The sequence below is a fragment of the Salvelinus fontinalis genome, chromosome 31 (genome assembly GCF_029448725.1).
Source record: "Salvelinus fontinalis isolate EN_2023a chromosome 31, ASM2944872v1, whole genome shotgun sequence".
Classification (NCBI taxonomy): Eukaryota; Metazoa; Chordata; class Actinopteri; order Salmoniformes; family Salmonidae; genus Salvelinus; species Salvelinus fontinalis.
Genome location: NC_074695.1, coordinates 37,497,911 through 37,623,412, shown reverse-complemented (window position 1 = coordinate 37,623,412; position 125,502 = coordinate 37,497,911). Strand labels below are relative to the sequence as shown.

General features: G+C 43.4%; 4 protein-coding genes across 6 annotated transcripts; all 4 read left to right on the top strand.

Moving 5' to 3' along the window:
- Positions 1 to 33,971: 33,971 nt before the first annotated feature.
- Positions 33,972 to 44,040, top strand: mapk13 (mitogen-activated protein kinase 13). The gene is made up of 12 exons (XM_055892519.1): positions 33,972 to 34,894; positions 35,381 to 35,510; positions 35,749 to 35,807; positions 36,402 to 36,507; positions 36,683 to 36,712; positions 38,146 to 38,193; positions 38,279 to 38,393; positions 40,139 to 40,210; positions 40,570 to 40,649; positions 40,841 to 40,919; positions 41,597 to 41,770; positions 41,992 to 44,040. The coding sequence occupies exons 1-12, from the start codon at positions 34,782 to 34,784 to the stop codon at positions 42,075 to 42,077; spliced, it is 1,092 nt and encodes a 363-aa protein (XP_055748494.1). The 5' UTR covers positions 33,972 to 34,781; the 3' UTR covers positions 42,078 to 44,040.
- Positions 44,041 to 46,259: 2,219 nt separating this feature from the next.
- brpf3b (bromodomain and PHD finger containing, 3b) lies at positions 46,260 to 59,445 on the top strand. Its single transcript, XM_055892518.1, has 13 exons — positions 46,260 to 46,847; positions 47,932 to 49,518; positions 49,792 to 49,948; positions 50,422 to 50,553; positions 50,800 to 50,928; positions 52,397 to 52,709; positions 53,430 to 53,696; positions 54,284 to 54,832; positions 55,085 to 55,166; positions 55,318 to 55,412; positions 56,531 to 56,628; positions 57,049 to 57,203; positions 57,981 to 59,445. Exons 2-13 carry the CDS (start codon positions 47,966 to 47,968, stop codon positions 58,162 to 58,164), a joined length of 3,714 nt encoding a protein of 1,237 aa, XP_055748493.1. The 5' UTR covers positions 46,260 to 46,847; positions 47,932 to 47,965; the 3' UTR covers positions 58,165 to 59,445.
- Positions 59,446 to 67,506: 8,061 nt separating this feature from the next.
- plod1a (procollagen-lysine, 2-oxoglutarate 5-dioxygenase 1a) lies at positions 67,507 to 85,418 on the top strand. 2 transcript variants are annotated; one of them, XM_055892516.1, is made up of 19 exons: positions 67,507 to 67,691; positions 68,528 to 68,619; positions 68,805 to 68,935; positions 69,497 to 69,660; positions 70,486 to 70,598; positions 70,799 to 70,862; positions 72,708 to 72,805; positions 72,984 to 73,085; positions 73,995 to 74,126; positions 75,311 to 75,432; positions 75,687 to 75,791; positions 75,970 to 76,095; positions 76,329 to 76,470; positions 77,403 to 77,516; positions 79,312 to 79,377; positions 79,811 to 79,915; positions 80,032 to 80,178; positions 81,256 to 81,381; positions 84,426 to 85,418. In XM_055892516.1, exons 1-19 carry the CDS (start codon positions 67,598 to 67,600, stop codon positions 84,579 to 84,581), a joined length of 2,199 nt encoding a protein of 732 aa, XP_055748491.1. In that variant the 5' UTR covers positions 67,507 to 67,597; the 3' UTR covers positions 84,582 to 85,418. The 2 variants fall into 2 exon arrangements, with proteins under 2 accessions (XP_055748491.1, XP_055748492.1); XM_055892517.1 differs by lacking the exon at positions 81,256 to 81,381 and adding an exon at positions 80,833 to 80,958.
- Positions 85,419 to 86,160: 742 nt separating this feature from the next.
- mfn2 (mitofusin 2) lies at positions 86,161 to 111,446 on the top strand. Of its 2 annotated transcripts, none has more exons than XM_055892514.1 (18): positions 86,161 to 86,373; positions 90,303 to 90,481; positions 92,137 to 92,272; positions 92,482 to 92,644; positions 95,151 to 95,275; positions 96,683 to 96,791; positions 96,915 to 97,022; positions 102,155 to 102,308; positions 103,737 to 103,804; positions 104,032 to 104,153; positions 104,317 to 104,443; positions 104,541 to 104,645; positions 105,247 to 105,349; positions 105,487 to 105,710; positions 107,346 to 107,501; positions 107,722 to 107,918; positions 108,730 to 108,864; positions 109,739 to 111,446. In XM_055892514.1, exons 2-18 carry the CDS (start codon positions 90,307 to 90,309, stop codon positions 109,806 to 109,808), a joined length of 2,277 nt encoding a protein of 758 aa, XP_055748489.1. In that variant the 5' UTR covers positions 86,161 to 86,373; positions 90,303 to 90,306; the 3' UTR covers positions 109,809 to 111,446. The 2 variants fall into 2 exon arrangements, with proteins under 2 accessions (XP_055748489.1, XP_055748490.1); XM_055892515.1 differs by lacking the exon at positions 86,161 to 86,373 and adding an exon at positions 87,018 to 87,182.
- The last annotated feature ends 14,056 nt before the right edge of the window (positions 111,447 to 125,502 follow it).

Below are 125,502 nucleotides of genomic sequence, written 5' to 3'. Positions count from 1 at the left end.
AAACAGCATAGGGTGGGGTGCTGAGGAGTATTTCTGTCTGTAATAAAGCCCTTTTGTGGGGAAAAACGTATTCTGATTGGCTGGGCCAGGATCCCCAGTGGGTGGGCCTGGCTCCCAAATTGGTGGGCCTATGCCCTCCCAGACCCATGGCTGCGCCGCTGCCTATTCATGTATCTCCCCTGACGTGGGAATGTTTTAAATACAGACTCCATTTGTCATACTGTATTCCATAAAAGGCATCCAGAACTTATGAAAGTTGCACAGTAAACCTTTAATCGTGTAATAAATCAAATCTAGTGATACATAACTTGACATTTCTGCCATCCATTATGACATTGTGGGAGGATTAACAACCTTACAATGAATGGCAATGCATTTGTAAGCCACTATAAATGTTAGGTTACACAGTTTCTTCTGATAACAGTCTCTAGTATCAACATTTCCAAGCAACAAAAACAGGGAGAGGAGATAATCTGTAGACATGCTGAGATAAAAGAACATACTCTTGACAGAATTCAGCCAGCCTTCACAAGAACATAACACATGCAAATATGTCCCCTTTTGTGTTTTACACCTCCAGCAGGGGAATTACATTTCTGAGTGCATGTAATTCAGTTTCACTGGCGTATACTACGTTATCTGGATGACCTTAAACTGTAGTCATTATGTCTGAGGTTATATGAACATGACTGGGCATTCAAACACATCTGTATCCACTCATCATCTTCATAAAATAGCTTCTACGAGGTCTTCCTCACATTTCTGTCTTACATGTATTGTGTCATCGGCAAAAGCCTCTATCAACCATTGATACAGTTTGGAAATCAACTATAGAAGTCTGTCAGACTGCCTTAAAATGTTTTCAATATTTGAAGCATCTGGCTTGTCCATTGTTTGCTGCACAGAGATAATAAAGTATTGTATCTGCAAAAATTCCCCTCAGCTCTGTCACAGACTGGTCTTCCCTGGCTGCCTGACCCTTCTGACACCCCTGTCACCATCTGATCCTGCTCAGATGAGGCATGACAAAGTAATACCTTGGTGTACAGATATACATTATATTATCCAAGAATACAATCAATGGTTCAACCATTGAAATTACCATTATTCCCAGATCCCAGACTGTAACTTTAAGCTTAAACTGCTACCCTGAAGCTACTGTAGGTCTACCCATCAACTCAAGATTGAACTTTGTATCATTCACTGATATTGCTAATATAATGCAAAATTCACCTGAGCTCCGTAGACTGGTCTTCCCTCTGACCCTGCTGGGACACCTGTCACCATCTGATCCTGCTAAGGCATGATGAGCATAGTGTTGTGTACCGACTGCACCATGACTGAAAGATTAGTGGAATCTGTGTGGGTAGCTGGACAGGTAGGATGACTGACAGTGAAGGTGAACAGGTGGTCACAGGTCAGGTGACAGAGGAGTGGATGAGACTGAGGCAGGAATTCCTTTAACCATAAAGTGGTATATTTACTGAGTAGTCTGTGGTGGATTCATGGAAACACAGAACTTCTGGATTAGACGGAGTTAAGGAAGAGAAAGCAGCGAGATCGGGCGATGGCAAATTCCTACTTTTATGGAGTTGAGATCTGTCTGACATTTCCACCTGACCTAATTAAAGTGCCCCTGGCCCAGCTGAGCAAGTGGCCATGAATTAAAGGATTCTTCCACCAACTCCATGGGCCTTTTCTACAGCCACCCCAGAAATGTGTTAAATTCCACACTCCTCAAAAAGGCTCATCGCTCCTCGTCCTCTGTCATCTCAGGGAGAGGAATTATCAAATCAATTAGTCGGGTGACTGGCCGGATATATGTCCGGTTCTTTACCTGGATCTCCACTGATCTAACACGACCATCGGTCCCAGGCATGGTCTTAGTGATACGGCCCACCGGCCAGGTGGCTCGAGGCAGCTGAGGGTCCACCATCATTACGACTTGGCCAGTTTCCAGGCTGACCATTTCTCTCCGCCATTTCTCTCTGTGCTGTAGGCTTGGTAAGTAATCCCGAATGAATCGGGCCCAGAAATGGTCGGCCAAGATCTGGCTGTGTCGCCACCGGCGTCTGCCAATGAGGTTGGTATCAGCATACATGACTTGACATGACGCATCTCGGCGTCCCATCAAGAGCATATTCAGTGTAACCTGATCGGGGTCAGCGATGTCTGCAGAGAGATATCCCAAGGGTTTTGAGTTCAGTATCCCTTCCACCTCTATCAGGACAGTCCGCAAGACAGTCTCAGTGACAGTTTGGTCCCCCAGGACGACTCGTAAGGCCGTCTTTACAGATTTGATCTCTCGCTCCCATGTTCCTCCAAAATGAGGAGCTCCTGGAGGGTTAAATTTGGATGAGATTTGTTGGCCCATCAGCTGATCCTGGAGGCTGGGTTCCATGGCTTGGAAGGCTTCCTCCAACCTGGCTTCTCCTGCCTTGAAGTTTGTGCCCCTGTCAGCCAGGATCTCGTAGGGTTTCCCCCATTGGGAGATAAACCGCCGCAGGGCCATGAGGAAGGCTTCAGTATCCAAACTCTCCAGTAGGTCCAGGTGAACACATCTAGTTGTCAAAGACTTGAATAGAATGCCCCAGAGCTTTTCCACTCGACGACCTAGTTTGATCGTCAAGGGGCCAAAGCAATCTACTCCTGTTGACCAGAAGGGTGGTTTGAGGAGGTGCAAACTAGCAGGGGGTAAATCTGCATATTTTGGGCACAGTGGCTCTGGCCCGCCATCTCTGACATTCCACGCAGGTGTATTAGTGCTTACGAATGGCTCCTCGTCCTCCAAGTATCCAGTACTTCCGCCTCATCTCCCCATAGACTATCTCTGGCCCTGGGGGGAGAAGCCTCTCATCATAACTCTTGATGAGGAAGCTGGTAATAGGGTGTCTGGAGTCAAGAATAATTGGGTGGATAGCATCGGATCCAAGACTTCTGCTTGGCGCAGCCTCCCTCCGACTCTGATCACTCCGAGGATTTGGTCATGTTCTGGGGCAAGAGAGAGAAAACGGCTGTCCTTAGCCACTTCCCTACCGGCTTTCAGAGCTTTTAGCTCCTCAGGGAAGCTAACTGCTTGTGCATGCTGGAGGAGTAGTGTCTCTGCCGCGAGGGAGGTGGGTATGGAAGCCACCACATCTGAGGTCTGGTTTGTGGCAGCGATCAGATCCGGCAGTGTTTGGGATTGTGCTAGGTCAGGGAGAGCTGTTGTTGGTTCCGTAGAGATGCTGTAACATTGGGCGGACTTCCTTATCTCATGAGCTTCAGTTGGTTGCGGAGGGGCCACACGCCCGGGGGCTGTCGGCCACTCGTTCTCTGGTTGGGACAAGAATGGTGATCCCAAGCTCCAGCGCTGGTGTTGAGCCAGTTCCTTAAGGGTTTTAACACGAGTAATGTCATCAGCAGGATTGTTTACGCTGTCAACATACCTCCAGTCCTGGACTCGCTCAGAAGCGTCACAGAACACAGGCCGTTCCAGGCATGATCCCAGTTGATCAGTACAGGGTGGTACATAACATCTTGACATTTGGACTTCAGAGAACTCCGATAACTGTTTCCCAACAGATTCATCGTTCCACTTGGTCAGCCGTATGGATCAGTTCATCCCAGTCCCTCTTGGTCTGCCACAGGTCCTGGACTAAGACTTTGGCCCGGGTTGTGTATGGTAGGATATACCCAAGGGGGTCGTATTGACTGGCCAGGGTCCGATAGATGGTGCGCAGAGTTGGGGTTTTGGTACTCAGGGCCGAGCAGTGCTTGTACCCCAGGGTATCCGGTATGCAGCTCCATCTCAGTCCTAGAGTGGGCTCTTGTCCTTTTCTGTCCCTCCTGGCATTCAAACTCCTTCCTTCCCCCGGAAGCTATGGCTGAGATTGTGGCCTGGTGAGCAATGCACTTCGCCCTCGCCTTCACCTGCAACCATGCGGCCAGGTCTCTGAGAGCATAGGTGCTTCTCAAGCCCTCTTTCAGGATGCTCTTGTTCAAACAATGTTCAATGAAACTGTCTCTGAGGTACATTGGAAGCTTGCTAAGAAGCCTGTCCACATGGGAGCCACATTTCAGCTCGTTCCCGTCTTCTCCTTCAACGGATTGGAGCATCGAGGTCAGGGATTGGACAGCAAGGGAGAACTCTTGGAAGGCAGCTTGATCTCCCATTTTAATTGGAGACGTGTTCAGGATGTTGATTAGTTCATTCTGGACTAGCTGGCGTGGCTCACCATATCTCGCTTTCAGGGCCTGGAGAGTGGCAGTGTATGGTGTTGCGGAGTGCATAAAGGATTGGGCCAGCTTGTATGCAGTGGGAAACCGCAAGTGATCCATCAGTACTTGGTACTTGTAGCGTTCTGACAGATGACTGTGAATACCCAGTAGGCTCTCCAATGCCATTTCCAAAAGGACAAATTCACTCTCCTTTCCGCTCTCAAAGTATGGCAGTTTGGGTATGGGAATTACATAGGCTGAGGCTACTAGCAGTTTCATAATATTGGCTCCCTCTTCTGGTTGCGCGAAGGATAAACCAGAGACTGCTGATGAGCTCACTGTGGCCTCATTGGGCCTGTCCCCTACTGTCTCAGACCCTCCATTGGTGGCAGCCGGAATTGGGTGAGAGCCCTCCCACCTGATGTTTGATGACTGGCCTGGCTCAGGCCCTGAACAAGAGGAACGATTTGCCGTGGTTGGTAATTTGCGGAAAGGCGAAGGAGTGATGCTTTGTCTAGATGAAGGAGGAATGCTAACTTGTGTCACTGGCATAGAGGGCGTTGGCGGAGTGGCCTGTCCCCCATGCTCCATGTTGGCTGTTGACCTCGGAACCTCCGGGGACTGTGTGCCATACTGTACCAGAGGGGCAGATTGAGAAAGAAAGGCAGACAGGTCAGGTCCATGTGGAGGGGTGGTCAGGTCAACTCCCTGTTCGTTCCTCTCCAGGAAGGATGAGACCATCCGTGCCTCCTCCAGTTCCCTTCTTGCTTGATGGTGCCATCGCTGCTGTGCCAGGTCCTTGGCAATGAATTCCCATTCCTGTAGAGCTCTACGGGCCTGCACATCCAATAGGTGACGTCATTTGTCAGCCTGTCGTTCCTCCTCAATCTGACGCTCAATTTCCTCCAATTCTAGTCGTTTCATCCTCTCTCGTAGGACAGCGGTCTGTGAATCGCTGAGGGATAGTGAATGATGGCTGTCATAGCCACTTCCAAAGGGGTATCCACTGGTCGAACTCTCACTCTGTCTAGAGTGCCTCGACAATTTCCCACTAGTTAAGGGGTGAGCGGAGCCTGCCTCAGGAAGCTGGTGACCACCTGTGCCGTGGGAGACCTCCTCCATGGGTTCTTCCTGTAGACTACTTTCCCGTCCCAAAGCAGTTTCCGGTCCTTGGCTCAGAGGGGATGGTTGATGGCTGAAACGTACAGTTGGTCCATCACCACTTTGAGCTCTGGTGGGCTTGCACTTTGTTGTGGGTAACTCGACCACATAATCCCTAAGATACCCAGGTGCTTGCCTGGTTCTTCTGGTGCTGCTGGTGGTTGAGGATGAAGCCTTCTTTGTTGCTTTAGGCTTAGCTCGTGGATCTTTTCTTTGTTCCAAGACCTTTCCCTCAGCTGCTCTCTCCTCCTCTCTTCTTCCTTCCAGTGGAGACAATTCTTCCTTCTCCTCCATTTCCTTTTTACCTGTCTTTGGTTCAGTCATCATCTGGCTCGAAGGACCATTCAAAGATTAGTGGAATCTGTGTGGGTAGCTGGACAGGTAGGATGACTGACAGTGACGGTGAACAGATGGTCACAGGTCAGGTGACAGAGGAATGGATGAGACTGAGGCAGGAATTCCTTTAACCATAAAGTGGTATATTTACTGAGTAGTCTGTGGTGGATTCATGGAAACACAGAACTTCTGGATTAGATGGAGTTAAGGAAGAGAAAGCAGCGAGATCGGGCGATGGCAAATTCCTACTTTTATGAAGTTGAGATCTGTCTGACATTTCCACCTGACCTAATTAAAGTGCCCCTGGCCCAGCTGAGCAAGTGGCCATGAATTAAAGAATTCTTCCACCAACTCCATGGGCCTTTTCTACAATGACAGTGACGCCTGTTGAGCTGTTTATTACTGTGTTTGTGCGAAAAGTAGGAAATTAGCTAGGGAAATTGACAGATCAATAACGTTATATTGCTATACTGACTAATAAAAAAAAACTCACATTGCACTAAAAAAACATCAGAATATTGTTCTTCAATCCTTTGGCCGCTGGATTCATCATTTGATTCAGGTCTAGTGTGATTGAGGCAAAAATAAAAGCTAACGTTAGCCAACTTTTGGCCAACTTTTGGCCAGCTCTCTAATTATAAGGACAGATGCTGGGAAACAAGAAGCAAGTACAGGGAGTGAACATTTTATAAATAACCATGAAACAAACAAGGACAGCATCTGGACAGGGGAAACATAAGGACAATAATGCTGACACGGGGATCAAACTGAGGAACAGACAGATATAGAGTGGGCAATCAACAAAGTGAAGGAGTCCAGGTGAGTCCAATGACGCGCTAATGCACATAATGACAGTGACAGGTGTGAGTAATGATGGGCAGCCTGGCGCCCTCGAGCGCCAGAGAGGGGGAGCGGGGGCAGGTGTGACACTAACAGTACATCACCTGGCGAAAGCTAGCCAAGTTAATTTACTTACGTTGAAACAGTACAAAACAAAGGCTACAAAAAATGTCAATACCAACAGCTGTTAGATAGTAATAAAAGCCACCTATCTGACAGATGGCTAGAGGTTAGATTTGAACTGGCTGTGGTACGTTAGCTTCTAGCTAGCTAATTCATTCACCTCAGTCGAGAGGGGATAAAACATTAGCTAACGTTACATGTCAGTTGCACATGATAGCTCATCACTGGGAATAAACAGTACAGTAGTTTAGTTTTTTTCTCTTAAGTTAAACAGCAGTTACCTTGCCAGCTACATCAGTCAACTAAAGAGTAGCCAGTTTCTGCTTGCTTTTACAACTCAAAGAAATAGCGCAACACACTGACAGCAGCTGCCTCTGTTCAACAAGCAGCCTGGTGACCTAGAGGCCGGAGAGGCAACACACGAGTCCAGCTACAGGACGTCGGCCAAAATGACTATCCCGGGGATCAGGAGCGGACCGGTCACCTCTGCTGAGGAGCGGGAAACCTGTCGATCCAGCTGAGGCGTGGGAGCATGGCAACCTAAAGCGCCGGCGAGAGAGCATACGTGACAGTACCCCCTCCCCAGTGCATTCGGCTCCAGCTGTAGGACGCCAACCACAGGGACGATCCCGGGGATCCGGAGAAGACCGGTCGCCTCCGCTGAGGCGCAGAAACATGACGGACCGGATGAGGCGTGAGACAAACCTCCACAGATGCCTCGCTCAAGGCACGGGAACCTGTTCACCCAGCTGAGGCATGGGAGCCTATCGAGCCAGCTGAGGCATGGGAGCCTATCGAGCCAGCTGAGGCATGGCAGCCTATCGAGCCAGCTGAGGCATGGGAGCCTATCGAGCCAGCTGAGGCATGGGAGCCTATCGATTCCGCTGAGGCATGGGAGCCTATCGATTCCGCTGAGGCATGGGAGCCTATCGATTCCGCTGAGGTATGGAAACCCATCAAGCCAGCTGAGGCAGGGGAACCCGTCGAACCCACCGAGGCATGGGAATCCGACAAACCGGCTGAGGCCTCCCAGGTAGCTCCGGTTTTGACACCCGGACCTGACAACACCTCCAAAACAAAAACAACAACAAAAAAACACTCCATGATGCTTGTGCGCTGGGAGTCGGGAAGCAAGTTCAGGGAGATTGAATAATTTAATAAATAAATGAAAACATAATACAAAACAAGAAACACAAACAACGCACAGACATGAAACAGAAACAGTGACTACAGGGGAAGAAACCGAAGGGAGTGACATATAAAGGGCAGGTATTCAAGGAGGTGATGGTGTCCAGGTGAATGTCATAATGCACTGTTGCGTGTAACGATGGTGACAGGTGTGCGCCATAACGAGCAGCCTGGTGACCTAAAGGCCAGAGAGGGAGCACACGTGACAATGAACCCCCTCATCCACAGTGAAAGTTGCACCCCTGCGAGGTACATAAGAGTCGTTCGTGTAATACCACAAAGTTCCTATCTGAAAGTGACCTGATTTTCAAAGAGACCCGGCTAATAGACCTATGCTAAAGAAAAGGACACATGTTAAAAATAAAGATAATATATAACAAATTAAATGTATTATAAGCGAAACAACAGTGACCTTGAAGACGTTGCATTTAATGCACTCATTCTGTAGTACTCTCCAATGCCACCTCTTCGAAGGTCTGTTAAAAAGCATGCTCAATGGAAAATCTGTATTGCAAGTGTTTTTTGGGGTCAAGGACTAGACATTCCTATACTGGCCCTGTGGCCCATAGGACCGCACTGACATTTGACCTGGTTATGGAGTATGGAAGTGATGATGTCTAAATCACTGTGTGACTATTGACTTTTGTATTGGATTTTAAAGGTTGAGTGGCACCATTTAACCCTTGGGTCAATTAATGATGGTTGTTCACCTGTGTGTCTATCCATCTGAAATCTGTCAATCTCTCTCTCACAGATCGACTAAACTATTGTGATAGGCTGCTGCTTAAAACCAGGTGACAGGAAGTACCCTCTAACTGTGTTGACAATTAGGTTCAGAGAGTAAATTGCAATGAATAGGAATGTAATTGAGTTTGATCTCTTGTTCTTTTTGGCTAAACATAGTCTGCAATGTTCACTTGTCCATATGAGCTCATTTCTGGTGTAAGCTTATGTGATAGCTGTAAGTGGTATGCAACACAAATACCAGAAGAGCCAAAACACTGTCTCTCCTTTCCATCTCCCTTTATCTCTTTCTGTTCACTAACATCATATGGGTGATTGAACACATCACATGCTTCCCTCTGGGACAAACTTTCTTTCAGTGTTTCAAAACCAAACAAAATAGATATTCTCCACTGTAAAATGTCTGAAAAGTAAACAAAGTCGGCATTCCAGGAGATTTGTCATGCCAATCTCGATTAGCTCAACTCTCAGCTCCGTGCATTGTCCAAGCCGTCCCATTTTGAGGCACAGGTCCCTTGGGTTTCAACTGTGACAGATTGAGGGTGTCAGGAGTGCTTAAAGAGTGTGGAGGGGAGGGGGGGAGGTTGAGGCTCACTGAATACCGAGGCGGGAGCCTGTCTGCGAATCACAAGTCTCCCACCGCTCATATCAATACCCTAAGGGCCCCAACAGCCCCACAACTGACCGAGAGGGAGAGAGAGTGACAGAGAGATGGAGAGTGATAAAGAGAGATAGACATGGGGGATAAAACATCAAACAGATACTGTCAACGACTTGTTGCCAGTGAGTGGGAGATGCTTCCCAGTTAGGCTTTTTCTCTGTCTCGCATGGTAAGTGTTATGTGATGCAGCCTACCAGAGAGAGGGACAGAGAAAGAGAGAGAGAGCGAGAGCGGTGGGGGGACGGACGGACGGACGGATGAGAGAGAGAGAAAAAGAAGTAGAAGGAGAGATCCAAAATGCGTTGCCCTCTGTCCCCAGGGTGGGCTCTGTCCAGATGGCTCACTGGAAAGCTGTTCCTGTCTCATCCAGCAGAACACTGCTCCCTATGCACCATTGAGGACTTTATGACAGAGCTGTCTGATAATTGGTCTGGAGATGTATGACACAGTCATTGGTCTCTAAGTGGTTCTAATGGTGGTTATGTGTTAGATGGCCAAGACAATATGGTTTGGAATGGGGTTTTCCCCTACTTGTGGTAGAATGAAGATTATATTGGGATGACAGAAACATGATTTTTCTTCTCAACTTTGATTTATTTCTTATAATGCAACAAAAGGCTGTGCAATTGAATGTTTTTGGATGTTATGTCTCCAACTCGTAATAATATATTTTTATCACCTTATAGAGAGAAAACTATTCAGATCAATACATTATCAAGAAACAAAAAGAGCAGGTGCAAAATGACTAGTTGAAGAACTCAGAGCTAGACTTTTTAGATCATGATTATATTTTTCCTTGGAATATTTCCTCCCTGAGGTAGGCCTAAGGGTCAGAGAGAGATATACAGTTGAAGTCGGAAGTTAGCCAAATATATTTAAACTCAGTTTTTCACAATTCCTGACATTTAATCCTAGTAAAAATTCCCTTTGCAAAAATTCAGTTAGGATCACCACTTTATTTTAAGAATGTGAAATGGCAGAAAAATAGCAGAGAGAATTATTTATTTCAGATTTTATTTCTTTCATCACATTCCCAATGGGTCAGAAGTTTACATACACTCAATTAGTATTTGGTAGCATTGCCTTTAAATTGTTTAACTTGGGTCAAACGTTTTGGGTAGCCTTCCACAATAAGTTGTGTGAATTTTGGCCCATTCCTCCTGACAGAGCTGGTGTAACTGAGTCAGGTTTGTTGGCCTCCTTGCTCGCACACACTTTTTCAGTTCTGCCCACACATTTTCTATAGGATTGAGGTCAGGGCTTTGTGATGGCCACTCCAATACCTTGACTTTGTTGTCCTTAAGCCAATTTGCCACAACTTTGGAAGTATGCTTGGGGTCATTGTCCATTTGGAAGACCCATTTGCGACCAAGCTTTAACTTCCTGACTGATGTCTTGAGATGTTGCTTCAATATATCCACATCATGATGCCATCTATTTTGTGAAGTGCACCAGTCCCTCCTGCAGCAAAGCACCCCCCCCCCCCCCCCCCAACATGATGCTGCCACCCCCGTGCTTCATGGTTGGGATGGTGTTCTTCGGCTTGCAAGCCTCCCCCTTTCTCCTCCAAACATAACGATGGTCATTATTGCCAAACAGTTCTATTTTTGTTTCATCAGACCAGAGGACATTTCTCCAAAAAGTACGATCTTTGTCCCCATGTGTAGTTGCAAACCGTAGTCTGGCTTTTTTATGGCAGTTTTGGAGCAGTGGCTTCTTCCTTGCTGAGCGGCCTTTCATGTTAAGTCGATATAGGACACGTTTTACTGTGGATATAGATACTTTTGTACCTGTTTCCTCCAGCATCTTCACAAGGTCTTTTGCTGTTCTGGGATTGATTTGCACTTTTTGCACCAAAGTACGTTCTTCTCTAGGAGACAGAACGCGTCTTCTTCCTCAGCGGTATGATGGCTGCGTGGTCCCATGGTGTTAATACTTGCGTACTATGGTACCTTCAGGCGTTTGGAAATTGCTCCCAAGGATGAACCAGATTTGTGGAGGTCTACAATTATTTTTATGAGGTCTTGGCTGATTTCTTTTGATTTTCCCATGATGTCAAGCAAAGAGGCATTGAGTTTGAAGGTAGGCCTTGAAATACATCAACAGGTACACTTCCAATTGACTCAAATGATGTCAATTAGCCTATCAGAAGCTTCTAAAGCCATGACATCATTTTCTGGAGTTTTCCAAGTGGTTTAAAGGCACAGTCAACTTAGTGTATGTAAACCTCTGACCCACTGGAATTGTGATACAGTGAATTATAAGTGAAATAATCTGTCTGTAAACAATTGTTGGAAAAATTACTTGTGTCATGCACAAAGTAGATGTTCTAACTGACTTGCCAAAACTATAGTTTGTTAACAAGAAATTTGTGGAGTGGTTGAAAAACAAGTTTTAATGACTCCAACCTAAGTGTATGTAAACTTCCGACTTGTAGAGTGTCCATACTTGTTACAGCATCATTTCATATTTTTTTCACTGAGAAAGTTAATTCAACATTACAGCCTTCTCGGAGTTCTCATGGGGCAATTATTCAACATCCAAATTAATGCTACAAAAAAAATATGGTTCGCAATTTCCCATGTGTGAATATTTGATCAGAAATGCACAAAGATCCATGCCACAAGTCGATCAGGCTAATTCACTATGAAATATCCCCTTTACGCCTCAGTGGTCGCATCTGGCCCAGTGATTCATTTTGTTTAGCCACTCCAATGTAGCAATCAAAATGAATTAGCATGACAATTTTATCTCTGAAAAGCCTCACAGACCAAAGTTGTATAAATGATTTTCAATAAGGACTAGACGGTGGTCTTTTTAAAATGGCTTCCCCACACTCTCACTTGACCTTCAAGTGTTCTCAGTCTAAGTACTCCTTTGAAAGTCCATACCTGCAATTATTTTATATCACATGGAGTTGGAGTAGAAAATAACCACTAAGCAGCATAAAGAGATCATGAGAAATTCTAGTGTAGCAGATAATGTGTCATGGCTTGCACGTTAGCTGTGTGTGCAGTAGCAGCGTCCAATCGGAGACATCACCAGCTCTGAGACTAAGAAGTAGTTGTTTCCCTTGCTCTGCAAAGGCCAAGTCTTTTGTGGTATGACAAGTAACGTTGATTAGAGTGCTGAGTTATTGTTGGGAACAGGAGATTTCTGGTTCGAGCCCAGTGAGGAATGGACAGAATCTGGTCTGAGGGGCAGAATCTACCCTGTTACACAAGTCGGTTGATTTATCTAAACCCCAGTGTTGTCCAAAGCTATTAAAAACCCTGATGTGTTGTTGGTCGTGTATGTTCTGTCGAAAAAACATCAAAACATTACTTTGATGGTATCTTCCTTCCAGGTTCTGGATAATTGTAACCAGTTGTTGCTTCTGATGCACCTCGGGTCAGTCGAATTTATCTGGGCTGAGCAGTGAGACGATGATGAGCAGCAGTATTAGTCATCACCAATTCCTTCCGGAGATCCACTATCATGAAATACCGAGTGTGTTTGATCTCTATGGTATAGAGGCGGAGTCAATGAGTGAGCCTGAGCAGTCCTGGTGTTGCTGTAGCACGGTGGAGAGGAGAGGCAGTCATAATATCAATGGATTGCTGGGTAATTGAGACCGCAGGGAGTCCATTTTGTGTCCGAGGAGATCCCACCATCCTCCCACACTATGGGATCAAAGCGTCTGCAGTACCTGGCACTCTCTTTTGTCAGCTCACCCTCTCCCCAGTTGAATCTAGACACCGACAGGGTCAGATCATTGCCATAGAGCTAGAAGAGATAGCAGATTTGGAATTTTGACATGGCGGTGACAACTCATAAAACGGTATAGCTTCCGCTTCAATTGAACATCCGCTCTCACCCATGCGGACAAACTTTTCTGCTGATTATCATGCGTGTTGACTGTTTCATCAAAGGGTTCTAAAAGGGTTCCGCGTTGGGTGAAAAGGTTCTAGCTGGAACCAAAAAAGGTTTTCCAAAAGTGGTACCTTTTCAGTTCATCATTATCCATCTGTCCATCACTCTTGACTCAATTTCCAGTGAGTCGTGATCATTGCAAGGTGGTGCACATAAAGGCCCCTGATCTTAATCTGTTCCATTGTCTTAGCTTTGTGTTTCATCACTTACAGCAGCCTGCCTCAAGCTGTTGACAGAAACATGCAGTTTAATCCCAACTACATTAGAATCCCCCTATACTCTGTCAAAATCTAGCTGAAGCCCTTGGCATTTCCCTCTCTCCCTCTCTCTTGCGTTCTCTCTCTCTCTCTGATGATAGCACAATGTGCAGAGGAAAGAGGGAAAGGATAGCACCATATGGTTTTCCTGGTCTACAGCAGTCACCGATTAAGAGGTGCATGCATGTGTCTGTGTGTGCGTGCATGTGTCTGTGTGTGCGTGCGTGCACGCGTGTGTATGCGTGTCCGTGCGTGGGCACAAGTGAGCGAGAGACGGAGTATGTGATTGATTGACTGAGTTATACTGAAAGTGAGTTTAAAAGAGAGAGTGCACACTTACAGATCCTAATAAAGTATTACGGGGACAAGCAATTTGCGACTTAGCCAAGCTCTCTGGCTTGAAATGGAGGACTTCTACATTAATGAGTGAATAAGAGAGTCCTTCTAGTAATGAACTCTTATCGCCAGTAAAACAGGAAGAGGGAGAGATTTAAATGGCTACATTCATCAGCTCAGAGGAGATGGCTTCAAATAGAAATTGTAATATTGAGCAAAAATTATTCTGCCTCTATGGCACATATGTAATACATTTTTTATAGATAAAGATTTGGTGACAGATGGATAACAAACACACACACACACACACACACACACACACACACACACACGTTATGGTCACTCACTATTCCACTAAGAGCAAACACAATCAACACACCCATTACCACCCACTCTTCATTACACTAGTTTGTCGGCCAGATTCTGTGACTACTAATCACTCACCTATATTTAGCATGAGATGGCTATATAGTATAACTTCTCTTTTAACAACCTGTTCCCAACTATACAGATAGCATTAACACTTTGGAGACAAAACATAATGCACTGAAAGTCTCAAAGGTATTTTGTTGGATGCTTATGTTGCGAAATTGCATGCCCACACAACTAACTAACTTTACTGTTCCATCCCATCTTTCTCTTGTTCTCTCACCCCTTCTCTCCACCACTCACTCTCGTCCTCATTCCTTCCCTCATCCCCCTCTCTCTTCTCTCTCTCTTTTCTGTCCTCCTCTCACTACCCCTTTCTCTCCCTCCCCCTCTCTCTCTCCCTCTCGTTCTCTCCCTCTCGTTCTCTCCCTCCCCCTCTCTCTCTCCCTCTCGTTCTCTCTCTCCCCCGTGTCTCGGTGTGAAGCATGTAGCTCATTAGTGTGCTCGCCACGCTCCCGTCTCCTGTCAGTCCGTCCTTCACATCTCGCTGCACTCCTAAGAAGTCATTTACGCCGCCCAGTCTCCATATGGTTTCATCACGATTCCACAACAGCAGCCCTGGTGCTCATAAAATGAATTGTAAAAAAAACAAAAGAGTCTGTCAGCTTTGTAAAAATGGCATTATCCCGCTTAATGATGCAACACTTTGATAGCAGGAGAAGAAGAGAAAGTGTGTAATAAAGCAAGGCACATCTGGAATGTAAATGTGAGATAATAAAACGACTATTTGTCATTCATGGGAGTGAATAGCATATCAGTGGATTATCTTGACTGGGTGCTGCCTGCTGCTCACATGTTATTGCAGGGATCTGTTTTTTTTCTCGGCACACATCTTGATGGATATGTGGTGTTGTGACATTTGATTTGGAGTAAGATGTGCTACATGTGTTTCATGTGCTGATGCACTATTGTCGCATATCATATTTCTTATGTTGGATAAAGATTATTCATCATTAGCAAATCTAATATTAACTATGATAAATGATGACAGTTGGCTCCCTCTCTATGCCATTCAAAACTGGTGTGTTTTGGGCCATTGGACAGGACCAGAGAGGGGGATGGAGAGGGGAAGGAGGGTGGAGTGGGACAGAAGGGAGAGCAACGGGATAGATGGGGAGATGAGAAAGATAGATGGGGGAGGGAGACAGAGAGAGGGAGGGGGCAGTAGTGAAAAAGCAAGGGAGGGCGAGAGAGAGAGAGAACAAGAGTCGAGTCTAATGTGAGTAGTAGAACTACCAGTGGTGGCTGGCTGTCCAGGGTGGTTAATGCCACTTCCTTCAGGTGACAGGGCTTCTGGGACAGGGAGCGGGACGCATTGCATCACTGTCTACTCATGCCTGACAGCGGACGAGGGAGGATGACAAGCAGAAGTAACACGTTTTCTCCCTTGGATGCTAACACACTGTGACACATGCTCGCCAACACACACATACACACACAAACAAACAGGAGACCGTACACAGGAACACATTTCAGACCACTCAACCGATTAGAATGTATTGACTTACCAGTGGGCATATAGCCCCCTCAAAAAAACAGTGCAATGCTAAAATATCTCATGCACTACTCCACTACCAACATGAATGAGCTAATAAGACAAACGATGGACCAGCTAAGCTAAGTATATGCCTGCCAGGCTGAGTAAAGCAGCACTGTAGGGCCTCAACAGTGAGCCATGCTATTGCCTGGCCAGGTAGGCAAAGATCTGGGCAACAGACTAGTGTAAAGAAGAGTGGGTGATAACTCGTGTGTTGATAGTGTTGGTGTCGCCTGGTAACGAAGAGCTTCCTTTTCCCCCCCTCACATTTGCGGTGTTCACATCTTTTAAATATGTTTGCTGTGCCAACCTAGTCACGAGTGATGTTCAATCATTTTAGTGGGATATCTCACGTGTCCCTAATTCTCACGAGTGCCATCTATTAAACTCCTTCGCCACTGATATGCTCTAATCCAAATTGAGAGGTGACATTCCTGCGTGCCTCTCCTTCCACTCTTAATTGTGCACACGTGAAGGAAATGAATAGGACAACCTAAAAGTCGGAAGGTACAGCCAGTGAGCGCGCCTCTCTCACAGCTACATTTTCCAAATAAAGTATTGTTAATTGTTAATCCTCCCTGAAATTGCACTGGGCCACATAAGAACCAGAGTTTTCTTATCTCTGACACCGGTTCTTAGTGGAATTGTGAGTGACCATAAAGTGTGTGTACGTTCGTACAACATGTGTTTTGTTATCCCTCTATAACCAAATGTTTATCTATTAAAATGATTTTGATATGTGCAAGACAGAGGGAATCATTTTTGCTAGATGGTACTCAACCATTCATGCCCAGTGCATATTATGACCGATAAATTGTTCTACAGGGCCCTGTTGAATACATGTTAAATAAGTACTGTTTTACTACAGTCTTCTTAGAAGTCCTACAAATAGCCTTCATCTGTATTACCATTCCAATCAACTTTAATCATCATCCCTTTATAGACAGAGAGAAGGCATTTGAGTTGGTTTAAGCGTCATTATAGCTTGCCTCGTATTATGTCCGTAGCTAGGTTTCCATTCCAATTGGCGGGCAGATTTACATGCAAATATTCTAAAATCGGTATAAAACAATATGCACATTTTCCATCAAATTGACTTATTGCAGGTAAGACTGTTCGTTTGATGACGTAGTGCACATCAAATAACTTTGCGGTTAAATTCCCAAGTACCGAATAGAAAATACGACTTAAATGGGTTTCCATCACATGTTCAACTCCACTGATGGTTTTGTCACACAAAAAAATGGTGTTATATAGTGAATGTGCCCACTCTGCAGATATGCAATGCAGGTAGGTTAGCCTACATAATGACATAATTACAGGCAAAATAGTGATTATTTTTATTTGTAAATCGTCAGCCAAGCATATATCATCATGTCACCAGAATATGAGCCTCAATATTTATTAGAAAGGAGCATCAAGCTCATCACCGTGCACTTTCACCACCCTGTGAAGTTCATCATTTATTTAATCTGTCATCTAATAAACTGCATGCTTTCCCGAGTCATAGTGGGAGGACCACACAACATATCACCTTGTGACTCCAAATTGACTTTGATAGGATGGTTATTATATAAATATTTAGGCATCAAGTCATTTCCACTGCCATTTCTCGTATAATTCATTTTAGACGCTCCCATCTTGTCTAGCGGGTTTTGTTGACATTTGGAAACTTGAATGACGTTAGCTGTTTCCATCAGGCATGTCAGATTTTTTTATCCAACGTACTTTACTCTCAAAAAAAAAGATTAATGAAAACGAGAAGTACAAATAATTTGCTTCTGCAGCAGGACAACAATCATAGCTACCCGCTCTGGAGGCTAATGTTTCGTGCATTTGGATGCTGAGTGCATAAGCTGTTCCCTCGAACCCCCGAGGTCACTTTGAAATGGAATAGATTTTCGGTGACACAGCGGAGGCTATAGGGAAGTTCACTTCATTAATCAGATCTAAATGCCACTGTCTCCCTGGTAGTGTCCCAAATGGCACCCTGTTACCTATACATAGTGCACTCCTCTATTGGACCTCGTTAAAAATAGTGCACTATTAAGTAAATAGCGTGCCATTTGGGATTAACTTTTGTCTGCCCCGCCTTAACCAAGAGGCACTGAGCGATAGAATCATTGATTTGATACCAATAATTAATTATCTTTAAGTAGCGAACGAGAGGAGCACCTTTGAGAGGACACCTTTAATTTATTTGGGAAGCCTCATTAGGGGCAGTGGCCCCTTGGCACGTACTGTAGAGAATGGATGTCTTCCTCTCATTGTGCCCTTTCATGAAAAGGTGGGCTACCTTCTCGCTCAAACTCTATCTCTCTCTCTCGTTCAATTTCTCTCTAAGCTTTTTAACAAAACAGTAGCAGGTGACCGCTTTGTTAAATGGGCAACTGCAGATTGCCCCTTTAAGCTTCATATAGCAGCAAGATATTGGGATAGGGACTAATTAGTCTGGTGTGTGTGAACCAGAGCCTCATACAAAATGATTGAAGTTGAGTAATGAGAGTGAAAATGACAAGAGCAATCGAAATGGATTATACTGTCATCAGAGTAGATAGAATGTAAGTCTAGATGTATGTAAGTTATCTTTTACTTTTCAGAATCTCTCACATCAGCCAGTGCAGTCCAAATGAGGTGCCCAGTGGTCATATGAACTGTAGTGCCAGAGAGACCATAATGTTTCTGATTCTAAATACACAATTGCACACAAAAATTGCCTAAGCCTAATGTAGACTAAACATTTAATTAATTGATACACTTCAATTAATGTCTCCGGCCGGCTCTTACATTTCAAATGCGACCAGCAACCAATGTATCAGCAGGCCTCCTCTTTCAGAATTTCAGTTTCTCTGTATGCTGCTTTGCGGCATGATTCATTGATCCTTGATGGTCAGGTTGTAAAAGATACACTCTCTACAACTTACCTGGTTAAATAAAGGCAAACTCAAACTGCTTAAATGCTGTACTCTAAAGGCAAACTTAACAATATCCATGAATTCTCCACATCAGGGTTAGAGTTACCTTCCAGCATTCCTCTGGCAGAAACAAAAGGGGAAGCAAAAAAAAAAAATATATATACAGTGGGGAGAACAAGTATTTGATACACTGCCGATTTTGCAGGTTTCCCTACTTACAAAGCATGTAGAGGTCTGTAATTTTTATCATAGGTACACTTTAACTGTGAGAGACGGAATCTAAAACAAAAATCCAGAAAATCACATTGTATGATTTTTAAGTAATTAAGTAATTGCATTTTATTGCATGACATAAGTATTTGATACATCAGAAAAGCAGAACTTAATATTTGATACAGAAACCTTTGTTTGCAATTAGGTCCTAAGGACCTGCCACTCCAGGACCTTGAGATGCTTCTTACGGAGCCACTCCTTAGTTGCCCTGGCTGTGTGTTTCGGGTCGTTGTCATGCTGGAAGACCCAGCCACGACCCATCTTCAATGCTCTTACTGAGGGAAGGAGGTTGTTGGCCAAGATCTCGCGATACATGGCCCCATCCATCCTCCCCTCAATATGGTGCAGTCGTCCTGTCCCCTTTGCAGAAAAGCATCCCCAAAGAATGATGTTTCCACCTCCATGCTTCACGGTTGGGATGGTATTCTCGGGGTTGTACTCATCCTTCTTCTTCCTCCAAACACGGCGAGTGGAGTTTAGACCAAAAGGCTCTATTTTTGTCTCATCAGACCACATGACCTTCTCCTATTCCTCCTCTAGATCATCCAGATGGTCATTGGCAATTCTTCAGACAGGCCTGGACATGCGCTGGCTTGAGCAGGGGGACCTTGCGCGTGCTGCAGGATTTTAATCCATGACGGCGTAATGTGTTACTAATAGTTTTCTTTGAGACTGTGGTCCCAGCTCTCTTCAGGTCATTGACCAGGTCCTGCCGTGTAGTTCTGGGCTGATCCCTCACCTTCCTCATGATCATTGATGCCCCACGAGGTGAGATCTTGCATGGAGCCCCAGACCGAGGGTGATTGACCGTCATCTTGAACTTCTTCCATTTTCGAATAATTGCGCCAACAGTTGCCTTCTCACCAAGCTGCTTGCCTATTGTCCTGTAGCCCATCCCAGCCTTGTGCAGGTCTACAATTTTATCCCTGATGTCCTTACACAGCTCTCTGGTCTTGGCCAATGTGGAGAGGTAGGAGTCTGTTTGATTAAGTGTGTGGACAGGTGTCTTTTATACAGGTAACGACTTCAAACAGGTGCAGTTAATACAGGTAATGAGTGGAGAACAGGAGGGCTTCTTAAAGAAAAACTAACAGGTCTGTGAGAGCCGGAATTCTTACTGGTTGGTAGGTGATCAAATACTTATGTCATGCAATAAAATGCAAATTAATTACTTAAAAATCATACAATGTGATTTTCTGGATTTTTGTTTTAGATTCCGTCTCTCACAGTTGAAGTGTACCTATGATACAGAATTACAGACCTCTACATGCTTTGTAAGTAGGAAAACCTGTAAAATCGGCAGTGTATCAAATACTTGTTTTCCCCACTGTATATATGTAACAGTTTAACTTTAGTCCGTCCCCTCGCCCCGACCCGGGCGCAAACCAGGGACCTTCTGCACACATCAACAACTGACACCCACGAAGCATCGTTACCCATCACTCCACAAAGGCCGCGGCCCTTGCAGAGCAAGGTGAACCACTACTTCAAGGTCTCAAAGCGAATGACGTCACCGTTTGAAAGGCTATTAGCGTGCACCACCGCTAACTAGCTAACCATTTCACATCGGTTACATTCACCCCCCTTTCAACCTCCTCCTTTTCCGCAGAAACCAGTGATCCGGGTCACGGCACCAATGTAACAGTTTAACTTTAGTCCGTCCCCTCGCCCGACCCGGGTGCGAACCAGGGACCCTCTGCACACATCAACAACAGTCACCCACGAAGTATCGTTACCCATCGCTCCACAAAAGCCGCGGCCCTTGCAGAGCAAGGGAAACCACTACTTCAAGGTCTCAAAGCGAGTGACGTCACCGTTTGAAAGGCTATTAGCGTGCACCACCGCTAACTAGCTAGCCATTTCACATCGGTTACATATACACACACACACACAGTACCTGTCAAAAGTTTGGACATACCTACTCATCTCATATGTACATACTGTACTCTATACCATCTACTGCATCTTGCCTATGCCGTTCGGCCATCGCTCATCCATATATTTATTTATATGTACATATTCTTATTCATTCCTTTACACTTGTGTGTATGAGGTAGTTATTGTGAAATTGTTAGATTACTTGTTAAATATTACTGCACGGTCGGAACTGGAAGCACAAGCATTTCGCTACACTCCCATTAACATCTGCTAACCATGTGTACGTGACCAATAACATTTTATTTGATATGATTTGAAGGGTTTTTATTTAATTGGACTATTTTCTACATTGTAGAATAATAGTAAAGGCATCAAAATTATGAAATAACAAATATGGAATCATGTAGTAACCAAAAAAGTGCTAAACAAATTGAAATATATTTTTGATTCTTCAAAGTAGCCCCCCTTTGCCTTGATGACAGCTTTGCACACTCTTGGCATTCTCTCAACTAGCTTCACCTGGAATGCTTTTCCAACAGTCTTGAAGGAGTTCCCACATATGCTGAGCACTTGTTGGCTGCTTTTCCTTGTGTTGGGTCATTATCCTGTTGAATAACAAATGATAGTCTCACTATGCACAAACCAGATGGGATGGCGTTTCGCTTCAGAATGCTGTGGTAGCCATTCTGGTTAAGTGTGCCTTGAATTCTAAATAAATTACTGACAGTGTCACCAGCAAAGCACCATCACACCTCCTCCTCCATGCTTCATGGTGGGAACCACACATGCGGAGATCATCAATTAACCTACTCTGCGTCTCACAAAGACAAGGCGGTTGGAACCAAAAATCTCAAATTTGGACTCATCAGACCAAAGGACAGATTTCCACCGGTCTTGCTCATGTTTCTTGGCCCAAGCAAGTCTCTTCTTCTTATTGGTGTCCTTTAGTAGTGGATTCTTTGCAGCAATTTGACCATGAAGACCTGATTCACACAGTCTCCTCTGAACAGTTGATGTTGAGATGTGTCTGTTACTTAAACCCTGTGAAGCATTTATTTGGGCTTCAATCTGAGATGCAGTTAACTCTAATGAACTTGTCCTCTGCAGCAGGTAAATCTGGGTCTTCCTTTCCTGTGGCGGTCCTCATGAGAGACAGTTTTTGCGACTGCATTTGATGAAACTTCTTGAAATGTTCTGTATTGACTGACCTTCATGTCTGAAAGTAATGATGGACTGTCGTTTCTCTTTGCTTATTTGAGCTGTTCTTGCCATAATATGGACTTGGTCTTTTAACAAATAGGGCTATCTTCTGTACACCACCCATACCGTGTCACAACACAACTGATTGGCTCAAACGCATTAATAAGAAGGAAAGAAATTCCAACAAAATAATTTTGAACAAGGCACACCTGCTAATTGAAATTTCAGGTGGCTACTGTGAAGATTATTTAATATAGATTTGTTTAACACTTTTTTGGTTACTGCATGATTCCATATGTGTTATTTCATCATTTTTATGTCTTCACTATTATTCTACAATGTAGAAAATAGTCAAAATAAAGAAAAACCTTTGAATGAGTAGGTGTATCCAAACTTTTGACTGGTACTGTATATATTTCCTCTGTTTACATTACTGAATTATTGCTGAAACATCTCAGTTAAAGGCTAACTGAATTATTTAAACTGCTACAGGCTTACATGTATCTAGTTATAAAAGCAAGATAACTTAACTGGCTGTAAATTGGTATACGTAAGTGTATATACTAGGCTACATCAGAAAAATAATGTCTAAGTTTAACCTTCTAAATGGGTCATCAGATAATTATCTCTCTGTCGCACCTCTCTCCCTCACTGCCCCCCTTCTCTCTCTCCCTCACACACACACACACACAAACACAGATAGATATTTCTTCCACGTAAGATACCACCCATAATGTTATTTAATGCTTTGTCTCCATCTTGTGTTCAATATCTGAACTATTTCAAGAGTAGACAATCCTCTTGGCAACCGCTCAGAAATGCTGCCTGTACACAGTGTTATTCATAATATGTCATAAAGTACAGCAAACTATATTGATGTATCTGTGTAATGGCGCCGGGGAGGATGGCTGACGTTTTACGTGCTCCTAACCAACTGTGTTATTTTTTAATAGATTTTTTGTTGCTGTTTGTAACTTATTTTTTTACTTATTTTGTACATAATGTTGGTGCTACCGTCTATTATGACCGAAAATAACTTCTGGATATAAGAACAGCGATTTCTTACCACAAACTGGTAGAAGCTTTTTGCTTTAACGAGTCCGACGTGAAGGATATACTGCTTTCCCGGGAACAGGCCCAAATCCCAGTCATTTGCGTGAAGAGAAGATGGAGAAAAAGGGGGCGGAGGTCGGGCTGCCTTCTGAGAATTCGAAGGCAAGTGAGTAAACCCCCACTGCATCCGTTCTATTGGCAAACATGCAATCATATGAAAATAAAATTGATGACCTACGAGCAAGATTAAACTACCAACAGGAAATTAAAAACGATAATATCTTATGTTTCACCAAGTTGTGGCTGAACGACGACATGAACAGCATACAGCTGATGGGTTTTACACTGTATCGGCAGGATAGAACAGCAGCCTCTGGTAAGACAAGGGGTGGCGGTCTATGTATATATGTAAACAACAGCTGGTGCACGCTATCTAAGGAAGTCTTGAGGTTTTGCTCGACTGAGAGAGTATCTCATGATAAGCTGTAGACCACACTATCTACCTAGAGAGTTTTCATCTGTATTTTTTGTAGCTGTCTACATACCACCACAGACCGATGCTGGCACTAAAACCACGCTCAAAGAGCTGTATACCGCCATAAGCAAACAAGAAAATGCTCATCCAGAGGCGGCACTCCTAATGGCAGGTGACTTTAATGCAGGGAAACTTAAATCCATTTTACCAAATTTCCAAATGTTGGAAATGTTACATTTACCAAATGTTAAATGTACAACCAGAGGGAAAAAACTCTAGACCACCTTTACTTCACACACAGAGACACGTACAAAGCTCTCCCTCACCCTCCATTTGGCAAATCTGACCATAATTCTATCCTCCTGATTCCTGATTATAAGCAAAAATTAAATCTGGAAGCACCAGTGACTCAGTTAATAAAAAGGTGGTCAGATGAAGCAGATGCTAAACTACAGGACTGTTTTTCTAGCACAGACTGGAATATGTTACGAGATTCTTCCAATGGCATTGAGGAGTACACCATATCAGTCACTGGCTTCATCAATAAGTGCATCGATAACGTCGTCCCCACAGTGACCGTATGAACATACCCCAACCAGAAGCAATGGATTACAGGCAACATCCGCACTGAGCTAAAGGTTAGAGCTACCGCTTTTAAGGAGTGGGACTCTAACCCGGCAAGCTTATAAGAAATTCCGCTATGCCCTCCGACAAACCATCAAACAGGCAAAGCATCAATACAGGACTAAGATCGAATCGTACTACAACGGATCCGAAGCTCATCGGATGTGGCAGAGCTTGCAAACTATTAGGGACTACAAAGAAAAACCAAGACGTGAGCTGCCCAGTGACACGAGCCTACCAGATGGGCTAAATGCCTTTTATGCTCGCCTGGAGGTAAGCAACACTGAATCATGCATGAGAGCACCAGCTGTTTTGGACGACTGTGTGATCACACTATTCGTAGCCGATGTGAGCAAGATCTTAAAACAGGTCATCGGGCCAGACGGATTACCAGGATGTGTACTCCGAGCATGCGAGGACCAACTGGCAAGTGTCTTCACCATCAGTTTCAACCTCTCCCTGTCTGAGTCTGTAATACCAACGTGTGTCAAGCAGACCACCATAGTCCCTGTGCCCAAGAACACCAAGGTAACCTGCCTAAATGACTACCGACCTGTAGCACTCACGTCTGTAGCCATAAAGTGTTTTGAAAGGCTGGTCATGGCTCATATCAACACCATTATCCCAGAAACCCGAGCCCCCTCAAATTTTCATACCGCCCCAACAGATCCACAGATGAGGCAATCTCTATTGCACTCCACACTGCCCTTTCCCACCTGGACAAAAGGAACACCTATGTGAGAATGCTATTTATTGACTACAGCTCAGCGTTCAACACCATAGTGCCCTTAAAGCTCAACACTAAGCTAAGGACCCTGGGACTAAACACATCCCTCTCCAACTGGATCCTGGACTTCCTGCAGGGCCGCCTCCAGGTGGTAAGGGCAGGTAACAACATATCCGCCACGCTGATCCTCAACACGGGGGCCCCTCAGGGGTGCATGCTCAGTCCCCTCCTGCACTCCCTATTCACTCATGACTGCATCACTAAATTTGCCGATGACACAACATTGGTATGCCTGATCACCAACAACGACGAGACAGTCTATAGGGAGGAGGTCAGAGACCTGGCCATATGGTGCCAGGACAACAACCTCTCCCTCAACGTGATCAAGACAAAGGAGATGATCATGGACTACAGGAAAAGGGGGACCGAGCACGCCCCCATTCTCATTGACGGGGCTGTAGTGGAGCAGATTGAGAGCTTCAAGTTCCTTGGTGTCCACATCACCAACAAACTAACATGGTCCAAGCACACCAAGACAGTTATGAAGAGGGCACGACAAAACCCATTCCCCCTCAGAAGACTGAAAAGATTTTGCATGGGTCCTCAGATCCTCAAAAGGTTCTACAGCTGCACCATCGAGAGCATCCTGACTGGTGGGTCACTGCTTGGTATGGTAACTGCTCAGTTTCCAACCGCAAGGCATTACAGAGGGTAGTGCGTACGGCCGAGTACATCACTGGGGCCAAGCTTCCTGCCATCCAGGACCTCTATACCAGGTTGTGTCAGAGGAAGGCCCTAAAATTGTCAGACTCAGCCACCCTAGTCAAAGACTGTTCTCTCTGCTACCACATAGCAAGCAGTACCAGAGCGCCAAGTCTAGGCCCAAGAGGCTTCAAAATGGCTTTAACCCCAAGCCATAAGACTCCTGAACATCTAATCAAATGGCTACCCAGACTATTTGTATTGCCCCCACCCCTCTTTTCCCCATTGCTACTCTCTGTTATTATCTATGCATAGTCACATTAATAACTCTACCTGCATGTACACTACTGGTCAAAAGTTTTAGAACACCTACTCATTTTCTACATTGTAAAATAACAGTGAAGACATCAAAACTATGAAATAACACATATGGAATAATGTAGTAACCAAAAAAGTGTTAAAACAAATCAAAATATATTTAATATTTGAGATTCTTCAAATAGCCATTTGCCTTGATGACATATTTGCACACTCTTGGCATTCCCTCAACCAGCATCATGAGGTAGCCACCTGGAATGCATTTCAATTAACAGGTGTGCCTTCTTAAAAGTTCATTTGTGGAATTTCTTTCCTTCTTAATGCGTTTCAGCCAATCAGTTGTGTTGTGACAAGGTAAGGATGGTATACAGAAGATAGCCCTATTTGGTAAAAGACCAAGTCCATATTATGGCAAGAACAGCTCAAATAAGCAAAGCGAAACGACAGTCCATCATACTTTAAGACATGAAGTTCAGTCAAAACTGAACATTTCATGAACTTTGAAAGTTTCTTCAAGTGCAGTCGCAAAAAGCATCAAGCACTATGATGAAACTGGCTCTCGTGAGGACCGTCACAGGAAAGGAAGACCCAGAGTTACCTCTGCTGCAGAGGATAAGTTCATTAGAGTTACCAGCCTCAGAAATTGCAGCTCAAATAAATGCTTCACAGAGTTCAAGTAACAGACACCTCTCAACATCAACTGTTCAGAGGAGATTGTGTGAATCAGGCCTTCATGGTCAAATTTCTGCAAAGAAACCACTACTAAAGGACACCAATATTAATAAGAGACTTGCTTGGGCCAAGAAACACGAGCAATGGACATTAGACCGTTGGATATTTGTCCTTTGGTCTGGAGTCCAAATTTGAGATTTTTGGTTCCAACCACCGTGTCTTGTGAGACGCGGTATGGGTGAACGGATGATCTCTACATGTGTATTTCCCACCATAAAGCACGGAGGACGAGGTGTGATGGTTAGGGTGTGCTTTGCTGGTGACACTTTCTGTGATTTAATTAGAATTCAAGTCACATTTAACCAGCATGGCTACCACAGCAATACACCATCCCATCTGGTTTGGACTTAGTGGGACAATCATTTGTTTTTCAACAGGACAATGACCCAACACACCTCCAGGTTTTGTTAGGGCTATTTGACCAAGAAGGAGAGTGATGGAGTGCTGCATCAGATGACTTGGCCTCCACAATCACCCTACCTCAACCCAACTGAGATGGTTCGAGATGAATTAGACTGCAGATTGAAGGAAAAGCAGCCAACAAGTGCTCAGCATCTGTGGGAACTCTTTCAAGACTTTTGGAAAAGCATTTCTCATGAAGCTGGTTGAGAGAATGCCAAGAGTGCAAAGCCGTCATCAAGGCAAACTACTTTGAAAAATCTAAAGTGTAAAATATATTTTGATTTGTTTAACACTTTTTTGGTTACTACATGATTCCATATGAGTTATTTCATAGTTGCGATGTCTTCACTATTATTCTACAATGTAGAAAATAGTCAAAATAAAGAAAAACCCTGGAATGAGTAGGTGTGAAGTTCTACAGTAGCAGAGAGAGTACAAAATGGTTGTTATAATTTAATATATCCACATTCACAGCCACACGGGTATTTCTTACAGTATGAAAGGCCATGGCCCTAAGACTGATTGGACTGTACCAGAGTAAGTGTCCCCCTTAGACTTCTAAATTTGCCCATTTGTAAGTTAAGATGTGTCTGTAACCTTTTCTGAAAAGTCACTAGATTGTCAGAGTCGCTCCAACTCCCCTGCCACAGCCTGTACAGTCGGTAGATTTATTTAATTAGGCAAGTCAGTTTACAATGATGGCCTACCCCTGCCAAACCCTAACCCGGGCAACGCTGGGCCAATTGTGCGCCGCCCTATGGGACTCCCAATCACGGACGGTTGTGATACAGCCTGGAATCGAACCAGGGTCTGTAGTGACGCCTCTAGCACTGAGATGCAGTGCCTTAGACTGCTGCGCCACTCGGAAGTACCACACACCATAACGTCTCTTTTTTTGTAGAGTGTTCAAGCAGAGGAGTTGTAATGCCTTAATTGACTCGATTTTGTGTATAAAGCTCACTTCAGGCAAAACAGAATTATGTTTTACCTCCAGGTTTTTTTCAATTTTCTGCAATGTTGCAAACTAGAACACATAACAACTCTGCAAAATGTGTCCTACCTGGTCGGAAAACAGTGACGAACATAAGACGCAGCACCCCTTGTACAGCCATCCCTCACTCAACTTTTTCACTCCGGACGTTTTATCTGGACATGGTTCGTCAGGACTTCCAACAGCCGAAGCTAAGTAGTAACATTAACATGATGCCTTCTAATTGCAGTCGCTGTACTCGTAATATACAGCAGAACGATCGCCTTACGACGAGGATAGCTGTACTGCAAGTCCAGCTTCAGACGCAATCGTTAGGCAAGGGTCATTTCAGTGTAGGAAAGGATGAAACAGCGTCTGTGCCACCAGTAAGTACAGATAGTAACGTTAGTATAAATCCCCTCGCACGGTCCCCGCAGCCGGACAACTTTCTCGTGGCTTCTGGAGGGAAATGCTGTAGGAATGCTCAACCGGTGTCGCTCATTCAGCCGACAGAAACGTTCAACCGGCTCTCCCCGTTAAGCAGCGAGTCGGAGTCAGAGGCCGAGCCTTCTCTGGTCTCTACTCCTCCCGTTACGGGGTCTGAGACGCCGAAGGCTTCCACCATTAGCTCTGACAAATTGAAAACCCTAGTTGGCGACTCCATTGGCGACTCCATTTACCCATAGTATTAGACTTAAAACGAATCATGTTTACCAGGGGACAGGGCTACCGACGTTAAGGCTAATCTGAAGATGGTGCTGGCTAAAGCTAAAACTGGCGAGTGTAGAGATATTGTTATCCACGTCGGCACCAACGATGTTAGGATGAAACAGTCAGAGGTCACCAAGCGCAACATAGCTTAAGTGTGTAAATCAGCTAGAAAGATGTCGGCATCGAGTAATTGTCTCTGCCCCCCTCCCAGTTAGGGGGAGTGATGAGCTCTACAGCAGAGTATCACAACTCAATCGCTGGTTGAAAACTGTTTTCTGCCCCTCCCAAAAGATAGAATTTGTAGATAATTGGCCCTCTTTCTGGGACTCACCCACAAACAGGACCAAGCCTGGCCTGTTGAGGAGTGACGGACTCCATCCTAGCTGGAGGAGTGCTCTCATCTTATCTACGAACATAGACAGGGCTCTAACTCCCCTAGCTCCACAATGAAATAGGGTGCAGGCCAGGCAGCAGGCTGTTAGCCAGCCTGCCAGCTTAGTGGAGTCTGCCACTAGCACAGTCAGTGTAGTCAGCTCAGCTATCCCCATTGAGACCGTATCTGTGCCTCGACCTAGTTTGGGCAAAACTAAACATGGCGGTGTTTGCTTTAGCAATCTCACTAGAATAAAGACCTCCTCCATTCCTGCCATTATTGAAAGAGATTGTGATACCTCACATCTCAAAATAGGGCTACTTAATGTTAGATCCCTCACTTCAAAGGCAGTTATTGTCAATGAACTAATCCCTGATCATAATCTTGATGTGATTGGCCTGACTGAAACATGGCTTAAGCCTGATGAATTGACTGTGTTAAATGAGGCCTCACCTCCTGGTTACACTAGTGACCATATCCCCCGTGCATCCCACAAAGGCGGAGGTGTTGCTAACATTTACGATAACAAATTTCAATTTACAAAAAAAACTGACATTTTCGTCTTTTGAGCTTCTAGTCATGAAATCTATGCAGCCTATGTAACGGATGTGAAATGGCTAGCTAGTTAGCGGGTACGCGCTAGTAGCATTTCAATCAGTTACGTCACTTGCTCTGAGACTTAAGTAGGGTTTCCCCTTGCTCTGCAAGGGCCGCGGCTTTTGTGGAGCGATGGGTAACGCTGCTTCGTGGGTGACTGTTGTTGATGTGTGCAGAGGGTCCCTGGTTCGCGCCCGTGTCGGGGCGAGGGGACGGTTTAAAGTTATACTGTTACACCTACTCAATCACTTTTTATAGCTACTGTTTACAGGCCTCCTGGGCCATATACAGCGTTACTCACTGAGTTCCTATCGGACCTTGTAGTCATAGCAGATAATATTCAAATTTTTGGTGACTTTAATATTCACATGGAAAAGTCCACAGACCCACTCCAAAAGGCTTTCGGAGCCATCATCGACTCAGTGGGTTTTGTCCAACATGTCTCTGGACCTACTCACTGCCACAGTCATACTCTGGACCTAGTTTTGTCCCATGGAATAAATATTGTGGATCTTAATGTTTTTCCTCATAATCCTGGACTATCGGACCACCATTTTATTATGTTCGCAATCGCAACAAAAAAATCTGCTCAGACCCCAACCAAGGAGCATCAAAAGTCGTGCTATAAATTCTCAGACAACCCAAAGATTCCTTGATGCCCTTCCAGACTCCCTCTGCCTACCCAAGGATGTCAGAGGACAAAAATCAGTTAACCACCTAACTGAGGAACTCAATTTAACCTTGCGCAATACCCTAGATACAGTTGCACCTCTAAAAACTAAAAACATTTGTCATAAGAAACTAGCCCCTTGGTATACAGAAAATACCCAAGCTCTGAAGCAAGCTTCCAGAAAATTGTAACGGAAATGGCGCCACACCAAACTGGAAGTCTTCCGACTAGCTTGGAAAGACAGTACCGTGCAGTATCGAAGAGCCCTCACTGCTGCTCGATCATCCTATTTTTCCAACTTAATTGAGGAAAATAAGAACGATCCAAAATTATTTTTGATACTGTCTCAAAGCTAACTAAAAAGCAGCATTCCCCAAGAGAGGATGGCTTTCACTTTCATAAATTCATGAACTTCTTTGAGGAAAAGATCATGATCATTAGAAAGCAAATTATGGACTCTTTAAATCTGCGTATTCCTCCAAAGCTCAGTTGTCCTGAGTCTGCACAACTCTGCCAGGACCTAGGATCAAGGGAGACACTCAAGTATTTTAGTATTATATCTCTTGACACAATGATGAAAATAATCATGGCCTCTAAACCTTCAAGCTGCATACTGGACCCTATTCCAACTAAACTACTGAAAGAGCTGCTTCCTGTGCTTGGCCCTCCTATGTTGAACATAATAAACGTCTCTCTATCCACCGGATGTGTACCAAACTCACTAAAAGTGGCAGTAATAAAGCCTCTCTTGAAAAAGCCAAACCTTGACCCAGAAAATATTAAAAGCTATTGGCCTATATCGAATCTTCTATTCCTCTCTAAAATGTTAGAAAAAGCTGTTGTGCAGCAACTCACTGCCTTCCTGAAGACAAACAATGTATACGAAATGCTTCAGTCTGGTTTTAGACCCCATCATAGCACTGAAACTGCACTTGTGAAGGTGGTAAATGACCCTTTAATGGTGTCAGACCGAGGCTCTGCATCTGTCCTCGTGCTCCTAGACCTTCGATACCATCGATCACCACATTCTTATGGAGAGATTGGAAACCCAAATTGATCTACACGGACAAGTTCTGGCCTGGTTTAGATATTATCTTATCTGAAAGATATCAATTTGTCTCTGTGAATGGTTTGTCCTCTGACAAATCAACTGTAAATTTCGGTGTTCCTCAAGGTTCCATTTTAGGACCACTATTGTTTTCACTATATATTTTACCTCTTGGGGAAGTCATTCGAAAACATAATGTAAACTTTCACTGCTATGCAGATGACACACAGCTGTACATTTCAATGAAACATGGTGAAGCCCCAAAATTGCCCTCGCTAGAAGCCTGTGTTTCAGACATAAGGAAGTGGATGGCTACAAACGTTCTACTTTTAAACTCGGACAAAACAGAGATGCTTGTTCTAGGTTTCAAGAAACAAATAGATCTTCTGTTGAATCTGACAATTAATCTTGTTGGTGGTACAGTCGTCTCAAATAACTGTGAAGGACCTCGGCGTTACTCTGGACCCTGATCTCTCTTTTGACGAACATATCAAGACTGTTTCAAGGACAGCTTTTTTCCATCTACGTAACATTGCAAAAATCAGATACTTTCTGTCCAAAAATTATGCAGAAAAATGTATCCATGCTTTTATTACTTCTACGTTAGACTACTGCAATGCTCTACTTTCCGGCTACCCGGATAAAGCACTAAATAACCTTCAGTTCGTGCTAAATACGTCTGCTAAAATCCTGACTAGAACCAAAACATTTGATCATATTACTCCAGTGCTAGCCTCCTTACACTGGCTTCCTGTTAAGGCAAGGGCTGATTTCAAGGTTTTACTGCTAGCCTACAAAGCATTACGTGGGCTTGCTCCGACCTATCTTTCCAATTTGGTCCTGCCGTACATACCTACACGTACGCTACGGTCACAGGACGCAGGCCTGCTGCTCCAGTTTCAACTGTTCTGCCTGCGGCTATGGAACCCTGACCTGTTCACTGGAAATGCTACCTGTCCCAGACCTGCTATTGTCAACTCTCTAGAGACAGCAGGAGCGGTAGAGATACTCTCAATGATCGGCTATGAAAAGCCAACTGACATTTACTCCTGAGGTGCTGACTTGTTGCACCCTCGACAACTACTGTGATTATTATTATTTGACCATGCTGGTCATTTATGAACATTTGAACATCTTGGCCATGTTCTGTTATAATCTCCACCCGGCACAGCCAGAAGAGGACTGGCCACCCCTCATAGCCTGGTTCCTCTCTAGGTTTCTTTCTAGGTTTTGGCCTTTCTAGGGAGTTTGTCCTAGCCACTGTGCTTCTACACCTGCATTGCTTGCTGTTTGGGGTTTAGGCTGGGTTTCTGTACAGCACTTTGATATATCAGCTGATGTAATAAGGGCTATATAAATACATTTGATTTGATGTGGGTGGTATTTAAAATAAAAAAATGTAACCAATAAAAAATATAGCTGCTGGAAGCAGTAGACATTTTGGATAATAGCCTAGAAAATTCTCCAGACCGCCAAAGGTGTGACAACAATTTGATTTCTAGGTATGGCTACCCGAGATTAAGAGGCAATGTAAAGTCGAGGCCTTCTCAGGTTGGGAGGCGTGGTTTAGGTTGGGAGGCGTGGTTTAGTGGATGCGTGGCTGCTTGGCTTCAGTTGGTTATTCTTGGCCACTCATGATTGGAAGTGTACTTAAGTATCAAAAGTAAATGTGATTGCTAAAATATTCTTAAGTATCAAAAGTAAAATTCCTTATATTAAGCAAACCATACAGCACCGTTTTTTTATTTTATTTAAGGACAGCCAGGGGCACACTCCAACATTCAGACATCATTTAGTGCACAGGTGTCAAACTCATTCCACGGGGGGCCGAGTGTCTGCGGGTTTTCGCTCCTCCCTTATACTTGATTGATGAATTAACATCACTAATTAGTTAGGAACTCCCCACACCTGGTTGTCTAGGGCTTTATTGAAAGGAAAAACCAAAAACCTGCAGACACTAGGCCCTCCGTGGAATGAGTTTGACACCCCTGATTTAGTGAGTCCGGCAGATCAGAGGCCGTAGGGATGACTAGCGATGTTCTTTTGATAAGTGCGTGAATTCGACCATTTCTGCTAGGCATTCAAAATAGTACTTTTGGGTGTCAGGGAAAATGTATGGAGTAAAAAGTACATTTTCTTTAGCAATGTAGTAAAGTAAAAGTTGTCCAAAATATAAATAGTAAAGTACTAAAACAAATACCCCAAAAACAACTTAAGTACTTGAAAGTATTTTTACTTAAGTACTTTACACCAGTGGTTCTGAGATCATCAGCTAAAGTAACTTTTTTGTGAATTTTGAAGAATTGGTATAATAAAAAAAATGCACATAAAGGCTTCATAGTTCATAAAGGTTATATTAGCTGACTGCTATTAGGCTATCTTATAGAACAAAAGGTATCAAATCTGTGTTAACCTCATACCTTATTTTCGGCGTTTATTCTTTCCACATTCATTTTTTATCCCATAGGGATGGCTGAACGAGAGAGGAAGCAGAAGAGGCCCCAATTTGGCGGAAAACCTGTCTCCCTCCAGCAGGTGGCGTTTTTCGTTTTCGCCCACCAAGCAAGGAGTTTTTGTAAGGAGTTCAATGAGTGTCGGATTTGGTAAACAGAACATTTAATGGCCTATTTGCTACGTGAGGTTTATTTGATCGAGTAGAAGTTTCGTAATGCTTAAATTGTTACGAGTGTGCTGATACAAGTAGGACACGTGACATCTCGGCAACTTTGAGAAAATATCGGAGTTGTCGATATGGCTATGCATATTCATGACATGAGGCTAGTAACATACCATTAAATACAGGTGGTTGATGTCAACAACCATCTTCAGATATTCAAATATTGATTAAAATAATGAGATATCCACCACTCCATAGAAAGTATATTCGGGAGCTAGACAGCACGCTTCGTAGACAACAACTCCCATTGTTAGGGCGGAGAGTAGCTTGCCAGTATATCCATCATCGTTGGCTGAACGAACCAGAGGGGGTTTTATGACTACAAACTGGCGAGCTCAATGTGTATGGGTGTGAGCGGAAACCGGAGTCATAGCAGCTGACATGTTTTAGCAAGATCTCCGAGCAGGCAAACAGCACGATGATGATTACCATTACTGGGGCGTCATATGTGTTTTTGGAGGATGGGATATGCTGCTGTTAGGCTATAGTAAATAGTAGGATACGGTCACTCAGTCCACAACTGCAGCTCTTGTAACAAAGTATCATGGCAAACAGCACTGTTAAGTGAGCAATTGACAGAGTAGACTATTAGATCGACTGGTATATCGTGACCTTTTTAACAAGTGGTTGTAGAAAGAGCGCGTAGGAGGTGGGGAAAGGAGTCGTGCGCAAATTTCCTTTGCGGATCATATTTTCACCATATTGCAACAACATGGAGTCGCAGACACAGTACACCCGAGAAGAGATCAACAGCACGATTTGGGAAGTGCCAGAGAAGTACACGCGATTGAAGCAAATTGGGACAGGGGCGTACGGTTCCGTATGGTGAGTCGTTGACGATGGGCGCTTTCCAAAGCTGGGGTGTGTTGTCAAGTACTTGACAGGGCAATCATACAGAGGGAAAGATAGCGAGTTTCTTCTGCTCTGGAAATGTTGTATCACTTGCATCAATTCCTACAATGTTACAAAAATATATGTCAACCTCGCTCACTACACTTATATGAATCACCAATTGGCTACAATACCAATAAATCAAATGCACTGTGTAGGCGGATATAGTGTAGTAGCAAATGCCTGGCTTTTCCTGCCAATACTTGTTGCAGTGCTTCAGTGAACATGTTGAGTCACAATGTTGGCTATAGTCTTTGTCTGAACAAATGAAAGCATGTGCTGTTAATGTGAATTTATCACTTTGATTCAGCAGCCTAGGCCTTATAATTGACCAGTATTTTTTAACTATCATTCTCCTAAGGGATGATGCCACATTTCCTGAGTATATTTTATGCAATAACAATATTTTCTCTGCCTCAGCTCGGTAATAAATGTGAAGACCAATGAGAAAGTGGCCATTAAGAAGCTTCACCGGCCCTTCCAGTCTGAGATTTTTGCAAAGAGGGCTTATCGGGAGCTTCGACTGCTCAAGCACATGAAACATGAAAATGTGAGTATAGACTGTACACATCCTGGCACATATCCCCACCCACGATGTGTTGCTCTTCACAGATTTTACATAACCTAATCAGCAAACTGATTCAAGACACTGGCACACAAAGCTGACATAAAATTTCAGTCTAATAGCTATAACTGGCATAAGATGGCAGGAGCCAGTTCCCTCTATCCCTCTCAGGGGATTTATAACTCAACTTGTTTTTCTTCTCTCATGTGCAAACTTCCTTCAGGTGATAGGGCTTCTGGATGTGTTTACTCCTGCTGCTGGGCTCGATGAATTCACAGATTTGTGAGTATTTACCACAGTGATATCAGACACAGAGTAATGCCTATTGCAGTCAGAGGCAGAGAATGGCTTTGGTGATTTGGCGGGGCTCATATACAGTACCAGTCAAATGTTTGGACACACCTACTTATTCAAATCAAATTAATTTATAAAGCCCATCTTACATCAGCTGATATCTCAATGTGCTGTACAGAAACCCAGCCATTCAAGGGTTTTTATATTTTTATATTGTAGAATAATAGTGAAGACATCAAAACTATGAAATAGATTATTCAAAGTAGCCACCCTTTGCCTTGATGACAGCTTTGCACACTCTTGGCATTCTCTCAACCAGCTTCATGAGGTAGTCACCTGGAATACATTTCAGTTAACAGGCCCAACGTAGAGGAGGGAGCAGCATTCTGAATGTTGCAGATACATATTGTGCTGAGCTGACGTGATTCCATCTCTTATATGACAAAAGCATGTCTGTTCTAGTACTATTTCTGTCTGGTGATTCTGTAAAATTGTACCCCACTGAACGCAACTCGGGTGTCATTTTTAAGTCCATATAGGTGTTGAGGCGCTCGATAGATGGAGTGATTTGTCTGTCCACAGCTACCTGGTGATGCCTTACATGTTCACCGACCTCTCCAAAGTCAAAGGGCTTCTCACTGAAGACCGAGTGCAGTTCCTTGTCTATCAGATGCTGTGTGGACTAAGGGTGAGACTGTTTGTGCACAAAAAAGTAGTCTTAAAAGAAATGTGGATTCTGGTGCTGGAAATCTTTTGCAACATGATTCTGTTTATATTCAATTCAATGTTAACGCTTAGTTAATTACCGTTGCAATGCTTAATCATAGCACTTAATAATTATGTCTTCTCTGTTTTCATGGCAGTACATTCACAAAGCTGGCATCATCCACAGGGTAAGTTGGCTGCGCCGTTGGTAACACCTCGCCAGAGCATCTTATAACAGCTCTATTTCGTTTGTGGCTCATGAGAATGTTATTTTAAAGGCTGTGGCAGTAGATCCAGCCTATGTGTTTATTATCTACTTTATGCACAGTCTCTGTCCTACTCGTAGAGAACAAGCTAATCTGGCAAATGGTGCTCGTTTAATAAAGTTAGATCAAAGCTGAATCAATGTCTGCAAGATCACATAATAATAGTATTCTACATAACAGAACCAGCTATAATAGCATAGTATATCCCCCATGTGACCATTATTTTTGTATTTTTTACCCCTTTATCCAATTGGTAGTTAGGGTCTTGTCCCATCGCTGCAACTCCCGTACGGACTCGGGAGAGGCGAGAGCCATGCGTCCTCCGAAACGCGTCCCCGCCAAGCCGCACTGCTTCTTGACACACTGCTCGCTTAACCAGGAATCCAGCCGCACCAATGTGTTGGAGTAAACACTGTTCAGCTGGCGACCGAAGTTGGCGTGCATGCTCCTGGCCGCCACAAGGAGTCGTTAGAGCGAAATGGTTGCGACACAGCCCAAGATCGAACCCGGATGTGTAGTGACGCCTCTAGCACTGCGATGCAGTGCCTTAGAACGCTGTGCCACTCGGGATGCCATGTTTAATGTTTTTAAATGTATGGAAATTGTAAAGTTTTTTGTCTTATGTGTTTTTCGTTTTGTCGGACCCCAGTAAGACTAGCTGTCGGCTAATGGGGATCCTAAAAAATCGAATCAAATGAAGTCACTGTAAGACAAAAAACCCACCGCATTTTTCTCTCATATGACCAAAACTCACAGCGTGCGCCACTAGACAAAATACACAGGTAGGTTATGGTACAGTTTAACACCATCTGCTCTACGATTCGGCCACTGTACATCATTCAAAACAACACTGAAGGCTACTTTGAAACAACACTGTATAACTCAAGAAGATCTACATGCATATCTCCATGAAACTGATTGAGATCAAATGGAACATTATCCGTACATGCTCAGAAGCTACGGGAGGTTTAGTCCAGGGAGAAAAAAGGTCTGGGAAAAGTCGGATCCGCAGCCACTCTGTATTTTAAAGAATCATGGACATTGAGTCATTATGGCTAAACCTGTCCTAACATGTAGGATGAGAAGGCCTTCTTTCTGATATGCCTTTGATGTCTCCATGCATGTCTAGAATTGTGAAGACACACCCATGTATGTACTAATGTATGTATTCATTTGGAATTAATGGTGAATGGAAGCATTTGTTTGGGTATAAACGATAAGAGAAATAGAGCAGGCCCACAGTGGATATGGATATGCAATCAACATCTATGTATTGTATCTGCCCTTAATGTCTTAATCTCAGGCACGCAAGGGCCACCCTCAATGTTTTTGTTTGTCAAATTTTTATTTTGCAGGACCTGAAACCTGGTAACTTGGCTGTCAATCAAGACTGTGAATTAAAGGTTTGTGACATGAATACAAGTTCATTAGAGAAATAATTCTATGGGGGAAGATTCCTAAGATAATGTGTAAAATTATGCTTTGCAGATCCTGGACTTTGGTCTTGCTCGCCATGCCGAGGCGGAGATGACAGGCTATGTTGTGACCCGCTGGTACCGGGCACCAGAGGTCATTTTAAATTGGATGCACTACACCCAGACTGGTAAGACAATCATATCTATTAAAAACTTTCACTCTCGGCCTCATCCATCCCGAAGGCCTGTGCTCAGCTTCGTAATAACCTGAAACGTTACAGAGCTGACAGACTTATGTACAGCTTGAAACATTACAGAGCCGGCAGAATGTTTTACATGCAGCCTGATACACTATATGCAAAAGTATGTGGACACCCCTTCAAATTTGGGGATTCAGCTATTTCAGCCACACCCGTTGCTGACAGGTGTATAAAATCTAGCACACAGCCATGCAATCTCCATAGACAAACATTGGCAGTAGAATGACCTTACTGAAGACCTCAGTGACTTTCAATGTGGCACCATCATAGGATGCCTCCTTTCCAACAAGTCAGTTCGTCAAATTTCTGCCCTGCTAGAGCTGCCCCAGTCAACTGTAAGTGCTGTTATTGTGAAGTGGAAACGTCTAGGAGCAACAACAGCTTAGCTGCGAAGTGGTAGGCTACACAAGCTCACAGAACGGGAGTGCCTAGTGCTAAAGCGTGTAAAAATTGTCTGTCCTTGGTTGCAACACTCACCACCGAGTTCCAAACTGCCTCTGGAAGCAACGGCAGCGCAATAACTGTTTGTCGGGAGCTTCATGAAATTGGTTTCCATGGCCGAGCAGCCGCACACAAGCCTAAGATCACCATGCGCAATGACAAACTTTGTCTGGAGTGCTTAAAAGCTTGCCGCCATTGTACTCTGGAGCAGTGGAATACATAGTGCCAACTGTAAGGTTTGGTGGAGGAGGAATAATGGTTTTGGCTGTTTTTCACAGTTCGGGCAAGGCCCCTTAGTTCCAGTGAAGGGAAATCTTAATGCCACAATGACATTCTAGACAATTCTGTGCTTCCAACTTTGTGGCAACAGTTTGGGGAAGGCCTTTTCCTGTTTCAGCAGGACAATGCCCCAGTGCAAGTGAGGTTCATATAGAAATGGTTTGTCGAGATCAGTGTGGAAGAACTTGACTGGCCTGCACTGACTTCAACCCCATCGAACACCTTTGGGATGAATTGGAACACCGACTGCGAGCCAGGTCTAATTGCCCGACATCAGTGCTCAACCTCACTAATGCTCTTGTGGCTGAATGGAAGCAAGTCCCCGCAGCAACGTTCCAACATCTATTGGAAAGCCTTCCTAGAAGAGTGGAGGCTGTTTTAGCAGCAACGGGGGGACCAACTCCATATTGAATGAGATGTTCGACGAGTAGGTGCCCAGATACTTTTGGTTATGTAGTGTATGTTACGGGGCTTACATTCTGCTACGTACAGCCTGAAACATTAGAGCTGACAGTCTACTTTCATTTCATTAGTGCAATGTGTTTTGATTTCGGTAACACTTGACATTTACAGTGGACTTTCTTGCCTTAGTATGTTTATACACAACAGTGTACTTTGTTACTTAGTAGAGTGTAATTACAGTAGTCTTAACACAGTAACTATTGAGGTAAAACACCTCTGTGTAATATAAGGTTCTGTATGTGCTCTTTTACAATATTTACCACATTGTGCATGATAGTTGTAGTTGTTCACAATCAGTGCTGTGTTATCATTGTTATTGGTTAGTCCAAGCTGCCTGGCCTTGGAGTCGAGTTGTCTCATAATACTACCACACAATACTTTACACAGGGTTGCTTTGAGACTGCATTCCCTTGAGCAAACAGCAAGGTGTTGCTTTGCTGTGAATTTGTTTTCGATGCCACTATTTAATTATGTCTGTTCCTCCATTTTAGTGGACATCTGGTCTGTGGGCTGTATCATGGGAGAGATGATCAATGGGAAGACGCTTTTCAAAGGGAAAGACTGTATCCTGTTACTCTTCTACTTGTGTTTTTTACATTTTATACCTGTATCGTGTCTGTACCACCTGACCCAAGCCAGCTATTTATCAAGAACGGCGAATGAAAGGGTGACAAACCCATCTATGATTAGTGTCGTCCCATACTTTGTGCACTGTAGCGTAGTCGACTCTTCTATCGCCCAGTAGAGTTAGCTACAGGCATGAAAACAAAAAATAGAAGAGTTGGCTATGGCACGTGCAGTACAGTTATGGGAAGAGAGTAATCTATGACATGGCTTCTGTTGAAATTGTTTGGATACACTACCGACATGAACATGAATGTGTTGTGCTTGAGTGACCTTGACTTTAACCCTTGACTCCCAGACATGGATCAGCTGACTCAGATCATGAAAGTAACTGGAGTACCCGGACCTGACTTCGTTCAGAAACTGGACTCTCAGGAGGTAGAGTTGGCACCTGGATATCACTGATAGTATACTTGATATTTTGAAATCTATATTTTGTCAATTGTGCATAATTCCCTTCTTTTGAATTGGAAAGTGCCCGTCTTTTGAATTGGAATATGAGCCATAAACTCCTCAGTCAGGGTCCTTGAACTAGTTCTTTGTTTTAATCTCTTCCTGTCTTCTGATAGGCAAAAAACTATGTGCGGTCCCTCCCTCACTTTCCCAGAAAAGACTTCTCTAAGTTGTTCCCCAGAGCAAGTGCACAGGGTGAGTTAAAATGCTATTGATTTAACGATCCTAAGCACATATGTTAGGTATTATTACCCATTAGAAATGCTGTGATTTAGACTTAAACGTACAATTTGTACAGTACCAGTCAAAAGTTTGGACACACCTACTCATTCAAGGGTTTTTCTTTATTGTTACTATTTTCTACATTGTAGAATAGTAGTGAAGACATCAAAACTATGAAATAACACACAGAATCATGTAGTAACCAAAAAAGTGTAAAATAAATATATATTAGATTCCACCCTGTAGAAAATAGAAAAAAAATAAAGAAAATGCCTTGATTGAATAGGTGTTTCTAAACTTTTGACTGGTACTCTAAATGTGTAATACATTCAGTGGCCTTATACATTAGTTTGATTGCTATATATAGGCCCACACAGAGATATTGTCGGAAAATTGCAGCTTGAGACAATGGTTTTCCGGTGGGAGTCATCTGTTGAAAGATGATGGCCAACTGATATGATTGCGCAATATGTCCAGCTTTGTAAGGATTCAACTTGTATGGGAAAAGTTGACATTTGTTTAACTTTCAACAGACAAACTGACAATTGATGAATGCGTATGCATTGTTATATACGTCTCTGTGTGGCCAATAAGTTCCCCAACTTGTGGCATGTTTCTGGTTTTCATTCTCTATTTAACTGCTCTCCCAGCGATTGACCTTCTTGAGAAAATGCTGGTTTTGGATGGTGAGACTCGGCTTACTGCTGAGAGTGCTCTGACACACCCGTATTTTGATGGCTTGAGAGATCCAGAGGACTGTCCTGAGCCACAGCCATATGATGACAGTCACGACAATGCCACGCTGCCTCTGGAGGATTGGAGGCGTAAGTGCAACGTATTTTAATGTTGAATTTAAAGTTTTTTATTTAAAATAAATGTAGCACGTTTTGTGTCAGTGATCTGTCAGTGTCACAATGTAACAGAATGTGTTTAATTATAAAGCTACTTTAGGTGTTTACCCACATAATTCTGTTGCAATGTATTGTATTTCATTGTCTTCCCTTCAACCCTTTCATTGCCTTTCCATTGCCTGCCCTTCTCCTAGGGTTATCCTTCAAAGAGGTGAAGAGCTTTGTGCCATTCCCACGACGGGACTCCAAGAGGCGAAACACACTCACAATTTCTCCGTGATTCCATGCTTGTGATATCAGAAACACTGCTACCACACACCAGCAAACGGCAGTAGGCCTTACTACACCATGTTGCCCCTGAAACAATCCTGTGATAATTATTTTCTAAATGAAGCCTGTGGTTGAATTTCGTATTGGGGAGTATTGAGCTACATTGTGCCGTCTGTCTCTTTTGGCCTAATTTGTAATGGTCGATCAGTGTTTCAGCAGTCAGATTGTTTCAAATTTAACCCCACCCATCAGTGAATTAGTACTTTGTTCCCTCTACGTATCACAATTGTTCATGTTTTATCATACCTGATGTTTAATGGTCTTACTGTATGGTTTTCTTTCTCTGATAATTGATATATTAAATATGAGTTAAATGTAATGTACAGTTGAAGTCAGAAGTTTACATACACCTTCGCCAAATACATTTAAACTTAGTAAAAATTCCCTGTCTTAGGTCAGTTAGGATCACCACTTTATTTTAAGAATGTGAAATGTCAGAATAAGAGTAGAGTGATTTATTTCAGCTTTTATTTCTTTCATCACATTCCCAGTGGGTCAGAAGTTTACATACACTCAATTAGTATTTGGTAGCATTGCCTTTAAATTGTTTCACTTGGGTCAAGCGTTTCAGGTAGCCTTCCACAAGCTTCCCACAATAAGTTGGGTGAATTGTGGCCCATTCCTCCTGACAGAGCTGGTGTAACTGAGTCATGTTTGTAGGCCTCCTCGCTCGCACATGCTTTTCCAGTTCTGCCCACACATTTTCTATAGGATTGAGGTCAGGGCTTTGTGATGGCCACTCCAATACCTGGACTTTGTTGTCCTTCAGCCATTTTGCCACAACTTTGGAAGTATGCTTGGGGTCATTGTCCATTTGGAAGACCCATTTGCGACCAAGCTTTAACTTCCTGACTGATTGATGTCTTGAGATGTTGCTTCAATATATCCACATAATTTTCCTCATGATGCCATCTTTTTTGTGAAGCATGCTGCCACCCCTGTGCTTCACGGTTGGGATGGTGTTCTTCAGCTTGCAAGCCTCCCCCTTTTTCCTCCAAACATAACGATGGTTATTATGGCCAAATAGTTACTTTTTTGTTTCATCAGACCAGAGGACATTTTTCCAAAAAGCACGATCTTTGTCCCCATGTGCAGTTGCAAACTGTAGTCTGGCTTTTTTTATGGTGGTTTTGGAACAGTGGCTTCTTCCTTGCTGAGCGGCCTTTCAGATTATGTCGATACATGACTCGTTTTACTTTGGATATTGATACTTTTGTACCTGTTTCCTCCAGCATCTTCGCAAAGGCCTTTGCTGTTGTTCTGGGATTGATTTGAACTTTTCGCACCAAAGAACGTTAATCTCTAGGAGACAGAACGTGTCTCTTTCCTGAGCGGTCCCATGGTGTTTATACTTGCGTACTATTGTTTTTACAGATGAACATGGTACCTTCAGGCGTTTGGAAATTACTCCCAAGGATGAACCAGTCTACAATTTATTTTCTGAGGTCATGGCTGATTTCTTTTTGATTTTCTCATGATGTCAAGCAAAGAGGCACTGAGTTTGAAGGTAGGCCTTGAAATACATCAACAGGTACACTTCCAATTGACTCAAATGATGTCAATTAGCCTATCAGAAGCTTCTAAAGCCATGACATCATTTTCTGGAATTTTCCAAGCTGTTTAAAGGCACAGTCAACTTAGTGTATGTAAACTTCTGACCCACTGGAATTGTTATACAGTGAATTATAAGTGAAATAATATCTGTAAACAATTGTTGGAAAAATTACTTGTCATGCACTAAGTAGATGTCATAACTGACTTGCCAAAACTATAGTTTGTTCACAAGAAATGTGTGGAGTGGTTGAAAAATGAGTTTTAATGACTCCAACCTAAGTATATGTAAACTTCTGACTTCAACTCTATGTGATAGGGACTTTTTTCTCAATAAATGGCCAATTATTCATACATCCTTACTTCGGTCTCTGAATGCTAGACTTTTCTCTAACCCAACTCATCTAAAAAAAAACATGCAAATTCCTATACCTTCCTTCTACTTTAAGTATTATTCTCAAATTAAATTTTATTAGTCACATGCGCCGAATACAACAGGTGTAGGTAGACCTTACAGTGAAATGCTTACGTACGAGCCTCTAACCAACAATGCATTTAAAAAAAAATAAATAAATTTGAGGGCGAGGTTGTTGTCCTGGCACCACACGGCCAGGTCTCTGACGACCTATAGGCTGTCTCGTCATTGTTCGGTGATCAGGCCTACCACTGTTGAGTTATCGACAAACTTAATGATGGCGTTGGAGTCGTGCCTGGCCGTGCAGTCATGAGTGAATAGGGAGTACAGGAGGGGACTGAGCACGCACCCTGAGGGGCCCATGTGTTGAGGATCAGAGTGGCAGATGTGTTGTTACCTATCCTTACCACCTGGGGGTGGCCCGTCAGGAAGTCCAGTTGCAGAGGGAGGTGTTTAGTCCCAGAGTCCTTAGCTTAGTGATGAGCTTTGAGGGCACTATGGTGTTGAATGCTAAGCTTTAGTCAATGAATAGCATTCTCACAGGTGTTCCTTTTGTCCAGGTGGGAAAGGGCAGTGTGGAGTGCAATAGAGATTGCATCATCTGTGGATCTGTTGGAGAAGTATGCAAATTGGAGTGTGGCTAGGGTTTCTGGAATAAGGGTGTTGATGTGAGCCAGGACCAGCCTTTCAAAGCACTTCATGGCTACAGACGTTAGTGCTACGGGTCCGTAGTCATTTAGGCAGGTTACCTTAGTGTTCTTGGGCATAGGCACTATGGTAGTCTGCTTAAAACATGTTGGTATTACGGACAGGGAGAGGTTGAAAATGTCAGTGAAGACACTTGCAAGTTGGTCACCGCATGCTCGCAGTACACGTCCTGGTAATCTGTCTGGACCTGCGGCCTTGTGAATGTTGACCTGTTTAAAGGTCTTACTCACATCGGCTGCATAGAGCATGATCACACAGTCTTCCAGAACAGCTGGTGCTCTCATGCATGTTTCAATGTTATTTGCCTCAAAGCGAGCATAGAAGTAGTTTAGCTCGTCTGGTAGGCTCGTGTCACTGGACAGCTCTCGGCTGTGCTTCCCTTTGTAGTCTGTAATGGTTTGCAAGCCCTGCCACAGCCGACGAGTGCCAGAGCCGGTGTACTACGATTCGATCTTAGTCCTGTATTGAAACTTTGCCTGTTTGATGGTTCGTCAGAGGGCATAGCGGGATTTCTTTTAATCTTCCGGGTTAGAGTCCTGCACCTTGAAAGCAGCAGCTCTAGCCTTTAGCTCAGTGCGGATGTTTTCCGTAATCCATGGCTTCTGGTTGGGGTGTGTATGGTCACTGTGGGGATGACATCATCGATGCACTTATTGATGAAGCCAATGACTGATGTGGTGTATCCTCAATGGGAGGAATCTCGTAACATATTCCAGTCCGTGCTAGAAAAACAGTCCTGTAGCTTAGCATCTGCTTCATCTGACCACCTTTTTATTGATCAGAGTCACTGGTGCTTCCTGCTTAAATTTTTGCTTGTAAGCAGGAATCAGGATGATAAAATTATGGTCAGATTTGCCAAATGGGGGGCGAGGGAGAGCTTTGTATGCGTCTCTGTGTGTGGAGTAAAGGTGGTCCAGAGTTTTTTCCCACTCAGGTAGCACATTTAACATGCTAATAGAAATTTGGTAAAAACGGATTTAAGTTTCCCTGTATTAATTAAAGTCCCCGGCTACTAGGAGCGCCGCCTCTGGGTGAGCGTTTTCTTGTTTGCTTATGGCGGAATACAGCTCATTCAATGCTGTCACAGCCTCAGTCTGTGGAGGTATGTAAACAGCTACGAGAAATACAGAAACTTTAGGTAGATAGTATTCTCTAACTAAGAATCAGTTGAAATAGAAGTAGGCTAATTCAAAGAGGACTATTCAAACAGGCTAAAATACATTATTTGCCCATTATTGTTTCTGTTTATTGTTCATGTTTAAATCTCGGCCAGCTAAACTGTTAATTTTCCATTCCATGTTTGTTTGAAAAGCAAGCAAACATTTCATTTACTAAACTTTAAACTAATTTGTTTGCACATCATGCTCATTGCCCTGTCATACTTTTTAGGCTCATTATTTTGCATAGGTTTTAGGCCTGGCTGCTACCGTATGTTATTTTGCGTCAAACTGCTCAAAGTGTTTCCGAGACTCGTTTGTGTAGCGCGCTGTTGCAACCTGATCTGCAATGATATATTACTACTAGCTCTTTCGTACCATGTTGCACTTGCGGAGCAAAGTTGAGGCATTGCAACGACTGTTTCAATTGTATTGATACATATCAATACACATTATTAGCTAAATCAAAAGCCATAAGTGTCGCTTCAAAGTGTTAAATTCTTAAATTAAATGTGTAGCCGGCGCGCGAAACCATAACCTCCGGATGGCCTGCTTTGGTCAAGGGGCGTGTTTTAGCCTCGCTTTCCCTACTCGGTACCGCACATCCGAGGTTGCGGCTAGCTAGGAAATGCTATTCTCCTTGTCAAAACTGGGTCGACAACTTACTCGCTTCTATACTAGGATAATAAATTAGCTAGCTATGTTTAATGTCAGTATTTGGAAACGATTGGGCGTGTATTTAAGGGAGGACTGAGGCAACAGACGTTTTATCAACGAAATAAACTGTACTGGTTTTTGGTGTAGGTGTTGCAGGGTGAGCTAACGTTAGCAAGCTAAACTAGCCAACGATAAACCTGTTTCATTCCCGGTTGCCGAACTGCCAGTGAAGGTAAGATAACATCGTTGTTACAGTTTTCAACGACGAGGATTAGCTGGTTCATATCATACACATCTATATGTTAGGGACTGCATTTGACTTCCCAGTAACGTTAGCTAGCCTGTAGTAGCGGCTACACATTAGTAGGTTGGTAAAAGAAGCGCGAGCTAAAGAGCTAAGGTAACTTAGCTAGCTATCCTGTAAGCCAAAACCAGCTCATTTGGAGCAACTAGTTAGCTACCAGCGCTATCTAAAGTTGTTCCATTAGCTAGTTAACGTTAGCTCGTGTACTTAGCTAACTTAGTTAGCAAGTGTTGCACTTTTTGGGTCAGATCTCATATAGCTTCATTTTGTCTAACAGTCGTAACTAGCTAGCTAACGTTAGATAGCACGTTCAATTTACGTTCGTCAGCTCTATAATGTTTAATGATTTGGGTTTGTGTGTTGTATTCAATTTGTTTAAAACAAATGGCGGACATTTTTATCTGGAAAAGGGCACTCGTCATAAGTTCGCTGAGATACACTAGGCACTTGATTGGCTTTGAGGTTGCTTGATCCAAATAACGGGGGAAATGATTGGCTGTGTAGCTATTGTAGGGCTGACTAAACGCTGCTGTTGGTAGTTTCTGTCTGTGTAATGACATAACGCAAAGGATAACGTACAGAAACATCTACTCGTGATTTACTGGCTGTGGAGAGTACTGTAGTAGACCACAGCTAGTTTATTATGTGTTGACTGCGGTGTGCAATCCACTATTTGACACTAGGGCACCTATCATCCAATTTGAGTATAGCCATAGCTCCTATACTATCAGTTAAGCCGTAACTCCTCCCCAATGACCTGCCAAAATAAAAATGGTGCATGGTTACTTTCTTCAGATTCAGTGTGTGTCACTGTCAATGATGGTTGAAATGTTGTGAACATGTGGTTAGATGGCTATTGTTGGCCAACTAAACATAATTTGTGCACACATTGAGTGGCATAACATTTAGAAGGCAATGGTTGGCCTTTGCTGTCCATCTGTAAAAAATTCTTAGCTAGCCATTTCCAGTTTTGAGTTAATGACGGTATGTTCTCGCCTTCATCTGGTTGCAGCAGTGGGTGTCGGGCGCTGCGTGGTAGGAGGCCCATGAGGAAGCCACGGCGGAGGGGCCACCTGGCCGGGGGAGGGGATGCAGGTGGGAGAAAGTCTTACCAAGCTGGTAGGGGACGAGGTGGGGCCAGGCAGCGCTCCCCTTCACCGTACAGCCTCAAGGTGTCCCCAACCAGAGAGACACTGACTTATTCCCAGGCTCAGAAAGTGGTGGAAGTAGACTTGGATGGCAGGCTCCACCGGATCTCCATCGTGGACCCTCTGACGGTCATCACAGAGAACGAGATGACGGCCCAGGACATCACTGAGTGCAACAGCAACAAAGAGAACAGCGAACAGCCCGTCGCACCCGCCAGTGCCAACCCTGGACGCAAGCCGCCCGCCATGCCCAGAGGCCGAAAGAAAGACTCCAAACATTCCTCCTCCACATCATCGTCCTCTTCCTCCACACCTCAGAACCACTGCCCCAACTCTCACTCACAACCTCACAACAACAAGACTAATTCCTCACACAACCATCATCAGACCCCCCTTCCCGAGCCCACCTTCCGGATGCTGGAGGCCTTCAGCCCCTGTGCGGCGCCCTCTCTGCCCACGGCCTACTACCGCTACATAGAGCGCTCGGCAGAGGAGCAGGAGGCGGAGGCAGAGTATGACATGGACGAGGAGGACACGGCCTGGCTGGAGATGGTGAACGCCAGGCGGGCGTCAGACGGCCACGCCACAGTCTCCCCTGACACTTTCGAGCTGCTGGTGGACCGCCTGGAGGAGGAGTCTTACCGGGAGGCTCGCAGCCGGGCTCCCTCTCAGAGCGCCATTGACGACGATGCCTTCTGCTGCGTGTGCCTGGACGACGAGTGCCTCAACAGCAACGTCATCCTCTTCTGTGACGCCTGCAACCTGGCTGTGCACCAGGAGTGCTACGGCGTGCCCTACATCCCAGAGGGCCAGTGGCTGTGCCGCTGCTGCCTGCAGTCGCCCCAGCGGCCTGTGGATTGTGTGCTATGCCCCAACCGGGGTGGCGCCTTCAAGCAGACCAGTGACGGGCGCTGGGCCCACGTGGTGTGTGCCATCTGGATCCCCGAGGTGTGCTTCGCCAACACTGTTTTCCTGGAACCCGTGGAAGGGGTGGACAACATCCCGCCTGCCCGCTGGAAGCTCACCTGCTACCTTTGCAAGCAGAAGGGTCGTGGCGCTGCCATCCAGTGCCACAAGGCCAACTGCTACACAGCCTTCCATGTTACGTGCGCCCAGCGTGCCGGGCTCTTCATGAAGATTGACCCTGTGCGGGAGACCAACGTCAACGGCACCACCTTCTCGGTGAAGAAGACAGCCTTCTGTGAGGCGCACTCGCCGCCGGGCCAGGAGGGAGGAGCGGGGGGGTCGGACGAGGAGGATCCCACAGGGAGGGCCGTGGGGGGCCGGGCCAGCCGGGGGCGCAGTGCATACACAGAGGCCCCACAGGTGCAGAAGCGGAGCAAGAAGGAGGGCAAGCACGGGAAGAGGAAGGGGAAGAAGGGTCTGGAGGTGGCTGCCAACCGCGCCGCCACTACGCCGATGGTCGCAGTTCCACAGATCCCCACTCAAAGGTCTGTGTTCACCAGCCTCCTCTTGTTGTTAGTGGCGCTTTAGCCAGCAGGATTCTAACTATACTGTCATGCTGCATTTGGCTCATAGGTATATATTAGTGTGTAAGATGCTTAAACGTCCATGGGGCCTCATCCTAACTCAATGTGCAAAGTTTCTTGTAGCCCATACGGAATCTTAAGTTAGGATCTGGCCCATTGTGTGAACGACAAGAATACCTTTCAAATGATGTAGTAATGAACAGTGTGTGTTAAACTCCTCCCGATGCCACACAGGTTGAACACCATCTGCAAAGGGATTCTGGTCCAGAGGAAGAACCAGTTCATGCAAAGGCTGCACAACTATTGGCTCCTGAAACGCCAGTCACGGAACGGTGTTGCGCTCATTCGTCGTCTGCACTCCCATGTCCAATCACAGAGGCACATTGAACAGGTCAGAGGTCATTGGGCACTCTAAGGTCAAAGGGGCTGTTAACATCAGGGGGTTATTCTGTCGAATGCCACAATAGAAGAGTGCTGTAGAAATATACAATCTGAAGAAATATCATCGGAAGTGCTGGCTGGCTCAATTTAAAATTGCATGTTTTTGGAATCGTGTATAATACATTTCTATGTGTTATATTGAATATTCTCCTCGGAGTATCCTATAACAATGATGTTCAGTAATTCAAATCCCCGGGTGCATCTCTACAATATTATGTAGAGTCCTCTTCTCCCTCCATCTTCTGAATAAATAGTACAAAATGGACAGGTGAAAGCAAAATGGTGGATCTTTACAAGGAGTTTCCCATCATGGCAGATGAAGGGAATGAGAAGACAAGTGGAAGCCACACCTCATACAATTGAAGCACCCCCTACATTGTGTGTTGGGGAGTTGTTTGAATTAATATCTCTGTGTGTTTGCAGCCGGAGCCCGATGAGAAGGTGTGTGCTGTGAGGGAGGAGCTGAAGTACTGGCAGAAGTTGCGACAGGACCTGGAAAGAGCCCGGCTGTTGGTGGAGCTCATCCGCAAGCGGGAGAAACTGAAGAGAGAGCAGGTATGGAGACTAGACTGTCTGTTTATGCACTTGCTCCATATCACGGTCTGTCCATGCTTTGACAATTCAGGTTGTTACTGAAAAAAGATAACTTATTCTGTGTTTTCCCCACTTAAATAAGAGGTTAAGATACTTAATTAAAAATATAATACAGTACCTTCATTTAGTCTGCTGAGATGTAGATTTATTTGTGAGTTGCTGGCCTCCCTTCTGAACTCCATCCCATCTCTCTCACCCTCCCCAAAGGTCAAGGTTCACCAGGCGGCCCTGGAGCTACAGCTGACCCCAATGCAGGTGCTGCTGCGCTCCACACTGGACCAGCTGCAGGAGAAAGATGCAGGCCAGATCTTTGTACAGCCCGTCAACCTCAAGGAGGTCAGTCACCATGCTAATACTGTAGAACCTCAGGGATACGGACCTCGGAGTAACTGACCAGTCAACCGAATGAGAAATATCAAACCTGTTATTAAATGCAAAAAACTTAACTTGTGTATGCTACAGACAAATGTAAATGTTGCTTACATGTGTTAAAAACATATTTACAGTACCTGGCTAAATGGTTTGAAAATCCATGGTGATTTACTTTTTATTTATTTTTTATTAAGGGTAGAAGCTGTTTTTACTTGAATTTTAAAGTCACTGACTTTTTTCGAATGACCTCCAGTACTGACGTGTCCGTGTCTCTGAGGATCAGGGGAAATGATGCAGAGCCTGCACAGTACTGAGATCTGTTTTACCCAATACTGGGGATTTGATTCTTTCACATGGTTTATGTCGTGTTGTAGTGGTGTAGGGATGTGTCCTACTGCATCTGTCATGAGACTACCACGTGTTCTGTTCATCTTTGTTGGTTACTGCCGACAAGTCAATGTTAGACCCGTTGCCCGTTCATAGTCTGTTTCCCTCTGTTGCTTAGCTTAGGGTGCTTATCTTTTTTACTCGCTCCCAAATCACCCCTCATCCCTTTGATCTACAACCATTTAATGTAATAAATATGATCATGGCGGCTTGGCTTTAGACCGGGGATCTCCAACAGGTTGATCACAGGCTAGCAGTAGCTCGCAGCCCGCATTTGAGTAGCTCGCCAAATGATTTTGAAAGTACATGCCATTTTCACGCTTTCCATCGCAAACTGTCATAAATAAATCTCACAAGTATCAGCCACCGCAAGCTCCCAGCTACTATCTAACCAACGGAACGTTGACAACCCATCTCCTGGTTAACCTAACACAATATCTGCCAATTAATTTCCAGCAATCTTGCCAGTCTGTATGTGTAGTGCGCCCGTTTGTTTATCATTCTGTGATGTGATAACGGTCTTGTGGGTTGACAGATAGTTTCCAAAGAACCTTTTCAATTAAATGGTAACCGCAAAGTACACTTACCTGGCAGAAGTATATCATGAGTAAGTATAACATTTGTATCTATTATTTGAAAACTTTGCCATTAAATGAACAGCAGCAGTACAGAACTATCATGAGACGGCACATTCCTCACTCATTAGATGCACAATTAAAGGGAACACTCAAAATAAAATTGTTGGTTTTGATGTGATTATTTAAGCATTGACATGAACTCAGAACATCCAATTTTGTTTCTCTATGAACAATTGTGATTCTGAGTGGAACAACTCTAAAACCAGGAAAGCATAATGATTTTACAGGGCCCCCTTAGTTGTTTATTAACCATTATTTTACCAGGTATATTGATAGAAAACTGTGCCCTTCTTTCTATTGGACACTAATGATCTCTCATGGGGAAAAAGGTTGAAGATCCCTGCTTTAGACTGTATGTGTCTGTCTCCCTGACTATCTTTCTGCTCTTCCTCCTCTGTCCCCCCCAGGTCCCAGACTACCTGGAGTTTATCAGCCAGCCCATGGACTTCTCCACCATGCGCTCCAAGCTGGAAGCCCACAGTTACAACTCGCTGGCCCACCTGGAGGTAGACTTCAACCTGATGGTGGCCAACTGCCTGCTGTACAACGCCAAGGATACACTGTTCCACCGTGCTGCCCTGCGTCTCCGTGACCTGGGGGGTGCAATCCTCCGTCACGCCCAGCGACAGGTCCACAACACTGGGCTGGACCCGGCCACGGGCATGCATCTTGCAGAGTCGCCCCAGAAACACGACTACTACCGCTGCACCTGGGAGGACGGTGAGTGACGCGGTGGCACGGATGTTGGCTTGTTTCTGATTCTGAACCTGGGGCCAAGCTCTGTAGGCGAATGTTGTGGAGCGTCGTTATTAGAGCTGCCGTGATTCCTTATTCTACACATCAGAGAGGTACTTTTGCTCTTGTTCCATGTTGAACATCGCCCAGGTCCCAAGTAAACCTCTAGCAACAAATGTCTCTATGCTAGGCAAGTCTCTACTGCTGCTTCCTTTCTCACCCCCCCCCCCCCTTAAAAAAACAGATCAAGGTCAAATACAAACAAATCTAACCCAGTTCTTTGTCCTCAAAAAAGGCACCAGAGAGTCTCTCTTTTGGGGGTGATTTTCACAACAAAGCCTGAAAAATAGAATTGGATATATATACTTAGTTGCTGGAATTCGAGTGAGACAGGGGAAATAAAAGTGGAATGAAAGGAGACTCGAAGCAGCGTACTCAGTGTGTGTGTCAAAGAAACCGTGGCAGTTTTAAATTTAGATGAACTTCAAACCTGTGTTTGTGTAGCCTACCTGTTCTGTCCTCTGTTTGTAGCCCAGATACTTTGTTCTCATTTCTTTTGGAGTGAGCTCCAGCCTGTGGTGATATTTAGGGTAACACTTTCCCTGAGCTATTTTGAGTTGCTTTATTGTGTTGAGGAGTTTGCCGTCTTGTGGGCAATGATATAGAGTCGTAAACCCATCTATGTGGCGTTCTGTCCCTGTGTAGTGGACACCCTGCTGGACCCCGAGAACCGTCTGCACATGTCTCCTGAGGAGCAGTTGAAAGAGCTGCTGGACAAGCTGGACGTGGTGGCCACCATGCGCTCCAGCGGCGCCCGCACCCGCCGCATCCGCCTCCTGCGCCGCGAGATCAACAGCATCCGGTACCGACAGGGCCAGCACCACCGCAACTCGCTCCTCAACGGAGATGTCAAAGATGAAGAGGAGGAGGGGAAAGACGCGGAGGCTGACAACGGCCTGTCTTCAGATAAAGGTGAGTGATTGAAACGTTGGCAATGTGTCGTTGTATGATAGTGACGTTTAATTACCTATAGAAACCGCCTATTTAATGATCTGCTCTGCTGAAACGAGACCGGTTGCAATCATGAGCTAACAGCAAATTATCCTCAGGTAATTGAGCCAGGGTCCCCCCACGCACCAACCCAAAGCACTTCACTGTCTGCAGTCTAGTAAGTAGGGTCCCACGTAGTGGCCTCACAACCCTCTCCAGGCGCACTCTGCGTTTCTTCTCGTCCTCTGCACCGCCACCTCATGGACTCGCCTCCATTGGCCTCATACAGTCATGTCATCCCACCTCTGACACCAATGTAGTACATTTCAGGGGGGGGAACCGAGAATACTAGGCAATCGAACCTTGGTCAAGCATGCTAGTGGTTTTTTTGCCATTTAATTAAGAAGTTGTGCTAATTCACCTATCCATTTGTTTTGCTGAGTTGTGTGAACTTTTGACTTTGTATTGGACGCCCTAACTAATCACAACATGATGAAAGCCAAGACTCAATCATCGAAGTATTATCTAAATGAACTGTCAGTTTGATCAGTCCCTTTCTCCGCTTTCAGAGGACCTCAAATGTACCCCTCCCCCAACGCTGGAGCCAACGTGCCTGGCACCTCCCCCTCTGCAGGGAGATGCACCCCTGGAGCCTCCCACGCTGCGCCCCATGACGGGGGAACTAAGGACCCTGGGCCATCCCAAAAAGCGCCTGAAATTGGACAGCGAGAGCTCAGATAGTGGTACTCCCACCCTTGACGCTACAAGAAACAAGAATTGCACTAAAGCAGAAGAGGCGCCCAGTTTATACTGTGGCGGGCTGGTGGTCAACGGCCTTTCCGACACCTTGTCCCCACGCCCTGCCACCGCGGGAGTAGGGCGCCGGACTTCTGTGCTTTTCAAAAAAGCAAAGAACGGAGCAAAGTTGCTTAGAGAGAAAGACAGTCTTGGCGGTAGTGTCCCCCCGACCCCCGATTCCGCTTTAAGTACCCCTTTATCTACCCCGTCTAAGATCCCCCAGCAGAGCTCATTCACCACACCTGAACGAGAGAGCCCTAGTCAAGGTGCCATCTCAGAGGGGGAGCTGGACAAGACCCCTAACCATACGCTGGAGACTAGTAAGTGGCTGAATATGCGCTTCTTTTGACTTAAGCCTAATTTATAAATTTTGTATTTCAAGAACGCAATTAGCTATGCAAAATGGCTGTTATACGTATTAGGGTAGCAGGAAAATATAAATGTGTGCAGCCCTGAAACTTGCAATTACTCAGGATTGCCATTTTGCGTAGTTAATTGTGTTGCGTACTTGCATAAGTTGTAAATGAGGCTTTATACTCAGCAAGTGTCTGACGATTGGTGTCTTCTTTCAGGACTCACCAATGGGTTCAAAAGGGACAACGATGGTGGTTCTGACTCAGACTGTAGCCCTCCACCAATCCTTCACAAAGAAATGTAAGACATACGCTAACTCCTGAGTGTTATGAATTTGTGTAGTATCATGTTATTTGGGCTGATCTCAGGTTATCATCCGATTTCCACTGGCTGCATTAACGTATCTGCAGTACAACAGCACAGCCTACTGAAATAATGTGTACCCCAACAGCAGCGCCCCACCCAAACGAAGCCTCGGAAAACCTGCACTTTCCAAAGTACCTTTCTTGGAGACTGTTACCGGGGATGCAGATTACACCGCTACAGGTATGAGAATCACAGTATCATCGTTGGACAATATAAAATTATAGTCCACTTTTTAAATATATACATATAGAACTTTCTCCTCTGAACAGTTGATGTTGAGATGTGCATGTTACATGAACTTTGATGCATTTATTTGGGCTGCAATCTGAGGTGCTGGTAACTCTAATGAACTTCATCCTTTGCAGCAGAGGTAACTCTGGGTCTTCCTTTCCTGTGACGGTCCTCATGAGAGCCAGTTTCATCATAGCGTTTGATGGTTTTTGCAACTACACTTGTAGAAAGTGTGGTCCCGTGTGGCTCAGTTGGTAGAGCATGGCGCTTGCAACGCCAGGGTTGTGGGTTCAATTCCCACGGGGGGACCAGGATGAATATGTATGAACTTTCCAATTTGTAAGTCGCTCTGGAAAAGAGCGTCTGCTAAATGACTTAAATGTAAATGTAGAAACTTTCAAAGTTCTTAATTTTCCCGATTTGACTGACCTTCATGTCTTAAAGTAATGATGGATTGTCGTTTCTCTCTGCTTATTTGAGCTGTTCTTGCCATAATATGGACTTGGTCTTTTACCAAATAGGGCTATCTTCTGTATACCACCCTACCTTGTCACCACACAACTGACTGGCTCAAACGCATTAAGAAAAGAAATTCCACAAATGTAACTTTGAACAAGGCACACCTGTTAATTGAAATCCATTCTAGGTGACGACCTCATGAAGCTGGTTGAGAGAATGCCAGGAGTGTGCAGAGCTGTCATCAATGGCTGCTTTGAAAAATCTCACACAAAATATATTTTGATTTGTGTAACACGTTTTTGGTTACGATATAGAGAATAGTAAAAAAAAAAAAAAAAAAAAAAAATCCTGGAATGAGTAGGTGTCAACATTTGACTGGTACTGTGTTCACACAGCTTTGAGAGACTGTTGAAAAATGGTCAGCGTCTTGATTTGAACAATATGAAATTTGTCTATCCTGTTGCAGACTACTTTTTCTTGGGTGTTGATAACCACTTTCCTTTTTGGATGACAGAACTCTACCGTGTCTACCGTCCAAGATACACACCCCATTTACTGCATATTTGTATTTAGAATCGACATTTGTCTTTTCCTGTCTGTCTCCGCAGGCAGTGGTATCCTGATGCCTTTTGAAAATGTAGTGGTGCTGGAGCCCCTGGACTTGGTCTGGGCCAAGTGTCGGGGATACCCCTCCTACCCTGCATTGGTGAGAGAATGCATTGGGCAAACATCTGCTTGCCTACACTGATACAGGTCCCAAATGAAGAGATTAGCGGTTACCTGGGCTTAGTATCATAGGGTTAACACTTGGAAATGTATTTTGTGGTCTGAAATGGCAGGAGATCTAAAGTTATGCCACTCTAAAATCCACTAACACAAAGCATATTGCATTTTAGGACATATTTACTGTTCAATAGACTAACAATCTCCAAAGGTTAGTTCAGAATCACAGAAACGTCCCATACTGCTCAGTGTCTGCCTTTTTACTGTAAATTGTTTTTGTAATGTTAAGCCACCCTAAAATCCAGTGTAACACTTAATTTGGCACATATTTGCTGTATCTAATGTTAAGGTGTTTTGAATTGTCAAAATAAAACCAGTCCAATTAATCTTTTCCATTGGCCAGATCATTGACCCTGAGATGCCCCAGGAGGGCTTGTTTCACAACGGGGTCCCCATCCCCGTGCCCCCACTGGACGTCCTGCAGCTGGGGGAGCAGAGGACAGAGGAGGCTGGGGAGAAGCTCTTTCTGGTGCTCTTCTTTGACAACAAGAGGACATGGTGAGAGGAGGGTGGGGGTGTTTGGCTAGCGCTTAAGTGACCACAAGCTGCTCTCTAACCTCACATTCTAGGGCTGCTTCATATCTTTGGGTTCCTAGCTTCCTTGTAGGGCAAGGGGTGTCAAACTCATTTTGTCCGGGGGCCGCATTCAGTCTTCAATGGGGTACAGAGGGCCGCACTGAGTGTGTTATTTCCTTGCCGTCAACATCGGAACAAAATTGTCCTCTATCCATCGTTTTGGGAATTTTCTATGCTCACTGACTGGTTCGGTGATTATTAGTGAGCTGGACACAGTCAAGAAACTGTATGAATGTATGTCCATTATCATTTATACACCATTTTGATTTTGTTTTTAGTCATTTTAAAGTATACATTTTTTTTGTATGTTTGACACCTCTGTTGTAGGGTGTACTGAAGAACATGCCCAAAAAGTTTTGCTTTTGCGTTGTCGAATGGCAATTAAATACATATATTGGAGCTCATAGGGGTCAATAACGGTTAGACAGAAATATTCCTCTGTTTATAGTGCACCTGACTTAAAAAATCTGTAAGTAGGAAGTCTGGTCTGTGAAAAAAAGAAAAGAAAATGTGATTCATGTAAGAGAAAGAAGTTCACTGTATAAAAATGTGGGACTTCGTTAGGTAAGTTAACCTTTATCCTGAACATACACTTTAATGTCCAGTGTCTGCTCAAAGCCATTGGATGTGCATGTGTACGTCCCTCAGCTATAGATGTATTCGCGTCAACGGCCCTCCCCTCTCTTCTCCCACCTGCAGGCAGTGGCTCCCGCAGGACAAAGTGACTCCTCTGGGTGTGGATGACACGGGTGACAAGCTGCGTATGATGGAGGGCAGGAAGACCACCATCCGCAAGTCTGTGCAGGTGGCCTATGACCGCGCCATGGTCCACCAGAGCCGTGTGCGCCGGGACCAAGCTTTTGTCCCCTCAAACTACCTGTAGCGGTTGGGACCCAAATCAGCCCTGAGCCTTAAACAGTCGTCATTGGTCAGAAAGATCTGGATGACTTTAAGCTTATCTGGACACTTCTCATAGGTCTGAACGGGTGTATTGCAAGCAGTATCCCTACTGGTTACACCTTTCTTAGTCCTTTCAGATCTATGCGGTGTCTGGGGGGGGTCAATGCACCTCATTTCCCCCCTATACCAGTCTGTCAGTCTGATTTCAGGCTGTATAAGGTGGTATGGGGAGAGGTATCTATCCCACTTGGGGGGGAGGAGAGCATAAGGCAGCAATCCTCAATCCTGCTTCTGGAGTGCTGGAGTTCTGCAATTTTTTAAACCAGATTAGTGCCACCATGACACCCGAGTCATCTAATCAACTGATCTTCAAGCCCTTGGTGAGTTGAATCAGGTGTTTCATTGCTGAGCTTGGACCTGCGATACTGTGTCTCTCCAGGAGCGGGATTGGAGGTATTTATTTGTGAGCCATCTTGATGCCACCGAGAACAGATGGAGCTGCAGTAGCTGGATCAAAGTTCAATGAACACCTCCCTTTTTGTATAATGCTACTGCCAAGGAATCAAATGGTTGGAAAAGAGATTTATCATATTTATATGAACTTGAAACTGTATGAATGGATCACTGCCATTTCTTACAAACACTTTTTACATTTTAATGTTTTACAAACCACTTGTTATATATTGTAAAGACACATGTGTGTGTGTGTATATATATGTGTGCATATCATACTAAGCCTAATTTTATGTTGCTACTTTTAAATGCGAATTCAATCACCAATGGGGATGAAGAAAGGCCGTACATACTTATTGACTTGCTACAGAGTGTATTCAGCTTCTCTTTGTGGATCTGCATAAAGGCACACAATGCAATGGCCAGTTCTTTATCAATTCTTTTTGATACAAAGAAATGTAATTTATTTATGGAAATTGGAAAGTATTGAAATGAAGTTTATATATTGGTTATAGATGGCAAATGGAATCTGTTTAAGATTATAAGATTTGCAACCACGGTGAGTTACTGATGCAGAGGTGTTTAGATATTGCATTCAGGGGCTGATCAATCCTTAGCCCATCGTAAAGAACAGAATGTTATATTTATTATAGAATATTCATAGTATTCCAGACCGGTTTATAAAATGCAGACAAACATTGTAAGCTTGTACAAAATTGCAGATTTGACCTACTCACCAAATAACCAATCTGAATCAGTATTTTCTCATGTGGGTAAATAAATTGTTCTATCCAATAAACTTTTGCAATTCTTTTTTGATTGGTTGGAATCTAGGCGTGACAATAAGGTCGACACTTGGGAAACACATCATTTTGGATGTTATCTGGTAAAAAAAATAATCCACTGAATGGTAAATAACATGCTTACTCAAACACAGTAAAACCTGTGGACAGCAGACCAGGTTTATTTCATCATGTACAATGAGGAAAATCTAAATGAGGAGCTCCATAACCTCAAAGCGTCTGTATGGCCACAGTCAATGTACAGGGTATGTACGATACAGTTGATTTAAACTGAAAATATTGACAAATCTGAAAGGGACAATTTAAGTTCAGTTAGTAATGGACATGGAGCAAAGAAGCCCTGCGCTTCTGGTAACCTCATTTTCTATATAGCTAATATCTTCTCCAGATTTGTTTACTCAATATAGCAACAACCCAACAATATACAGTATGCTAATAATTTAAGCCCATTATAATCCACTGAATACCCCGTAAACTTAATACATAATGTTGTGGCAGGTGAACTGTCAGTTCTACACAGCAAATTATAAAATGCTAATCGAATTGTGTACCCTCACCCTTCCTCCAAAATTCTTCTTTGAGTTTGGCTTGTTTAATGTTTGTGTTTAGGCTCCTCCATTACCCCCGCTGTATCTTGCTCTTCATCTTCGCCACAGAGACCTAATATTGATCTTAATAATTCTGCAGGTAGCCTAGTGGTTAGAATGTTGGGCCAGAAAACGAAAGGTTACTGGATCGAATCCCAGAGCTGACAAGGTAAAAATCTGTCGTTCTGCTCCTGAGCAAGGCAGTTAACCCACTGTTCCCCGGGTGCCGAAGACGTGGATGTTGATTATGGCAGCCCCCCGCACCTCTGATTCAGAGGGGTTGGGTTAAATGTGGAAGACACATTTCAGCTATACAACTGACTTGGTATCCCACTTTCTGCTTGTGCCAATGTCTTCCATTCATCAAATTCCTTCTGTTTTGCGTCTTGGTGTCTTTAATGAGGCTTCTGCCTCTTCCTGCTTGGCCATTGCCGCATCCTGGACTTTAAGATGTTTTTGTTTCCCTTTCTCTTCTTGATTAGATTTGTATTGGTCTCTTTTCTTTTTCAGCTTGTCAAGTGTAGTTTCTGATTTACACTGCTAGTCAGTGCTCAGTTTCTGGTGTGCCAAAAAGCCCCAGTTGTCAAAGTTGTAAAGCATGTCCTGACTGATAAAGAGCTCTAAATCGGTCTTCAGCATCTCCTCTTGGTCTTCTTGTCAGTCTCTTCTTTTACTTGTGTGTCTGCCTTTTTTATCATATCCACTTGCATTTAGTTTATTTTTTATTTTCTTTCATGACTTTTCTTTGCTTGTCCCTTTTACCATCTGCTCCCCTGTGCTTCATTCCCCCATCCATCCCACTTCCCAGTAGCTCTAGCTCTTGCATGAACAAATCCTCATTGCACTCTTCTTTTGCTCGTCTACAGTCGTGGCCAAAAGTTGAGAAAGACAAATATTAATTTTACAAATCGATATTTTGGATCCATGGCCAGGAAACTCCCAGACCTTAATCCCATTGAAAATGTGTGGTCAATCCTCAAGAGGCGTGTGGACAAACAAAACCCCACAAATTCTGACAAACTCCAAGCATTGATTATGCAAGAATGGGCTGCCATCAGTCAGGATGTGGCCCAGAAGTTAACTGACAGCATGCCAGGGCGGAATGGAGAGGTCTTGAAAAAGAAGGGTCAACACTGCAAATAATGACTCTTTTCATCAACTTCATGTAATTGTCAATAAAAGCCTTTGACACTTATGAAATGCTTGTAATTATACTTCAGTATTCCATAGTAACATCTGACAAAAATATCTAAAGACACTGAAGCAGCAAACTTTGTGGAAATTAATATTTGTTTCATTCTCAACTTTTGGCCACGACTGTACTTTAACGTCTACTTTGACATTCTGTTCCTTTGTACTTTCTTGTGTGATTTTCTTTTGTTTGTCGTCCTTTTTAACTCTCACGAATTCCTTGTTCAGATCTTCAGTGTCACTTTTTCTTTTAGACATTTAAAATGTTTCATCCATCTCCCTGACCCTTTCCTGAAGGCTCTCTTCTCTCATTCTCTGCTTACTCTCCATTTTCCTCTTCTCTCTCCCTCCCCCAAAGGCTCTCCTCTTTCATCCTCTGCTCATTTTAAATAGTTTCTCTATTTTTCTCTTGTCTCCACCTCTCTTCCTCTGCCGAAGGCGCTTTCATTTTGTCATTTTCAATGGTGTTGGCTTTGTTCTCCATTTTCCTCCTCTCCGTCTTAGTTTTTATTTTCCTTCTGAACTTCCTATTTTCTCAAGATGATTTCCTCTTCATTTCTCTCACCCATCCCTTCCTTCTCTTTTTTCATAACTTCACTGTCACTTGACAAGTCTTTCTCCTCCATTTTATTGCTCTCACTTTTCTGTCCCATCTCTTCCTTGTGCCTTTCCAGATCTTCCATGACACTTTTCATGTCTTTTCCGGTCATGTGTTTTTTGGTCTTCCCTTTTCTTTTAGACATTTAGATCTCCCACTCCTGCAAGCTCTCCTTAGTCATCCTCTATCCATTCTTCAGTTTCCTACTTTTTACCTTATTTTCCTTCTGAACATCTCTTTTTCCTTCTCTTTTTCCAAAATGATCTCCCGAATCTCAGAAAATGTCTCTTTCTCCCATTATCACTGATTATTACCACTTCTGTTTGAGGTTTTTGCTTTTCTGCACCGTTTCTCTCAATCAGTTCTCTTCCTCCCTCCATTCCTTTTGTAATCTATTGACTCTTTTATCCAGTTCACTCATTACAAGAAGCTGGAGGTTATCAATTCGCTCGTCAACCCAAATCCTCTCCTGGAAAAACCTTGTCACTCATACTAGCATACTAGGCCTTTATTATCAGTGATAGAGGGAAGCTCTAGTGATGTGCGGGTTAACTCATGACCCCGCGGGTCAAGTGGGTTAAGGTCAGAAAATATCATATTTAAGATCGGGTAGGTGGCCAGTAAAACCTTAGGTTAAAGGAAAGCAAATATATAGCCTATTCTTCAATAAATCAAATGTTATTTGTCACATGCGCCGAATACAACAGGTGACCTTACTGTGAAATGCTTACTTACAAGCCCTTAACTAACAATGCAGAGTTGTTTTAAAGTAATGAAAATATATGCTGAAAGAAATTATAAATAATAAATTAAAGTTTTTTTTAAAGTAACACGAAATAATGAGGCTATATACAGGGGGTACCGAGTCAATGTGGGCAAGTAAAGGTTAGTCGAGATAATTGAGGTACGAGAACATGAACTGTGGTAGGTAGGGGTAACGTGACTATTCATAGATAATAAACAGCGAGTAGCAGCAGAATTAAAAAAGGGGGTCAATGCAAATAGTCCGGGTAGCCATTTGATTAACTGTTTAGCAATCTTACGGCTTGGGGGTAGAAGCTGTTAATGAGCCTTTCGGACCTTAACTTCGTGTTCCGGTACCGCTTGCCTTGCGGTAGCAGAGAGAATAGTATGACTTGGGTGGCTGGAGTCTTTCATAATTTTTAGAGCCTTCCTCTGACCCCGCCTGGTATAGAGCTCATGGGTGGCAGGAAGCTTGGCCACAGTGATGTACTGGGCCGTACGCACTACCCTCTGTAGCGCCTTTTGGTCGGATGCCCAGCAGTTGCCCTACCAAGCGGTGATGCAACCAGTCAGGATGCTCTCGATGGTGCAGCTGTAGGACATTTTGAGGATCTAAGGACCCATGCCAAATCTTTTCAGTCTTTTGAGGGGGAATAGGCATTGTCGAGCCCTCTTCATGACTGTCTTGGTGTGTTTGGACCATGATAGTTTGTTAGTGATGTGGACACCAAGGCACTTGAAGCTCTCGACCCACTCCACTACAGCCGTGTCAATGTGAATGGGGGCATGCTTGGCCCTCCTTTTCCTGTAGTCCACGATCAGCTCCTTTGTCTTGCTCATAGTGAGGGAGAGGTTATTTTCCTGGCCCCACAGTGCCAGGTCTCTGACCTCATCACTATAGGCTGTCTCATCGTTGTCGGTGATCAGGCCTACCACCGTTGTGTCGTCTGCAAACTTAATGATGGTGTTGGAGACTAGTGTGGCCACGCAGTTGTGGGTGAACAGGGAGTACTGGAGGGGATCATGGAGCAAAGAACCCTGGTGTGGCAGATGTGTTGTTGTCTACCCTTACCACCTGGGGGCGGCCTATCAGGTAGTCCAGGATCCAGTTGCAGAGGGAGGTGTGAGCTTAGTGATGCGCTTTGAGGGCACTATGGTGTTGAACACTGAGCTGTAGTCAACAAACAGCATTCTTACGTAGGTGTTCCTTTGTCCAGGTGGGAAAGGGCTGTCAATTACCCATTGGATATTTTGACAGTATGAAGATCGCAACATTAAGTTGAATGTCTTTAGAATTCTACCTTACTGACATATCAAAGAGGGAAAAAAAGTCAAATATGAACAGCTATGAGAACTGTGAGTGTCCTCTGCCAGGTCCAATGGTCTGAATCAGCATCTGGGATCCAAACCACCCGTGGAATGTTTGATGTCATAGATCAACAAAGCTCTAAAATGCACCCGTATTTGTAATGTCATAGACAAACAAAGATCCCCAATTAAATGTCATCCTTTTATGACATAATGCCACCTCCATCTGTCCCTCTGTCAGTATTTTCCACCCCGTCCTCTGTTTATTTTTTTTATTTTTTTACTGTTCTTTAATTTCCTCTCTACATACAGTGCCTTCAGAAATTATTCACACCCCTTGACTTTTTCCACATTATTTTGCGTTACAGCCTGAATTTAAAATGGATTAAATTGAGATTTTGTGCCAATGATCTATACACAATACCCCACCATGTCAAAGTAGAATTACATTTTTAGAAATGTTTACAAACTAATTACATTTTTTGATTAAAAAAAAAATGAGTCAATTCAACCCCTTTGTTATGGCAAGCCTAAACACATTCAGGAGTAAAAATGTGCTTAACAAGTCACATAAGTTGCAATAATAGTGGTTAATGTGGTTTTTGAATGATTACCCTATCTCTGTACCCCACACATTCAATGACCTTACACAGCCTGAAGGTGTGTTTTGGGTCATTGTCCTCTTGAAAAAACAAAGGATAGTCCCACTAAGCGCAAACCAGATGGTATGGCATACCGCTGCAGAATGCTGTGGTAGCCATGCTGGTTAAGTGTGCGCTGAATTCTAAATAAATTACAGACAGTGTCACCACCAAAGCACCCCAACACCATCACACCTCCTCCTTCATGCTTCACAGTGGGAACCACATATGCGGAGATCATCCGTTCACCTACTCTGCGTCTCACAAAGACACGGTGGTTGGAACCAAAAATCTCTCATTTGGATTCATCAGACCAAAAGACAGATTTCCCCTGGTCTGATGTCCATTGCTCGTGTTGTTTGGCCGAAGCAAGTCTCTTCTTCTTATTGGTGTCCTTTAGTAGTGGTTTCTTTGCAGCAATTTGATCATCTGTACAGTTGATGTTGTCGGTTATTTGAACTCTGTGAAGCCTTTATTTGGGCTGCAATCTGACGTACAGTTAACTCTAATGAACTTATCCTCTGCAGCAGAGGTAACTCTGGGTCTTCCTTTCATGTGGCGGTCCTCATGAGAGCCAGTTTCATCATAGCACTTGATGTTTTTTGCGACAGCAAAAAAAATTCAAAGTTCTTAATTTTCCCGATTGACTGACCTTCATATCTTAAAGTAATGTTGAACTGTCGTTTCTCTTTGCTTATTTGAGCTGTTCTTGCCATAATATGGACTTGATTTTTTACCAAATAGGACTATCTTCTGTATACCACCCCTACCTTGTCACAGCACAACTGATTGGCTCAAATGCATTAAGAAGGAAAAACATTCCACAAATTAAGAAGATACACCTGTCACGCCCTGGCCATAGAGAGGCTTTTATTCTCTATTTTGGTTAGGCCAGGGTGTGACTAGGGTGGGCATTCTAGTTTCTTTATTTCTACGTTTTGTATTTGGTTCTCAATCAGGGACAGCTGTCTATTGTTGTCTCTGATTGGGAATCATACTTAGGCAGCCTTTTTTCCTTTGGTGTTGGTGTGACTAGGGTGGGCATTCTAGTTTCTTTATTTCTATGTTTTGTATTTCTATGTTTTGGCCGGGTATGGTTCTCAATCAGGAACAGCTGTCTATTGTTGTCTCTGATTGGGAATCATACTTAGGCAGCCTTTTTTCCTCTGGTGTTTGTGGGTAGTTATCTTTGTTAGTGTTTTGTTTTGTTTTATTGGCGACATTTACAATAATAAAAGATAATGTACGCTTACAACGCTGCACCTTGGTCTCCTTCCGACGACGGCTGTGACAACACCTGTCAATTGAAATGCATTCCAGGTGACTACCTCATGAAGCTGGTTGAGGAAATGCCAAGAGTGTGCAAAGATGTCATCAAGTCAAAGGGTGGCTACTTAGTATCTCAAATATAAAATATATTTTGATTTGTTTAACACTTTTTTTGGTTACGACATGATTCCATATGTGTTATTTCATAGTTTTGATGTCTTCACTATTATTTTACAATGTAGAAAATTGTAAAAAGTTAAGAAAAATCCTGGAATGAATAGGTGTGTCAACTTTTGACTGGTACTGTATATACTAAGCGGTGTCAGAGGAAGGCCCAAAAAATTGTCATGGACTCCAGTCACCCAAGTCATTCTCTCTGCTCTCTCTGCTACCGCAAGGCAAGCGATACAGAGCGCCAAGTCTAGGTCCAAGAGGCTCCTTAACAGCTTCTACCCCCAAGCCATAAAACTGCTGAACAATTAATCAAATGGCCACCCAGACTATTTACATTTACACCCCCCCCCCCCCTTTGTTTTTACACTGCTGCTAGTCGCTGTTTATTATCTATGCATAGTCACTTTAACACTACCTACATGTACAAATTACCTCAACTAACCTATACCCGGCACCCCCTGTATATAGCCTTGTCATTGTTATTTTATTTTTGACTTTAGTTTATTTAGTAAATACTTTCTTAACTCTATTTCTTGAACTGAATTTTTGGTGAAGGGCTCCCAAGTAAGCGTTTCACGGTAAGGTGTTGTATTCGGCGCATGTGGCAAATGCAATTTTATTAGATTTTAATAAAAATATTCAAAAACATGCATCCTGTTTGCAATAAGGCACTAAAGTAATAATGAAAACAAATGTGACAAAGAAATTCGATTTTGTCCTGAATAGAAAGCATTATGTTTGGGGCAAATCCAATACAACACATCACTAAGTAAGGTTACCACTTCATATTTTCAAGCATGGTGGTGGCTGCATCATGTTAAGGACATGCTCGTCATGTCATCAGCAAGAGAGTATTTTGGGGGGAATAACATTTTACGGAATAAGGCTAAACACTGGCAAAATCCTAGAGCAAATCCTGGTTCAGTCTGCTTTCCAACAGACATTGATTGGGAGACAAATGTACATTTCAGCAGGGCAATAAGCTAAAACTCAAGGCAAAATATACACTGGAGTTGCATCCCAATATGACATTGTATGTTCCTGAGTGGCCTGGTTAGTTTCGACTTAAATCGGCTTTAAAATCTATAGCAAGACATGAAAATGGTTGTCTAGCAATGTTCTACTAACAACTTGACAGAGCTTGAAGAATACAAAATACAAAAAAGTGCCAATATTGTACAATCCAGGTGTCCACAGCTCTTCGTGACATACCCCTAAAGACTCGCCGCTGTAATGGCTGCCAAAGATGATTCTTAACATGTATTGACTAGGGGTTGAATACTTATCTAATCAAGATAGTGTTTTATTTTTACAGAGTAGTTTGAGTAGATCTTTTTGCTTAGCCTATTTCTTTTATTTTCATGTTTGCCTGTGCCTGGTCGGCGGAGGTCTCACTTTAAAGACTAATGGTGCAGTAAGAATCGTGCACTCGATGCAGCTGTTCTGGCATACAGTGTCAACTAAAAACCAAATCAAGCATCTCCAAAGTGGGCTTATTTTACTGGGTTGGGCGGGGTTTTGTGTCTGATTGGTCTACTAAGTGTCAATCAAATCTGGAAACACTTTAAATACACAACTTTTTCACTAAAATCATATGATATCGCCAAGGAAGTGTTAGGCTGATGGTTTGTGAAGATTTAATCCGAAAATGAGAGCTTTTTCCTTATTAATATTGGCCTGGATGTCCTTGCTTGTGGTTTTACCAGTGATACGTTGTAAAGAACAGCGAGAACTATCCGAAGGTAGGACAGCTCAAATAGCAACTAGACTTGCATTCCAACTTTCCATTTTAAATGTTGCTGAGTAATTAGCAATCCCGCTAGATATAAAGTTGGAGTAATGGAAGTCGCTATTCAAACGTTATTACAGTGCAATGTGCATGTAACTCTCTCGGACTGATAAAAAGCAATTGCATTGCAGATACAAAGTTCCACCGGGTGTTCTCGAGAGTTCCATGCCGCTGACGTGGACTGGATCGCGTCTGATTTAATTCACACTTGTGCCTAATGTTCTATTGAAAGAAAATACATGTTAAGAAAGATACAATATAGGCCTACAATGCTTGATAGTATATTATGGTTTTCATCAGGGGTTGAAGTATGTTATGCGCAAGTGGCAGAGATCAGTTAACATTAGGTTACTTAATTTTAGCCTAGTCTAATATTTTTTTTCTTGTAGGAATTTTCTAGCTACTGTACACATCCTAATGTTTTTTCTCCTTCAGTTTAGCATAATGTTTACTGAGCTATAAATCAACATTGCATGTGTGCTGGAAATCTTTTTTTATTGATAGAGATTGATGGAAAGTATGACTTCACAGTTTTAAGAAAAGACTCATTAAACATACACTAATGTCATACTATACAGTATGCTATCAAAAGAGAGAAGGGGGAACATTTCAATGGTCAAGTAGACACATTTATACATTCTCAGAGACCACCTCCAGATATAATATCCAATTGAGCATGGTTGATACAGACATTTACTTCAAGTTTTATGTGATTTTACATTGCACACACACTACACGGGCCAATTCCCACATCAATTACATACTTCTATTGTTTTTAATTTCTTTCAGGCAACCTTTTAGTTGTGACTGTTGCGACCAAAGAGACAGATGGCTTCAGGCGTTTCATGAGGTCTGCCCGGCACTTTAACTACACCATCAAGGTATGGAAAGTTCTGACAAGATTAAACTGATCCAACATTTGTGTCCAGACAATGACTGGCAACCATTCACTCTCTCCCTCTGGAAAATATCAATACCTTAGTGAGGAAACAAGCCTTTTTCAAGAAGGTATCTATCTTTTTGTTGTGGAGAATGTGGTTTGCAGTTGTTCTCTTTTGGTTTGAAGGTGCTTGGCAGAGGGGAGCCATGGAAAGGTGGGGACTATATGACCGCGCCAGGAGGGGGTCAGAAAGTGCGCCTTCTTAAAGCTGGTTTGCAGGAGATGGAGGAAGACAAGGTTGTCCTCTTCATTGACAGGTAGCCTTCAATCTGCCTTCACTCTTATCAGCATTATTGAATATATTATTGAATATATTCACACACAAAATTCAGTGTACATCAAAATTCAGCTTGCCCAACGACTGGTTCAGCACTGGTCTTACCCCACCAGACATGCCACCAGAAGTCTTTTCACAGTCCCAAGGTCCAGAACAAATTCAAGAAAACGTACAGTATTATACAGAGCTAAAGTTTTCATGGAACTCCCTTCCATCTCATTATAGGGAAAGTGAACAGCAAACTTGGTTTCAAAAAACATATAAAGCAACACCTCACGGCACACGGCCTCTTCCCCATGTGACCTACTTGTTGTGTGTACTGACATGTATGTGTAACTGATAGATACACACACACACTAAATGTTAATGTTTTTAAAAACATGTCAATTGAAAAGTATTTAGTCTGTAATGTCTTTTTCGTTATGTGTCGGACCCCAGGAAGACTAGCTGTCGCCATTGGCGTCGGCTAAGGGGGATCCCAATAAATCCCCCCCTGAACAATGAGGCTCATAAAGGTTCTCTTTTCGCTCACTCTGACCAGCTATGATGTTGTCTTCGCCTCCGGTCCCAAAGAGCTGCTGAAGAAGTTCCAGCAGACAAGACACAAGGTGGTCTTCTCCGCAGAGACCCTCATCTGGCCCGACAGACACTTGGAGGACAAGCACCCCCACTTCCGAGAGGGAAAGAGGTTCTTGGGCTCAGGGGGTATGTAAACACAATCCTCTTGATAACCTAGCAATGGAAGGGAGCCATTTTGTTAACCGTCAACAGCAAGTTGTTGTCAGTTAAACACTAATACTAACAAACACAGCTTTGCTTTTTAAACGTTGACATGCAACAGTCCAGTTAGGTGTCTCAAGTCTCAGTCATTTTTATAAAAAGGAGGACATTGGGCCTAAGACATAGGAACTGGGCATGAATTCACCTGGCAGTTTATCCACTAAGGTTTGAGACTGTGAATGGCAGTTTTATAATCTTAATGTTAAAGTCAGCTGCTGAAAACCAGAGGGACCGAAGTCCAAACACGAATATGAAATCACATGAATTGGACCTCTATTACATTGACCATTTGTTTTAGAAATTCCGGTTCTACTGTTCAAACTTCTTTGTCAAATCAAATCAACTTTTATTTGTCACATGTGCCGAATACAACAGGTGTAGAACACACAAGCTCTTAACTAACAATGCAGTTTTAAGAAAAATAAGTGTTGAGTAAAAAATAGTTAAGTAAAAAAATGTAAATAATTAAAGAGCAGCAGTAAGATAACATTAGCGAGGCTATATACAGGGGGTACCGGTACAGAGTCAATGTGCGGGGGCACAGGTTAGTCGAGGTAATTGAGGTAATATGTACATGTAGGTAGAGTTAAAGTGACTATCCATAGATAATAAACAGAGGAGCAACAGTGTAAAAGAGAGGGGGGAGGACGATGCAAATAGTCTGGGTAGCCATTTGATTAGCTGTTCAGGAGTCTTATGGCTTGAGGTTAGAACCCGTATCGTTCACACACGTGCTATCTTTGTCCCTAGGATTCATTGGCTATGTTCCTAACCTCAAAGAGATGGTTGCTGACTGGACAGGGGAGGACAATGACAGTGATCAACTTTTCTTCACCAAGATTTATATCAACCCAGAGAAAAGAGTAGGAATCTACCTCTATACTGATCTTGCTATGGTTCTTTAAGTGGTCTCTCTCAGAACTACCTTAGCACTTTACTATCTATGCATTTCTTCTTGGTATGAGTACTGTATGTGTATTATACTGTAACATTATATCTATGTAGTGTGTTTCCTTATGCTGCTTTTGTGTTCTTAAGAAGTTATATGTTTTTTTTTGTCCAGAAATCCATCAATATAACATTGGACAACAGATGCAGAATGTTTCAGAATCTTCATGGATCCCTTGGTGAGTTTTTAACAAATTACACATCTCTTTAGGTCTTAAAGCATGTCTCGCCATTGTCTCCCACTTCACCTCTAGCCAACAAGTATACACATGTACTTCAACATTTTCGAATGAAAAGAGCACTGCACCACTGAAACCTGCTGACATCAGCTTTTAAATTCTTGATCCTCCCCCCTCCTGGGACATCAAAACGGCTGTTTCAGTTTACACTTTTTCCCGTTCTGTAAAGAGATGCTTGGAGAAGAAAAGAGGAAAGTGTGACCTCCCTCTGGTTTCACTTCCTGTCTGTGTTAGTCGTGATTGGCTGACTGAGGCTTTGATGAAGGTGTATGGGTGTGATGCAGGTTGTCATATCCTTAGGCTTTCTGGTTCAGCCGACAGACTGCTTTGAGCCTTTCTTCCCTCTCTTTTACTCTCTTTCTCGCTCCTCCTCTCCCCCCCTCTCTTTTTCCTGTATGCCGCTGGCTGAGGCTGAGCTTGCGTTAGGAATTTATGAGTTTGTTGTGAGAGAGGGATGTGTCTGAGCTCACGTAGACCAGAGAGGGAAGGGGGAGGGGTCGGGCACAGCTCCTCCATGCTTTTTCCAGATGCTCCCAAAGCACAGGGCTGGATGTGTATAAACTTTTTAAGCAGCTGCAGTTAGGTGGGCGTGCTGAGTAAACGCTACATCCTACCAACTCTACAGCAAAGGCTTCCTGTTAATAACTATAGACTTCCCTATATTAGTCATCTTCTTGAGAGGGACAGCAAGATCATGCTTGTTTGTGTTCATGTCTTGAAACCTACTTGAGGTGAAAGGGAGAGAGCCAAAATTGTCACAGCATCATTGTAGAACCCAGCTTCCCAGAGAGAGACATGCATTCATTCACAAAATGTAGTGAGTGGTGACGTCACCGGTGGTTTGCCGGTTTCAACTGCAACGCCCCGCAGTTGCTAAATGTTTCTTTGGTACAGGTCAGATTTGATTTTTTTGTTGTTGTATTTTTAACCTTCATTTAAACAGGTAAATTACATTGAGACCTATGTGTTGTTTATAAGTGAACCCTGAACACATTAAATACAGAGTTTGTTAGTTTTGTAACAAAATCTGTTGAATTACTGTGTAGTGGAATCCATCTCCAATACATGATGTCCTGGGTGTATTGTATGTTTCAGTACTGTGGATTGATTAGCCACTGACTAGCATTCAGTGGCATGCTTCAAGTCTCTCTTGGAAGACCCGTGGCCGGCCAACAATTGGCAGGCTTTACTGACTTTATTGTCCCCATGTGGAAAATTTGTTGCAGTGTCATGTACACGGTTAATTTTTTTAATTTAACCTTTATTTACCCAGGTAGGCCAGTTGAGAACAAGTTCTCAATTACAACTGTGACCTGGCCAAGATAAAGCAAAGCAGTGTGACAAAAACAACAACACAGAGCATGGGATAAACATGGGATAAACAAAAGTACAGTCAATAACACAATCGAAAAATCTATGTACAGTGTGTGTGTAAATGTAGTAAGATTAGGGAGGTAAGGCAATAAATAGGCCATAGTGGCGAAGTAATTACAATTTAGCATTAACACTGGAGTGATAGATGTGCAGATGATGATGTGCAAGTAGAGATACTGGTGTGCAAAAGAGCATAAAAATAAAAATAACAATATGGGGATGAGGTAGTTGGGTGGGGTATTTACAGATGGGCTGTGTACAGGTACAGTGATCGGTAAGCTGCTCTGACAGCTGATGCTTAAAGTTAGAGAGGGAGATATAAGTATCCAGCTTCAGGGATTTTTGCAATTCGTTCCAGTTGTTTTGTCGCAGGACTGGTACTGATGTTACGGTTTGTGTGTTTGCGTACAGATGAGGTGGTGTTGAAGTTTGAGGACGGGCAAGTGCGGGCCAGAAACGTGTTGTATGATACATTACCCGTCGTTGTTCATGGCAACGGGCCCACCAAGGTAACCTTCCAAACTTTTGACCCCTATTGGCCATTGAAATGCTATTGACCATTGAAATTCAGACACAATAAATAGAATGTAAATGTAAGACCAAAAAATCATCCAAATATTTGGACAAATGTAGGTAAGCAACAGTATCAGGAAGTGGTAAAAATAAAAGAAATGTTTTTTGTTTTAGCTCCAGATCAACTACTTGAGCAACTACATCCCCACAGTGTGGACGTTTGAGACGGGTTGCAGTGTGTGTCTTGAGGACCTGCGGCCACTCTCAGGACTCAAGGTAGGTTGCCTGTCTGTTTATGTAAAGTATTCTGGTAATACACTCTTAGGGCGTATTCTCATTGAAGAGAGTTGTAGCAGAGGTATCGTGATGAAATTTCAATTGACCTAATATGTACATAAACTTTTCAATTGACATGAGCAACGGAATTTCATGTGCCTAGAGAACGTTCGGGGAATTGGCGATGGACATTCTTGCTTCGCAGCTTAAATTTACCGTAAATATCCCAGTATAGCCACCAGCCAGTAAGCATCCTTTTAACAAACTATTCAACTATGTAAGCAACTTCATCTTAACCAACTTTTCATCTTAAGCATATTACACTCTTGTAGAATGCAACAATTCACAACCACGTGCAGAGTATTAAAGGGTTTATTTTCTTGTCTGTACACTCATTACATTTCAGGTAAAAAAAAGTCTTAAATATAAGGAACACATTTCAGCTGTTGCATTGCTCTGCCATTTAGATTTTTACTGTAGGAGCATTTAGCTTGAAGAGACCATTCTGTTGACATCTGACTGCTCAGATAGGGGTGACTTTCGAGCAAGGCTCGCCTGCGACTTCCGTAGCAGAAGTGACAAGTTTACATTACACTAAAAGGTCTAGCCGAGGTTATTTTCTCAACCTCTGTATCTCTCGTAGTGAGAATACACACTTAAGATGAATTGTAATACACCTGCGTCGGAAACGACACACACGGCCGACACGCAATTTATACCGGTGCGATTAATGGTCACCTGTGGTGTGTGCCAGTGTCGCTTGATTGCAGGTTGGGTGACAAGATTCTCTGGGGGAATTGGATGAAAAGGCATTTGATTTTTATATGCAAGGTTTTCAAGTCGACTGCAATGTACATGACAATGACATTACATGATTATTTTTAATATGAGGTCTGTTTGTCTGTACAGGAGAGCGAATACCCACGGGTGGTTATTGGAATCTTCATCCAGCAGCCCACCCCCTTTGTCAGTGTGTTCTTTGAGAGCTTGCTCAAACTGGAATACCCAAAACACCGACTCAAACTCTTCATCTACAACCAGGTGAGAGAAACACATTTTATTACATAATACCATCGATCTAACATTTAAAGGGATACTTTGGGGTTTTGTCAATGGAGCCTTTTATCTACTCCCCCCCCCAGAGTCAGGTGAACCCATGGATACCGTTTTGATGTCTCTGCATCCAGTATGAAGGAAGTTACAGGTAGTTTAGCGATTGTTAGACTTCTAGTCATGGCGCTATCGCCAGTTAGCAACTTCCTTCAAACTGCACGCAGAGACATAACAATTGTATCCACGAGGTCATCAGGCTCTGGGGAAGTAGATCATTGTAAGTAGATACAAGTATCCCTTTAATAAATGTGTATAATTAAATATTTTCCCTTTTGATTTGAGTAACCGTTTGGTGCTTGTATGAATGGAACACAGTTATCTCTTGTGCATTTCTCCCTCCGAATTGTTGCCAATCCACACATGTGCTCACATGCCTCTGTGTATAGTATAACGATGACGAGGAATGTGTCGGATCTGTGCAAGTACCAGTCAAGGGTCAACCGACTAAACTTCAGGGTCCGTGCGTGAGATATGTTGACATGAATCAAAGTTGTATTACAACACTTGAAATTTGTTGTTGTTAAAAGTTGATGCTTTCATAAGTTATATTCTTCCAGAATTAATGGGAATATATCAAGAATTGAAGTAGAGAGGAGATTCAGCAACTCTTAGTGGACAATGGCAGTTTGGGAAAACCCTTAAGAAGGCCAAAAGCTGGAACGCGTTGGTTTTACTTTCATTAAAAAAATAAGTGTACATGCACTGTATCAATCTGGGTTCAAATCCCTATGAAGAAAAAAACATGTTAGGTTTGGGACTGCCCCATAAACACTTCCAATTTCCATCAAGAGTTGCTGAATCTCTACTTCAGTTTTGCTCCTCAACTCATAAAACCTTGGTTGGAGAGTGAGGTAGCATCAGTATTCCCAGTGCTCCCTTCCATATTTATCAAGAATTGAAATTACAGATTTCATTGAACAGGTTCCCATATCCCACATTGTAGCTCAATGATAAGCACAAAAGGATTTGTTTAATTTCAACCTCAAACATCTGGTGGGCTCTAATGCCCTCATTGTAACTCTTTATTTTTCCTATGTGTGAATGTAACTAAGACTGTTACAGAAGCACAACAACTCTTGTCTTTGCTACTGTCCCACAATGTCCTCTTACAGGAGCAGCACCACAAGGTAGAGGTCAGCTCTTTTCTGAAGGACCATGAGAAAGAGTACCAGGATGTAAAGGTCATCGGGCCTGAGGAGAACATGGACAGGGTGGCTTCCCGCAACCTCGGCCTGTGAGTTCACCTTGGCTTTCTCCCTCACACTAGCTTTGGATGCGCACATACAACCTAGCTTGACATCATTCCCAAGTTTTTCAAAGATGTTCAGCATGTGACCTGGGGTAATTTACTGATTAGGGCCGCTGCCTTCAGCGCATACATGCACTGTATCAATCTGGGTTCAAATCCCTATGAAGAAAAAAACATGTTAGGTTTGGGACTGCCCCATAAATGTGTGTTTACTATGTTTCCTATTTTCTGGTTCCCAGTGATATGTGCCGACAGGACAAGGATTGCGAGTATTTCTTCAGCATGGATATCGAAGTGGTTCTGAAGAACAAGGACACCCTAAAGATTCTCATCGAGCAAAATGAGTAAGCAGCAATAAAATGAGCCTGTCGATTATGCCTTACCAGATTCCCGATCTTTGATGACACATGCTATAAATGCTCTCCTAAAAATACTGGACACACGTGTATTTGGGTGGATACACTTTCGAAGCTCAGCTGGTTTTCAGTGCGACGTGATTAATCATCCCCTGTCACCCTTCAGGCCTATAATTGCACCCATGATAACCCGAGAAGGCCGCCTATGGACCAACTTCTGGGGAGCACTCAGTGCCGATGGTTACTACGCTAGGTCGGAGGACTATGTGGACATTGTGCAAGGACGCAGAGTGTAAGTTACACATTATTTCCCATAACTGAATATAGCAATATGGTCATTATGGAACAAATGTTATTTTATAGAGAGCTGAGGTCTGATGGGTTTTTGTTATGACTCTCCCTGGGGGGGGGGGCAGAAATGCTTGTTTCTTGCTTTCCATGCCAGCACCATAGTTTTGTTTTAGAGAGCGCTTTCAGCACAATGTATGGGAAGCCTGTTCTAAATATCGTTTCTTGTCACTACAGTGGTGTGTGGAATGTCCCCTACCTGACCAAGGTGTACCTGGTGAAGGCCAGCCTCCTTCATGAGGAGCTCTCTGACTACGACCTCTTCAGCTCGGGCACCCTGGACCTCGACATGGCCTTCTGTCACAACGCCAGAAACAAAGTCAGTGTTGGAAAGCTTTGATTGATTGATTGGTCAAATGCTCCATTTCATTTTGGGTATAAAAAATACATGACAGGCCTCCAAGTGGTGCAGTGGTCTAAGGCACTGCATCGCAGTGCTAGCTGTGCCACTAGAGATTCTGGGTTCCAATCCAGGCTCTGTCGCAGGCGGCCGCGACCGGGAGACCAATGAGGCGGTGCACAAGTGGCCCAGCGTCGTCCGGGTTAGGGGAGTGTTTGGCGGGCAGGGATGTCCTTGTCCCATCGCGCACTAGCGACTCCTGTTGCAGGCCGGGCGCAGTGCACACTGACAAAGTGTTTCCTCCGACACATTGGTGCGTCTGGCCTCCGGGTTAAGTGGGCATTGTCAAGAAGCAGTGCGGCTTGGTTGGGTTTCAGAGGACGCACGGCTCTCGACCTTTGCCTCACCCGAGTCCATACGGGAGTTGCAGCGATGAGACAAGACTGTAACTACCAATTGGATACCACGAAATTGGTCAGAAAAAGGAGTCAAATAAAAATATAAAACAAAAAATGTAAGAATACTTTACTGTCCATTATCTTGTAGAGAACTTAAATGTGTCTTTATGCTCACAACATAAAGCAATGGGTCAGCCGCAGTGCAGCACCCCTTGGAGAAATTGTAGGAATTAAGTGCCTTGCTCAAGGGCGCACCGGCAGGCAATGGCATGTAGGATTCCATCGGAATTTATTCTGAAGTCTCGTCTTGCTCTCAGTCCTTCAGTGTCCAGTATCAGTCACGGGTGCTTAGGTTTCAAAAGATAGCAAAACTCTGATTAGAAGTGAGACACCCAAACAGTGTCGAACCCTTAGAAGTCCCCAAACTTAGGCCAGGTATCAAATATTTTAAAGTTATAGCTTCAAACTATATTATTTAAAAAAAAGTTAACGCCCTTTGCTTCAATTTCTCAGGGAGTCTTCATGTATGTTACGAATATGCACACCTTTGGTCGGATGCTGTCGACAGAAAACTACCAGATGAGCCATCTCCACAACGATCTGTGGCAGATCTTCGAAAACCCTAAGGTGAGAATTGGGTTGTCAAGTAGTCATTGGGGGAAAAAACAAAGGCTCCTCTAGACTCAATTCAGGCCTAGACAGCATCATGTACCTCACAACTTTTAATGAGTTTGTTTGAAGACTAATTGCAGCACTCAGCTGCAGAAGAGCTTATTGCATGTCATTACATGCAAGTGTATGTTCTGCAGTGCTTTGCAACAGTTAAGAATGCCATTGTCTTTTATAGAAATCTGCTTATGTGAACACTTTGTATCTGTTCATGTGTTAACTTGTCTAATCACAATAAATATAGTAATGCATCTCTACACTGAGTATACCAAACATTAGGAGCACCTTCCTAATATTTAGTTGCACCCCCTTTTGCCCTCAGAACAGCCCCAATTCGTTGAGGCATGGACTCTACAAGGTGTCGAAAGTGTTCCACAGGGATGCTGGCCCATGCTGACTCCAGTCTGATCGCCTTGAGATGGAAGCTGTTTTTCAGTCTCTCTGTCCCAGCTTTGATGCACCTGTACTGACCTCGCCTTCTGGATGATAGTGGGGTGAACAGGCAGTGGCTCGGGTGGTTGATGTCCTTGATTATCTTTTTGGCCTTCCTGTGACATTGGGTGCTGTAGGTGTCCTGGAGGGTAGGTAGTTTGCCCCCGGTGATGCATTGGGCACTACCCTCTGCAGTTGCCGTACATGGAGGTGATACAGCCCGACAAGATGCTCTTAATTGTGCATCTGTAAAAGTTTGAGGGTTTTAGTGGCCAAGCCAACCTTCTTCACCACACTGTTTGTGTGGGTGGACCATTTCAAATCATCAGGGATGTGTACGCCGAGGAACTCGACGCTTTCCACCTTCTCCACTGCGGTCCCGTCAATGTGGATAGGGGGGTACTTCCTCTGCTGTTTCCTGAAGTCCACGATCAGCTCCTTTGTTTTGTTGACATTGAGTAAGAGGTTATTTTCGTGGCACCACTCTCCCAGAGCCCTCACCTCCTCCCTGTAGGCTGTCTCGTCATTGTTGGTAATCAGGCCTACTACTGTTGTGTCTTCTGCAAACTTGATGATTGAGTTGGAGGCGTGTGTGGCCCGTGGTTGTGGGTGAACAGGGAGTACAGGAGGGGGCTGAGCCCCTGTGTTGAGGATCAGCGTAGTGGAGATGTTGTTTCCTACCTTCACCACTTGGGGGCGGCCCGTCAGGAAGTCCAGGACCCAGTTGCACAGGGCGGGGTTCAGACCCATGGACCTGAGCTTAATGATGAGCTTGGAGGGTACTATGGTGTTATGCTGGGATAGGGTGAGATTGAATATGTCTGTAAACATTACAGCCAGCTGGTCTGCACATGCTCTGATGACGTGGCTAGGGATGCCGTCTGGGCCGGCAGCCTTGCGAGGATTAACACGCTTAAATGTCTTACTCACGTCGGCCACGGAGGATAGCCCACAGTCCTTGGTAGCGGGCCACGTCGGTGGCAATGTTTTATCCTCAAAGCCGTCGGTGTCCGCTACGTGGCTGGTTTTCCCTTTGTAGTCTGTGATTGGAGACCCTGCCACAAGTGTCTCGTGTCTGAGCCGTTGAATTGCGACTCCATTTCGTCTCTGTACTGACGTTTTGCCTGTGATTGCCTTACGGAGGGAATAACTACACTGTTTGTATTCGGCCATATTCCCAGTCACCTTGCCATGGTTAAATGCGGTGGTTTGCGCTTTCAGTTTAGCTTTCACCTGGATTCAGCTGGTCAGTCCGTGTCATTGAAAGAGCAGGTGTTCTTAATGTTTTGTACACTCACTGTATATTCTTCATTTTCCTCAGGATTGGGAGGAGCGTTACATCCATGAGAACTACACAAAGATAATGAGAGACAAACTGATTGAAACAGTGAGTACTTGTTTTTCTATCAAAGTATAATACTTCAATGCTCACTCAAGATCACTGACATTGCCTATTGCTGCATATAAAATGGTTATGATAATGGCTAATAAAGGTGATAACCGAAGTTTATTAATATATACCATGTAGCAGACCCTTTTATCCTAAGCGACTTACAAATCATGTGTGCATACATTTTACGTACGGGTGGCCTCGGAAATCGAACCCACTATTTCAAGTGTCATGCTCTACCAACTTAGCTACAGAAGACTATTTCCGGGTGGTCAAAGTCCAGTTGGCTACAAATGAAGACCACAATCTGCATGCTCAAAATATTTCTAGAATTTACTGTTTATGGAGAGAGTAGAAATTCCATGCCTATCTGCTACTCTTTGAAAATGCAAGGTCACTCAATTGTACTTTTTTTTTTTTTTTTTCCCAGCCTTGCCCTGATGTATACTGGTTCCCGCTATTCTCTGATATCGGATGTGACCACATTGTTCAAGAAATGGAAAACTTTGGACAGTGGTCAGGTGGCCGAAATACGGTATGTATTTATACTCCTAAACCAATGTAGCCTACAATATTATCTTACCTAACAAACCTGTAAATGTAGTAACTTGAGCATTGTATCATGTTTTTATATTTTCTTATTTACTGAAGGACACAAGGATCCAGGGCGGCTATGAGAATGTCCCCACCATTGATATCCACATGACTCAAATCAATTATGAGAAAGAGTGGCAGAAGCTTCTGTTGGATTACATAGCCCCAATCACAGAGACAATGTATCCTGGATACTACACCAAGGTATGGTTTTAAAAAACACATTTGTACTCATTTTAGATGGATTTATGCACAGCTCAACAGAAATTCATATTTTCATTACTCTACACATTTTTCATGGATTTTAACTCCTGAATTATATCATTAGAACGTGAAGAACAATAGAGAAAATGCATAAATGATCAGTAAAGTTTTATTTTACAATCCACGTTCAGCTGGTGGGTTGTTTGTGTGGTTATAATGGTACATCGTGGTTCTTGCTTTAGTAAGTCCCACAAAATGTAAATATTTCTGCAAATGTGTGCACCATTCTGTTACCTATCGCCACCTTGTGGCCTGATATCCGTTGATTTAGCCAAGTAGAGTTATGTTTGTTTATCTAAATATGTTTAAATGCACATCTCTCCTGTTATTTGATTAACTTTTGAATATTACTTTGTTCACAGGTTAACAATATTAATATTCTTATTTATGTTTTCAAAATGTAGAATTATACGGTATGCTGCTGATTTACAGTAGAATAGTCTACATTTATACAATTCATCATTCATTTAATTCAAATGCAACAGACGTGTTTAGTTATATTGCAAATATTTTTTTTGAATAGAATCTTATTTATAGAACGGGGTCCCTCTGTGCTACCATGTTGACCCTGACATGCGTCTCTTCTCTTATCAGTGTATCTCTTACCTCAACTTCGTAGTGAGGTACAAACCTGACGAGCAGCCCCTGCTCACCCCTCACCACGATGCATCTACTTTCACTATTAATGTAGCTCTCAACAGCAAAGAAATTGACTATCAGGTAAATGGGTATTAGGTGTCCAGTCCAGTAAGACACACTAAACTGGCAGGTAACCTAGACAAATACCCCTTAAGCCCTTGTTTTAGGACAGGATGCAGGTGATCTGTCCTCTTTCCTGTCTCTTCTCTGGGAATGTATGCAGGAATCGGAACTCGCTCTTTCTTTTTCTTAGCTGAGGTTTCAACCAGGAGGTCAAGGGGCACGCGGGCTGTCCCGGCAGCCCTCCCGGCTCGTTTGTGAATGCTGCATGACTCTTTGCATCACTCTGGTATTTTCTGTCTGTCTCTCTCTTTGCAGGCTCAGTTTGACTTGGCGTTTGTAGTTAGATATAAGCCAGACGAGCAGCCCTTTTTAAGGCCACACCATGACGCGTCCACATTTACTATAAATATTGCACTCAATCAAAAAGTGCTTGATTACCAGGTGAGTGTGTTTGTGATGATTTACACATTGACTTGGGGAGGTGGCCTCTAAAGACTGGGTTGGACCAACTTTGACATGTGAACACTTGTAGGGCTACCCCCATGGTAATTGTAACACTTCTGGATGTGCCCTGATTTGTTACCTCTGTAATTCAAACCCTGCATTCCACTATTATTAACATCTATTCAAATTGGTTAGGATAACCCGACTACTGTATACTGTCATTTAGTGTGAAATTGGAACAGAAAGATCAGTGAAGTTGTGTATTTTCCTGAAATGTTGCAATCAAGTTTGCCAGTCAACTATTTTCAAGTAGGAATGCAAGTGTATGTATGTACAGTATGTCTTCTGAAATGTTCTAAGCATGCAGACCATTAGTTGCTTTGTATGTTTTCATCACTGTTTGTTTCTATGAATACAATTATTCCAGGCTGAGTTTCCCAAAAACATCAAGATCATCTTTAGCATTAAGATACTCGTTCCTCCATTGCCCACCAATGGATTTAAGATCTTATTGCTAGAAATGGTCTTTATGTTTTTTGGGAAACTCACACCAGATTGTTTTCATCAGAATCATTTTGGTGACTCATTCTTTCTCCTTTGCACGTAAAAAAACGACCAACATTTGAAAGGCTTTTGAAGATGTGTTGTATTGCATCCGTGTCATTACCCTGCATCTTTCGAACTTGGACTAGAATAGGTGCATAATCTGGTTTGTTTTGAGAAGAAAGTGCTTTCTGCACAGCTACTGTTTCTCCACTGTTCACAATGTGTTATTCGCACATAGTTACAGTGGGGCAAAAAAGCATTTAGTCAGCCACCAATTGTGCACGTTCTCCCACTTAAAAAGATGAGAGAGGCCTGTAATTTTCATCATAGGTACACTTCAACTATGACAGACAACATGAGAGAAAAAAATCCAGAAAATCACATTGTAGGATTTTTTTGATTTTTTGATTTATTTATTTATTTAAATTTTATCCCCTTTTCTCCCCAATTTTCGTTGTATCCAATCGCTAGTAATTACTATCTTGTCTCATCGCTACAACTCCCGTACGGGCTCGGGAGAGACAAAGGTCGAAAGTCATGCGTCCTCCGAAGCACAACCCAACCAAGCCGCACTGCTTCTTTAACACAGCGCGCCTCCAACCCGGAAGCCAGCCGCACCAATGTGTCGGAGCAAACACCGTGCACCTGGCCCCCTTGGTTAGCGCGCACTGCGCCCAGCCCGCCACAGGAGTCGCTGGAGCGCGATGAGACAAGGAAATCCCTACCGGCCAAACCCTCCCTAACCCGGACAACGCTAGCCCAATTGTGCGTCGCCCCACGGACCTCCCGGTCGCGGCCGGCTGCAACAGAGCCTGGGGGCGAACCCAGAGACTCTGGTGGCGCAGTTAGCACTGCGATGCAGTGCCCTAGACCACTGCGCCACCCGGGAGGCCCACATTGTAGGATTTTTAATGAATTTATTTGCAAATTATGGTGGAACATAAGTATTTGGTCAATAACAAAAGTTTATCTCAATACTTTGTTATATACCCTTTGTTGGCAATGACAGAGGTCAAATGTTTTCTGTAAGTCTTCACAAGGTTTTCACACACTGTTGCTGGTATTTTGACCCATTCCTCCATGCAGATCTCCTCTAGAGCAGTGATGTTTTGGGGCTGTTGCTGGGCAACACGGACTTTCAACTCCCTCCAAAGATTTTCTATGGGGTTGAGATCTGGAGACTGGCTAGGCCACTCCAGGACCTTGAAATGCTTCTTACGAAGCCACTCCTTCGTTGCCCGGGCAGTGTGTTTGGGATCATTGTCATGCTGAAAGACCCAGCCACGTTTCATCTTCAATGCCCTTGCTGATGGAAGAAGGTTTTCACTCAAAATCTCACGATACATGGCCCCATTCATTCTTTCCTTTACACGGATCAGTCGTCCTGGTCCCTTTGCAGAAAAACAGCCCCAAAGCATAATGTTTCCACCCCCATGCTTCACAGTAGGTATGGGGTTCTTTGGATGCAACTCAGCATTCTTTGTCCTCCAAACACGACGAGTTGAGTTTTTACCAAAAAGTTATATTTTGGCTTCATCTGACCATATGACATTCTCCCAATCTTCTTCTGGATCATCCAAATGCTCTCTAGCAAACTTCAGACGGGCCTGGACATGTACTGGCTTAAGCAAGGGGACACGTCTGGCACTGCAGGATTTGAGTCCCTGTGTGGTGTGTTACTGATGGTAGGCTTTGTTACTTTGGTCCCAGCTCTCTGCAGGTCATTCACTAGGTCCCCCCGTGTGGTTCTGGGATTTTTGCTCACCGTTCTTGTGATCATTTTGACCCCACGGGTTGAGATCTTGCATGGAGCCACAGATCGAGGGAGATTATCAGTGGTCTTGTATGTCTTCCATTTCCTAATAATTGCTCCCACAGTTGATTTCTTCAAACCAAGCTGCTTACCTATTGCAGATTCAGTCTTCCCAGCCTGGTGCAGGTCTACAATTTTGTTTCTGGTGTCCTTTGACAGCTCTTTGGTCTTGGCCATAGTGGAGTTTGGAGTGTGACTATTTTATACTGATAACAAGTTCAAACAGGTGCCATTAATACAAGTAACGAGTGGAGGACAGAGGAGCCTCTTAAAGAAGAAGTTACAGGTATGTGAGAGCCAGAAATCTTGCTTGTTTGTAGGTGACAAAATACTTATTTTCCACCATAATTTGCAAATAAATTCATTAAAAATCCTACAATGCGATTTTCTGGATTTTTTTTCTCATTTTGTCTGTCATAGTTGAAGTGTACCTATGATGAAAATTACAGGCCTCTCTCATCTTTTTAAGTGGGAGAACTTGCACAATTGGTGGCTGACTAAATACTTTTTTGCCCCACTGTATGTACCTATGATGAAAGCCTTCAGTGTTCTCCTGTGCAGTATGACCTTGAGTCCTAGACAAGTTGACATTTCTCTATGTATTGAATGTGAAGTATGTGTGAATCTCCTGACTGGATATACCTTTCCTGACTTCATCTCTCTGTTTGCTTTCCCATTGAAGGGTGGGGGATGCAGGTTCATACGGTATAACTGCTCCGTCGAGGCACCCCGCAAAGGCTGGGCCCTCATGCACCCTGGACGGCTCACCCACTATCACGAGGGCCTGCGAACCACTGCAGGCACTCGATACATCGCAGTGTCATTTGTGGACCCCTGAGTGCCAATGGCAATGTGCTGCCACTTCCAGGTGTCAGCTTTTGTTTCTATGGTGCCTTTACTGAACTTTTGTTAATTCAGGAAAACTCCATTTAGCCAAATCCAAGTGGGCGTTGCGGGAGACCTTTTCTCTTGAAACCCCTTTCCACTGAAAGTCATTTGAAACTTTTGTGAGACAAATGTACTGTTTTAGTATTATTATTTTAACTGTCAAAATAACTTGTTTTGTTGAATCAAGACACTCCTACATACAGTATGAGGCAATAAGAATAACTTTATTTGTAAAGTGCCCTTCATTTCCAAATACACTCCTAATACAGTATGCAATGCACCATGGTCTAGGAGATTATTAAAACATCTGTCCTATTTATTATTTTGATATTTGTATTAAAGGAATTTATTCCAAAGATTCCATGTGGCTTTTCGAATGTGTAATATCTAAAGAACACAGCTCATAACACATTCTCAGTCCCCTTGTCATTTTCATGTTGAAAACAAGTCCATGTTCAGCACCCAAACATTGTAGATGCAATGAATAGAGCCGACGTGAGTCCTTATTCTACATGTCAGACAGGCATGTTTGTTCTACATTGCCTATTTCTATCAGAATGTTCCAAAACATTGCATCATACTGAAAGCGCACCAGAACATATACTGTATGTTTCTCTTAAATAACTATACATTTTTTACATTCCATGACAAGTAATCGTTGAAGTTTGACTGAATTGATCTGATGCTGCCTGGGCATACTCTGAAAAATGTTGTAAACGCTAGTAGATATAGTTGTGAAAATTTATATTTTGGTCATTTGTCAATAAAACACTGAACCAAACTGTGATTCCATTGTGCAACCAATCTTTTGAGTAGTTGGTACTGTATCAAAAGCCAAAATACCGTTTTTATTATGGCCCTAACAAAGAGGAATGACACAATAACAGAATGGACTGTTCAGTCAGAGGTTATTCCAATGACATGTCCTAAATAAACGTATATTCATTGATTGGTCCCAACATAGTGTATACAATACCTGCTTCTCCACAAATCTCATGGTCAAATGCCTTTACTTTGATGAATATTTAGACAGCAGCTGCTGTTTAGGCTGGGGAAGGGTGAAGTTGCCCCTAGGCTTAGATTCTGATCTTGGGACAGTTTAGCATTTTCCCCACTAATGGTTAAGGTTTGGATTGGGGGAGGGGAAAATAATCCTAGATCTGTATCATGGGGAAACCGCTTTTAGGCTGTGACTTTTCAACTGATGTGTTGTCGTTATAGTGATTACAGTTTGTTTATTGATTAATCTATTTCCATACATATTTTTGATAATATTTATTGATAGATCTTACTACCGGTAGTTAATTATTTTAATTTTACTCCAAAGCCACAAAGTATTGTCTCTTGAGATACAAGGCGTATATAGTTTCTTTATCTGGAATTATTTAAAAATGGGTTGATTTATCGATATTTTGTATTTATTTGCGTACTTTCTGTATGCTCACGTTTACGTTTAATGGTTGATTTATCTATTTACAGTGATTTTAGGTACTCCATAGTTACACTCCATTCCAGTAGGTGGCGATAATGTGCCTTTGCTGTAGTTAACCACCACAACTAATCAAGGAGGACGTGAAAATTACAAAATTTACTCCTTTTACATTCATTGGCTAGGTCATTTAATTGTCTAGGTCGGAGAAAACAGCTAACTAGATTTTGTAACATTTTAGTACATATCCATTGCTATAATCGAAGGACCAAGATGCAAGAAGACTGGTTATAAATCAGTCCACCCTTTCGTGGTAAGACTTCTCCAGTGATGATAACGTTCGTTGGCTAATGTTAGCTAGCTGCTAACGTTGTTACATTCACGTGAGACAACGTGAAGCATCGGAGCCTTCTAGCTTTGTAGCTAACTATGTAATGTCCAAAGTCAGAGAGAAACTTGTAAAACCAGCGCAAATGTCACTTGTAGTTAGTTAACGGCAGCTAGCTACCCGCCATTAGCCAGTCTTTGGCAAATGACAGGAGTGGGATGTTAGCTTAAAGACGGGTAACCCAGACTATACAAACGTAGCTAGCTACCCCACAATAATACCAAAGTCAATATCAGCATGTGAAATATTTAGCTAGCTATAACATTTGACAATTGTCAACGTGGTTCCAGTTTTCGCAAGGCCAACGGCCCTTTCACACAGAAACAAACAGGGCGAGTAGGACAAGACGAGAAGCGAAAATCACGTTGCGTGATGGTACTTGAAGGAAAAACTAAGCTGATTAATTTGGTCCACTGTTTCGTTTTAGCACATGTCGGTGAAATATATACTTCGTCATGACGATATACAAGGTCTGTGTTCTATCTCTAGGCAAATTATCCCCTATCTCCAGTCATGAGAACGTTATCATGACGTAGCACGTTTAATTTTTAGGTTGGATTATCCCTTAGGTCACTGCGGTAACGTTAGTGAAGCTAGGCTTGTCCACTGCAGCCTCAGCTGAGTCTCTTGCGAAATGTAGGTGAATGGTAACGATCAAGTTCTTGTCTAGCTAACTAGATAAAGTAACATTAGCCTAATATTTTCCCTGAAGGTTGATCTAACAAGTAGGTAAGGTAAGTGGCACCTACCCTCAGTTTTACTCAATGCTGAATCGCTTTTGATGGGAATTTTTCTACTCTTTACACAAAAGGTCAAATAGGGTCCGCTTATAGTTGTCCTTTTTCACATATGTACAAGTGTGAAATGTAAATGTATTTTTTTGCATATCTAGCTCTCCCTGAGACACCGTCGGACAGTTGGGTCACGGCCAGGGATCACAGGCAGTCATCCAGGGGGAGTGGTGCCTATGCACATAGTCAGGCAGTTAGCTACAGATTGTACATACACCAGATAATCTGATTGGTGCTTTTAAGACAACTAGGAATCCATTAGTTAAAATTTGCATACGCTTTTTGCATATAGCTTCCTATTAGTTGATTCTGATATTTTCCAAGTGGGAAACTGAGCACTTTTTTTTTGTCTTGAAAGTGACATTAAAGGGAAAATCTACCCATAAATCAACTTTTGATACAGTCCCAAATTGTTTTGCATGTCAGCAGTCACATTTTCAGGATATTGCACGTTTGACTGCTTAAATGCAAAACACATTTGAGATTGCAATTGAGAATTGACTGCAAAGAATAGGCTGTGGCTGAAAAAGACATCTGAATTTTACATGGGCTACAATATTCTTGTGGCTTGAGCTTTGCCATTACTGACAGGGCAGTAGTCCATGTGAACCACGGCTGTCTGACAAGGGGAATGGGGACAGCTGCCAAAAGCAAATCATGTTTGTCCTTACAGTGTAGGCCTACTGAAGGTGACTCACAGAGCTGCTCTCTCTCTCTCTGTGTTGAACACTCATTGGCTGAGTCACTAGGGTTGGGTAGGTTTAGGATCATATTGAACAATAATAAATTAAGATTCTGTACTTTGAGCTCTTTACTATCATTATTACGAGTGCATTCTAAGATCCTGTTCGCTATCATGAGTTGATGCATTGCTTGCTGATGTCAACTCTACAAAATGACAAATATAAGGTTTCAGGAGTTGTAGTTAACTCACTCAGGCACTCTAATCACAGATTACCATGGAGTTTCGGTAGATTATCAGATGGAAATGTCTAAGGCTTCTGTTAGGTTGACACCTGACACTAGTAACCTGGTGCCAAGAGCTCCTGGTGACAATCAATTGGCTGTGAAGTCTGGCACTCCTGCAGAGCACGTACCAGTGCATGTGCTTTTTGGCTTAGACCTGTAGGCCTATTCTGGCTCTAGGACTACAAAAATGCTTTGATAGAAGACACATTATCTTTTTATATCTGTCAGGAAGTCAAATGAACCTAGTTGAGATGTGTTTATGATGGTTGTGTGATTGACTAGGTTACTGCATGAGTAATATAGGCTATATGACGATGTCATTAGTTTAGATTAAAACTAGGGCTGGGAATTTAACCTTTATTTAACTAGGCTAGTCAGTTAAGGACAGATTCTTATTTAAAATGACGGCCTAGGAACAGTGGGTTAACTGCCTTGTTCAGGGGCAGAATGACAGATTTTTACCTTGTCAGCTCGGGGATTCGATCTAGCAACCTTTTGGTTACTGGCCCAATGCGCTAACCACTAGGCTACCTGCCGACACGACATTATCAGCATACTCAGGTGCTGATACTATATGTAGGCCTATTGCGATTCTCAAGATTTATTGTGATTTGATGTTCCAAAAATATTGCTCACCATATGTTTGCTGCATTTGGCCAATTCCACGGTAACAAAGTGATGCTGAGACTCGCTTTATTCACTTTAAAATGTATGCCAAACAAAAACCAATGATTTCAAAGTGAAAACAACAACTCTATGCACAAGGACTAATTTAAAAAAGAAAATCCTCGAACTTTGACAAACACATTTTCCTCGCAGAACAGTGCAGATGCGAAGTTTGTTAAAATAATGACAGTTTGTGCTTTTGGTGCCGTCATTCTGTTACCAAACTTTTCATCTGCACTGATTAAATATTTTAAAGTGAAAAATCTGAGTCGCGGCATCACTCTATTAATGTGGAATTGCCCACAGGGACAAGAGAGCCATGAGAAAACAACTTTTGATCCGTCATGGAAATAAGTGCTGAAAACAAATTCGCTCACTATTGAAAAAGATAGAGAACAAGATATGTGGGAAAAATAGTGGCGTTTTTGATGCAGTTACAGCCAACTAACACAAAAGTAATATTGCGTTATAGCGTTAAATAATATCCCCATATGTAACTATTGATTTCCCCCCCCCAATCACAAGTTCAAAGTCAGCTGATTGACCATTGCCTTTTGTTTGTCAGTGTTATTTATGGAAACTAAATGGATTCTATTCTAGCTGCTTTTCATTCTGAAGTTGACTTTTCTCCTGTGTAATTGTCATCTGATAATGAGGTGTGTCGTTCAGCTCCAAAAATATTCACAATCTGTCTTGCTTGCATATGGTACCCAAATCTAAAGCAATCTCCTGAAAAAGTAAACTGTAAAAAAAAAGTTTAGAGTGGATATTAGCCTGTAGCCTAGGCTTACTAGCTGAAAAGGGATCTGGAAACATCCCGGTTTCCATTCTGTGGGATCCTAATAGGAGAGGGAATGTATTGTTTACATCCTCACCATTTTGAACAGAGCAGCATTTTTCCTATTAGCAGCTGGCATTCAAAGGACCATTCTACTCTACATTTGACTCCCCAATGAACAATGTAGCCTATGTTTTAAGTAGGGGTCAGTTAATGAAGTTTAGTTTTTCATTGCAACGTAAGCCATTGTTATGCTACTATATGACTAGTAAGTTGTCTTGTCATTCCTTCCGTTTTCACTGTTGAAACACTTCGAATGCCTTCTACAACTTGTATTTTAAGCAGGTAGGCTAAGAAATGTAGCCTAATCACATAACATGGTATTATCTTTTTTAAAGACCTTATCAACTGGAATATGATAAGGATTTGGCTTTGTTTTATTTTCTCCCTGGGTTTTGACTTTGTTGGGATTAGTCGCTCGCTAAGCCTATCCTTCCAATGCCATCACCGTTTCAGAGGAAGCTAGGGCCTACGTATTAGTGACAGCCTACATTTGTAAATCATTTCATCCTTTTTTCCCCCTCTTTTTATTATTATTTTTTTACCTAGGATGATCTGTTCTCATTTTGACTCTTTGCTCTCTTTTTCAGTGCAATGTCTCTGGTTTTCACGCGGCCTAACCCCAACGCTATTGGCAAGAAAGACAAAAGACTCATGGCGGAGGTGAACGCCAGCCCGCTCAAGCACTTTGTCACGGCCAAGAAGAAAATCAACGGCATCTTCGAGCAGCTGGCCGCGTACATCAAAGAAAGCTCCTATTTTCTGGAAGGTAGCTACTAGCTTTCCACCTTACCACAAGTTGTGGTCGATAAAGCTGGCTTTCGTTTACACCAATGAAAAGCACAATGTTTTGTGTTGTGGAATTGATTGACACTTGCCTGTTCTACTGGCAGCTAGGTTTCAATTTGGTTTAAATAATGCAAAAACAAAGTGTTGGAGAAGAAAGTAAAAGTGCAATATGTGCCATGTAAAAAAGCTAATGTTTAAGTTCCTTACTCGGAACATATGAAAGCTGGTGGTTCCTTTTAACAATAGTCTTCAATATTCCCAGGTAAGAAGTTTTAGGTTGTAGGAATTATATGACTATTTCTCTCTATACCACTTGTATTTCATATACCTTTGACTATTGGATGTTATAGGCACTTTAGTATTGCCAGTGTAACAGTATAGCTTCCATCCCTCTCCTCGCCCCTACCTGGGCGCGAACCAGGGACACATCGACAACGGCCACCCTCGAAGCATCGTTACCCATCGCTCCACAAAAGCCGCGGCCCTTGCAGAGCAAGGGGAACAACTACTTCAACGTCTCAGAGCGAGTGACGTCACCGATTGAAATGCTATTAGCGCGCACCCCGCTAACTAACTAGTCATTTCACATCGGTTACACCAGCCTAATCTCGGGAGTTGATAGGCTTGAAGTTGTAAATAGCTCAATGCTTGAAGCACAGCGAAGAGCTGCTGGGAAATGCATGAAAGTGCTGTTTGAATGAATGCTTACGAGCCTGCTGCTGCTTACCACCGCTCAGTCAGACTGCTCTATCAAATCATAGACTTAATTATAACATAATAACACACAGAAATACGAGCCTTAGGTCATTAATATGGTCAAATCCGGAAATTATCTTTTCGAAAACAAAACGTTTATTCTTTCAGTGAAATACGGAACCGTTCCGTATTTTATCGAAGTTTAAATATTGCAGTTACATTCCACAACCTTCAATGTTTTGTCATAATTATGTACAATTCTGGCAAATTAATTACGGTCTTTGTTAGGAAGAAATGGTCTTTACACAGTTTGCAACGAGCCACGCGGCCCAAACTGCCGCATATACCCTGACTGCTTGCACGGAACGCAAGAGAAGTGACACAATTTCCCTAGTTAAAAGAAATTCATGTTAGCAGGCAATATTAACTAAATATGCAGGTTTAAAAATATATACTTGTGTATTGATTTTAAAGAAAGGCATTGAGGTTTATGGTTAGGTACACATTGGTGCAATGACAGTGCTTTTTTAGCTAATGCGCTTGTTAAATCATAAACTGTTAGGCGAAGTAGGCTGTGATTCAATGATAAATGAACAGGCACCGCATCGACTATATACAACGCAGGACAAGCTAGATAAACTAGTAATATCATCAACCATGTGTGGTTATGTTAAGATTGATTGTTTTTTATAAGATACATTTAATGCTTGCTAGCATCTTACCTTGGCTTCTTGCTGCACTCGCGTAACAGGTAGTCAGCCTGCCACTCAGTCTCTTCGTGGAGTGCAGGATAATCGGCCACAATCGGTGTCCAAAAATGCCGATTACCGATTGTTATGAAAACTTGAAATCGGCCATTCCGATTAATCGGCCGACCTCTAGTCTAGTTCCTAGGGGTTTACAATGGTTGTGTGATTTATTTTTTTCTACCGCTCACAGACACATATAGGAATGAGGAGCTGGACCCGGTCACTACAGAGGAGCAGGTTCAGGAAGTGCACGGTTACCTGTCAAAGGTGGCAGGGATCGGAGAGGTGCTGGCACGCAGACACATGAAGTGTGTCTTCTTCGGAAGGTACGTTCCCTCCACCGCGTAATGACCACTGGCAATGCCGCCACCAGTCATTGGAGTTCGGAAGCTGCATGTTTTCCCCGCTATTCATTTTTCAATGAATCACACAATCAATTTTGTCTCTCCAAAAATGGGTCGGACTACTGCACATTTCTGGAAAATGCTCTAGACCTGTGTTAAATGTTCCTCACTCAGTGTGTTCTACTTTATAGGACAAGTAACGGGAAGAGCTCGGTGATCAACGCCATGCTGTGTGATAAGGTGCTCCCCTCTGGGATAGGACATACCACCAACTGTTTCCTGCAGGTGGAGGGGACCGACGGCAACGAGTCCTTCCTGCTCACAGAGGGATCAGAGGAGAAGAAGAGCATCAAAGTCAGTACCTTCACACGAGGTTAAAGATTAACTTTTTAAAAAGCAACAGGGACAAGTGTTTCCTTTTTGGAATAAAATTAATTGGAGGTAAAAATACAAGACGTTACTTAAAGCTCTTTAAAGTTGGATACTGCACCCTGGAAGACTTCTCTGAACTCTTAGCACGCTAGCTAAGTGCACACACACCCAATAAGTTTGCGAGGCGCTGACTAATGGGGGGAAAAAACATACTTTATGACAAATAAAGTCGCACATGTGTCCTCCCAAAAATGCATTGAAGATACAAACGTTTCAACACTGCGCCTTCCTCTGGGTTTGCTCAGCACAACACACAAATCCTTTAGAGTAAGTTTAAGATTTAAATTGAATGTAGTTTGTTGAGACAAGAACATGCTCTCAACCTTTTGATGTGTTCAAATCTCCCAAGCCCATCTTAATTTAGGCATTGTAATTCCTGTGATGCAATGCCCATCTAAGTATAACAGCAGTAAACAGGATTAAAATACAGGTGGCTTGTAATTGTCTGTACTGTATGAATACATTTCTGCTTGTCCTACAGAAGATGAAGTCAGATCTGTCACAGTGGCTTTCTGTTGAGCCGTTGTTTTATTCAGTAAAAGGTGGGTGGCCCGGTAAACCAATAGTCCTCTGTCAAAACCATGACTCTCACTGGTTATTCAGCACCTATTTTTTTTTTATTGTACACAAGCAAAACTCTCTTAGCCAGTTGCACCACAGTTTAATGAGTACCACACCTTTGTCACTTGGAAAGTAGACATCTCTTAATGGAATGTTTTTTTTCTTGAATTTAAGCTACTTCTTATCAATGTTTTTTTATTCTTTAAAATACCAGCATCCCGGTAACTTTTTATTGTCCGTATCGAAGTGTTGGTGCAATGTATCACATAATCACCTAAAGGAGCCCAGAATCGTCCCCTTCTCTGTTGACTGTAGTTTATGACCCAGTTATGGCTGCGTGCCTATGACATGCATCCCGATCAAACCTGTTACTGACCCACGTGTCCAAACATAGCAACAGAATCAACAAAACACCAGCAACCCTGAATGCTCTCAGCCGATCTTATCATGTGTTCACATTCCAGCTGTGTAAGTCCTAACCAGATGGGATGGTGTACCGCTGTGGTAGCCATGTTGGTTAAGTGTGCCTTGAATTCTAAATAAATCAGTGTCTCCAGCAAAGCACCCCCACACCATAACACCACCTCCTCCATGCTTCACGGTGGGAACCACACATGCAGAGATCATCAGACCAAAGGACAGATTTCCCCTGGTCTAATGTCCATTGCTCGTATTTCTTTGCTCAAGCAAGTCTCTTCTTGTTATTGGTGTCCTTTAGTAGTGGTTTCTTTGCAGCAATTCCACCATGAAGTCCTGATTTCACGCAGTCTCCTCTGAACAGTTCATGTTGAGATGTGTCTGTTACTTGAACTCTGAAGCATTTATTTGGGCTGCAATTTCTGAGGCTGGTAACTCTGCAGCAGAGGTAATTCTGGGTCTTCCTTTCCTGTGACGGTCCTCATGAGAGCCAGTTTCATCATAGCACTTGATGTTTTTTGCGATTGCATTTGAAGAAACTTTCAAAGTTCATGAAATTTTCCGTATTGACAGACCTTGTCTTAAAGTAGTGATGGACTGCCGTTTCTCTTTGCCTATTTGATCTGTTCTTGTCATAATATGGACTTGGTCTTTTAACAAATAGGGCTATCTTCTGTATACCACCCTACCTTGTCACAACACAGCTGGTTGGCTGAAATGTATTAAGAAGGAAAGACATTTCACAAAATAACTTTTAAGAAGGCACACCTGTTAATTTAAATGCATTGCATAAAGCTGGTTGAGAGAATGCCAAGCGGGTGCAAAGCTGTCATCAAGGCAAAGGGTAGCTACTTTGAAGAATCTCAAATATAAACAAATCAAAATATAACACTTTTTTTGGTTACTACATGATATGTGTTATTTCATAGTTTTGATGTCTTCACTGTTATTCTACAATGTAAAAATACAACCCCTTGAATGAGAAGGTGTATCCAAACTCTTGACTGTACTGTAGGTCTGGGTGAAGCATGCTGGCTGCTAACAGCTTTCCCAGGCCTCCTCTCCCCATGGGGACTAAACCCCGGAAAGCCGGTCATTTCCGCTGGCTAATGATCAACACAGATCTACGCTCTGCTCATAGGAAAAATCTCTGCCTGGCTACTTTATTTGTTGGCACAGATGAGTAACCTTTTTGATGCAACCTTTTTCCATAGAATCTTTATCTCTATGGAAATATGTTATGTCATCGTGTTATCGTTGCTATGGGTTTAACTAGGGACACATGCCAATAGATTATAAATCTATTTCCTTCCTAGTAATCTGTCCTTTTATTACAATAACTCATACAATCAAATGTAGTCAAAGTTCAAATGGGAACACATGTTATTGCATGTTTTGTCTCTCTCTTGCGCAATCACTTTCTATTTCTGTCTCGCTCACTGTTTCTCAGACGGTGAACCAGCTAGCCCATGCTCTACATCAGGATGAGGACCTGGATGCAGGAAGCCTGGTGTGTGTCATGTGGCCCAAAGTCAAGTGTGCCCTGCTTAGGGACGACCTGGTGCTGGTGGACAGGTGAGGGCAACACACACCACACATCTAAAAGGATCAGGTAGACCATTCCCTTCTGGCATTGTTATTTTAGCACAACCAGGGGTCCTCTGGAAGTGCTCGGAGGTTAATGTTGGAATGGGTACCACTCTTCGCCCTTAAACTTTGTATGCCTACTCCTCTTCTACAAACTACAATATCCTCATATACACTGAACAAAGATGTAAACGCAACATGTATAGTGTTGGTCCCATGTTTCATGAGCTGAAATAAAAGATTCCAGCATTGTTTCATACGCAGAAAGTGTATTTATCTCAAGTTTTGTGCACAAATTTGTTTACATCCCTGTTAGTGAGAATTTCTACTTTGCGAAGATGATCCTGACAGGTGTGGCATATCAAGAAGCTGATTAAACAGCATGATCATTACACAGGTACACCTTGTGCTGGGGGGCAATAAAAGGCAACTCTAAAATGTGCAGTTATGTCACACAACACAATGCCACAGATGTCTCAAGTTTTGAGGGAGCGTGCAATTGGCATGCTGACTGCAGGAATGTCCCCCATAGCTGTTGCCAGAATTGAATGTTAATTTCTCTACTGTAAGCCGGCTCCAACGTTGTTTTAGAGAATTTGGCAATACGTCCAACCGGCCTCACAACCACAGACCACGTGTATGGCGTCGTGTGGGCGAGCGGTTTGCTGATGTAAACATTGTCAACAGAGTGCCCCCTGGTGACGGTGGGGTTATGGTATGGGCAGGAATAAGCTACGGACCACAAACACAATTGCATTTTATTGATGGCAATTTCAATGCACAGAGAGGATCTTGTCACAGTATGAGGCCCATTGTTGTACCATACATCTACAGCCATCACCCCATGTTTCAGCATTATAATGCAAGTTGCAAGGATCTGTACACAATTCCTGGAAGCTGAAAATGTTCCAATTCTTCCATGGCCTGCATACTCACCAGACATGTCACCTATTTGAGCATGTTTGGGATGCTCTGGATTGACGTGTACGACAGCGTGTTCCAGTTCCCGCCAATATCCAGCAACTTCGCACAGCCAGTGAAGAGGAGTGGGACAACATTCCACAGGCCACAATCAACAGCCTGATCAACTCTATTCAAAGGAGATGTCACGCTGCATGAGGCAAATGGTGGTCACACCAGATACTGACTGGTTTTCTGATCCACGCCTCTTATTTTTGTTTTTGTTTTAAGGTGTCCGACCAAGAGATGCATATCTGTATTCCCAATCATGTGAAATCCATAGATTAGGGCCTAAGTCATTTACTTCATTTGACTGATATGACTTGTAACCCAGTAAAATCTTTGAAATTGTTTCATGTTGCATTTATTTTTGTTCAGTATAGTTTCTACTGTGGCCTTGTGACCTGAAGTCATCCCATAATTCTGCTCCTACAGCCCCGGTATTGATGTCACGACAGAGCTCGACAGCTGGATCGACAAGTTCTGCCTGGACGCCGACGTCTTTGTCCTGGTGGCAAACTCTGAGTCCACTCTGATGCAGACGGTAAGAAACATGTTTCTCTCTAGAAAGAAATCCACTCTGCCCGAACTTGCATGTTGGCCAAATGCCAGTCAAGGTGTCTGAGGGTTTATTGGATTTTGAATAGACAAATGCTACTCTTTGCAGGAGAAGTCATTCTTCCACAAGGTCAACGAGCGTCTCTCCAGTCCAAACATCTTCATCTTAAACAACCGCTGGGATGCATCTGCCTCGGAGCCGGAGTACATGGAGGAGGTGAGTTAGCATTAGCAGTCATTTGTTACGCTGAGGTTAGTTTTAGCGTTGGCAGTCATTTGTTACGCTGAGGTTAGTTTTAGCGTTGGCAGTCATTTGTTACCCTGAGGTTAGTTTTAGCGTTGGCAGTCAGGGCTAAACGTATTTTATTTTAGGACTAATCTTCCAAGAGTCTTTAACATTTACAAAACAATTTTATAATACAATCACATTTTCACAACAGAAAGAATACACTGACATATTGACATGTAAGAAAAACACTGGTTCATTACAGACCGCGGGCCCTGACTACTAAAAAATATATAAATAAATGTAGGAACTCGGACGGGCTTCGACCCCCCCCCCCCCCCCCCCCCGGTATCATATAAACACACAAGACATGGTTTTTCATGAGCTTTTAAAACGGCAACATTTTCTGTTGGCCCCATGGCAAAAGGTATAGAATTACAGGAAATTTGCTTTAAAACTGCAACATTTTAATCGTGAACAGTTTGGTTTGGCTTTGGCTGCGCTGGTGAATGACAATAACCATCTGGACCTTTGCAACCAAGGAAATGTATGTGACCGGATTAGGGGTGTGACGTTTAAACGAAATTGGGATTGTTAACGTTTCTAAAACTTCATTTTTTTGTTGTTGTACAGAATTAGGATCCCAGAGCCGCCACTAACAGGTCCTGCATCATCATCATAAAGCGGAAATGTTTGATAAAATACTTGTAGCATTGTTACATTAGTAGGAGGAGATATGCATCTTTCAAATGATTTGCCACGGATATAAAGCGCTCCGCACGTCATCGTTGTTAACAGTTGGAAAAATTGTCAGTGAGACAGGGAAGCGACAGCAGCTAAGTCCTGTATGGCAATACTTTGAGAAGTTTTTAAAGGAGAAGGTGGTGAAATGCAAACTTTACGAGGTGAAATTGAGCTACTGTGGCAGTACAGGTGCATTGCTGAACGGGAGGGACCGTGAGACACAACCCATTGCTGGCAGTATTGCGATAAGGGACAGACTGAGAGAATCACAACACCGATTACAGAAATGATTGCATTTGATATGCAGCCATTGTCAAAGGTAGAGGATGTCAGCTTCAATGTTGCCCTAATGGAATGTCTACAAACATACCACAAGATGCCATGTTGAAAAATTGTGCCGGTCCGGATGGAGAAATTGTACAAAACGCACCATACGTGGCGTTAACAGATTGCTGGACGTCTATGAACACGCTGTTGCATATATCACTGCAACGATCCATCACAATGAGAAGTGAGAACATGGAGGAGCGGCACACAGCAGAGAATTGTTGCTGAATGGGTGGGGAACACTAACGTGAGCGCCGTCTGGTAGGGTTTTGGACTAGATGGCACAACCACAAAGTCAAAATTAGCTATATTGTAAAGATTCATGAATTTTTGTTGCTTTTCGGTTTTAATCAAATTTTATTTGTCACATACACGTAGTTAGCAGATGTTAATGCGAGTGTAGCGAAATGCTTGTGCTTCTAGTTACGACAATGCAGTAATGTCCAACAAGTAATCTAACCTAACAATTTCACAACAATTACCTTATACACACAAATGTAAAGGAATGAATATGAATATGTACATTAAAAACAAAATATGAATGAGTGATGGCCGACCGCATAGGCAAGATGCAGTAGATGGTATAGACTACAGTATATACATATGAGATGAGTAATGTAGGGTATGTAAACATTATATGAAGTGGCATTGTTTAAAGTGGCTAGTGATACATTTATTACATCCATTTTTCCATTATTAAAGTGGCTGGAGTTGAGTCAGTATGTTGGCAGCAGCCACTCAATGTTAGTGGTGGCTGTTTAACAGTCTGATGGCCTTGAGATAGAAGCTGTTTTTCAGTCTCTCGTCCCAGGTTTGATGCACCTGTACTGACCTCGCCTTCTGGATGGAAGTGGGGTGAACAGGCAGTGGTTTGGGTGGTTGTTGTCCTTGATGATCTTTATGGCCTTCCTGTGACATCTGGTGGTGTAGGTGTCCTGGAGGGCAGGTAGTTTGCCCCCGGTGATGTGTTGTGCAGACCTCACTACCCTCTGGAGAGCCTTACGGTTATGGGCGGAGCAGTTGCCGTACCAGACGGTGATACAGCCCGACAGGATGCTCTCGATTGTGCATCTGTAAAAGTTTGTGTTTTTGGTTACAAGCTGAATTTCTTCAGCCTCCTGAGGTTGAAGAGGTGCTGCTGCACCTTATTCACCACGCTGTCTGTGGTTGGACCATTTCAGTTTGTCCGTGATGTGTACGCCGAGGAATTTAAAACTTTCTACCTTCTCCACTACTGTCCCGTTGATGTGGATAGGGGGGTGCTCCCTCTGCTGTTTCCTGAAGTACACGATCATCTCCTTTGTTTTGTTGACGTTGAGTGTGAGGTTATTTTCCTGACACCAGTGAGGGCCCTCACCGCCTCCCTGTAGGCCATCTCGACATTGTTGGTAATCAAGCCTACTACTAGTGTCGTCTGCAAACTTGATGATTGAGTCGGAGGTGTGGCCACGCAGTCGTGGGTGAACAGGGAGTACAGGAGGGGGCTGAGAACGCATTCTTGTGGGGCCCCAGTGTTGAGGATCAGCGAAGTGGAGGTGTTGTTACCTACCATCACCACCTGGGGGCGGCCCGTCAGGAAGTCCAGGGCCCAGTTGCACAGGGCGGGGTCGAGACCCAGGGTCTCGAGCTTGATGACGAGTTTGGAGGGTACTATGGTGTTAAATGCTGAGCTGTAGTCGATGAACAGCATTCTCAATAAAGGTATTCCTCTTGTCCAAATGGGATAGGCTAGTGTGATTGCGATTGCGTCGTCTGTGGACCTATTAAGGCGGTAAGCAAATTGGAATGGGTTTAGGGTGGTAGGTAAGGAGGAGGTGATATGATCCTTGACTAGTCTCTCAAAGCACTTCATGATGAAAGATGTGAGTGCTACGTGGCGGTAGTCATTTAGCTCAGTTACCTTAACTTTCTTGGGAACTGGAACAATGGTGGCCCTCTTGAAGCATGTGGGGACAGCAGACTGGGATAAGGATTGATTGAATATGTCTGTAAACACACCAGCCAGGTTAGGCATCAAGTTATCAATGTGGTTAGGTTTAAAATCACATTTTTAAGAAGATCAATTGTAGAAACAGACAGCTTTTATGACTTTGTGGCTGTGGTAACTAGTGACAACCCTATGGTAGGTAGCCAGAACTGAGGTAGGTTGATTTGCGTTGCCCTCTAGCGGTCATACGCAGGACCATATCTGAATTGTGAATTCACGTCATTTTTTATTTTTTTATCGTTTGAACGAGAGAAGTTTGTAATTTTTTTGACATTTGTCACATCCCCAGACCGGACCTTCTCAAATAGTATTTAAAATAGTTGGTGGACAATCTATTTCTATTATTGACTGAATTTCTCTTACCAACTGAATCTGGTTTGCGAATGGCGTTTGGATGGTTTTAAAATGGTGTCCATTGTGAAAGAAAATGAACTGTTAACTCTCATGAGTTAGAATTAGCCGTCAGGGTTATAATGAGAATTCTGAGGTGAGTTAGCGTTAGCTTTGACCCTTAGATCACGGTTACACCAAATACCAGTGTTTTGGGGAGCATTAGCATAGTTTTTTTGGGCTAATAATTGCACTAATAAATGGAATAGGTGAAAGGTGCTCCGGGTAACATTATACAAGGAGAGGCTAGATGGGTTTGTGCCAGATTCTGGGTCGTGGTTGAGCCGAGTACATGGGGTAACTACTGCCTGCAAGAGTACAGTATTAGATTCAGCAATTAAGTTAATGGTGAGGTAGGGTTGGCACTAGGGTCTGCCCAAGTGTTGATTTCAAGTATAGGGTTGCACCTCACATGGCCGTATCATGCCGGTGGTTGAGCGAGACCTTGTGGGACTGCCTGTCTTTCTGACTTGTGATACTCAACACACCTCTCCCTGTGCTGTCCACTTCACCCAAAGAAGTGGGATGTTTCCTTATCTTGAACGTCTTCTATGGGCCAGGAGAGGTTGTAATCCACCACAGTCTAATTAATAACTTATACATTTACATTTGAGTCATTTTAGCAGGTGCTCTTATCCAGAGAGACTTACAGAAGCAATTTGAGGTCAAAGTGCCTTGCTCAAGGGTTATGGACATTTTAGGTAACTTAGGTGAACTATCCATTTTTAACAGTTATCTGAGTCGTCCAACAAGGGAAACACTTCAGATGTTTGATATAATATAACCCAACACATAATCTGAGGACACCTGGAGATTAGCCAGGTGACTGAACTGGGACTGACTGCCCTCGGTCTGGCTTTATGCCTTTGAAATAAATGTCAGGTTGAACATGAGGGCTGTAAACGATGCCAGTATCACAATACTTTTTCCATGGGGAAGAATAAAAACATGAACTGGACTCTTTGGTCCTTTTTAAAACCTGCTGTACGTCTGGATGCTGTTTGTTTTCAACATTAGGGCCGTTTTCCTAAAGAAGTTAATACTGCTTGGCTTTTTTGTTTCCTTGGCACGACACTAACAAGTATCGCGATACTGGTAACGTCCCTGCCCTTTAGTGAACATACCATATTTTGTGACCATTTCAGGTCTGCCAATACAATTTGTTAAAGGAGGAGCATGTGCCTGTAGGCTTGGGTTTACACTAGTGTGTGTGTGTGTGTGTGTGTGTATGTATGTGTAATTTTTCCTGCTGTGTGTGTGTGACCCTGTCATGAAAAGTTGCGTGCGCATCAGAAAGAGGTTTGTTTACATGGAAGTTGATATGACCACTTGCAACTTGAAATAGCGCTCGTGTGAGTTAACATGTAATCAGACTGTCTACATATGTCATTAGAGGTTTGATAACCTCAACCTACTACATGCCAGTGAGGCAAGGTACAATATCCTAGATTAATAATATTGTTGAACATAGCCATTGTCTTGCATGTCCTCATGGTCCTCACTCACGCACTGCAAGTTTGTCAAGGTCCTGACATCAACCTCAGCTATCCAGCTACAGAGCTTTTTTACGTCGGGATGCGCACACATCACTCGAACGTGACGTTTGATGGTAAACAGGAAATGGCTCTATTGAACCCGGTCTCCCTGTCACTCTGTCACTCTGTCCCCCCCCCAGGTGAGGAGGCAGCACATGGACCGCTGCAGCAGTTTCCTGGTGGACGAGCTGGGTGTGGTGGACCGGGCCCAGGCCAGTGACCGCATCTTCTTTGTGTCTGCAAAGGAGGTCCTACAGGCCCGTGTTCAGAAGGCCCAGGGGATGCCAGAAGCAGGTACATACACACAGTTGTCTATGACACTACAAGCTTGGCACACCTGTATTTGGGGAGTTTCTTCCATTCTTCTCTGCAGATCCTCTCAAGCTCTGTCAGGTTGGATGGGGAACCTCGCTGCACAGCTATTTTCAGGTCTCTCCAGAGATGTTCGATCGGGTTCAAGTCCGGGCTCTGGCTGGGCCACTCGAGGACATTCAGAGACTTGTCCCGAAGCCACTCCTGCCTTCTCTTGGCTGTGCTTAGGGTCGTTGTCCTGTTGGAAGGTGAACCTTTGCCCCGTTCTGAGGTCCTGAGTGCTCTGGAGCAGGTTTTCATCAAGGATCTCTCTCTACTTTGCTTCGTTTATCTTTCCCTCGATCCTGACTAGTCTCCCAGTCCCTGCCGCTGAAAAACATGCCCACAGCATGATGCTGCCTCCACCATGCTTCACCGTAAGGATGGTGACAGGTTTCCTCCAGATGTGATGCTTGGCATTCAGGCCAGAGAGTTAATTCTTGGTTTCGTCAGACCAGAGAATCTTGTTTCTCATGGTCTGAGAGTCCTTCAGGTGCCCTTTGGCAAACTCCAAGCGGGCTGTCATGTGTCTTTTACTGAGGAGTAGCTTTTGTCTGGTCACTCTACCATAAAGGCGTGATTGGTGGAGTGCTATAGAGATGGGAGAACCTTCCAGAAGGACAACCATCTCCACAGAAGAACTCTGGAGCTCTGTCAGAGTGACCATCGGGTTCTTGGTTCCTCCCTGACCAAGGCTCTTCTCCCCCGATTGCTCAGTTTGGCCAGCTCTAGGAAGAGCCTTGATGGTTCCAAACTTCTTCCATTTAAGAATGGAGGTAACTGTTCTTAGGGACCTTCAATGCTGCAGAAATGTTTTGGTATCCTTCCCCAGATCTGTACCTCGACACAATCTTGTCTCTGAACTCTACGGACAATTGCTTCGACCTCATGGCTTGTTTTTTGCTCTGACATGCGCTGTCAACTGTGGGATCTTATGTAGACAGGTGTGTGCCTTTCCAAATCATGTCCAATCAATTGAATTTACCACAGGTTTACTTCAATAAAGATGTAGGAACATCTCAAGGATGGTCAATGGAAACAGGATGCACCTGAGCTCATTTTTTGAATCTCATAGTAAAGGGTCTGAATACTTATGTGAATAAGCTATTTGTTTTTTTTATATACGTTTTCAAAAATGTTTAAACCTGTTTTCGGTTTGTCATTGTGGGGTATTCTGTGTAGATTGAGATTTATTGAATCAATTTTAGAATAAGGCTGTAACCTAACAAAATGTGGAAGAAGTCAAGGGGTCTGAATGCTTCCCGAATGCACTGTAAGCCACTCAGGTAGACATTCAGAGAAAAACGATGTAATATCCAGGAAAAATGACCCTTTTTCCTAAAATAATAAACACACTCCTTACTTGTTCAGGTGGTGCTCTGGCCGAGGGATTCCAGGCCAGGATGTTTGAGTTCCAGAACTTTGAGCGGCGCTTCGAGGTAAGCCTTTCTAATGAAAGAACCTCTCGGAGTGAATGGGGTATACAGTTTACAATACTTCGTCTAGGTTCCCATTAGAGATGTACCGAACTCTGCTCAAGTGCTGGTGCATGCTCTAGTTAGGAGACCGTGAGCTCGACAGTTGAAAGCCATTGAACGTATCAGGATATTTATGTCCATTCACTAGGCCCTCTTATGAAACGCTCTATTTTTCCCTGTTTTTGTAGGAGTGTATCTCTCAGTCTGCGGTGAAGACCAAGTTTGAGCAGCACACTGTGAGGGCCAAGCAGATCTCGGAGACCCTACGGCTCATCATGGACTCGGTGCACGTGGCGGCTCAGGAGCAGAGGTGAGTTCTCGTGTCATGCCAAGTACCCAGGCTGCCTCAATTGTCAAAATGTCTTCCGTGTCTCCTTTCCTTCATTTGAACCGATATGATGGAAGCGATAGGGAACGGCTGCCGTGCGAGGCAACCAGTTGTGCTCCATGTTTTGTGAACCTTGTGTGTTCAGGATTCACTGCCTAGAAACCAGGGAGGAGCGCCAGGACCGCATGGAGTTCATTGACAAACAGCTGGACCTGCTGACGCTGGACTGCAAGAGCAAGATCAAGAAGATCACAGAGGAAGTAGAGCGACAGGTAGGTCACGTTTAAAACGGGCTGCCACGCTACGATTGAATTCTAAGAATGGTCTAGTGAACGTTGTTCTTCCCTCACACCCTGTGTGTGTGTGTAGGTGTCCAATGCCATGGCAGAGGAGATCAGGCGACTCTTTGTGCTGGTGGATGACTTCCACATGGACTTCCATCCGTCTCAGGTGGTGCTCAAGGTGTACAAGAACGTGAGTGATTCCCTGGCCTCCAACACAAACAAGCGCTCGCTCGCACACACACCTCCTCCCGCTCCTTTTGCTACCGGGTGTTTATGCTTGATTCTACTAATCGGCTGTCATCTGGACTTTGATTAGCTGAATCGAGTGTTTTTAGCAGGGCTGGAACAAAGCCTGCATACCCAGTAGGTCTCTAGGAGGAGGATGGGCTGCCGTAGGCCTCAATCCTTTTCAGAGTGTTAGTGGAATTCTCCCTAGGGCCTGTTTTGTCCTGGTGTCTATCTTCTCTGAGAACAACCCTTGCAGGGAATTACCTGAACACACCCTTTGACATTTAAGGGTGTGTTCAGATTGGCAAACTTCCATGAACATGAACTTGGATTGTTTTATATTTTAGTGTGTGTTCAGAATGTCATACTGTACAGTTTCTGTTTTCTCTCTGATCAAATGTGTTGTACTATGTACAGAATAGGGTGCCCATTTTGAAAGTGGCTGTAGTGTAAGGGACAGGCCAAAAGCAGTGCATTACATACGTAATAGGGTGTCCATTTTGGACTGAACCTTTGAGATTGTGGTGGTGATGTTGTACTGTGTGTGTGTGTGTTTGTTCCAGGAGCTACACAGGCACATTGAGGAGGGCCTGGGCAGGAACATGTCTGAGAGGTGTTCCACAGCCATCACCGCTGCCCTGCAGTCCACCCAGACAGAGATGATCGGTCAGTCCCGCAGCACACAATTCCAAAACCCATCCCATTCTTAAAGGAACACTGGCCGAAATATTCACAGTAAATGAAATTGTTGTTCAATTGTGAAACCACGTGGAGATGTTGTCAACTAGCATCCCCTCTCTCAGATGGTCTGAAGCCCCTGCTTCCGGGGCCGGTCCAGGAGCAGGTGGACAAGCTGGTGCCGCGGCAGCAGATCTTCACCCTCAGCTACGACCTGGCCTGCGACAAGTTGTGCAGTGACTTCCAGGAGGATATTGGCTTCCACTTCTCCCTGGGCTGGACCATGCTGGTCAACCGCTTTCTGGGACCCAAGAACACACGACGTGCCCTCATGGGCTACAATGACCAGGTGTGTGTGTGTGTGTGTGTTATTTCCCTAAGAAAAGGGTTAGGTAGAGCAAGCCCTTCACCACACATCTAGGATCAGGTTTACACCAGCCCCCAATCCTGACCCTAAAGGCGTCATTGTGATCGCTTCCTCAATTTCTCGACTTTTAAATGTATTTATTCTTAAAGAATATAATTTACAATGCCTCGAGTTTAGTTACATTTTCTTACCCCATCAGTACCCCCAAAATAAATATAAGCTTGTTTTACTCCTTTGTTTGTAAGTTATGTAATTGTAAGCAAACACTGTATAGGCTCAAAATCTGGTTAAAACTATCATTTTGATCTCATGGATGGTCATCCATAGCTCTGTCTGAGTGGTTACATTTCTCCAGCATCATCCCTCAGCTATTTAAGTTATTGGCTGGGTGACCGCTTTGTTATTGTTTGAAAAGCATATTGTCCCTGTAAAGAGAGAAGATAAAATAATACCTTTCTCAGTGGAACAAGGGGCGAATCCATACTCCATTCTGGGTTCTTATTCCTGTGCTTGCTCAGTGCTTTGAGATCACTCTGACGTAAAGTTAATCCCCCATGAAGCCAGTAAAAAGAGCCATGAGTTACTATTCGTACAATAAACCTAGGAACTGGTTCCCTCATGGATGGGTTGGTTGTTTAGCAACAAAACCGACGTGTGCGCAACTATGGGGCAGAACGAACTGGGTTGGCTGAGATTGTTGACATGTAAGCTATATTCCATCTATGTTTATTGAAAACATACATTTGCACAATGAGCACTTGTCTCTCAAATACATTTGTTACAGTTGTTGGTTAGCTAGTGAATTTTTGCCAAAATGACGTTGACATGAAATCCAGTCAAAACGCCTCAAAACAAGACATGGTATCAAGAACAAAGTGAAATGAGCTGAAACGAGCCACTTACGGTTCCCCACATGGCAGCTTGTCATTCTTGCAGGCAATCTGGTCCTCCAGGATCACAACAGCACGCTGACTTCTGCCCCATTTGAAGGGCGCACGTCGTTTTGTGACGTTGTCAGCTAACCGTCTATAGACTGTAAACACGGAGTTCACTGGTGACCTCTTTCCATACAGCATGTCATATAGCAGCACCAGGCTGGCTGCTGACGTTAACTACATTCATTGTCATTGCACAATATTTGTTCAACAGCTGTGAAAGGACTATTAGAAAATCCATAAGAATGGCAGTTAAATTGCACACACGTATTGCCACGTCATCTGTGCTTAATATCGCTTTGTAAGCTAGCTAGCATACAGACATTTGCTTACGTGCGTTGCTATGGTTATACCGTACCACAAGCTGTCAGGAGCAGTCTCTCTTAAAATGGATCATAAAGTACTACACTAATCATTTCGATACTTGCAAATGAAATATCTTCCCACATCGCTTGAATTGGTGCTGGCTGCATCCATATTCCGCACATTGTGGCATTGTTGACCAGTTGGTTATTTTAATGTGGGAATATCGTTTTCCCCCCCCTGATTCACTTCCGTTTATCAAATCTCCGAAAGGAGGAGTATGATAATGGCGTAACGGTGGCTTTTAAAGGCTCTTATTGGTCAAGACGTAGCATCAGCTATGCCGGGTTTATATACGTAATTGGTGTCTGTCCTGTAGGTTCCTCGGCCTATGGCCCTCACCCCGGTCAGCACCAGCATGCCCCCGTTCCCCCAGAACTCCATGACCCAGGAGGAGCTGATGGTCTCCATGGTGACCGGCCTGGCCTCCCTCACCTCCCGTACATCCATGGGCATCATAGTCGTCGGTGGTGTGGTAAGGATAGAGGAAACGCACTCCGTGAAGGCTTTACAGAATGTGCAAATGGTTGTTGACAAGGCCCTAAACCAAAAGTGACGTCTCCGAAAACAAGTTGGAAAGGAGTTGACACTTTCAGTGTTTTTCCCTGTTTAACCCAGGCATGAAATGTATTTTCTTCATTTGCACTCAGCAACGGTTCATTTGAAAATCTAAGTATTGAAAATGTGTGTGCCAGATCTGGAAGGCGGTGGGCTGGCGTCTGATTGCCCTTTCGGTCGGGTTGTACGGCCTGCTGTACGTGTACGAGCGCCTCACTTGGACCACCAAGGCCAAGGAGAGGGCCTTCAAGCGCCAGTTTGTGGACTATGCCAGCGAGAAGCTGCAGCTCATCGTCAGCTACACCGGCTCCAACTGCAGCCACCAGGTTCAGCAGTGAGTAATGGACACCCCATCTACAGTGGTCTGTTTTTGTCTGACTCACTCACTCCTTTTCTCACTACATCTACTCTCTCCATCTCTTCCTATCTATCCCTCTTTCTCCCTCTATCCATTTGCTCTCCATCTATTTCTCTATCTGCCCTCCTACGCCACCACAACTGAGTCTTACAAGGCCAATATAATCCCCTCAACAAAGAGATGGCATGTTTGGCAGGGCTCCACACTGCCACTCTCCGTAGTTCAGTTCTGCATGTTTGACAGCTAGTATAGAATTTGCTAAAGCCTCTTCATAGAACCACTGGCCAGTCAATCTGTCACACAACGTTATGTAAGCCTGTTTTATATAAATAGATTGTCTCCTGCAGTGTGGGAGTTGTTCTCTGAACATGCCTCAGAGGCCCTCTGGTGGTGAGAGGAGGGACTGGCAGTGGGATCCGGTTTGCCTATAAGCTACCAAGTGAGCCTATTGCTCTTTGCAGTTGTAGGTCATTTTGAAAACAAAGCTGACTTAACAGTCGTAAGTAGGACCCAAGGACTCCTGATTTACGATCAGTTTTCGTTTTTTATATCACGAGGCCTAAAATGACACGGATGGGGGAAACCGATCCTAGATGAGCACCTCTACTCAGAGATGCTCGGTACACATATGGCCCCTGAATCTCAGAGCGCTATTCCTCAAAATGCCTAAACGCTTGAGGACTTGCTGAAGTTGACATGGCTCTATAGGAATCTTGTTCAGCGAGTTCACTAAGTAGAGTTGAGACTGCGTGGCTCTGAGCTGCTGGGTGTGTGTCTGTCTGTGCAGGGAGCTGGCCGGCACCTTTGCTCAGCTGTGTCAGCAGGTGGACGTGACGCGGCAGAACTTGGAGGATGAGATCACCGACATGAACACGAAGATAGAGCTGCTGGATGCACTGCAGAGCAAGGCCAAACTGCTCCGGTAAGACATGACGCTCAGTAACACACTGGTTGCGTCTGAAATGGCACCCTATTCCCTATAAAACCAAGTGCCCAAAAGACTCTGGTCAGAAGTAGAGCACTGCATAGGGGATAGGGTACCATTTCGGACATTGCTCAGTCAACATTGCTCAGTGATCAAGACTCCTTGGCATTCTCAATAACTTCAACTCTCAACGGGCTCATAGTAAAGGGGAAAAAATGATTGGGCATAACTGCACTGAACCAAAATATAAACACAACATGTAAAGTGTTGGTCCCATGTTTCATGACCTGAAATAAAAGTTCCCAGAAATGTTCCATACACACAAAAAGCTTATTTCTCTAAAATTTTGCACAAATTTGTTTACTTCCCTGTTAGTGAGCAATTTATCCTTTGTCAAGATAGTCCATCCACCTGACAGGCATATCAAGAAGCTGATTAAACAGCATGATCATTAAACAGGTGCACCTTGTGCTGGGGACAATAAAAGGCCACTAAAATGTGCAGTTTTGTCACACAATACAATGCCACAGATGTCTCAAGTTTTGAGGGAGCATACAATTGGCATGCTGATTGCATGAATGTCCACCAGAGCTGTTACCAGAGAGAAATTATCTACCATAAGCCGCCTCCAATTTTTTACAGTCATGTGAAATCCATAGATTAGGGCTTAATGAATACATTTCAATTGACTGATTTTACTTATATGAACTGTAACGCAATCTTTGAAATTGTTGGATGTTGCGATTTTTATTTTTGTTCAGTGTGATATTAAAGTACCATCTGTTTTCATTGAAGACAAGGCACTACTACTGTCTTGATGGTGTGTACCTATCTCTGTACCTGAGTATGGTGTTGCCTTGTCCCCTGGCAGGAATAAGGCTGGCTGGCTGGACAGTGAGTTGAACATGTTCACCCAGCAGTACTTGCAGCAGGGCCGGTAGAAGTGACCACTGACCGGCCGTGAGATGAACCGTGGAGAGAACGTTGACCGCGAAAAGACCAAGACTGTCCTGTGTTAACCAGAGGGAGAGTCCTCGCTACCTAGACAATGGGGTCGGGGTCAATTTGGTTTTCAATGTGGTCAAATCAGGAAGTGAACTGAAATTCAATGGATGAATTTGAAAATGGCATATTGTAAAAAAAAATAATAATACACACAAAAAAGTGGAATGGCTTGAAAATGAATTGACACCCAACCCTGCTAGACATGGACGGCCCTTCAAATCATTCACTCTCTCCTTTAGGACATTTTAGAATATTTTTTTGCCGCTCACATTTAATTTAAAGATAACATATTTTATCAGTGCATTTTATGGAAGAGGAATTTATTTGATACCAAATACAGCCATATGATATGTTGTCATGCGTTGCAGAAGAGGTTGCATATCGTTTGTGTACTTGATTTGACGCTACATGCCTTTGAACACGGAAGATGATTAAGTGCCACCCTGAAATGGTCACGAAAAAAACAAAACCTTTTAGTTGTAAATACCAGGGAACATCCAAAAGTGCAGCAGAAATGCAAAAGTGATTTATTCCTATAAGCTTCCTGCACCACGGCGTGGTGGTAACTCTATATTCAGACTATGAAATGACACTGGCGATATGAAACACTGGCTATATGAAACAGTAGACTAGCATTCTAGGTGATGGAGACGTTAGTCCGTTCTGAATGCACTCTCATGCCTTGGGGTCGTGCACTGTGTTATGTCATGCTTGCTTTGATTTGTCTTTCTGCTCCATGTAAATCAGTGTTGGACAGAGTGGATCACGCTCTGTCCGAGCTGTTGCTTGGACCAATTCAGCGATCATTGTTGAGAAGTCGTAGCTGTTTAGACTGCTTGTTTAGTGCTAAGACACTAAACAACCCTTTTGGGCTTTATAATCATTTACAAACAGACTTCTATTTAAAATGACAAATGCAAATAAACTACAAGTAAGGATCTTTCTAAAAAAGGACTTGCAGTGTGTGGTCCATGACCCTGTGCTTTTTCATCATAGCGACTCTAAAGGATCGTTATAGTGGAAACAGCACCATTATTTATCGTGATCAAACCTCTGCCCCCCAAAGCCTTGCTTCTTAGCAGGTGAGATTTTAGATTGCGAAAGGTACATGTACTTGCTATGTTGGCATATTCCTTTTTTTTTTTTTTTTTTAAAGATATGATATTCAGGCATTAGCACTATCATTGAAAGGCCTATTTATGACTTGTAAATGTCTCTCAACCTTAATGTCTCTGAATAGTGTCACTAATGGCAGTTGTCCTTCAGGTATATGTCTGGCTGTGTGTGTGCGTTGGGTCGTGGCCAAGCCAGTTGGAAAGTGGTCTGGAAAGTTCTGAATGAAAATGTGCACTTTATACTTTGCTGCTTCTGTTTAATTTTTTGTACTTGACAATTTGGCTTTTAGTTTATTTTCACCCTGGTTACAAAGCAAATACAATGTTGGATAGATGTTTGAGGTAGATTGTAATGTGTAAACTTGCATGCAGTGACTGTTGTAATTTTGTTGTCATGTTAACCATTAATGTAAAAAGATACAGTTAAGTGCATTAAAGAAGTGTCGATGAAGAATGAAATGTGTATGGAGAAGGTGTTTATTTTGCTTAACCCTTCGAGTTGCAGGGATCTGCGTTATGGTGGAATCAGTGACTTGTATTGATTAACATTAGTTTCAGCTCGGGGAGCATAATTGAATACACAGGATAATGACATTTACAGTCCAATTAGCTCTTTTGCTTTAAGATACATTTTTATTGGCTGTAAATCACAGTAATGAGTCCCCTTGCACCTGTCAGGAGCTGGATATGGAAATATAGTGCTTAATTAAAGAACTATAGGATTTAAAGTGATTAAAGATAACTTATTTAAATTGCTGTTGAATGTAATATAGAAGAAAAGAAAAAAAGTTTAACAGATAGAATATTCTATGGTGTGAGTACTTCATATGTACACTGAACAAAAATATAAATGCAACATGTAAAGTGTTGGTCCCTAATTTTCATGAGCTGAAATAAAAGATCCCAGAAATGGTCCATATGCACAAAAATATTCATTTTGTGCACAAATTTGTTTACATCCCTGTTAGTGAGCATTTCTACTTTGCGAAGATAATCCATCCACCTGACAGGTGTGGCATATCAAGAAGCTGATTAAACGGCATAATCATTACACAGGTGCACCTTGTGCTGGCGAGGGTAAAAGGCCACTCTAAAATGTGCAGTTTTGTCACACAACACAATGCCACAGATGTCTCAAGTTTTGAGGGAGCGTGCAATTGGCGTTCTGACTGCAATAATGTCCCCCAGAGCTGTTGCCAGTGAATTGAATGTTCAATTCTCTACCGTAAACCGCCTCCAACGTTGTTTTAGAGAATTTGGCAGTACGTCCAACCTGCCTCGCAACCGCAGACCACATGTAACCACGCCAGCCCAGGACCTCCACATCCGGCTTCTTCACCTGCGGGATCGTCTGAGACCAGCCACCCAGACAGCTGATGAAACTGAGTAGTATTACTGTCTGTAATGATGCCCTTTTGTGGCAAAAACAAATTTTGATTGGCTGGACCTGGCTCCCCAGTGGGTGGGCCTATGCCCACCAATGGCTGTGCCCCTGCTCAGTCATGTGAAATCCATAGATTAAGGCATAATTCATTTATTACAATTGACTGATTTCCTATGAACTGTAACTCAGTAATATCATTGAAATTATTGCATGTTACGTTTATATTTTTGTTCAGTATAAATTCTAGGACTGACTGGCCATTCACTAGAGCACCTAATAAATGAACATTAACTTTGTCTCATCAAACATCAGTATAGCTGTCACTTTGCATAATCTCTTAGTTGCTCTAATGATTAGTTCAAACATTGTAATAACCACTGTCTACTTCACCTTTACAGTATATCAAGCCAAGTAAGAAAAGCGCTCAATGGCTGTGGCATCAGTTCGCTGGGGCACCAACACCAGAGCATTTCTCTAGGTGTCATAACCCTAATTATTGTCCTGCCCATTATCTGAAATGCTCCCATTTATAACCATGATATTCCACTGTTCAAACAGTAATTAAGTCAGTAATGAACAGAGAACCACTGTGCCTCCTTTATGATCCCCAGACTCATTTGCATGTTAATTATCATTAGTGGCGGGGGAAACAAGCCCTATCAGCCAAATTAGCAATTTAATAATTCTCTCCACCAACATTTCTCTCAGATTTGAAGTGTTTGCTGTAAGCCCCGGGAATGTATTAAATCAGATTAGGGTTTTGCTACCTTTGTTGCCATTGTTTTGGATGACTCCGAGGTCAACATTATTACATGTAATTTCCCCATAATTCATTCTCTATAAGCTATATCTCTTAATTGTGCTTTGATGCAAATCACCTTTAATGTATTTCAATGAAAAGACTCACAAATTTGCATTTAAGTAGTGGTAGTCTGAGAATAAAGAATACAGCATATACTGTCTCTTATATCTAAGCCAACAAAGTTTGAGTGTGTGGAAAGTCATAGAACATAGGACTCTTTTTTTTAAATGTCTGTATATGTAAAAGTTTAAAATAGTATGCATATTACTGTACAATCCTTCAGTTTCTGTCTTGATTTTTTACAATTTATTTGCTATGCTCTGTGGTGATGCGTGGCCCACATTTACCAGAGGAGGGCGACAAAATCTAGTTTTTGGCCACTAGACTTCCTCCGTCTGAGAGAGGAGCAATATGTGTCCAACTGAAACAAACCTATATTTAAGAAGATGAGCGACTTACATTTTAATGTCATATACTAATGCTTTTTATTATGGTAATCATCAATATAACGTTTGCGTAGAGCAGGTTACTCTTTTTAGGATTAAAACCTAACTTTCAAAGTACAGATATTTCAAATAACATGAGAGGCAAAATTGTTTATAAGATTAAATGTAATCTGTCAAATATATTTATATTTACTCAATATTATATTAATAGGCTATTCGTATTTTTTATTTAAGGACGCATACCTGAATTAATCGTGCGTAATGACGTAAAACAGGTAATAATATTTTAGTTAAACAGGCGAGCATTGAGGAGGAACCACGACAATAGCAACATTTTATCAACGGGCTATTTGAACGATCCAAAACCATTAAATTACAAATGTCTGTTTACAACTCAGTGACCGTAGTAGTAGGTAATTTATTCAATCTCGGTGGATTTGTGGGGACTGGGGATAATTGAAGTTTCCAATTAATGAAAAGACGCTTAAATGACAACGAAAACCCTTTGCGCGAGACCGAATCGACAAGCACCAGACAGGGTGAGTAATGATTTTTATTTGATCATTAGATTGAATTTTGGTGTAATTTCGAAACCTAAATTGAAATAGTTTTTTGTTTGTTGCTAATTCCATTTTCTTAACTCTGCTTATGTTGGATAGTTCAGGCAGGTCGTTATCGCTTCAATTGTATTAGGCCTAGTCTGCTTTTATGGGACCTTTTTAGGCCTATTCACCAAATGTTCACCCTCCAGGATTATAGATAAGAACAATTGTGCTATCAATATGACAATTCACACAGATTGTAGAGGATGAGTTTCTCCCATTCACTTTTGTTGAATGGGCCAGGTACAACCCCATAACACCTGGGGTCTAGGCCTATTCATTAGTCAGATTCCGTTGCAAAACGTTTTATGTTTACCGTTTACTCTCGGAATCAAATTGAAGCAAACCGAGTAAGCGAAACGGGGCAAGACCTACCTGAATTTGTCCAATCAGAAACTCGCGTTTTTGTGGTAAAGCGTTTTCCAAATGTACCTATTGTCCCTCCTCGTTTCGTCCGTTTGCTTCCGTTTAAGAGACGTTTTGCAACAGAATTGGTGTAATGAATACACCCTTGATAGGTCTCGTTCAGTTTGATTCCGTTTGAGTAATGGTAAACAGTTTTTGCAACGGAAATCGTATACTCCAAACACCAGAGTTTCTATTGGGCAATGTAGGTAGGTGCAAAACGTTTTCTATCGGGAATCCAATTAATGAATACACCCATATATAAACCTTGTTTATTTACTGTAGGCCTATGCCCTACTTTAAAGGGACAATCTGTGAGTGCTACATGCATTTTTGGACTTATAAATGAATCATTCGTAGCAATTGATTCTTGAACAATATAACTTGCCACATAAGTTTAGTTCAACTGTTGTACACCATCAGAACTCAAAATATAAGCTTTGTTTTACTCTGTGAACAAAGCAAATGTTAACAAACACTGTATAGCCTCTGCATTATTACAACTATCATTTTGATACACTACATGGCCAAATGTATGTGGACACCCTTTCAAATTTGTGGATACGGCTATTTCAGCCATACCTGTTGCTGACAGGCGTATAAAATCAAACACACAGCCATGCAATCTCCATAGACAATTATTGGGGCAGCGGGTAGCCTTGTGGTTAGTGTTGGATAAGTAACTGAAATATCAAATCCCCGAGCTGACAAGGTAAAAATCTGTCGTTCTGCCACTGAACAAGGCAGTTAACGCACTGTTCCTAGGCCGTCATTGTAAATAAGAATTTGTTCTTAACTGACTTGCCTAGTTAAATAAAGGTTCAATAAAAAGATTGGCAGCAGAATAGTCCGTACTGAAGTGCTCAGTGACTTTCAATGTGGCACCGTCATAGGATGCCACCTTTCCAACAAGTCAGTTCATCAAGTTTCTACTCTGCTGGAGCTGCCCCGGTCAACTGGAAGTACTGTTATTGTGAAGTGGAAACGTGTGCATGACAATGCCCCTGTGCACAAAGCGAGGTCCATACAGAAATGGCTTGTTGAGATCGGTGTGGAAGAACTTTACTGGCCTGCACAGAGCCCTGACCTCAACCCCATCAAACACCTTGATGTATTGCAACGCCGACTGCAAGCCTGGCTTAATCGACCAACATCAGTGCCCGACCTCACTAAATGCTCATGTGGCTGAATGGAAGCAAGTCCCTGCAGAAATGTTCCAACATCTTGTGGAAAGCCTTCCCAGAAGAGTGGAGGCTGTTAAAACAGCAAAGGGGGGACCAACTCCATATTAATACCCATGATTTTGGAATGAGACATTCAACGAGCAAGTCTCCACATACTTTTGGCCATGAAGTGTATCATGGATGCTCTGTCCTTGTATCCATTGAACTGTTTAGGAATTTAAGTGGTTACAGTTCCCCAGCCCCATCTCTCAACTTTTATACTGAAACAGTGGCGGGGAAACACTATTGTTTCAGCTGCAGATTATCCCTGTGAATCTGACTTTATAGTAGATTGCATGTTATGGCATGAAAGTGAAACCAATGTAATGACGCATGTGAACTTTACACATGCACACTTATCACATCACAGACATTTCAGCTGCCTGTGTTCACATGTCAGCAGATAAGAAGCTTTGAGGGTGATAAAACAGAAACATTTCCATTTTATTCACATTCATGTTTGATTTGTGAGATCTGTCAACGAAAGCAACTGCACAGATGTCACGCTGAATACATGAAAATCTAATGCTTTTACAGAAGCATTGAGCTCTGTGTTGATATTATGCGCTTTCCCTCCGAGGCGAAGTCTCAAGTAATAACAATGGCATAGCTTTGGACACCGGCAGGTGTGAGGCTAAACCTTACATGCCGTAATGTCGAACAAATGCCACCTTTCGGCTTCTCCCAAGCTGAGCGGAGATGTTTTTGACCCACTCCTCTCTTCGTGCTGCAGAATTCCTGTGTCTCTGCTACTCTACTCTGACCTGGCTCCATCTGTTGGCGTGTTCAGGGGTTGGAGGGCAGAGTGTGTTTCACATGTTTTTGGCCTGGTTAGATGATGCCTCCCATCACATGGAGACGGTTCCATGGAGAAAGTGATATGGACATGGTGAAGGACTATGTGGGTACTGGCCTAGGTAGACATGTATGTCTGCCCATCAACCAAGTGGTTTAACCTATACTATGTGGCGTATCAAAGTACCAGCATCAGAAACTCTGCAAGGTTTATTTTATTGGTGTAAAATATTCCCTATCAATTGATACAATATCTGGATCGTGGTGTGGTATCATAACCATGGACAGCAACTTTCAGTAAGAGGTGAAATCCCCGTCCATTATCAGTATTCGCTGCAACTCAATGCAATAGCAAGTAGCCTTACAGGTGTCACAGGGTGCTCTCGATTGGACTGAACCGAGTATCAGCCGTCATGTGACCAGCAGGGATGCAGCTGAGAAATGGAGTTTGAATGTGATGCCGTTAGTAGTGGTGTGTGGGTCAGTTGTTTGTTCAACCGTACCTGCCCACACTGGCTAACAACCAACCCATCCCCATCCGCCCGACTATATGTGAACATCTGAAGCTACAGTCAGACAGCGGAACAATTTTCCGACAGGGGGTGCAGATTTTTTGGGGAGTGATTTTAGATAAGAAGTAGCAGAAATTCTATCTATTTTTTACTTCAGTTTATTTTAGTAAATACTTTCTTAACACTTTTTTTCTTAAAGTTGCATTGTTGGTTAATTAAGGGCTTGTAAGTAAGCATTTCACAGTAAGGTCTAAACCTGTTCTATTCGGCGCATGTGACAAATCAAATTTGATTTGATGTAGCCCTAGAAGACAAAATAAACCCTTACTCACCAGAATATCATAAATCAGTAGGAATGCTTCAATGAATGCTGGTTGAAATACGATCAGCTTTTATGATGTTGATGAAGATGGAACCTCTACAGATGGTATCTAACTGCCATTTGCATTCTCTCAAGATGCTGAAAGAAAGCAATCATATTTCTCCACTACAGTTCCTGAGTAAAAATGTAGCCCACAATTGGTGTATAATTTTACTGCAAGAACTGCTTAATTCTGCAGGAGTTAATATTAAGGCTATGTGAGAGGTTATAGACCTACAGTCAGTGTCCAGATTTCACTTTCCAGTTAAGCTATCTGAACAGTAGGCTACAGTTCCCTTGACGTGCCATAGGTCTATTTGAAGTCCCCGTCTTGTGACTGGTGAATTTGGATAGCATCCTCACAATCACACATAACACAGCCAGCACTGCTATAATCCTATTTTACCACTTCATGAACTCTTTTCCAAACATGACTTTTCTGGCCCTTCCTTCTCTTTCATTTTCAACTCTACATTTCACAGCTTTTCTCTTATTGAATTAAACTCTGATGTTGCCCTTTTTGCCTCCGTAAACTTCTTCTGCCTGTTCCCAAAAGCATTTGGCGATTGGCGTGTAGGCTATTTGGCGAGCGTAGGCTACAGTTAGGCCAGGGTTTCCCCAAACTCAGTCCTGGGGACCTCAAGGGGTGCACGTTTTGGTTATTGCCTTAGCACCACACAGCTGATTCAAATAATCAACTAATCACCAAGCTTTGATTATCTGAATCAGCTGTTAAACCCTAAAGCTTAGGTTTACGCACTAATGCCAGGTAGTCACCCACACAATATTTCATGGCCCTGAACATGCCCTCCCCGCCGATATAACCGGGTGGACTGTGGGTTACAAGTCAACCTGTGCATCACTAGCCGTTACAGCAGCTGTGTCAATGCATGTGCAGGATTCTTTTTGAGCCATGGAGAGGTGCTGAGAAACATGACAGGAGTGACGTCGTGCCAGGCCTGGCCCCCTTTCCCCCTGCACCCCTGGGTGTGCCAGTCACCTGCTCTCATCATCATCAGCTCATTCACTTTACACCTTTTTGAATGAATGGAGCCACATTGGTCATGTTTTGCTGGTCACATTGAATGCTTGTCTCTTGAAGTTGTGCCGTTTTTCTCGCAGTATATTGGCTGTTGCGATCCCATTGTTATAATTTGTTAATTTGTCATTCCCCTTGTAGTTTTATTTGGCTTTTACATGCGCATATGTAATTCAATTTTTTAAAGTTCTTGTTTCATAATTTTTTTATACGACCCTACCGCTCAGTACGTCTGATCTTTATTCGTTTCAGTCCGGAGCACTTGGCTCTCTGCAGCATTCTGCTGTTCTCACTTTGATCCAATGATCCATCTGTCATAGAGCAGGGGTTTGGTAGCTTGTGCTCAGTCCTTTTTACAACCAGTACCTGGTGCAGCAGGGGCAGCAGCAGACACACTTCCCTTAACATCACCTCACTGGAAATGGACACATCAGCACACAGACGTCAGTCAGACAAAGGAAAAAGGGGAGGAATTATGGGAATACGAGGGGCACGGCACTAACACACTCACTCTGATAGGCGGGTGAAAAAGGCTTTATCGTCGTGGGCCTCGCCAGCACGGGCTGCTGATGTCATCATGGCCCAGTGTGTGTGTGATGGGGCGGACTTCTTCCCGTGTGGGCACCAGGGACAAAGTGCCCTTTATGCGGTGTGCCGAGCTCCAAGGCAGACACATTGTTCAGCAGTAAAACATTCTGTAACCAAAACCACATGTTCGAAAGTGGAGGACAGACGGACAGACGCAGGCAGGCCCCTGCAGTATGCTCCACAGAGCAGGGGGGAGCTGTTGTCCTGTCTGGGACTGTGGGGCTCTCTGACTCCAGTGCCACACTCTTGTTAGACGTTGTGCATTTCATGTGGATCAGGAAACCAAAATGAAGACCCGGTTGTCTCACCATCAATGATGTGCAGACAAAAAGAACATTTGGCTCAATGCATCACAGTTGAACATGTCGTTTACCGCTGAATGTTTTGACGTTGTAAAATATATATAATTTTTTAACAGAAGCCTGCCATTTTTACCACGATGAGTTTGGATTATTATCAGAATGGAACACTTCCTAGACTGTCCTATTTTCTGAGGCTTTAAACCTCAGAAAGTGTTGCTGGTGCTGCAGATGCGTGACTTGTTATTTCCAGTGAAACCAATGTAATGATGCATGTAAACTTTTCACATGCACACGCAGCAAGGCAATCAAATCGTGTTGATTTACTAGCGATGATCTCAATGCCACATTACATCTCGTAGTGTAAACGACCTTGTGACCTTTTGTATTCCCTGATGCACTTCCCAGCTCAAGCCAAATCAAAACACTTCCTGTAATTCACCAAAATACCATTCGACAACAGTCCATTTGACCAACAGAAAGAATTGAAGTGGGCAAGATAATTTGGCTTCAATGTACAACATTTTAAGCAAATCGTCAATGTCAGCTGGCATATTGATTTGACCAATGCATAGAAAATCATGCATTAGCCATTTTTAAAGTCAAAGTTAACACAACAAAAGTGTATATAGGGCATCACCCATCACTTGTAACAGTTTGAAATGGCCTGGTTTGAGACTAGACAAAATTCCTAAGTGCTTGGGATCAACAGGGCAAGGTATATTATGTAGAGGTAGTCATCTGTCCTCTGGGAACAAGCCTGCAGTTTCTGTTGAAGCACGAGCTTCACTGCTTGACATCCTCTGTTCCCGTTCACTTCCCCTGTTCAGATCTGAGGTCAGAGGCAATTAGCCTAAATGCAAATTTTTTTATTTTAAATTCCTACCTCTTTTTTTTTTTCTGTCTTCTTACTGTTCACATAAAGTATATGTAGGCAATTTACGGAGGCCTGAATATTTGACCTATTCAATAATGTTGGATGTTAGTAGATTAAACTGGAATTTATTGATCAGAATCTTAATGTAAGTTCATTTTAAATGTCCTTCATTTAGTTCAGCTATTCCACCCATCCTCTCAAAGTTTCTCAGTGGTCATATCATCTTAGCTGTTGTAGGCTGTCTTGGCCTGAAGAGTGATCCCGATCTCCTCTCTCCCTGTCTCATATGCTGTGCCATTACCAGGTCACCAGAATTGCAGATTATTTACAGAGCTGCTGCTTGTGCTTAACGGCCGCTGTCTTAACAACCAGCACAATTCTGCTTGTGCTCTTTTTCCTCGTAAAAGTGACGTGCTGAGAAATCCCTAAAAGCGAATGGTTAGCTGCTGTTCCATGATGTGCTCAGTCAAATAAAGGGTTTTTACAATGATTCCCCTCACAGAGGGTTGCCTGACCAGGTAGATGCACAATACGCAGATGAACAACTTAAATCCAAGTGTTGGGTAAATTCGAAGCGGCCCCCGTTCTCAAGATGCCCGGCTGTAAAACGCCAGTGACTCTACAGGAGGTCAGCCCTAATTAAAGGGACAGCGCGCCACATTAGTCATGCATGGAGTTACAGTCAAGCAGGTAACAGAATTTAGATCAGTCTGGCCCCGGGCGGCGGCTGAACCCCTGACCCTCTTTTTGCGGCCCACTTGTGTTTACCTTATTTGAGCTGCCTGCCTGCCTGCTTTCGCTTGAGCAGGGGACTAAACAGTTTCTCATTTCCTCGTTCTCCCCCCCCCCCCCCCCCCCCCCCCCTCTCTCTCCACAGTGAAACAGGCTCTCTGAGCTCTATCTGTTCTCAGAGGGCACCTCCACCCCAACAGGCCTGCCTGCAAAATAACGACGACAGAAATCACTGAGCTTCCTCTTCTTTGACATGGCAGTGCACCTCTGACGAGGAGGGGAGACAAGGGTAGGTCTTCCAGTGCATGTATACACTGTGTTATGGGGAGAGAGGGAGTGTCTACCGGTATTTTTGTTTGGATGTCCGATTATTTGCTTGTGGATACTGGATAGTTACAGGATTGTTAATGACCCCCCCGCACCAATTAACACCTGCACCAATCCCTGGGGATTGGTATTGAGATTCTTGCAGTAGTGCAGGTGTCTGTACTCCAGCTTTGACAACAATCTAATTCCAGCCCTAAACCAATTCTGTGACACTTTAGCATCTGGGAATGACAATGAAAATTCAGGTTTAATTTGAACTTGTGTTATGGAGTTCAGCAGTGTTTTGACAGAAGATGACCTTGATATGTACGGTAGATGTGTGTGCAGTAAACATATCTTTATCTTGTGTGGTCTGAACGATAGTTCTACAGGTCTGGTCCCTGTTTAGAAAAATCTGATACTGGAATCAACCTCCAAATAAACACTCTTGGAAACGTTGGCTTGAGTTGTGTGATATCCTCATCACTGATATCCATCTACGAAGAACATGCAGGTCCACTAGTCCCGTACTATATGTGCTGGAGCCAATTCAAAAATCCAATCAAATTGTATTCTTCACATGCGCGAATACAACAGGTGTTGTATTACCGTGAAATGCTTACTTACGAGCCCTTAACCAACAATGCAGTTCAAGAAATAGTTAAGAAAATATTTACTAAATAAACTAAAGTAAAAAATATATATAATAATAATAATCAAAAAGTAACACAAGAATTACATAACAATAACTAGGCTATTTACAGGGGGTACCGAGTCAATGTGCGGGGGGTACAGGTTAGTTGAGTTAATTTGTAAAGTGACTATGCATAGATAATAAACAGTGAGTAGCAGCAGTGTAATGTAAATAGTCTGGGTGTCCATTTGAATAATTGTTCAGCAGTCATATGGCTTGGGGGTCCTAGACTTGGCGCTCCGGTACCGCTTGCCGTGCGGTAGCAGAGAGAACAGTCTATGACTTGCGTGACTGGAGTCTTCCTCTGACACCGCCTAGTATATAGGTCCTGGATGTCAGGAAACTTGGCCCCAGTAATGTACTGGGCCGTACGTACTACCCTCTGTAGAGCCTTATGGTCAGATGCCGAGCAGTTGCCATACCAGGCGGTGATGCAACCGGTCAGGATGCTCTGAATGGTGCAGCTGTATAACTTTTTGAGGATCTAGGGACCCATGACAAATCTTTTTGTGTTGTCGTGCCCTCTTCACAACTGTCTTGGTGTGTTTGGACCATAACAGTTTGTTAGTGATGTACCGTAGACACCAAGGAACTGGAAAATCTCAACCCGCTCCACTTCAGCCCCGTCTATGTTAATGGGGGCCTGTTCAGCCCTCCTTTTCCTATAGTCCACGATCAGCTCCTTTGTCTTGCTCACATTGAGGGAGAGGTTGTTGTCCTGGCAGTCTGACCTCCTCCCTATAGGCTGTCTCATTGTTGTTAGTGATCAGGCCTACCACTGTTGTGTCGTCAGCAAACTTAATGATGGTGTTGGAGTTGTGCTTGGCCACGCAGTCGTGGGTGAACAAGGAGTACAGGAGGGGACTAAGCACTCACCCCTGAGGGGCCCCAGTGTTGAGGATCAGTGTGGCAGATGTGTTGTTACCTACCCTTACCACCTGGAGGCGACCCGACAAGAAGTCCAGAATCCAGTTGCAGAGGGAGGTGTTTAGTCCCAGGGTCCTTAGCTTAGTGATGGGCTTTGTGGAAACTATGGTGTTGAACGCTGAGCTGTAGTCAATGAACACCATTCTCACATAGGTGTTCCTTTTGTCCAGGTGGGAAAGTGTGTCATCTGTGGTTCTGATGGGGCAGTATGCGAATTGGAGTGGGTCTAGGGTTTTCGGGATGATGGTGTTGATGCGAGCCATAACTAACCTTTCAAAGCACTTCATGGCTACTGACATGAGTGCTATGGGGCGGTAATCATTTAGGCAGGTTACCTTCACTTTCTTGTGCACAGGTGGTCTGTTTGAAACATGGAGGTATTACAGACTTGGTCAGGGAGAGGTTGAAAATGTCAGTAAAGACACTTGCCATTTGTTCTGCGCATGCTTTGAGTACACGTCCTGGTAATCCATCTGGCCCTATGGCTTTGTGAATGTTGACCTGTTTTAAAGATCTTGCTCACATCGACTATGGAGAGCGTGATCACACAGTTGTGATCACACAGTCATCCGGAACAGCTGGTGCTCTTGTGCATGCTTCAGTATTGCTTGTCTCGAGGTGAGCATAAAAGTCTTAAAGGTACCCAAAGCACACACATCCCAGTTGGCTGCAACAAACAAGCTGCTACAAACACTCAAACTGGACAATTTTATCTCAGTCTCTTCATTCAAAGACTCAATCATGGACACTCTTACTGACAGTTGTGGTTGCTTTGTGTGATGTATTGTTGTCTATAGCTTCTTTCCCTTTGTGCTGTTTGTGCCCAATTATGTTTGTACCATGTTTTGTGCTGCTACCATGTTGTGCTTCTGCCATGTTGTGTTGCTACCATGTTGTCATGTTGTGGTGCTACCATGCTCTGTTGTCATGTGCTGCTGCCTTGCTATGTTGTTGTCTTATGTCTCTCTTTTATATAGTGTTATGTTGTCTCTTGTCGTGATGTGTGTTTTGTCCTTTATTCTTTTTTTGTTTATCCCAGCCCCCGTCCCCGCAGGAGGCCTTTTGCCTTTTGGTAGGCCATCATTGTAAATAAGAATTTGTTCTTAACTGACTTGAATAGTTAAATAAAGGTTAATTCATTTAAAAAAAATTAAAAGGCATTTAGCCCGTCTGGCATTTAGCCCGTCTGGCCTCCCGGGTGGCGCAGTGGTCTAGGGCACTGCATCGCAGTGCTAGCTGCGCCACCAGAGTCTCTGGGTTCGCGCCCAGGCTCTGTTGCAGCCGGCCGCAACCGGGAGGTCCGTGGGGCGACGCACAATTGGCATAGCGTCGTCCGGGTTAGGGAGGGTTTGGCCGGTAGGGATATCCTTGTCTCAGTATGTAAAATGTAATGAAATGTAAAAAAAATATATATAATAATAAAATGTATGCACTCTACTGTAAGTCGCTCTGGATAAGAGCGTCTGCTAAATGACTAAAATGTAAATGTATGTAAATGGTAGGCTCATCTGAATCAGGAGGATAGAATTATGGTCAGATTTGCCAAATGGAGGGCGAGGGAGAGCTTTGTTTGCGTCTCTGTGTGTGGAGTGAAGGTGGTCTAGAGCTTATTTTTATTGTTTGTGTGTTTTGTTCCCCCCTCTGGTTACACATGTGACATGCTGGTAGAAATGAGGTAAAACAGTTTAGGATGAGGCTAGGTCTAGGAACAGACTAGTTGTGTGTGTGTGTGTTATCTGTGATCTAGCCTGACAGAATACTCTCCATCCCTAATGAATGTTTGGTTATCACTGTGCATTTTGAAGCTCTTTGACTTAGACGGTCTGTTTGTGTTGTTCAGATCATCTGAGAACCCATTGTTTGGAGACCTCACAGGTTCCTACTAATCCAATCTCAGATGGCTGTCTCAGCTCAGGACCTTTAGCCATGCTCTGGGGATTGACAGGGGCTGGCCGGGGGTTGAAAAGTCACAGCCTTGTTTCATTACAAGGGGAATGCACGGCTATCACCGGCGATATATCCCGATGTCCGACCCCTGCCCGCTCCGTCTTTGGAATCCAGATATTCAAATCCCCACCAGAAGGAATCTCTATCCAAATAGAAAATGGATTTGGGTCTCTTCTCCCTCTCGTCCCAAAGCCCTTAAGCGCTTTCTCCCTCTCGTGTGTTTCTCCTTCATTTTGCCAGTGACATACCTCCCAGCCGGTTCTCCGTCCAACCTAAACACGAGAGATCCTCTCCTGCTATTACTTACACCGCACTGCAGCCTCCCTCCTCAAACCAGCCCCCCTCCACCCCTGCTGCCCCAAACCCCACTTCCATATTCCGAATTGCCAATCCCAATCTAATTTCTGGAATATTTTGGAGGTAACTGTATATGGTGGCGATAACATCTCCAGGCCCCCGTGACGGACAGGAACTAGGCAGCGTGCGGTTAATAACATAAACTGCTGAAAAAGGGCCCAGGCCGGTGCGCTAGCTGGCAGAGGAGCAGGCTGGAGCAGGAGGGGAGAGAGGGAGAGG

What these genes read in the sequence shown, in the direction of transcription:
- mapk13 (XM_055892519.1), top strand. Translation starts at nt 34,782, where the DNA reads ATGGAGTCGCAGACACAGTACACCCGAGAAGAGATCAACAGCACGATT. An exon ending in ATCAAGACTGTGAATTAAAG is followed by an intron (nt 38,194 to 38,278) that starts GTTTGTGACATG and finishes TATGCTTTGCAG; the next exon opens with ATCCTGGACTTTGGTCTTGC. An exon ending in GATGCACTACACCCAGACTG is followed by an intron (nt 38,394 to 40,138) that starts GTAAGACAATCA and finishes CCTCCATTTTAG; the next exon opens with TGGACATCTGGTCTGTGGGC.
- brpf3b (XM_055892518.1), top strand. Translation starts at nt 47,966, where the DNA reads ATGAGGAAGCCACGGCGGAGGGGCCACCTGGCCGGGGGAGGGGATGCA. An exon ending in CCAATCCTTCACAAAGAAAT is followed by an intron (nt 55,167 to 55,317) that starts GTAAGACATACG and finishes GTACCCCAACAG; the next exon opens with CAGCGCCCCACCCAAACGAA. An exon ending in TGCAGATTACACCGCTACAG is followed by an intron (nt 55,413 to 56,530) that starts GTATGAGAATCA and finishes CTGTCTCCGCAG; the next exon opens with GCAGTGGTATCCTGATGCCT.
- plod1a (XM_055892516.1), top strand. Translation starts at nt 67,598, where the DNA reads ATGAGAGCTTTTTCCTTATTAATATTGGCCTGGATGTCCTTGCTTGTG. An exon ending in GAGACAAACTGATTGAAACA is followed by an intron (nt 79,378 to 79,810) that starts GTGAGTACTTGT and finishes TTTTTTTCCCAG; the next exon opens with CCTTGCCCTGATGTATACTG. An exon ending in ATCCTGGATACTACACCAAG is followed by an intron (nt 80,179 to 81,255) that starts GTATGGTTTTAA and finishes CTCTCTTTGCAG; the next exon opens with GCTCAGTTTGACTTGGCGTT.
- mfn2 (XM_055892514.1), top strand. Translation starts at nt 90,307, where the DNA reads ATGTCTCTGGTTTTCACGCGGCCTAACCCCAACGCTATTGGCAAGAAA. An exon ending in CCAGGGGATGCCAGAAGCAG is followed by an intron (nt 102,309 to 103,736) that starts GTACATACACAC and finishes TTACTTGTTCAG; the next exon opens with GTGGTGCTCTGGCCGAGGGA. An exon ending in TCATGGGCTACAATGACCAG is followed by an intron (nt 105,711 to 107,345) that starts GTGTGTGTGTGT and finishes TCTGTCCTGTAG; the next exon opens with GTTCCTCGGCCTATGGCCCT.